Source organism: Muscardinus avellanarius (assembly GCF_963383645.1).
Source record: "Muscardinus avellanarius genome assembly, chromosome: 8".
Taxonomy (NCBI): domain Eukaryota; kingdom Metazoa; phylum Chordata; class Mammalia; order Rodentia; family Gliridae; genus Muscardinus; species Muscardinus avellanarius.
Genome location: NC_137794.1, coordinates 89,397,303 through 89,541,481, shown reverse-complemented (window position 1 = coordinate 89,541,481; position 144,179 = coordinate 89,397,303). Strand labels below are relative to the sequence as shown.

Genomic DNA, 144,179 nt, shown 5'->3' with positions numbered 1-144,179 from the left:
ATCATGAATCTGGCTGACTGGATGGTATTGCTCCCCCAACACATGCATACACACATACTTCTCCACTGGAATTTTGCTTTCCCTAAAAATTTGAACTTGAGGATGAAAACATCTTTTTTCAAGCATATATGAATGACTGACCTGTTCTACTGGGCCCTCTATAAGAATAAATGCAATGCCAGACGTGGTGGTGCACGCTTGTAATCCCAGCATTCGGGAGGCTAAGACCAGAGGATCATGGTTCACAGACAGCCTCAACTGCTTAGTGAGGCCCTTTGCAACTCAGTGAGACCCTGTTTCAAAATAAAGAATAAAAAAATAGAGCAGAGGGTGTAGCTCGGAGGTCGAATGCCCCTGGGTTCCATCCCCAGACCCGCAATAAATAAATAAATAAATGCAATGCCAGAATATATGAGGTAGGGGAGTTGAACCCCAGAACGTTCTACCTTTGAGCTACAGCATCAGCCATGTTTTGTTATTTTGAAACAAATGCTGAGGGTCTTGATAAGTGCTGAGGCTGGCCTCAGACTTTGGTCTTTCTGTCTCAGCCTTCCAAGTGCTGGGATTAGAAGCCTGTGCCACCGCACCTGGCTCAAATTTCAGGTTGTTGTTGTTGTTGTTGTTGTTGTTGTTGTACTGGGGATTGAACCCAAGGTCTTTTCAGTTCCAAGCTATACCCCCAGCTTATCCATTCATTCATCCATTCATTTATTTATTTACTTACTTATTCATTCATTTAGAAACAGTGTCTAAGTTGCCTGGGATCTTGCTAATTAGCTAAGGCTGGCCTCAAACCAGCAATCTTTCTGTCTCAGCCTCCCAAGTACTGGGGTTACATGTGTATATTACCACAGCCAGGTATACCTTCATTTTTGGGGGGGAGGGGAAAGGTACGGTACTAAGGATATAACCCAGATCCATTCTACCTCTGAGCTACACACCCAGCCCTATGTTTTATTCTTAATTTGGAGACGGGTCTCACTAAGTTGCACAGGGCCTCATTAAGAAGCTGAGGCTATTCCCACCTTTCTTAGGAATCTCCACACAGATCTCCATAGTGGCTGAACTAGTTTGCACTCCCACCAACAGTGTAAAAGAGTTCCTCTTTCCCCACATCCTCGCCAGAATTTGTTGTTGTTTGATTTCTTTATGCTTACTACTCTGACTGGGGTTAGATGGAATCTCAGTGTAGTTTTGATTTGCATCTCCCTGATGGCCAGTGATGAAGAACATCTTTTCATGTATCTATTAGCCCTTTGTATCTCTTCTTTTGTGAAGTGTCTATTTAGTTCATTTGCCCATTTCTTGATTGGGTTGTTTGTTTTGCTAGTGTAGAGTCTTTTGAGCTCTTTGTATACTCTGGATATTAGCCCCCTATCAGAATGGTGGCTGGTAAAGATCCTTTCCCATTCTGTAGGCTTCCTCTTTAGGTTATTGATGGTTTCCTTTGATGAGAAGAAACTTTTTAGTTTGATGTTATCCCACTTGTTTATTCTTGCTTTAATTTCCTGAGCTTTGGAAGTTTTGTTGAGAAAGTTACTGCCTGTGCCAATATGTTGTAGTGTTGAACCTATGTTCTCCTCTACTAACTTCACAGTCTCAGGTCTAATTTCTAAGTCTTTGATCCATCTTGAGTTGATTCCTGTGTTAGGTGAGATATAGGGGTTTAGATTCATCTTTTTACAAATGGTTAGCCAGTTCTCCCAGCACCACTTGTTGAAAAGGCTGTCTTTTCTCCAGCGTATGTGTTTGGCCCCTTTGTCAAAGATTAATTGACTAAAGATGTGTGGGTTTGTTTCTGTATCTTCTATTCTAATCCACTGGTCATTATATCTGTTTTTGTGCCAGTACCATGCTGTTTTTACTACTATTGCTCTATAGTATAGTTTGAAGTCTGGGATTGTAATGCCTCCTGCGTGTTTCTTGTTATTGAGAATTGCTTTGGCTATTCTAGGTCTTTTCTTTCTCCATATGAAGTTCATGATTGATTTTTCTAGGTCTCTGAAGAATGCCACTGGTATTTTAATGGGAATTGCATTGAACCTATAGATCAGTTTTGGCAGAATGGCCATTTTGATGATATTTATTCTGCCTATCCATGAGCACGGGAGATCTTTCCATCTTCCAAGGTCTTCTTCAATTTCTTTCTTTAATGTTTTATAGTTTTTGTTGTAGAGGTCTTTTACATCTTGGGTTAGGTTTATTCCTAGGTATTTTATTGGTTTTGAGGTTATAGTGAATGGAATTGTTGTTTTTGTTTCTTTCATTGTGGATTCGTTGTTGGCATAAAGAAAGGCCACTGATTTCTTTAGGTTGATTTTGTAACCTGCGACTTTGCTGAATTTGTCACTCAGCTCCAGAAGTCTTTTGGTTGAGTTCTTTGGGTCTTCCAGATAAAGGATCATGTCATTTGCGAATAAGGATAGTTTTACTTCCTCTCTTCCTATGTGAATTCCTTTGATTTCCTTCTCTTGTCTGATTGCTGCAGCAAGAGTCTCAAGGACTATATTGAAAAGGAGTGGTGATAGTGGGCATCCTTGTCTTGTTCCTGACTGTAGCGGAAATTCTTGCAGTTTTTCCCCATTCAGTATAATGTTGGCTTTGGGTTTGCAGTATATTGCCTTGATGATGTTGAAGTACTTTCCTTCTATCCCAATTTTTTGCAGTGTTTTTAACATAAATGGATGTTGGATTTTGTCGAATGCTTTTTCAGCATCTATTGCTATGATGATGTGGTTTTTGTTCTTGGTTCTATTTATGTGGTGAATAACATGTATTGATTTGCGTATGTTGAACCAGCCTTGTTTTTCTGGGATGAAACCGACTTGGTCATGATGTATTATTCTCTTGATATAGTTTTGAATGCGTATAGCTAGTATTTTGTTTAGAATTTTTGCATCTGTGTTCATTAAGGATATTGGTCTGTAGTTTTCCTTTCTTGAGGTATCTTTATTTGGTTTGGGGATTAATGTGATACTGGCCTGCTATACCACTCCTGGGTATCTTTCCAAATGGGTTGAATTCAGAGAAATACAGCAACATATGCATACCTATGTTCATAGCAGCACAATTTGTAATAGCCAAAATATGGAACCAACCCAGATCACCATCAACAGATGAATGGATAGCAAAACTGTGGGAAATACACACAATGGAATTCTATTCAGCCATAAAGAAGAACAAAATTATATCATTTGCAAGAAGATGGAAAGCCCTGGAGAGCATCATGTTAAGTGAGATCAGCCAAGCACAGAAGGAGAAGATACACATGTTTCCTCTAATATGCCCAAACTAGAAAACACGAAGGATACCAGTGGGACTCCAGATATTAGAGAGGAAATACTAGCTAAGTTTTAATGGAAAGATAGGAGAGGAGAAAGGCCGATCTTGATTAATGAAGGTCTACACCTGAACATGTGTAAAATTATGAATAAGACATGGTTAACCTGGACAACCATTGGTGGGAGGGGGGAAGAGAAAACGGGGGCAGGGGGGGGGAGAGGGCACCAAATATAGTGTAGATGTATACTATTTATGTTCAATTAAAAAAATTGTTAAATAAAAATAAATAAATAAATAAAATATCACTATAAATAAAAAAAAAAAAAAGCTGAGGCTATCCTCCAACCATGATCTTCCTGTCTCAGCCTCCCAAGTATTGGGATTACAAGTGTGTGCCACCAGACCCAGCTCTATACCTTCATTTTTGAAAGTAGGAAGACCAGATGGCCTTTGCTGGGGAAATGGCCTGGATTTATGCCCTGATGCTTAATCCCTTGCCCTGGTGCTTAATCTCAACCATATTCAGAACCTGCCTGAGCTCTAAGTGTGGCTAAGGATCAAGATAAGGGATTTTTACTCGCTTAGCTAATCCCTGTCAAAGCCCACAGCTTAAAACACAATGAAAAGAGTATTTTGAAAACTCTCATTATTTGCTAAGTAACCAGTTTTTAAGAGGCTGTCGGCCTGTACTGTATGCTCAAAGCTTGTGAGTGAGGAGTATAATTTGTACTTATTACTGGCATGGTGACTGAGCGCATGTTAATTTCCATCTTGCTCTAAACACTCTGAGGTAATTTGTATGTGTTCAGGAGTCTTTCTTCACTTGGATTTTAAACTGTGTGATTACTTGGTATCCTTGAAAGATGCAGCTGTTACTCAGTGACCTTGGGACACTGCTGGAGTCTTGGAGCACTTACTAGTCTTCCAGGCCCCATTGCATCTCTCCCATGATACTAGCATACCTTGTCATGAGGGACTGGAAGAAATTACTGTTTTTTAATCTTACCTTCCAGAGCAATTCAGATGTATAAAGCTGATGGATACCTTAAAGGATTTTGTTTAGAGGATAATTCTAGGGCTGTGAGGGGTTGCTGGCTTCTTTGCCTGTGGCAATTTTCTTTCAAGCCCCTTCAGGCCTCCTCAGTGTTTAGTTCATGACTCAGTCAGTCTGCAGCCTCAAAGCCAGAGGTGGAATGACCTTTGATGTCTGGAAAGCTTTCATTCATTGCCTTTTGGTGCTGCCTAGATCTTAGCTTTGTACAAAAAGCAGTCGTGAAGCAGAATAGCTTCAGGTGCTTATTGGACAGGGGAAGTGAGCATTGACCAAAGTAAAAATCTCTGGTTATAGGTAATAGCAGAAATCAACCCCCCTTGAGGGGAGGCGGAACACTGGCCCTTGGCTGGCAGAATGATGGAGAGGAGGGTTATCGTCACCTCGGTGATGCCTTTACACTTCCCTACAACCAAATATGTAGACAAATACCTACTGCCAGAGAGTGACTGTGAGGCCACACTGTGAAATCCAGTGGTGACCAGCCACTTGAGCCTGGAGAAGTGGCTAATGACACTGGCAAACTCAGGTTTTAATCTTTTTTTAAAAAAAAAGTTTAATTATGGTTTTAAAAACTACAACATAACCAGTTTGGTAACGCATGCTTCTAATCCCAGGACTTGGGAGGCTGACACAGGAGGATCACAGGTTCGCAGTCAGCCTCAGCAACTGTGAGGCCCTCCGCAATTTAGTGAGACCCTGTTTCGAAATAAAGAATAAAATAAGACTGGGAAGGTAGCTAGCAGGTAGAATGCCCCAGGGCTTAATCCCCAATACCGCATATACATACAAACACACACACACACTACAGCATGACAGGTGTGGTGGTGCACGCTTGTAATCCTATTACTTGGGAGGCTGAGACAGGAGGATCACAGCCTCAAAGCCAACCTCGGCAACTTAGTGAGGCTCTCAGCAAACTAGTGGGACCCTGTTTCCAAATAAGAAGTAACATCAGGCTGGGGGTGTGGCTCAGAGGCAGAATGCCTCTGGGTTTAATCCCTAGCACCAAAATAAATAAATAAATAAATAAATAAAATCTTTTTCGTTTTTGGTATCAGGGATAGAACTCAGGGGCATTCTACCTCTGAGTTACACCTTCAGCCCTATTTTTTATTCTTTATTTGGAAACATATAGTCTCACTGAGTTGCAGAGGGCCTCACGAAGTAGCTGAACCTGGATCCTCTTGTTAACCTCCCATGTACTGGGATTACAAGCATCAACCACCACGCCCAGTTATATAATCTATTTTGTTTTGTAGTACTGGGGATTTTGAAACGGGATCTCCCTAAATTGCAGAGGGCCTCAGTAAGTTACTGCGGCTAACCTCAAACCCGTGATCCTCCTGACTCAGCCTCTCAAGTGCTGGGATCACCACACTTGGCTTTTCATAATCATTTTTAAGTCTGCGGATATACTTTACAGAGCAGTGCAGACAATCTCCAGGACGTTTCAAGTCACAGCTGAACCCTGGCCCCTGGCAACTACCCTTACACTTTGTTCCTGCGCATTTGACTACTTTAGATACCTCATAAGTGGAGGCATGAAATATTTGAATTTTTGTGACTGGCTCATTTTACTTAAAATTGTCCTCAAGGTTCACGTCCTTGTGGTAGCATGTGTCAGACTTTCTTTTTTAAGGCCCAGTAATACTCCACCGTATGTATATATCACATTTTGTTTTTCATCCATCCTTTGGCTGATGTTTGGGTTGCTTCCACCTCGTGGCTGTTTTGAATAATGGCACTGTGAGCATAGTATATATCTCTTGGAGTTTGGGATTTTATGCCCGAAGTGGGACCATGGTATCTTACGGCAGTTCTATTTTAATTTTTTCAGGAACCACCAATGCTGCTTTCCTATAAATAGCACACAAGGCTGGCAGTTTCTCCATGTCCTTTTTGTGTTTTGTTTTGTTTTGTTTTATAACAGCCACCCTGATGGGTGTGAGGTGATATCTCACTGTGGTTTTCATTTGCATCTCTGTGATCAGTCATAATGTACATCTTTTCATAGGCATGCTGACAATTTGGAGTTCATATCTGAAGAAATGTTCATTAACATTTTTAAGCAGCCAGGTGTGGTAGCACATGCTTGTAATCCCAATACTTGGGAGGCTGAGACAGGAGGATGGCAGGTTTGAGTAGCCTTAGCTACTTAGTGACATCCTCTGACACTTAATAGGATCCTGTTTCAAAATAAAGAATAAAAAAGTAGGACTGGGGGTATAAGTCAGAGGTAGAAGGCCCCTGGTTTCAATCCCCAGTACTAACACACACACACACACACACACACACACACACACACACACAGAGTCTTTAAGTGTGACACACACAAATACACACATACAGAGTCTGTGTCACACACACACACACAGTCTTTAAGCGTGACACACACACAAATACACACATACAGAGTCTGTAAGCGTCACACACACACACACACACACACACAGTTTAAGTGTGCTGGGGATTAAACCCAGGGCTTTACCTATGCAAGGGAAGTTCTTTACCACTGAGCTACACCTCCAACCCCTGCCCATTTTTAATTAGGTTACTGATTGCTGAATTGTGGAAGTTCCAAGTATGTTCTTCTACTTAATATTAATAGGTTGCTTTTTTATTCTGTTGATTGTATCCTTCAATGCAGAGAAATCTTGAGTGAATGTTCTGTATCCGTTATTGTTATTTGTGCTGTGAGGTTATCGCTAACAAATCAGTATAAAATCTGGTGACATGAAGCTTTTCACTCATGTTTTCTTACGAGAGTTTTACAGTTGTAAGTCTCACATGTAGGTCTTTAATCCATTTGAGTTTATGATTGAGTGTTGTTCAGGGAGATGGATTTATTTCTTTTTTATGTAAATATTTGATTTTCCCAGAACCACTAGTTGAAAAGAACTTTTTTTTCTCACTGAGTGGTCTTGGACCACAAGGCTTTATTTTGGGGCTCTCCATTCCTGGGCCTGTGTGCCTGTCTTTGTACTAGTACCACACTGTTTTGATTACTGTAGCTTTGTATTATGTTTTAGAATTAGCAAGTGTGAGTCCTCAAATTTTATTCTCCTTTTTCCAGATTATAAAGTCCATCTCCTGTAGGTAGTTGTCCAGCCAATTGATGTGGACATCTTGCTGGCTGCATTCCCCTTACCATTGTGAAAAGTCTTACAGGAAAGATGATTTTACAGGCTGCTAGCTATTAACTCAGATCAGGATGAGAATTAATTGGGAATGGGCATTCTCTCAAGTATTGAGTGACTTTCTTTACTCCCCTCCTTTATTGTGGTATTGGGGATTGAATCCAGAGACACCCTAACACTGAGCTCCCCCTCCCTGGCCCTTTTTTAATTATTGTTACTTGTTTTGAAACAGGGTCTTGCTAAATTGCTGAGGCTGAACTGGAAGCTGCAATCCTCCTGTCACAGCCTCCCAAATTCTGGGATTACAAGAGTATTGAGTGGCTGAGTATGATGGTACACACTTGTTATTCCCAGTACTTGGAAGTCCAAGACAGAAGTAATGCAGGATCCAGGCAACCATCATCAATTTACTGAAACCCTTAGCAACTTATTAAGACCCTGTTTCAAAAATCATAATAAAGCTCAGAGGTTGTCTGCCCCTAGATTAAATACCCAGCACCAAAAACTGTACTTAAAAAGAAATACTGAGTGGTTTATCAAACCAGTCTTCTCATCGGGCATGGTGGTGCACACTTGTAATCCCAGCATTTGGGAGGCTGAGATAGGAAGATTGCAGTTCATGGACATCCTCAGCTACTTAGTGAGGCCCTCCACAACTTAGTGAGACCCTGTTTCAAAATAAAGAGTAAAAAACAGGGCAGGGGGTGTAGCTTGGAGGTCAAATGCCCCTGGTTTCCAGACCCCCCCCCCCGAAAAAAAAAAAAAAAGCAGTCTTCCCCTACTCTCCTAGCCTGTAGGTGATAAAAGACAAGTCAAAACTGGGCATAGTGGCACATGTTTATAATCCCAGTGTTTGGGAGGCTGAAACAGGAGGATTGCACAGGTTGAAAGCCAGTCTCAACTACTTAGTGAGGCTCTCAGCAACTTAGTGAGATCCTATTTCCAAATAAAGTATAAAATAGGTCTGGGCATATAGCTGGGAGGTAGAAAAGCCCTTGGGTTCCACCCCTAGTACCACACACAAAAAATAAAATTAAATAAATAAATAAAAGACAAGTCGATTTATTTTGGGAGAGAAGGATTGGCTCGGTGGCACTTGGATAAAAAGACTTATCTGAGGATTATACTCTTTTCTGTAGGATCCCTATTTCATCAAAGCATAGATGAGCTGGGTGTGGTGGTGCATGCCTGTAATCCCAGTACTTGGGAGGATCAGGAGGTTCAAAGCCAGCCTCAGCATCTTAGTGAGACTCTCAAAAACTTAGACCATGTTTCCAAATAAAAAATAAAATAGGGCTGGGGTTGTAGCTCAGAGGTAGAACACCCCTAGGCTCAGTTCCCAGTGTCACACACAGAAAGAACACAGCTAAGGAAAGTCATCCCCAAACTTTCCACTGTCAGTTGCCCTTTCTGACTTACTCTCCCTTTGATAATATCTCTCCTTGACTTGATTTCAGCCTAATCAAAATGTTTTGGGGGAAGGGAGGACTGACTACTGTCTCAGTCCCCATTCTTACCGCTATACTCCAAAAAGCAGACAACACAACTTAGAGGAAAGAAGATTTATTTCAGAGACTTAGTCCATGCCAGATCAGGTCTGCCAAGCTTAGGGCCTGGTGGTAAGAAGCAAAGAGAAGGAGAAAGCAAGGCCCTGCTTCTTCTTCACAGAATTGAGAAGAAGGGGAGGAAACTATATAATCCCCAAGGCCACACCCCCAGGGACCTCTCCCTGACCATGAAGCCCCACTTCAATATGGCTGCCTGGTTTCTGGGAGGGGTAGGGGGACATTCTAAATACAAACCATTGCAACTACTCAGGTGCTTAACCCCACCCTCCCTCGGGAAGAGCCCCGGGGCTTCCATCTTGGGGACTGACCTACTTCAGGCATATTGCCACCCAGCAGCCAGAAGGATCCCATATGGTGTCTATAGCCTTTTCTGCCCCATTAACTACAGCCACTTTTTGAGGCCCTACTTCCTACCTTTGGGGATCCCAGTACTTTGGAGGCTGAAACAGGAGGATTGCAGGTAAGCAATTTATCAAGGCCCTCAAAAACTTAGTGAGACTTTGTGTAGCTCAGAAGTAGAATGCCCCTGGGTGTGTTCTGTCTGTCTGTCTGTCTGTCTGTCTGTCTCTCTCTCTCTCTCTCTCTCTCTCTCTCTCTCTCCCCATCCAAAGAGACAGTATTACTTGACACTTAGATGTGTTTCCTGCACCCATAGCCCAGCCAGTCAGCTAGGGTGCTGCTAAGGAATTTGGGAAAGAAGCAATTAGAAAGGGCACCAAGGGGAATCCAGGGGAGGGGAAGGAATATTTGATGCTAGAGCCAGGAAAAAGGAGAGAAGAAAAGGTGTGCCACCAGCCCTTTTGCCCTGAAGCCAGATGGCATTCTGGCCTCCTGTAGCCCTGGGCAATCTGCTTTCCTGACAGGCATGTGTTCTTGCAGGTGCCCAGCAAGCCCCCATTCCCAGATGTCAGAAAGGTTCAGCCCTCTGCATTTGGGATGGGAGGGTAGCATCTCAGAACACTTCTCTGGGCTTCTCTTTGCCTGTTTCAACTCCAGGAAAGTGCCATCTCTCTGGCTGAATTGCTGGGTTGCAGTTGGGAAGGGTTAATGTTTTAGCCCACCCTAAGATTTTGGTTTAATCCTCTTGTAAAGAAGCTTACAAGTATCTAAAATTCATCAGCTCAACCTGACTTTCCTTGGAGATGGAAGGGACATTAAGTGAGGAAGGACTTTTTTTCATAACATTTATATAAGCAAAAAATAAGTTAGTGTAAGAAATAACAGACATGGAAAATTATTTTTAAATAACTAAGCTGCTGCGTTCAATGGTGTACACCTGTAATTTCAGCTACTTGAGAAGCTGAGGCAGGAGTAACCAAGTTCCAGGCCATCACACTGTACCTTAGCAAGAACCTGTCTCAAAAAATAAAAAGTGCTGGGGTTACAGCTCACTGGTAGAACATCCTTAAGTTCAATCCTCAGTGTGGAGGGGGGGGGGGAAGAACTAAGCTATGGTATAATCTTGAGGGGGAAAAAAAAACTCAAGAATTAAGAAAGATGTGTTTTAATGTTTTTTTCAGTACCGGGGACTGAACCCAGGGGCATTCTACCTCCAGCCCTGTTTTATTTTTTATTTTGAAAGTTGCAGAGGGCCTCACAAGTTACTGAGACTGGCCTCGAACCCTGATCCTCCTGTTTCAGCCTCCCAAGTACTAGGATTACAAGTATGCACCACCATGCCCAGCAAATTGCAAGTTTAAAAATGGAAGTGACCTTTATTTTAACAGTATTGGAGGATGAACCATACTGTGAGAGATTTTGCTCCAGGTAATTTGAAACACAAAGTATAGATGCTTTCTCAAAGGTAAAATGTATTTTTTAAACCAAATTCAGATTCAGAACCACCTGTGTTAATTCAGATAACACTGTTCAGTTTTAAGTAACAGGAGCCGTTTTGTTAAAACAGAATGGGTGATGTGATATCATTTAGAAATTGCTAAAGAGTGCAGGCATGGTGGTGCATGCCTGTAATCCCAGTACTTAGGAGGCTGAGACAGGAGGATCGCAGGTTGAAGACTGATAGGCCGGGTCCTCCCCCACCCCTCATGAGATACTGCAGCTGGGACAGGAGGAGGAACCCTGGTAGCCAGAAGTGGAGATGAGGCAGACTCCAGATGTCGGGAGAGGACCAGATGTCGCGGGGCAGACTCTAGATGTTCTCCTGCCTTGCTAGCCCCACCTAAGACCCTGCTACATAAATACCCTCACTTCCTTTCTGCAGCACGACTCTGCCGACTGATAGCCCCTCTCCCCCAATATCAGTCCACAGACCTCGACCAGGAGCGACAGACAATTTTTTTTTTTTTTTTTTTTTGGTGGTACTGGGGTTCCCTGGAAACCCTTCTACCTCCGGGCTACACTCCCAGACCTAATTTTACACATTTTATTTGGAAACAGAGTCTCTTAAGCCAGCAGGGCTGGCTTCGAACCTGCGCAATCCTCCTATCTCTACCTCCCAAGTGCGGGGATTGCAAGCATGCACACCACATTCGGCAGCAACAGACAATTTAATAAAAGGGGCCTGATATTACACTCCTTTGCTGGATTTTGCCTCCTTTGCAACCCCTGACTCAATTTCAACATTATAAAACCAGCCTCATAAAGTCACCCAGACCCTGTTTCAAAATAAAAAAGTCAAGTAGGGCTGGGGTGGTAACTTGGAAGTAATGTCTATGGGTTCAATCTCCAGTACCACAGAGAAGGAAAGAAGGAAGAATGGTTTGTACTTCCACTGTTGAATATTGCGAATGTGGTTGTCTCACTCATGGAAAAAATCTAATTATTGAATTTCTCTGAACTTAGGGCCATAAAAGAGGGAGAGAGAGAGAAAACGTACCCTTCCACCTTACGTCTGGTATCCGTAGGGCTCTGTCTCCATCTAATCCCAAAACAAGGTCTCCAGCTTCCTCCCGACTTTGGTAAGTAAAATATTCATTGCTGGTTGGGGTGGCCCAAGTGAGACAACTAGTAGCTTCTGCCCTCAGGATGCACTGTTCTCCCCGTGCTGGTTGGCTTCGGCTTAGGGGAGGGGGTACAGTCTTCCTTAAAGCAAAGAGAAAAGGAACGCTGGAATCGGTCTCTATAGCAGCTCCGTTTCTGCATTTACCACACAGAAGACACGTGCTCACAGGTGAACAGTTGCACCGCTTCCCGTAAGCCAGTGTTCTAGGTTCCAGCGAGCCTGCTCTCACATGCCCTCCTCTGTCCTTTGCCCCCCAGGCTCCCATCCAAGTCCTTTCCTCATTTGCCTGGCACACCCCGGCCTGCATCCTCCTTGCCTCCAGGCTCTGCCAAAGCCACTCCTGCTCAGGCCCGGCCGCCCTCGCCTGGCAACATCCGCCCTGCCAAGAGAGAGGTCAGAGTGGACCCCGAGAAGAGGGACCCCGAAAAGAGGGACCCCGAGAAGGAGCCTCAGAAGGCCGCCCAGGAGCCCTCACTGAAGGGCAGAACTGCTTTAGTGAAGGTAGAAGAGGCCACAGTTGAAGAAGGGACACCTGTGGAGGCCGCAGTCCACTCTGGTGAGCGCCCTGAGCGCCAGGCTCCTGCTGGGCGCGGCTGGCTGCTCACCTTTATACTCTCTTTCTTCATGCACTCTCCTATGTGGCTTTTCTTACTAGAAACTTAAAAATCTTACTCTGAGTCTCATTTTAGAAACTTTTCTTTGTTGTTTTTTTGTTTGTTTGTTTCTGTATTGAGGATCAAACCCAAGAACATTTTACCTCCAAGCTACACCCACTGCCCTTTGTTTCTTCTTTTTTATTATTTATTTATTTATTTATTTACTTTTTGGTTGTACTGGGGGTGGAACCCAGAGGCTTTCTACCTCTGGACTATACTCCCAGGCCTATTTTATATTTTATTTGGAAACAGGATCTCACTAAGTTGCTGAGTGCCTCACTGAGTAGTTGAGGCTGGCTTCGAACCTGTGCTCAGCTTCCCAAGTGCAGGGATTACAAGCGTGCACCACCACACCCAGCTTCTTTTTTTTTTTTTTAATAGAGTCTTACTAAGTCACTTAGGGTCTTGCTAAATTGTTAAGAAATTGTTAAGGCTGGCCTTGAACCTTCCATCGTCCTGTCTCAGCCTCCCAAGTACTAGGATTACAGATGTGAGCCACCACACACAGCTAGAAACTTTTTTGAACTATAATTTTTTTCCTTCCTTCCTTCCTTCCTTCCTTCCTTCCTTTTTCTTCCAGTACTAGGGATTGAATCCAGGGGCCTTCTACCTCCAAGCTATACCCCGAGCCCTATTTTATTTTTTACTTTGAAACAGGGTCTCACTTAGTTGCAAAGGGCCTCGCTAAGTACCTGAGGGTGTCTGCGAACTGTGATCCTTCTGTCTCAGCCTCCCAAGTACTAGGATGACAAGCATGCATAACCACACTCAACTCTTTTTTTTTTTCTTTCCATACTAGGTAACTGGAACCCAGGGGTGCTTTACCACTGAGCAACATCCCCAGCCCTTTTTATTTTTTAAGTCTTGCTAAATTGTCTTGACTAGCCTTGAACTTGCAATCCTTCTGCATCAGCCTCCTGAGTAGCTAAGATTACAGGTGTGCACCAGCATGCATGGATACTAGCTAGTATCCATCTTTGGAAAAGAAGATTCTCAAAGAATTTATGGAAATATTTTAAAGCATCACCTCCATGGTTTTTCAGAATGCACAGGCCTGGCCTTACCTCAGAATTGCTGGATCAGAATATGAGGTGGTAGATCTGTGAGCCCTGGCAGATTTTTTATTCCTACACACCCCAGTCTCAGAACCTCAGGCTTAGCTATGGTACTTGACAGAGGTCGGAATGTTTTTCTATAATATTTTTCTAGAAGATTCAGTGGTTCTCATCTCTCTGAGGCTAATCTGCTACTTTTTAGAAATTTTGGAATCACCTGGAGCTAGGAATTCAGTATTCTCTTATTTTATTTTATTTTATTTTATTTATTTTTTTTTTTTTTGGTGGTACTGGGGTTCCTGGAAGCCCTTCTACCTCCGGGCTACACTCCCAGACCTATTTTTACATTTTTATTTGGAAACAGGGTCTCCTAAGCCAGGGCGCGCGGCTGGCTTCGAACCTGCGCGATCCTCCTGTTTCTGCCTCCCAAGCGCGGGGATTACAAGCGTGCGCCACCACGCCCGGCAGTATTCTCTTATTTTAAAAAATTGTCTTGGCCAGGCATGGTGGTGCACACTTGTAATCCCCGTGCTTGGGAGGCGGAGACAGGAGGAGCGCGCAGTTTCGAAGCCAGCCGCACGCACTGGCTTAGGAGACCCTGTTTCCAAATAAAAATGTAAAAATAGGTCTGGGAGTGTAGCCCAGAGGTAGAAGGGCTTCCAGGAACCCCAGTACCACCAATAAATAAATAAATAAATAAATAAATAAATAAATAAATAAATAAATGTCTTCATTCAGAATATTTCTGCTTGAAACTATCTAAAGATCAAAGTTACGGACAAAAAGAAAAAATAGATGGCATAAGACAGATGGAATATTAGAACGAAAGAGTTCAGTGTTTGCTTTCGTGAATAAAGGGAGCGGGCTAGGGGTATGGCTTATTGGTATTCACCCAACAGGTACAAAGTCCTGGGTTCAATCTCCAGAACAACAAAAGAGAGAAAGGAAAGAAAAGAGAGAAAGGCTAAAGGCCCAGGGACAGCAGGATCATAGAGAAAGTGGCTATGGGAACAAACGTAGAAATGGAAATCTGGAAAGGAGGCTTGGCTCCAGAGCTCAAAGCTCTCTGCTCAGCAGGCATGGTGGCGCACACTTGTAATCCCAGTACTGGAGAAACTAAGACAAGAGGATCTCAGGTTCAAGGTCAGCCTCAGCAACTTAGGCCCTTCACAGCTTAGACCCTGTTTCAAAATAAAAGATAACAATAGGGCTGGGGATATAGCTCAGAGGTAGAAATGCCCTGGATTCTGGTGCCTCACGGTGGAGCAGGGTCTGTTGCAGTTCCCTCCTGCACCAGCTTCCTAGGTCATCTTCCTGGACCAAGTAAGGCCAGACAACTTCTGCTTTCATCTTGCATCTCGGAGGCCAGATATGTAACAGGACATATGCCTGCCCCTGCTATGGCCAGTGCCTCCTCACACCTCCACCGGAGACAGCACCAGCGGACCTTTGTTCCTTTGATGATGGCGTCCTCTCTCCAGCCTGAGTCTGGATCTGCGCCATGGATGCTGAGGATGTTCACACAAAGGCTTTAGTGCTCTAGGAAGGAATGGGCACCAGAGAATAGGAATTTTTGTGTGTGTGTGGTACTGGGGGTGGAACCCAGGGGCTTTTTCTACCAACAGGCTATACTCCCAGATCTTTTTTATATTTTATTTGGAAACGGGGTCTCACTAAATTGCTGAGAGCCTCTCTAAGTAACTGAGGCTGGCTTCGAACCTGTGCGATCCTCCTGTCTCAACCTCCCAAGTGCGGGAATTACAAGCGTGCGCCACAGCACCTGGCCTAGAATAGGAATTTTTTAAATGTCATCAAAGGCCAGGCACAGTGGCTCGTGCTTGTAATCCCCGCGTTTGAGAGGCGGAGACAGGAGGATCACATAGGTTCAAAGCCAGCCTCTCTGGCTTACAAGATCCTATTTCCAAATAAAATTTAAAATAGGTCTGGTAGTGTAGCCCGGAGGTTGAAGGGTTCCATCCCCAGTACCACCAACAAAAAAAAAGTCATCAAAGGCGGATAGAAACGTCTCACCTTCATTTTGCTCAGGGTATAACTTCCCACGGATTCTAATGTGAGGCCCGCTCCTTGGTGCACATCTGGTAGATATTGTTAACTTCTTTAACTGCTGTGAAAATAAGACTTGGTGACAGTGTGAGCTTTGGATGTCTCAACAGATACAGGCGTGTGTGTGTGTGTGTGTGTGTGTGTGTGTGTGTGTGTGTGTGTGTGTTATCTGTTGCTTGGTTACAGATAGAATACAGTCAAAACCGTGAGAACACACAATGATAAACATTCCCTTTTTTTTCATAATGATGAATTCTAGCCCTGGGGCGTAGGGAATGCTCCTTTGTGTTTTGTTCTTTGGGTTTTGTTTCCAGCTACTTCTCTCCTTGTACCTATTTGTTCAGTTGCTCCAGCCACGGCCCCAACCCTGGCCCCGGCTCCAGCCCCAGCCCCCGCCCCGGCCCCGGCCCCGGCCCCGTCGTCCACTGTCACTGCCAGCACAGCTCTGAAGCCCTCTGCAGGCACCACCGATCCCGAAGAGGCCACGAGGCTGCTGGCGGAGAAGAGGCGGCTGGCCCGAGAGCAGCGAGAGAAGGAGGAGAGGGAGAGAAGAGAGAAGGAAGAGCTAGAAAGGTAAAGGGGCGGCAACAGCGGGGTGTCAGGGAGGCCAGTGATAGGGAGGAAGGAGGTCCTAGAAAGCAGCAAAGGGAATGAATGTTCCAGATTTACACTTAGCTGACATTCCCTTTGTTTTCTTATGCGTGACAGTACTACACTGAAAGGTTTCAAAAAAAACTGTCCTCAGTCCTACCAGTTTTCAGTGACTGTGTCTCTTTGGGGTGGTCCTTTCTAGCTAGTCTCTGAGCAGGCTGGAGGTGTGTGCGTGCATCCACGCACATCTGTGTAACCATGACCACAGTAGAGGAATGGCTGTTCTTGACCCCATCTCCAGGTTTCCTCATTGTCTATCTTTTTGAAGCTGCTTTAATTAGGGTTCCTGTAAAAGATAAAACTCCTCTCAGACAATAGCTTGGTGAGATATTTAGATGTTCCCTGGTAGTGGAGGCATGGTGGTGCACAGCTTGCAATCTCAGTATTTGGGAGGCTGAGACAGGAGGATCATGTAGGTTCGAAGCCAACCTCAGCTACTTAGTGAGGCTCTCAGAAACTTAGTGAGACCCTGTTTCCAAAAAATATATCAAATAGGTCTGGAAGTAATACCTGGAGGTAGAAAGCCCCTGGGTTCCATCCCCAGTACCATAAAAATAAAATAAATAAATGTTTCCTGGTTGCCTGCCAGACAGTATGCCAGGCACAGTGGGCTTTAAGGTGGCCTCTGGGTCTCATGAGGCTAATGCCAATGTAATTGTTCTTCATACAAATGGAAGTGCCTCTGGTGAAGGACCTCACCAGGCTGAGCCACCATCTTGGATGAGTTGGGCCCTTGGTCCCATCAGAGAGCTTTCATCCTCCTCCTTTTAAGGAGTAGAACATTTTCTTATTTGTAGATTTGGGGGGGAGGAGTAGCTTCAAATTTGTCACTAAAAGGTAACAAGCCTAATTAAGACATATACAAGTCTAATTTAGCATTTAAAAATTAGTTACAGCTGAGCACAGTGACACATACCTGTAATCACTGTACTTGGGGATTCTGAAACAGGAGGATCACAAGTTCAAGGCCAGCCTCAGCAACTTAGGGAGACCCTGAGCAACTTAGGGACAATATAAAAAGGGCTCGGGATGTAGCTCAGAGGTAGAACACCTCTGGGTTCGGTCTCCAGTACCACACACATAAAACTACGACGTCCTTAGAAATAAAAAGCTCTCCCAAGATACTAGTGGTGACATTCCACTTCTGTTCACCACAGTATGGGAAGGGAAGAGGGAAAATAAAGGCTGACTTTATATTTTGTGCCTAAACCAAGTTGAATGTGCCCAAGGGAGAGTTTTGTGTGGGACCTATGAACAGACTGTCCTTGCAATACCCACAGCCTCAGGCCCAAGTTCAAGGAATACCCATCACGTGCCGTCGTGTTTCTCTCTTCCCAGACAGAAGAGAGAGGAATTGGCCCAAAGGGTGGCTGAAGAGCGAACTCGCAGGGAGGAGGAATCCCGCCGCCTGGAAGCTGAGCAAGCCCGCGAGAAAGAGGAGCACCTGCGCCGGCTAGCAGAGGAGCGCGAGCGCGAGGAGATGGAGCGCGCCCAGAAGCAGGTGAACAAAGGCCTGGTGTGCATGGGTCTCCTCTTTAGGAATGCTGCGTGTCGTTCCCCGTACTTGGGAGCTTGCTGAGGCAGGAGGGTTGCAGGTTCGAGGCCAGTCTCAGCAACTTAGCAAAACTGTTTCAACATAAGAAATAAAATAGGGTTGGAGGTGGAGCTCCGTGGTAGATCGTTCCCAGGTTCGGTCCCCAGGACCACAAAGTAGAGAAATGCTGCGTGCTCGTGTGCGCAGCCTCGTTTCCACGGATCTCCGCCTCCCGGCTCCCAGGGACTTGGCTGCGGGAGGAGCCTGTCTGTGTGTAAAAACAGACTCCCACTTCTTGTTTCCAGAAAGAAGAAGAAGCTCGTGTTCGTGAAGAAGCAGAGAGGGTCCGGCAAGAGCGCGAGAAGCATTTCCAGAGAGAGGAGCAGGAGCGCCTAGAAAGGAAGAAGGTACCTGTCTTGGGCAGCAGTCGGGGTGGAAAGTGTTCAGTCTTTTCTAGCCTGGAAGCTCGCTAAACACCAAGAGACCGGCACAATGCTGTCCGGAACAAATGTGTTCCACTCTTTCCACATAAGTAGCCCTCATTATAATAATCTCCAATGAAACCATTTTCAAAGTTTCACTTTAAGTAGTGAGCCGGTCCACACTCTTTGAACAACTCCAGCTACGCCAAAGCAGGGTGAATTCTGTCTTCCCCAAATGACGGACGTGTCCTAATAATCTACCGTCTACCTTTCCGCTGGAACACGCGGCCTTCCTTTATCAGATCCTCTTACTCATTCACCTTTCTCGTAGCGACTCGAGGAAATTATGAAAAGAACCAGGAGGACAGAAGCTGCAGATAAGGTATCGATCGAAATGGCTGTTTTCTGGTTATTCTTGATGGCTCTTATTTTTTTTTCTTTACTTTCACTTGTAACTTTAATTTTTAAATGTCTCCCCCCAACCCTGCACTTTTTTTTTATAGAAAACCATTGATCAGAGAAATGGTGACATTGCCAAGGGCGCACTCACTGGAGGAACAGGTATTTCTGTATGGGATTCAAGTCACTTGTAAGATTTTTGAATTGACTCTAGAGATCATGGTATTCCTGCATTACCAGGGAGCTGCGGAGTGCTCAGAGACTCTCGGAACCTTAGGTGTCTGTCATCTACTTCACACATTCCCCCCGCCCCCAGTGTAAATCTCTCTGGCTTTTCCTCTTCAGGGCTTTAAATTTACACATGCCAACAACTATATCACAGGGGGGGGAAAAGAATTTAATGTTATTTCTTTTAATTCTGACTTTAAGATAGAAATAAAAATTTAAATTGAAATTTCATTGGATGTTCATATACTAAAATTTTTGGGCTGAGATTACTGTTGTCTTGATTATTTTAAACCAAATATGCTTAAAATAAAAATGAAATTAACCTTCGTTCTAGCTAGTACTCTGATTCAACTCACATTGATTAATGCCCTTTTTGTGCCAGGTACATCTTTCATACACTTTCTTATTTAATTTCTACTCTAGCAAGGTGTGATGGTACACACCTGTAATCCTAGTATTTGGGAGGCTAAGACAGGAAGATGGCAGGTTTGAGGCCAGCCTCATCAACTTAGCAAGAGCCTGTTTCAAAATAAAAATGGGCTGGAGATGTAGCTTAGAGGTAGAATGCCCTTTGGGTTCAATCCCCAGTACCATAAAAAAAATTGGACTGGGCATGATAGTGCATGCTTGTAATCCCGGCATTCGGGAGACTGAGACATGAGGATTGCAGTTTGCAGACAGCCTTAGCGACTTAGGCCTTTAGCAACTCAGTGAGACCCTTTTTCAAAAAATAAAAAGACTAAAAAATAGGACTGGGGGTGTAGCCCAGAGGTACAATGTCCCTGGGTTCCAACCCCAGTGCCACCAAAAAAAAAAAAAAAAAAAAGTTTTTAAAATGTCTGGAATACTTCACAAGGCTGAATTAAAAATAAAATGAAATCGTTTATAGGGAAGACTACTTCCTGTAAATTCTAGGGGTTTTGAAATATAAACTCTTATTAGTATTTGGTTTTATTTCAGTAGAAGCTATTCTTTTATAGCGGGGTTTTATGCTCATAATTAGATGTCCTAATTATATTTATTTGTAGAACAAATGCAAGATGGGAGGTTAAATTTGTCAATTCATATGCCCATGTTCAACACTCTATTGAATTGAATTGGAGTTAAAACTGCTACTGGGTGCATACCTGTAATTCTAATATTTGGGGCTAAGACAGGAAGTTTGCAAGTTCAAGGTCATTCTCTGCAATTTAGTGAGACTCTGTTTCAAAATAAAAAGAACTGAGGGTACAGTTCAGTGGTAGAGCACCCCTGGTTCAATACAGAGCAAACACCTTTAATTCAAGTATTTAGGAGACTAAGGCAGAAAGATCAAGTCCAAGACCAGCGTGGTCAATTTAGCAAGGCCTTGTCTCATAATAAAATACAAAGTGGGGGGGCTGAAAATGTAGCTCACTGATAGAGCTACCAAGGTTCAATCCCCAGCAACTAACACACACACACACACACACACACACACACACACACACACACACACCATCCACCACCACCACCACCACCACCACCACCCACACCAACAGGCTCCAGGATTAAATGTTCATGTTCTTGTCTGACAGGTGGCTGAGGGCCAAGTGCTATTATTAGTGGTACAAAGAGAAGTCTAGGGCAAGCAAGACCTACCAGAATCTTCTCAACTTTGCAGATTTCAAAATCAGCAATAGCTTCTTTGCTTCCATTATCAGACTCCTTATTCTCTGGCAGTTTTAATGAATTTATAGCAATGAAATAACACTCCCTTGGAATTATTTTACTTATTCTTCCACATCAAGCTGAAATGAGCAACTGCCACATATTTCCCTGAAACTGTGGCCTGTACAAAAGTTTATAAGATTTTAAGCCTGTTCCAGATCTTAGAGTCAATATTGCTGACTTAACGCTGGGCTCCCACGTTGAGTATTGAATGAAAAGGTGGCGCCAGTACAAACTGGCCTACCGTTCTAAGTGGGACTGAAATTAAACTGAATTTGTAAAAGTATTTTTACCACTTACAGTATTTTTTCCATGGTGATTTTCTCTGAACGCCTCTGTAAAGATGTCTAGCATCGACCCGATCAAGTCAGCTCATTGCCATCTTCACCAGTGGCTTTGATTTCAGCATTTTTTTCTACGGCCAATTTAGTGCAAGCAAAAATAATAGTATCACTTATTCTAAGTACTGTGCATGAGTTAACACAATTCTCATAGTAGCTTGTGAGGTAGGTACTATTACTGATGAAGAAAGTGAGGCCAGAGACGTCAAGTGATTGACCCAAAGTCCCACAGCTGGTAAGTTGCAGAGTCAGGTCATAAGTTCACGCGTTCTAGCTCCCGGGGGTCTGAGTTTGATGATAAAGTCTCAGTAATCCCTTACTCCATCTCTTTTGCTGTGCACAGAGGTATCTGCACTCCCAGGTGCAACAAACTCCCCAGGAAGTGGGGAACCAGCAGCCAACCCACATGGAGCCACTTCACCCCAACCAAAAGTGACCGTGGAGAGGTGAGTTGATCACCTGGGGCCTTTTTCATTGCAACATATGAGAGAAAAGTACCCCTGTTACTCCATCAAAATTCCTAGGCCTGGTACAATTTCAAAGTTTGGACATTAAGCCAGGTCTCTAATCCTAGTATTTGGGAGGCTGAGACAGGAGCTTTCATTCCAGGTTTGAGGCCAGCCTCAGCCAATTTAGCAAGACCCTGTTTCAAAGTAAAAAGATCTGAGGATGCAGTTCAGAGGTAGAATTGCCTTGAGTTCAATACTCAGTATCACACACACACACACACACACACACACACACACACACACACAGTTTTAACATTAGGATTTATTTTTCTCTGGAGTCAGGCATGGTAGCCCACACTTGTAATCCCAGTACTTGAGAGGCTGAGACAGGAGGATCACAGGTTCATGGACAGCCTCAGCTACTTAGTGAGGCCCTCTATAACTTAGTGAGACCCTGTTTCAAAATAAAGAATAAAAAATAGGGCTGGGGGTTGTAGCTCAAAGGTAGAATGCCCCTGGGTTCAATCCCCAGTATCAAAAAAAAATAAATTAAAAAGAAAAAAAGAAGGTTTATTTTTCTCTGGGCATGGTGACATGTGCCTGTAATCCCAGTTACTCTGGAGGCTGAGGCAGGAGGATCGTAAATTCAAAGCCAGGCTAGGCAATTTATGGAGAGTCTATCTCAAAATTTTAAAAAGCTAGGGCTGTAGCTCAGTGGTAGAGCATCCCTAGGTTTAAATCCCAGTACCTCAAAAAGAGACAAAGGAATTTACAAGAAGTAATTTGTTAGTTTGTTTTGCATTTAACCTGATCTGGACCATAGCCACACTTTAATGTCATACGAAGATGTCACATAAGTCATATATGATAGTACACTAGTGAGTCACAGGTTTCATAATAAAAGTAATTTATATTCCAGCATTTTTTTTTTTTTTTGCAGTACTGGGGATGGAACCCAGGAGCATTCTACCTCCGAGCTACACCCCCAGCCCTATTTTTTATTCTTTATTTTGAAACCAGGTCTCACTGAGTTGCAAAGGGCCTCACTAAGTAGCTGAGGCTGTCCGTGAACCACGATCCTCCTGTCTCAGCCTCCCAAAAGCTGGGATTATAAGCGTGCACCACCACACCTAGCTTTATTCTTTATTTTTGAAACAGGGTCTTACTGAGTTGCAAATGGTCTCCCTAAGTAGCTAAGGCTGTCCGCGAACCCAGATCCTCCTGTCTCAGCCTGCTAAATGCTGGGATTACAAGCGTGCACCACCACGCCCGTTTTATATTCCAGTACTTTTTGTGATAAATTCTTAGTAGCAGAGATTCTTATTGAATCAAACAGTTGCTAACAATAATCAAGGAAACAGCTGACTTGAAATAAAATTACCTTTGTTTTCCCTTGCATTTATATGAATAGCATCATAAGAGCATTTTCAAAAATGAATAAAGCAATACATGAATATATAAATATTTACGTGGAATGTATAAATATAGTCACAGATGAAGTTATAAAATACCTTAATTTTATCAAATAAGAGTTCATAAGATGAATATTAAATTTTAATATGTAAGTCAAGTGTGGTGGTGCACGCCTATAATCTCAGTACTTGGGAGGCTGAGGCAGAGGAATCACAGGTTAGTGACCAGCCTCAGCAACTTAGTGAGCCTCTCAGCAACCTAGTGAGACCCTGTTTCCAAATAAAATATAAAATAGGTCTGGGAGTATAGCTCAGAGGTAGAAATCCTCTGGGTTCCACCCCCAGTACCACCAAATAAATAAATAAATAAAAAGAGGACTGGAGGTATAGCTCAGATTGCCCCTGGGTTCAATCCCCAGTGCCACACGAACACACACACACAAAAAAAAATTATGTAAAATATGAAATTTGTAAAATATGAAAGTGTAGTCATGTAGCCAAAGATTGGTACTCCAAAATCTGGGACTCTTATCCAAGAGGACACACAAATCTGTAGCCCCTAACACCAGTGATGCAGTTTTATAGTTTCTGCTGGTTGCGGTGCCCCCTGAACACGTACGTAATGACCGGTCATCCGAAGCACATGGCACAGTTATTACTCGAATGCTAACAAGAAAGAATGGCGGGCTGAGGAGGGGGAGGGGAAGCCAGCGGGTGACTCGGGTCTGGGCTGGCCACGGCTGTGACTCCTGTTAACTAACACACGCAGGCCTGCAAGATGGCAGGAGTGAAGACTGTCAAGGCAGGGGCTTTGGCGATACAGTCCTGTACAGCCTGCTCTTCATCCTTTTACTGATCTTCTACTTAAATTGTCTTTGACTTGAAAACCAAAACTTTCTCTGGTTCCAGGAAGCCCATTGGTGTTGGGAAAGAATGGGAAGATAGGTGTGGTGGCCCAGACGTTCACAACAGCAGGAGACAGGCACATGTGTGCACACGAGTGTACGCATAGGTGTGACTGCACGCTCATGCACTCACACGTGATGCCGGGGATCCTCTCCCCTCCCTGGTAAAGCAGCAGAAAAGAGCACCATCACACTCTAGCATCTGATGCATTTATGTTATTTTACAAATTATATTTTGATACCCTGCAGTGCCTTGTGGGACGCGTAGCGTTACCAGAGTCCTTGGTTTGAGCCCCTGGCCCGGTGTTCTCACAGGCCAGGCTGGGCCGCCGATCCTAGCATGCCAGTCAGAAGAGTGGTGGTGAAGGGCAGAAAAAGAGCTTAATCATCATGGCCGTCTATCTTTAAGGGGCTGACGGAAACTGAGGTTTCATAGGAAAGAAGAACAAATGCTAGGTTTGGGGCCTTGCGTGGCTGGGGGTTTGCAGGTGGCTGGCAGGGTTGGTCGTCCTGGTCAGCCGCTGTCTGCTTGATCGTGATCTCAGGACTGGTTCTGTGAAGCTCTGGCCAGAGCAATGCTTGAGCGGGCGATTCCGCTCCCATGGTGAAATGACTGTCCCTGCGTGGAGCAGTAGTCTCGGTTCCCTCAGGGAATAATTGCCCCCATTTAAGTGGGGCAGTCTCATCGTGAGCTGATCTGTCCTACAAGGCTTCATTTCTCAGGGGTAATTTCAGTTCCTTGTCATAAGGATGCTTATCAACCAGGCCCCTGTCCCCGGAATCCAAGGTCATTGCAGAAGGTAGCATCGTAGCTTGACGTGGTGGCACACACCTGTAATTCCAGTACTTGAGAGGCTGAGACAAGAAGATCACAGGTTCGAGGGCAGCCTCAGCAACATAGTGAGATGCTCAGCAACCTAGTGAGACCCTGTTTCAAAACAATAAAAAAAATGGATGTCTGAGGGTATACCGTGGGTTCCATCGCTAGTAACACGGGGGGGGGGGGGACGGAGAAAGGGAGGAAGGAGAGAGAGAAAAAGAAAAGTGTCATGGTAGGACATATATCTTCTTGTTTTCTTAGGGATTAAAAAAAAAGGAAAAAGGTTTGATAATTTTAAATGTACAAAAATATTCAAATCAGAAATGCTTTAGAATATGTTCCACACACTCTCACTGAGTAGGGAAAGTAAACTGTTTCCTCAATAGGGTAAAAAATGTAATGACTCCTAAAAAAGCAATGGCTGGATTTACATGAGCTTCATATGACCATTTGGAAAGAAACGGAAAAGGGTCAATCGGTTGGCCTTACTGAGACTACAGATAATTTGTGGAGCATTGAACAAATTATGAAGCTTGCACATGCATATTGCTGCAGTCAAATAAAATGAGCATTAAAATTAGCCCCGCACTGTCACACTCTAGCATCTGATACTTTTACAGTATTTTATAAATAATATTTATTTTATTTTATTTTATTTTATTTTTACGGGTCTGGGATTGGAATCCAGGGTCATTCAACCTCCAAGCTACACCCCCTGCCCTATTTTTTATTCTTTATTTTGAAACCGGGTCTCACTGAGTTGCAGAGGGCCTCACTAAGTAGCTGAGGCTGTCTGTGAACCACAATCCTCTGATCTCAGCCTCCCAAATGCTGGGATTACAAGTGTGCGCCACCACGCCCGGCTTATTTTTTTTTTTTTATTGGTGCACTGTATTCATACATCATAATGGAATAAAAAAACACTTTTTGTAGACATACATGCACATATCGCCCAATTAGCCCCTACCCAATCCCCACCCGGTTCCCTCCCCATCACTCCTTCCCATGCTTGGCTTAGTGGTTGACATCTAGTATTATAGCAATTTATCCAAAATTAACAATGATAGTCTCACAGAACAGTTTCATTTGTCTGATACCAAGCTTTTGATGACTTAAAGATAACATTTCAATATTTCTTTCTGCTTTCTTTCTTACCAGAGAATATTTCTTTCTTTCTTTTTTTTTTTTTTTTTTGGTGAAACTATCATACATTTATTTATTTATTTTTCAGAAAAAAATTTATCCTAATGTGGAATATGGACTCTAGATACCCAAAATGATCTCAAAAAAGAACAAAGCTAGAAGATGTATATTTTCTGATTTCAAACCATATAAGGCTGCAATAATTGAAACAGTGTAGTACTATTCTAAAGGCAGATATATAAACCATTGGAGTTAAATAAAAGCCTAGAGCTAAATTCTTCCCTATATTGTCAAGTTATTTTTGACAAGGTTTCCATGAACATTTGGTGGTGGAAATAATAATCTTTTAACTAAATATTGTTGAAATATAATAATTACATAAAAAAGAATAAAATTGGACCCTTACCTAACACCATATACAAATATTAACTCAAAATAGATAAAAGACCTAAATATAAATCTTAAGATTAAACTTTTAGAAGAAAATCTGGGTCATTAAACCTCACAATGTTGAAATTGGCAGTCATTTCTTGGATATGATTTCAATGGCACAGGCAACAGAAGAGTAAACTCCCTAAAAATTAAAAAAATATTGTATATCCAAAGACAATGTAAACAGAGTTAAAAGTTACTGATAGAATGGGATAAAATATTTCCAAATGCTATATCTGAAGATATATTAATATTCCAACTAGACATCCTAAAATTTAACAACAATAAAGGCAAACAATACAATTTAGAGATAGGTAAAAGACTAACATAAATAATGAATCTCCACAGATAACCAATCTTAGTTGTCTGTTGGATGGAAAATCTTGTTTCTCTGGTTCTGGTGTGTGTTACCTAATTCTTCTTTGTAGTTACTCTCTTTGAGTATTTTCTCTAGCGCTGGTTTTGAAGACATAAATTCCTTCAGTTTCTGTTTGTCGTGGAAGCTTCTTATTTCCCCATCTAATTTGATAGAAAGTTTTGCCAGGTAGGAAATTTTTGGCTGGAAGTTGTTTTCTTTCAGAGTTTAGAATATGTTACTCCAAGCCCTTCTGGCTCTCATGCCTTGGTTTGGAAAGTCTGGAGTGATTCTAATTGGTTTGCCTCTGAATGTCACTTGGCCCTTTGTTTTTGTTGCCTTTAAGATTCTCTGCTTGGCTTCCACATTGGTCATTTTGACAATTATGTGGCGTGGGGATCCTCTTCTCCGATCCTGTCTAAAGGGGGTTCTATAAGTTTCCTGGACCTGTGTATTGACCTCTTGCTCTGTGTTTGGAAAATTTTCTGCTATTACTTCCTTGAAGAGATTGTTGATCCCTTTGGTTTCACCTTCTTTTCCTCTATTCCAATTATTCTTAGGTTAGCTCTCTTAAAATGGGCCCATATTTCTTCAATGTCAGATTCCTGCTGTCAGATTTTTTTTTCTAATTTAGAAACTATGCGTTCATTTTTGGAGTGATCATCTTCTAAGAGCGAGATTTTATTCTCCATGTGGTCTAATCTGTTGTTTGTACTTTGAATTGAGGACTTTACTTCATTAATTGCATCCTTTATCTCTTTTTGGCTCTCTCTGAATTCTTTTCAAAACACCTCTATTATTTCTACAGTTATTTTCCTGATTTGATCTTCTAGAAATCTCTGAATTTCTGTTTTATCGGGTTCTGATGTTATGGGGTTGTGGGCATTCATTGCTCCATTGTTATTCCTCTTTCCCATGATTTCAGAAGTTTGTGCCTTCTCTGGGTTCTTCCCTTGGGTCACTACGACTTCACTTAAGGTGCTCTGGATCTCGAGTCTGTGGTATCTCAGTCCCCACTACTCCTTTACTAGGTTGTATGGCAGAGTCTCAGACCCAGGGAGTCAATCGAGGCTGCTTTAGACTATGGGGGGTGCCAGGTTGGGTGTTCTCCTATGGTGTGATATCTCTGCCACCGCCACTCCCCCACTGGGTCAAGTCCCTGGGGGTGCTGTACTAGGATTTTTTCTCTAGGGGCCGCAATTTGACTCACTGTTGTTGAGTGCGCTGATGGAGCTGTAGTGGACTCGGTGAATTCGCCGCTGCTGCCACCAGTGGCAATATGGTGCCGCTGCCACGCCCTCGGCCATGAGGCTGGCGTATTTTTTCTCTGGTTTTGCTCTCCGCTCTGAGTCCCTGCATGGTGTGCTGAGCCCAGCCACTGGAAGCCTTAGATGCTCCCTGCGCCAAAAAATCTGCCGAATCCCGCCTGGCTGTTCCACAGCGGCTCACCTTGGCTTGCTGTCCGCCGCTCCTCTCTGGAGCCTGGTGGGCTGTTGAGTGTGTTGGTCTGGTGCCATCTGGTAACTCGCCGCTGCCACCGGCAGTAAGGCACTGCTGCCGCGTCCTCAGGCGTGAGGCCAGCGTGTCTCCTCTGTGGTTCTGAGCTCTGTTATGAGTTCCCCTCCTCTCTGGGGTCTGGTGCAGCAAGAGAAAATGGCGCCCGCTGCTCCACGCCGTGGCTCCAGCCTCAGCACTGCGATCTGGTTTCTTTCTGTGTCTCGTTTTTCCAGCCCTCTTTTTCTCTGTCCCTTGTAATTACAGTTTTTGTTTCTCTGCTGATGGTGTTTTCTGACTATGAAAGGCGCTGATTTTGTAGTATTAGAGATTGGTTGTTAGCGGGGCTCATAAGCCCCGCTTTTCTCCGTTGCCGTCTTCCCGGAAGTCACGCCCAGCTTATAAATAATATTTTGATGCATAGGCTTTATTTTTTTCACAATATAGGCTATAGTGGCCAGCCCACTGGCACACACATGGAGGCCTAGCTACTCGGTAGGCTGAGGTAGGAGGATCCATTGAGCCTCAGGAGTTTGAAACCAGCCTGAGGAATATAGAGACCCCATCTCAGAAAAAATAAATAGATACCATGTGTTTAGCCTTGATTATCTAGGCAGCTGTGTGAATTTATGCAAATTATTTTCTTTCCCTTTGAAAATTAAGACAGTCTTGTCTTTGAAATGAAGATTCTTTATAAGTGCTACTCTCTGACTGGCAAATGAAGGTGAAATAGCCTGCAAAAGAAATTATTAGTATACAGGCTAGGCGTGGTGGTGCACGCTTGTAATCCCAGCATTTGGGAGGCTGAGACAGGAGGATCGCGGTTAGCATACAGCCTCAGCTACTTAGTGAGGCCCTCTGCAACTTAGTGAGACCCTGTTTCAAAATAAAGAATAAAAAATAATGCAGGGGTATAGCTCGTAGGTTGAATGCCCCTGGGTTCCATCCCCAGACCTGCAAAAAAGAAATTATTAGTATACAAATTATGGTGATTTATGCTAATTGATTCTAATTGATTAATTAACAAAAATGACAATATTTTTTTATATTGGGCATCAAATCCAGGGCCTTGTATATACTTAGAGAAGTACTCTATCACCAAGCTACATCCCCAAACAGATTTCTAAAAATAATGAACAGGTGCAATGGTGCATACCTGTAATCCCAGTACTTGGGAGGCTGAGACTGGAGGATCATGGTTCACAAACAGTGTCAGCTACTTAGGCCTTTGCAGCTCAGTGAGACCCTGTTTCAAAGTAAAGAATAAAAAATAGGGCTGGGGGTGTAGCTTGGAGATATAATTCACCTGGTTTCCATGCCCAGTACCACAAAAAAATAAAGAATAAAAAATAGGCCTGGCGGTATAGTTCAGAGGTAGAATGCCCCTCGATTCTATCCTCAGTACTGCAAACACACACACATACACACACACACACACACACACACACACACCTTTTTTGTTAGTAATGATAAAGTCATCCATAAGTAATGATAGTCATCAATCAGTCTTTTTCTATTGGAAAGTTATATACTCCAATTTTAATGCTAACTCAGTTTTGATTTTTCCAATTCCCCAGTACTGCCAGTTTGGAAAAACAACCAAGTGAAAATGGTGTATCTGTTCAGAATGAAAATTTTGAAGAAATTATAAACTTACCCATTGGATCTAAACCATCCAGATTAGATGTCACCAACAGTGAGAACCCAGAAATTCCTTTGAATCCAATTTTGGCCTTTGACGATGAAGGGACCCTTGGGCCCCTGCCTCAGGTAGATGGTGTTCAGACACAACAGACTGCAGGTAAGCTTGCCTCCAACTCTGTAATGATCAAAACTAGAGACACCCAAGAAGGGGTGAACTGCCACCCTCTGCTGCGTGACTGTGGTCAGCTCTGTCCTTCAAGGAACTACACGTAAGCGATAATGGAAACAATTGCGCATGAACCACGGAAGTTGGGTTTTGCATTGGAGTTGGCAGCATCTAGGGCCCCTCCTGCCTCCCACTCGGTCCGCAGCACCGGAGGGTGCTGGGACCCTCTCCTCACAGGACAGGACTCAGTGTCAGCATCATGCACCGTCACAGTGTCTCACATGTTCAGACAGGGCGCCTTCCTCCCCAGAACTGATGACCTTCCTGCCTAGTTCTGGAGAACCAAGAGAACTGGAGAAAGGTTGTGATTTTTCCATCTTTCCACACGTCTTCAGACACTTGAAGGCTGCTCATGATCTCCTTTTTTTCTCTTATTTAGGATTGGCAACCTGGGTCATATATTATTGTCTCTTTAAAATGTAATGTAGCCAGGTGTTGTGGTGAGCACCTGTTATCCCAGTACTTAGGAGGCTGTGACAGGAGAATCATAGGTTCGAAACCAGCCTCTACAACTTAGCAAGACTCAGCAACCTAGCAAGACCCTGTCTCAAAACAAAAAGGGCAGGATATAGCTCAGAAGTAGAATGTCCCTAGGTTCAAGCCTCAGTACCAAAAAAATAAAAAAGTAATGTGATGAGTAGTTATGGTTTAGATTCTGAGAACAGTACTCCAAAGAAGGATCACATTGAGCCCAAGGAGCTTCCATCCTTGAGTGACCATAGTTGCTGTTAAAACTGTCTGTGACTCACACACTCTTGACCTCTAGTCTTTGTACAGAAAGAAGAGTAGCTTGAGGGGAGGCTAAGGGGGGAGCATTGGGAGTAGACACGACCAAAATATATTTTATGCATGTATAAATATGCCACAATTGTAAGCCTGTTATTCTGTATAATTAAAATGCACCAAGAAGAACAATAGCTTTACAGGACACAACAAAAAAAGAACAAGATAAAGAAGCAACATCAAATATTACTAACTCAGTGGTCACCGCAGCCCCACAGCACTGTCAGGACTGCTGGGATGGTCCCAGCTTCCTCTCTTTTCCAGCCTGTTTGGACTTTCTCAGTTTCTCTTCACTGCAGATCACTTTAGCATGCTGGCCAGCATCCCTTTATACTCTGATGAGAACTGGCCAAAAATGCAGGATATTTAAATTGAGTTCATATAGAATTATTTGTAGTCAAATTGTTTTGCCTTTTAGATTCCACTGGGAACCCATGACAAATTTTAACAGAATGACAAGGCCCGTGTTGACCACCTGCAGCTTTTCTCCCTTCCTTCTGTAGTATGCTGACCTTGGGAGTGGATTTTCACTTTGGTGAACTTCACATTCTTGGCTCTGAAAGGAGCCAAAAAGTCCCTCCCTGCTTTGGCTTTCTGATGCTTAAGTACTTGTTTGGGAGAAATTTAATTAATCTTCCATTGGTGTGAACGCGCCCTGTGTAGTTTCCTACTTTGTCATGTGGCACAGTCGCGGGGAGGGGAGAAGTCCCATGTGATTTTCTGCTTCACCAGCCAGGCCACAGTCTCCTGAGTTGCCCGTAAACCCATTCTCAACCAACTGTCCTCAGCTTCCCAAACCTTCTCTGAGAAACCAGGACAATGTCCTCAGTCTTGGGTAATAAAGGGCTCCTGACTATTTATCAACAAACATTTAGTTAACCTTATTTAACCTCCAGTTTACGTTGGGAGCTCTAAGCATTGGGTACTGGGGATATAAGACAAGTGAGTGTTTAAACCCCTAACTTCCAAGAGAAGTGAAATCAATATATGTATCAATCAGTGATACAGCCTAAGTCGAAGTAAAGAAAAGGACATGTGTTTTCTCGTTAGTAGTGGAATTCACTTAAATATAATCAGTGGCTCAGTGGCTGGGTATGGGGTTGGGGGAAGGCTTGTAATCCCAGTACTTGGGAGGCTAAGACAGGAGCATCACAGGTTCAAAGCCAGCCTCAGCAATTTAGTGAGGCTCTCTGTGATTGATTTCATGAGACCCCATGTCAAAATAAAAAATAAAATAGGGCTAGAAGTATAGCTCATAGGTAGAATGCCCCTGAGTTCACGCCCCAGTACCACAAAATAAATACATATGACTGTGAATCCTAATACAGTGGTCTATTCTTACATAAAACAATGTGTATAACAGACAACAGCATGGTAAAATTTTTTAAATGCAAGATATTGTTATAGTATTTTTTAAGATTCTAGATGGATGCTGTTATTAATCTGTTCCTTTTTTGTCTCCTCATATAGAAGTTATATGAGTATTTCTTCTGAAGAACCAAAGCAGAAATTTAATAAGAATTTCTACAATTAACGGGATTCCTTTCATGCTACAGAGGAAATCCCCCTCCTCCATTTTCTAAGATTTCTTGACCATCATTTTGAAAAGACTTTATTAAAACCAGCTAAGGAAAACAGACTGGATAGCTTTTCTACTAATTTTCACCAACAGGAAGAAAGAAATGCTTCTTATTCTTCAGTACTTTAAAATGTTTTTTTTTTCCCCCAGTGTGTTTCTTCTTATTAGCAAATCAATATTTTTCTGCATTCTTTAAAAGACAAGAGCATTTGTCTATAAAAGAAATGGGCTGTCTAGGCATGATTTTTCACATAGATATTTTGGTCTTAAAAGCCTAACATATAAATTTGGCAAAAAAAAATACCTTTTATAATATAATACTTGAAAAAATAAGTACCTCTTTGCTCTACAAGTAGAGTGAAAAGGTGAGGTGTTAGCTTGTTTGTTTCAATATTAATGCAAAGAGCTCTATTTGTAGAGGCAAAATATAGGCATCTTACCAGGTTCTTGTAAATGCAACTTGTACATGGACATTCTGCAAACCCAGCTGTCACATCTTCTAGCAACTCCTTTTATAAAAGCATAGTAACGAGTGTAAAATGTGAAAAAAGAACGTTATTTTTTCAGAGCAAGAAAATAACTTACGTTCCTCTTAAATAATGTATTTATAAAAGTTTTCCATATAAATCAAATAAATGAGAACAAGGTGACAACACTGCAGATTTGCTTTCTTAGATGCGTTCCTTCCGTGTTACCGTGAGAGAATGTTACCGATGATTCAGGGCTGTTTCTGAAGTTTGTATGTTGCTGCTGCCCCCCCGATGATGTGGTGGGACTTACTTTGCCTTACCTGATCACAAATGATGTGGGGAGGGGAATAAAGATTTAATATTTCTTTAAGTGAAAATAAAAAGAAAGAAAGAATTTGGTTTTGCTCGTTTCAGAGCAATGAAAGAGTGACGGCACGCTGCCCGTGGCGCACGGGGCAAGGACCTCCGCGGGCGCCTGGCCCTGCACACCACCCATCAGCTCACCGCTTCATTGTCGCCCTTCACTTTTGCTGCTGAGCCTCGCTGTACAAATTTGCACTTTCGTTTGCTGATATAAATTCAACTTTATTTTCCCATTTGAGAGACAATTGATAACTAAATGTCGAAGGAGCGGGAACATGTGTTTTTATGTGGAATGTTAAAAAGTTTATACACTCTAATGTGTTGGTTTTATAAAAAGGATTGGTTAATCTGTTAGAGTGAATGACTCTTCACCTATTTAGGGCTATTTCTTTTCGATACCAAGCATATAATCTTTAACAACAGCTTGTAACTTGTTGACACATTAATTTAGGGTTTTCCCTATTCTCATTTGTCCATGTACACATTGTCCTTGTATTAAAAAATTCTGTTCAAAAAAAATTCTGTTCAACAAAGTTGTTTTATTTGTTTAAATTGACCTAGGATGCAACACAATAAAAATGTTTGGCATAGTTTTACATTTAGGGTCCTCACGTTATAACTACAGTGTTACTGGGAATGGGATTTAGGGCCTTGTATATAGAGGCACATGTTCAGTCACCAAGTGATAGTCCCAGCCCCATGGTTGATTATCTAGAGTTTTAGGGGGTGGAGGGGCAGGTACTTGGGATTGAACCCACAGGCATTCTACCTCCAAGCTACACCGCCAGCCCTCTTTTTTATTTGGAAACAGGGTCTCGCTAGGTTGATGACAGTCTCACCATTTGCTGAGGTTGACCTCAAACCTGTGATCCTCCTATCTCGGCTTCCCAAGTACTGAGGTTGCAGGTGTGCACCACTGTGCTGGGCTTGATTGTAGAGTTTTCAATTTCATTTAACCTCAGTGACATTTTCCCAGCTCCCAGTTGAGTTTATTTCAAATTTGAGACAGTAGTTATTTCTTGGCTAAATTTTCTTTTTTCATTTATATTTTTATGCCTGTACAGCCATTAACAAATCGAAAGCCTTCTACATAATCAAGTCTTAACTAGAGGTAATATAAAGATCTTAAACTATATTTTGGTGAGAGTAACACTGCCAGAGAATGACTGAACTTTACAAGGTCTGCACTCTAGCATTTGAAAATCTGTTTTCCTTGCTGGCCTTTTTGAGGCTCTAAGTAGAACTCTGCTTTAAGGGGAGTGTTTGCTTAAATAGAAACCTCACCATAGGTTGAGAAGGGTCCAATGGCTTTCATTGTCCTTTCTACCCCACTACAGAGTATTGAGGCCATTGTCTTCTCACCCATCACTGGTTCATTTTAGTCTGTTTCTTCCTAACCAGCCTCTCTACTGTAATACAAGCAAATCTAAACAGTTCCTGAACAGACGCAACATCAACAGGCAGGGCCTCTGAGAAGTTTGGGGAAGCTCCTTTCCTGTTCGTAAGTCATCCCACAGCATCTTGACTGAAAGATCCGCCGCATAGCGGAAGCAGTGACGTTGTAAAAGCAGAACTGAGTGCCGCTTCCGGGTGGGCAGCCATCCTGCATGTGAGTACAAGTGGGACCAGGACAGAAACAGCTCGAGACCTGAGGTTCCCACCAAAAGGCACCCATCTGCTAGAGTGTTAACATCTAATTTCATGCATTTTTGCCTCTAAAACAATTTTCTAGGTAATCACTTAGCTTTCAAGCTGCATTCAAGAATGAAAACCAACTGTCTTAGTTATGCCACTTCACACTCCAATGTAGATTTTGATGATTGTGTTTGAAGCATCTGCCTGGACACCTGGTGGGTATTTTGAATGCTGTCCACCCCAGGGCAAGGTGAAGGTTATATTTGGCACAAATAGCTGAGCATGGTGGCACAGCTTGTAATTCCAGCATTTGGGAGGCTGAGATAGGAGGATTGAGGTTCGAGGTTCACAGACAGCCTCAGCTACTTAGGCCCTTTGCAACTCAATGAGACCATGTTTCAAAAATAAAGAATAAAGAATAGGGCTGAGGGTGTAGCTCAGAGATAGAATGACCACCTGGGTTCCATCTCCATTACTACAAAAAAAAAATTGACACAAATACATAACACCATTTATACTTAGAGTTTTTCTAAGTGAACTATTATTTCCTATTGAATTTTCATTTATTGATAAATTCACCTGATTTGCATTCATTTTTAATGGACAGAAATTGACTGCTGACCTAACCTTGTGTATACTGGAAGATCAACCGACATCATGAAATACTTGTCAAGTTATAAGATGCAATTTTTTAAAATAAGCTTCCAAGAAACATCATTTCCCTCGTTCCAAAATCCTGTTTTTATTCAGTGATCACCTAAGCCCACTCAAACATTGGCCTTTTCCAGGTTGATACTTCCTTACACCCTTTGGCAGCTCACTGGTTTGGGGAAGAAGCTCTGAAGGTTTTGCATGAAAGAGGGATGTCATGAGGACAGAGGGGGCAATGTTACATTATTACAAATGTTTTGTCATTCCCTTGGTGACCTTTGGGGGTTTTTGTTTGTTTTTTTGTTTTTTGTTTTTTTGGTGTGTGTATGTGTGGTATCTGAGGATTTAATTCAGGAATGTTTGGTGGGGGGGGGGGGGGTAATCCCAATTGAACCTAGGAATGTTCTATCTCTGAGCTATACCCCCAGCCCTATTTTATTTTTTATTTGGAAACGAGGTCTCTCTAGGTTGCTGAGGCTGGTCTCCAACCTGCAGTCCTCCAGTCTCAGCCTCATATTGCAGACATGTGCCACCATGCCCTGCGATTCTTAGATTTTTATGCTGGCAGAGTTGACTGTAACCAAAAGGGATTTTAGCAATTGGTGTCAAGATTTATAAAGGTCAAAATTTTTAAAGTAATTGCTGTTTAAAAATATACACTTAAAAAATGGTTAGGACTGAGTTGGGCATGGTGACACAAGCTAGAATTAATCCCAACAACTCAGGAGGCTGAGGCAGGAGGATCACAAATTGGAAGCCAACCTGGGCAATTTAATGAGAACCTGCCTCAGAATAAAAAATAAAAAGGGATGGGAATGTAGCTCAGTGGTAGAGTACCCCTGGGTTTAATCCCCAATACCACCAGGAAGAAAAAAAAAGCCATGCATGGTGGCACATACCTGTAATCCCAGTATTGGGTAGGCTGAGACAGGAGGATTGTAAATTGGAGATCAGCCTCAGCAATTTAGACCCTGTTTCAACTAAAAGGTAAAAGGGGCTGGAGGTATAGCCCAGAGGTAGAATATCCCTGGGCTCAATCCCCAGAACCAAGAAAAAATATATGTATATGTATATGTATATAAAATTAGGACTGATAATCATATTGATGTCTAATACCTTGCAAAAGACTAAGACAGTGAGAAGATAGGGGCTAATGCTGGAAAAAATGATTAAGAGCTGGTGTCTGGTTATTAACACTAGGGTTGAAAGTCATGTCTGCTGCTAATTACCCAGAAGAGATAACACCTTACCTGTGTTCTCCATGCCTGGATTTTTCATCTCTAAGCAGGAGAATAATGCCCATCTCACAGGGTTGTCTTAGTAATTATTAGGATTGAATTAATTTAACACATTAGTAATTGTTCAATAAATGTTAAAATTTTGTCTTCAGTCGGAGGTATTTGTGGAGGATGGCGCCTCTGAAAAGCCAGAGGGAGCCGGGCGTGGTGGCGCACGCTTGTAATCCCTGCGCTTGGGAGGCGGAGACAGGAGGATCGCGCAGGTTCGAAGCCAGCCGCGCTGGCTTAAGAGACCCTGTTTCTAAATAAAAATATAAAAAAAATAGGTCTGGCTGGGAGTGTAGCCCAGAGGTAGGAGGGCTTCCAAGAACCCCAGTACCACCAAATATAAAAAATAAAAAAGCCAGAGGGAAGCAGGGAACTGCCCTCATAAGTGAGAACTTCACTGTTTTTCTAACAGTGGCCTTGAGTACCATGGGCCTTTTTCTACTTAAATAATAAGTTACTCGTTCTAGGCATGATACCAAGCAAAGAAAATAGAAGCGAACCATTTTCTTTATTAAAACAATATCACAAGTTTAGTGATCCTAATCATTTCCAGTTGCAACCATATTACGATTGTATTTCATAATCCACCTTTTCCATACAGAGTTAGGTTTGTTGACATCCCTGTTGGCTGCAAAGCCAGGACACTACTGACTCTCCAGATGTGGCAGTCAGCCTTGCTCAGCTCCAGGAGCTGCTGCCGGAAGCTGGAGCGGCAGATGGTTTCTAAAGCTGTCGGTGAGGGGACAGTCCCACTGTATCTGACCACTCCTTTCCCTCACCGCGTGCAGTCACCTGACCAAAAGAAGATGCAGAAAGCAGTGGATTAGGAAGGCAAGAACTGGCAAGAAAAAGTAAGTGGATTGCAAGATGAGAAAGGGCAGTCCTTGGCGGTCCTTTGCTGATTCTGGGTACCCACCCGCCTCAGTCATCGGCAGGAATGTGCCTCCTCATTCTGGGTTCACCTGCCCTGCAGTTAATCCTGTCACAGGAGCTTCATCCCTGGCCTGTGCTGGAACTATACCACAAGCTGGGTGACTTGGCGAGTTCATTGCAGGGACAGTTGGAAAATTTAAGGGGGACCCACATCAGCGACTGATGCCTTTTTTTTTTTTAAGTACTGGGGATTGAACCCAGGGACATTCTGCCTATGAGTCAAACCCCTAACCCAATTTTATTTTATTTTTTTAAACAGGGTCTCACTAAGATGTAAAGGGCCTCACTAAGTTGCTGGGACTGGCCTCAAACCTGTGATTCTCCTGTCTCAGCCTCCCAAGTATTGAGATTACAGGCGTGCGCCATTGCAAAAGTTGATTCTGCTTTTGCCCAGGTAGAAACCATTTTAAAAATAACAACAGCAGACCGGGCGTGGTGGCGCACGCTTGTAATCCCTGCGCTTGGGAGGCTGAGACAGGAGGATCACACAGGTTCGAAGCCAGCCTCAGCTACTTAGGCTCTCGGCAACTTAGTGAGACCCTGTTTCCAAAGAAAATAGAAAATAGGCCTGGGAGTATAGCCCAGAGGTAGAAAGCCCCTGGGTTCCACCCCAGTACCAAAATAAATAATAAATAAATAAATAAACTAACTAACTAACTAATAAACCAGGCATGGTGACGCATGCTTGTAATCTCAGCATTCAGGAGGCTGAGACTGGAGGATTGCGATTTGCGGCCAGCCTCAGCTACTTAGTAAGGTCCTTTGCAACTCAGTGAGACCCTGTTTCAAAATAAAAAATAAAATATATGGCTAGGGTATAGCTCAAAGGTAGAATGCCCCTGGGTTCCATCTCCAGTACTGCAAAAAATAATAATAAATAAAACAAAAAGACTGTTAAAAAAATAGGATTGGGATATACCTTGGAGGTACAATGCCCCTGGGTTCCATCCCCAGTATCACACACACAAAAAAAAAAAACTAGAAATGTACTAAAGATAGATGAAGATGGTGTTTACTCCAAAGACATCACTATCACCATGCTAAGCTCTGGGCTTCCTGTACACCATGAGTAATCACGCCCTCTTCTTAACCTTTGAATAGATCCAGGAAGGGTTCATGTTCCTTCAGACCTTGTCTAGGATGGGAACACACCCAGATACTTAGGTGCCTCCTTCTAGAAACCAGCTTCTCAGCCAAGCCAGCCCTTGTTGGCTCCCAGCCCCCAACCATAGAAGAAAAACAGCTGTCTGAACTAAGGCTCCATCCTCCTGCGCCAGTGTGTGCTGCCGGTCCACGCTTGCATGTACACCTGCCACCCTGCACCTGTTGCGATACCATCTCCAGCTCGCCTCCATAATGGATCCGCTAACGCTTGGTTCAGCTTCTCAACAACAATGGGATTCAAAATCTAGGAACACAGAAACTCTGAAAGTGACTCTGAAACAGAGCGACCACTGGACCCAGAGAAGCTTGTGGGACTCCCACACACCAACCAGAGGCCAGGCCAAGGGGACGGCAGCATGTTCACCGACGCTCTGGGCTCCTACAGAGCTCTGAATGTATGTTGCAGCAGCAGCTGTACTGTGTCCATTTTATAAAATCTAATAAATCCTTACACAAGAATTAGAGTTATTCTCCTGTTTGGCACCAAGGAAAGAGGAAGGGTAAGTCTGAGGTTGGGTTAGGACGCGATCCCTAGGACCCTCCAGGGACGCCTGTCCTGCCCCTTCCCCACTTAGGTCTCCAGTCACCAAACCCTCACCCTCATGGTTTTGTTTTCTAAACATTTCCCCCAAATCTGCACAGTCTTAGTTTCCCTGCCACGGTCCTTGTTCCACCTGTCCTCATCTCTTACCTGTCTTGTTATGGGCTGAATTGTTTCTCCTGAAAAGATCTGTTGAAGTCTTGGTGCCTGTGAATGTGAACTCTTTTTTTTTTTTTTTTTTTAATTGGGGGTGGAACCCAGAGGCTTTCTACCTCCAGGCTACACTCCCAGACCTATTTAATACTTTATTTGGAAACAGGGTCTCACTAAGTTGCTGAGAGCCTCACTAGGCAGCTGAGACTGGCTTCGAACCTGTGCGATCCTCCTGTCTCAGCCTCCCAAGCGCGGGGATTACAAGCGTGCATCACCACCCCCAGCTGAATGTGAACTCTTTTGATAATAGAGTCTTTGCAGGCATAATCAAGTCAAGAGGAAGCCATGTGGCTCGTGTTTTTACAAAAGGAGGGATAGTTGGATAGACACACAGGAAGAATGCCACTTGATGACCCAAGCAATGCCAAGGCGACCAGTGGCCACCACCAGAAGCTAGGAAGTTATAAAGAAGGGCCCCACCATGTCTTGGAGGGACCAAATTGGCCCTACTAACACCGTGATTTTGAACGTCTAGCCTTTAAGACTGTGAAGCGACTTCTTGTTTAAGTCATCCATTGTGTAGCACTTCCTTAAAATAACCCTAGGAAAATAACCTTTGCCTGTAAATCCAATGTCCACATAGGGTTCATAAAGGCAAGTGTGTGTGTGTGTGTGTGTGTGTGTGTGTGTGTGTATGTGTGTGTGTCACTAGGGATTGAACCCAGAGTCATTCTACCTCTGAGCTATAGCCCCAGCTGTATTTGACTTTTTATTGTTGAAACAAGGTCTCCCTAAGTTGCAGAGGGCCTCACAAGGTTACTGAGGCTAACTGGGAACCTGCTATCCTCCAGTCTCAACCTCCCAGGTACTATGATTACAAGTATGCACCACCAGACCCAGCTATCACAGGCAAGTTTTACATCACTTTCCATCAACTGCATAGAGGTTCCATATTTATTTATTTATTTATTTATTTATTTATTTATGGTGATGCAGGGGATTGAATCCAGGGGCATTCAACCTCTGGGCTATACCCCCAGCCCTATTTTTTTAGTGTGTGATGTTGTGTGTGTGTATGTGTGTGTGTGGTACTGGGGATGACACCCAGGGGCCTTCTACCTGTGGGATACACTCCCAGACCTATTTTATATTTTATTTGGAAACAGTGTCTCAGTAAGTTGCTGAGAGCCTCACTAAGTAGCTGAGGCTGGCTTCAAACCCACATGATCCTCCCGTTTTAGCCTCCCAAATACTGGGATTACAAGTGTGTGCCACCATGCCCAGCTTATAATTTATTTTGAAACAGGGTCTCACTAAGTTGCGGAAGGCCTCACTAAGTAGCTGAAGCTGTCCACGAACCACGATCTTCTCGTCTCAGCCTCCCAAATGCTGGGGTTACAGTGTGCACCACCACGCCCAGCTAGAGGCTCCATATTTACATGACCTACAGGATCCCACAGCCTGACCCCATAGGAGCTGCCCCTGTCCACTGCTCTGCCTCAGGCTCCCCACCCACTCAGCATGGCATTTTTATTCCCAGCATATCTTATCTGCTGGTGACTCACACCCTGCTCCTTACCCCTGGCTTCTGCACAGAGGGACATGAGGAATGTCGTTTGAATAACTCGGAGTCAGCTTAATATCTGTTTCCTTATTTGTAAAATAGCGACAATATTCTCTACCTCATATGAATATTTGGAGCACCCAGTGAGGTTTTGGGTTTTTTTTGTTTTTTGTTTTTTTGTTGCTTTGGTGGTACTGGGGTTCCTGGAAACCCTTCTACCTCTGGGCTACACTCCCAGACCTATTTTATATTTTTATTTGGAAAGAGGGTCTCTTAAGCCAGTACGGCTGGCTTTGAACCTGTGCGATCCTCCTGTCTCCACCTCCCAAGCGCGGGGATTACAAGCGTGCACCACCACGCCCGGCATTCCTAGTAAGATTTTGATTGTAAATAACTTAGCACCATACTAAGACCACAGTAAGTATTCAATATATATTAGCTAAATAAAAAAATGCTCAGAGCAGGGCACAGTAACACATACCTATAATCCTAGCTACTAGGGAGGCAGGAGGAACACTTGAACCAAGTATTTGAGGCCACCTTGGCCAACATAGCAAGATCCTGTCTCCAATGAAAAGAAAATGTAATGTCTCACACCTGTCATTGTAGCTGCTGAGGAGGCTGAGGCAAGAGGATCGTAAGTTCAAGGCCCGCCTGGGCAACTTAGCAAGACCCGTCTCAAAACAAAAGAGAAAGGTCTAGGGATGTAACTGACTAATAGGCTGCTGTCCAGCATGTGCGAGGCCTGGGTCCAATCCCAAGTATATGTGTGTATGTTCAGAGAGCCGACAATGAGGCAACTGTACCGAAAAGTTAACTGGGGGACCTGGATGAATGACGTATGCGTTTTGGATGCTCACAGAAATACTTCTATGAATTTAAAATTATTTCAAGATAAGGCTTTAAAAATTATAGGTATACAAGTAATAGTAGTTACTACTACTTACGCCTGCTGTTAACACACACACAAAAAAATACAAAGACAATTCGGACTTAGATTAAGGGTTCCAGCCACGGCTGTGCCACGAACCTGCCTTGTTCCTCAGCAAGCTGAACGGTGACTACGCTTCTACGTCTTAGTCTGTGCCGAGTTGGTGAAAACCAGGGAGGAAAAAGGAGAAGTCTTGTGAAAATAGAAAGAAGTCCCCTGGACTCGGAGAAGGAGAGAGGAAGGGAGGGGACGGTGGTCCTGGAAAATGAAATTGGCTAAATTATATTACGAGTATGCACACCTATGTCACAACAAATCCCACCAGTATGTATAATTATATGCACCAATTAAAAGGAAAGAATCAAGGCCTCTCCCTTGCTGGCGTCATGTGTGTGAAGTTTTTGCCAAAGCTTTACATGGACCCTGGTGTTTTCTCCTGACCTGCGTGTGGGTGACCCCCGTCTCCCTCTCAGCTGTGTTTTGTTCCGCAGCAACGCTCAAAAGCTGAACCCTCAGAGCTGCTCCCTCGCGAGGGAACCAGGAAATGGCCATTTCTAGGACTCACGTGACCACGCATTCCGGTCACTGCTCCCTGATTATGCCTGCCCTCTTGGGATAAGTGTTAATAGTCCCCCTTTTGCTCTTCAAAGGGTCTCTTTTTGGACACAGATCCTATCACCTCTGGTTCCCGGAGGCAGTCTGTGACCTGGCATTCTCTGGTTTGTCCCCCTCTCCAGTCAGCAGATCTCCGACCAGACCGTGTCGCAGTTGGTTCCCAAGATTTAAAAGAACCACCAGACCGTGAGAGCCATTTGTAGTCTCACTGCACGGCACGCTGAGCCGGCTAACACATTCTCTGTTAAAATCATACACACAGAGACGTACTCTGAGTGTCTGGTTCTAAGACCCAGTTCTTTCCTGGTCAAAGACAATGCATGAATCGCCTTAGCCTGATGATTCCTTTCTGAGTCATGATCATTTGGCTCCAAAATACAATTCAGCCTGGGTCTCGGCTGCTCCCTGGTCCTCTCCTGATAATGACATCATCACTCACTCTCCAGGTGGAAGTGACAAGAGAAGCCACGACAACACAAACAGCCTGTATGTGGGTGGGTGTGTCCTCTGTGTCTTTGGCTCTCACAGCTCATGAGCTCGCCTGTCTGGCAAGGGATACAATAAACTAGAAAACTCACAGGCAACACAGTGAGTTTTTTTTTTTTTTTTTTTTTTTTTTTTTTTTTTTTTTTTTTTTTTTGTAGTAGGATTGAACCTAGGGGCATTCTACCTCTGCACTACACACCCCAGCCTTATCTTTTTTCTTTCTTTCTTTCTTTTATTTTTTCTGCAGTACTAAGATGGAACTCAGGGGCATTCTACCTCTGAGCCCCCAGCCCTATTTTTTATTCTTTATTTTGAAACAGGGTCTTACTGAGTTGTGGAGGGCCTCACTAAGTAGCTGAGGCTGTCTGTGAACCACGATCCTCCTGTCTCAGCCTCCCATATGCTGGGAGTACAAGCGTGCATCACCATACTGATAAGTAAAATAAAAAATTAAATGCGAGTAAAATAAAAATAAGTGAGTACGGCGGAGTGTGAAAAACACGAGAGAGGTCCGGTACACATGGCATGTAAAGTTTTAATTGCACGGCTCTCCCGGGGATCAGGGCGAGGCACCGTGGGGCCCGCGCGCCTGTCCGAAGCTTGAGGACGCGGGCTCTCCTTTTCAAGGTATGCATCTCGCGAGAGGAGGGTTTACTCGCGGGAACGCCCAATTCTCGCGGGGGTTTCAGCCCCTCCCTTGCCCTGCAGAGGTCATGTGACACATGAGTGCAGGACCCAACTTAACACACACCTGGCTTTTTTTTTATAAAGTAGGATTTCAGTAGGTTGCTGAAGGTCTCCCTAAGTTGCTGCAACTAGAACCTGTGAACCACCTGTCTTAGGCCTTAGGCTCCCAAGTACTGGGATTACAGACATGTACCACCAAACCTGGCTGACAAGATATCTTTTGTTTTTATTTATTTATTTATTTTGGTGGTACTGAGATTCCTGGAAGCCCTTCTACCTCCGGGCTACACTCCCAGACCTACCTTTTTTGTTTTTTGGAAACAGGGTCTCTTAAGCCAGCACGGCTGGCTTCTAACCTGCGCGATCCTCCTGTCTCTGCATCCCAAGATCCTCCTGTCTCCACCTCCCAAGCGTAGGGATTACAAGCGTGTGCCACCACGCCCAGCCGGCTGACAAGATATCTTAAAAGCACACATCAAGACTATACAGCCAGCTGGGTGTGGTGACGCATGCTGTAATCCCAGCATTTGGGAGGCTGAGACCAGGGGATCGTGGTTGTGGTTCAAGGACAGCCTCAGCTACTTAGTGAGGCCCTCTGCAACTCAGTGAGACCGGTTTCAAAATAAAGAATAAAAAAGTAGGGCAGGGGGTGTAGCTCAGAGGTCAGATGATGCCCTGGGTTCCATTCCCAGACCCACACACACCAAAAAAAGACAATAAGGCCATGAACACAGGGACCTCATATATACTTTGTAAACCCAGAGAATTCAGGTGTGTAATTATAAAATATTTTCTTCCAAGCCATGCATGGTAGTACATGCCTGTAATACCAGGACTTGGGAGGATAAGACAGGAGGATCACAGGATTAAGGCCAGCCTTGGCAATTTAGTGAGACCCTGTTTCAAAATACAAACTCAGCCAGGTGTGGTGGCACACGCTTGTAATCCCAGCATTCGGGAGACTGAGACTGGAGGATCGTGGTTCGCGGACAGCCTCAGCTACTTAGTGATGCCCTCTGCAAGTTAAAGAGACCTTGTCTCAAAATAAAGAATAAAAAAATTAGGGCAGGGGGTGGGTGTAGCTCAGAGGTCGAATGCCCCTGGGTTCCATCCCCAGACCAGAAAAAAATATAAATTAAAAATATATGAAGTCGCCAGGCATGGTGGCGCACGCTTGTAATCCCTGCGCTTGGGAGGCGGAGACAGGAGGATGGCGCAGGTTTGAAGCCAGCCGCACGCGCTGGCTTAGGAGACCCTGTTTCCAAATAAAAATGTAAAAATAGGTCTGGGAGTGTAGCCCAGAAGTAGAAGGGCTTCCAGGAACCCCAGTACCACCAAAAAAAAAAAAAAAAAAAAAAAAATATATATATATATATATATATATATATGAAGTCAAATAGGACTTCATATATATATATGAAGTCAAATAGGACTAGGGATATAGCTCAGAGGTAGGATACTAGGTTCAATCCTTAGTACTACTACTACTATAAATAATAAATAAGATAAAGTTTTCTTCCAATTGTCAATGCCATCTCTAGAGATAACACTGACCTCTGATAAAGAATTTACCGGCGTGGTGGTGGCACACACTAGTAATCCCAGCATTCGGGAGGTGGAGACATGAGGATCACTGTTTGCCTGGACAGCCTTAGCTGTTTAGTGAGGCTCTTTGCAACTCAGTGAGATACCGTTTCAAAATAAAGAATAAAATATAGGGTTGGGGATGTAGCTCAGAGGTAAGAGTGCACCTGGGTTCCATCTCCAGTACCTCAAGAAACAAACAAAAGAACCGAGGTACCCACAAGATATACACACCTGTTCTCCTCTCAGCCCTGAGATGACTTAATGAATAAAGCCAAGGCACAAAACCAACAGTCATGGGCTATAAATATTAACTTGATTCCACATTTTGTTCTCCCATGCTGTTCCCATGGAGACGCAGCTCCTCCATTTCTCTGGAATTCAAGCTGCCCAGGGGACACAGCTTAGGGAGGGGGGTGGAGACAGGCTCTGTGTGAAGGCTTCCACCCTGTCCAAGCTGGCTCATTCCCTTCCGATTGCTTCTCCCTTCCCCTTGTTCCTGAGAAACTGACGATGGGATGGATTTGTAATGAGAAACAAACTCAGTAATATGCTTCTCCATTTACAAACAATCTCTGGGAGAAAAGGAAACCTTTGCAGTGACTGGCATTCAGAAGCCTTGGGTCCCAGGCGCTGCCTTCCGCCAAGCAATGCCCCAGGACCGGGACTCATCCCCAGACCCGCTGGCGGCTCACTGATACCCACTGAAAGACCCTAGCTCAGCTTAGCTAAAGCGAAGCCATGATTAACCTAAATCTGAACCCGGAAGATAGAGTGTGGAGGGTTTCAAAAGTCAGTGAGCCTGCCAAACAGGAAGAATGGGAGCATAACTGCTCGCTAGCAGTCTCCTGGCAGAACAGACCGATACCGTACGTCCTATACAATTTTCTATTAAGTAAAGGCCAAAACAACCTCATGATCGAGGTCGTCTTGTTCCCTAGTTACCGGGACCAATAGCAACTCTGTATCTAGGCTAACAATGCTTTTCTGCTTCTGTAACCCCGCTTCCGCTGCCCCTATAAAAGCCCCCTGAAAAAGACCAGGGGCGCGCAAGTCTCTGTGCAGACTCTGCCGCCCACAGGTACCTGTGTTTAATAAAATCCTCATGCTATTGCATCCTGTGGTCTCGGACTGATCTCTGGGTTCCGGGGTCTCCATTCCTAAGGGAAAGACCACTCGGGGGTCTTTCACCCACCAGGCTAATTAGACTTTTCACACTCGTGCTGGGGCCTTGCTTAATTAAAATATTTTTGCTAGAAACACTGCTGTGTCAAAAAAAAATTGTGCTGATATTTTAACACTGCGATGTATTCATTTCCTGCTAAGCAGCAGGGACGCTTGAAAACAGAAATCACCTCCAGATAAAATGTGATCTAACCTGTCTCCAAGCGCTGCCCCTGTTTGACCTCAAGTGGAGATTTCTAGTGTGGTCCGTCGGCACTTTTATTTTCTTCCTTGTTTCTCAAGGTAGGTATTGAAAAACAGCACAAAACAATTTAAATGAAAAAAAAAATAAAATAATAATAATAATCTCAAGCCAGGTGCGGTGGTGAAACGGAAGTGTCTCCTTTTATTAGGGTCCTTGTCCAGTGGATCTTGATGAATGAAGTTCAAGGACTAGAGAAGGGTATAAAAATATAAAAGTTTTGAGCCGGGTATGGTGGTGCACACGCTTGTAATCCCGGGCATTGGGGAGGCTGAGACAGGAGGATCGCGGTTTGTGGACAGCCTCTGCTACTTAGTGAGGCCCTTTGCAACTCAGTGAGACCCTGTTTCAAAATAAATAATTAAAAAAATAGGGCTGGGGGTGTACCTCAGAGGCAGAATGCCCCTGAGTTCCATCCCCAGTACCTCAAAAAAAAAAAAAAAGAAAGTTTTATTTTAAGTTAAAGAGGACAAAGCAGCCCCTCCCAAGGGGGGGGGGGGAATCCCGGAAAGAGAGTGACCTTGAAGCCCTTGGGGAATAGGCTTTTAAACCTTCTTGAGGTTTCTATCTGTTCTTTTAGGATTGGTCAGAATTGAACTTCAGGGACCAATGACTTTTGCAGTTTCAATCCTTCATTTGAATAATTTTATGTGGGCCGGCCAGGGCCCTGATGCCCTGGGACCCATACGTGTCTCACCTTTCTGCTTACCTGCCCCAACCTCACAGAAAGGTGGATGCAGAAGGCTGCTTTACCTTCTGCCCTGCCTCAGTGGGTACTCCTGTAATCCCACAACCCCGAGGCTGAAGCAAGAGAATCCCAAGTGCAAGGCCACTTTGGCCATTTAGAGAGAACCTGTCTCAGAATAAAATAAAAAGAGCTAGGTATGTACCTCAGCAGCTAAACACTGGCCTAGCATGTGCAAGGTCCTGGGTTCAATTTGCAATGCTACTTAGAAATAAAATTAAAGATAAGCTCTGATGCCCCTAAAAAGGGTCAATACTCACTACATATATGAAAAACTTAACGGCTAAGAACGTTAGCAGTGTCCAAAGATAAAACCTATTTGTAATGAAGACAAAAGAACAATTACATTTCTGTGATTGTGATACTAGAGATTAAACCCAGGGACATTCTATATCTGAGCTACACCCCCAGCCTTTTTATTTTGAAACAGGGTCTTGCTAAGTTCCTAAGGCTGGTCTTGAATCTAAGATCCTTCTGTCTCAGCCTCCCAAGTACTGGGCTTACAGGCGTGCGCCACTGTGCCTGGCTAAGAACGCTTACCCTGAAAGAAGAAAAAGAACAGAAAGAACAAAACTAGGGACAAGTTCATTCCTGTCTGTATTCCTTTCTCCCTCCCTCTTTGCCTACAAAGGAGTTTCTGTTTTATTTTTTGTTTGCTTGTTTTATGATACTAAGGATTGAATCCAGGGCCTCACACATGCTAGGCAAGTGCTCTACCAGTGAACTACATCCCCAGCCCTTTTGAAAAATGTATTTTATCTCAAGAGTCTCCCTACATTGCCCAGGCTGGGCTTGAACTTGCAGTTCTGCTGTCTCAGCCTCCCCTGCAGTTGGAGTTACACATGTGCGTCACTGTGCCCCGGGCCCAAAGAAGATTTTTTTTTATTATTTTTGGTGGTACTGGGGGTGGAACCCAGATGCTTTCTACCTCTGGGCTATACTCCCAGACCTATTTTATATTTTATTTGGAAACTGGACTAAGTTGCGGAGAGTCTCACCTAAATAGCTGAGGCTGGCTTCGAACCCATGCGATCCTCCTGTCTCAGCCTCCCAAGCGTGGGGATTACAAGCGTGCGCCACCACACCCAGCTTCAAAGAAGATTTTTAATGACTCTGTGAATCTTTGATTAAAGATTCATAATTTTGTTGCCTTACCAATGGGATAAATCACCATAAAATTGGAAAGGAAGTGGAAATCAAAGTTTGGTCCTCACCATATTGAGTAGAAAATTTTTTTTAAAATCACATCAATTTTTTTTTTTTTTTTTGGTGGTACTGGGGTTCCTGGAAGCCCTTCTACCTGCGGATACACTCCCACAGGCTACACTCCCAGACCTATTTTTTAACCTTTTCATTTGGAAACAGGGTCTCTTAAGCCAGCGAGGCTGGCTTCGAATCTGTGAGACCCTCCTGTCTCCGCATGAGCCACCACGCCCGGCTTAGAATGTTGTTTTTATCACAGCCAGTGTTGTTAGATCTTTATTTTCATTTCTTATTGAATTCTCACCATTTTGTAAGACAGGTTCTAGTAGAGCTATTTTGCAGAAGAAGAAACTGAGGCTCAGAAAAAAATAAGAAACCTACTCAAGTCCCAGCGTTGGTAAACACCAGAGCCAGGATGGGCACCGAGGCATGTCTGCCTCTAAGTTATTCTTTCCTCTCTCACTTCACGCTGTCTCATGTTCTACTGAGAAATTCAAAATACATGAAACATGGTGACTGAAGGCTGAAATAATAGCCAGGCGAGGTGGCATACACCTGTGATTGCAGCACTTGGGAAGCTTAACAGGAGGATCACAGACTCAAGGCCAGCCTCAGCAATCAGGCAAGATGCAGCTTCAAAATAAAAGATAAAAAGGGCTGGGGAAAGCCGGGCATGGTGGCGCACGCTTGTAATCTCCGCGCTTAGGAGGCTGAGACAGAAGCCAGCCTCATATGGTTTAAGAGACCCTGTTTCCAAATAAAATATAAAATAGGTCTGGGAGTATAGACCAGAGGTAGAAGGCCCCTGGGTTCCATCCCCAGTGCCTCTAAAAAAAAAAAGGGCTGGGGATATGGCTTGGAGGTAGAATGTCCCTGGATTCCATTTCCAGTAACACACACACACACACACACACACACACACACACACACACACACAGAGTTCTTCTGGTCCTAAAACCAGGTGTGTCAACGGGAATATATTTTGAAAATTATCTTTTAACACAATCAAGTGTTTTATATAAAATAGGAATGAAATAAAAGCTCCCTTTCCCTCCAGGAGAATAATTTGTACAGGAAAATTCTGCCAACTTCGCAATCTTGTAACACTGCAGTTCCCTGGCTGGAAAGTCTCTCCACAGGCTGACAGAGCAGTTCTGCGGAAAATATGGGCACAGGCAGTTCCCTGCCCTGCTCTCCCCCCTGTTGGATACCTCCTTCCATCCCTCCCTCTGAGCCCTAATCCTATTCAAGGCCACAGAAAATGGGATTAAAGAAAGCACAGCCAGCAAAGAGATCCTTTCTAACCTTCGTTTTAACACTGGGCACTTTCTGGACACAACATATAATCTTTGTTAAGTACTGTATGCCCCCATTGTGGCTCCATCCACACCCGGCTTTATCCTCTCGGGAAATATAATTTTTAAAAAAGGGCAGCCTGAAAAAGAGAATAATTGGACTAAGTATGTTATTTGAGCTTGCATCCCAAATGAAAATCGTCAGGCCTCCACCACTGCACCAGGTGATGCAGGCTGTTTAAAATCACCTGCTGTGCAAGTGTGTGTGTGTGTGTGTGAGAGACAGACAGACAGACAGAGACACAAAGACCAGATCTGGGCTTTTCAGAGGCCCATAAGACTGAAATGAACGCAGCGGTGTTCCAGTCATTAGCAGGATAGAACTTCAAAGGATAAAAAGCTGGTCTAGTAAGAGAACTAATATTTCTCCACAGTCTTTAGGGTGACTTGTTGGTTGAAAAATGTTTTGCTTTTAAGGGTTATTTCAAGTGCACCATTTGTGTTCTTGTGTTTACAAACATATCATGGCCACCAGCTTTTCTTCTTTCTTCTCTTTCCTTTTCTTTCTCCCCTTCACCTTCCTTTCCCACTTCAAGTTTTATTGAACGCCTTTATTCCATGTTGTTCATCTTTATCAGCTGTAGTTTGTGGGGCTGTATTATTTGCTTAGTCCCTCCATTTTCATACCATCTCACAAATATTAAGACCTTCTGCAAGCTAACTAAGAACAATATTTTAAATTAATGTGTTGAACATAATTTCAGAGCCAGGCATGGTGGTGCATGCTTGTAATCCCAGTACTTGGGAGGCTGAGAAGGATCGCAGGTTTATAGTCAGCCTCAGCTACTTAGTGAAGCCCTCTGCAACTTAGACCCTGTTTCAAAATAAAGAATAAAAAATAGGGCTGGGGGTGTAGCTCGAAGGCAGAATGCCCCTGGGTTCAATCCCAGTACCGAAAAAAATAATATATATATAGGCCAGGTGTGGTGGCGCACACTTGTAATCCCAGCATTCGGGAGGCTGAGACCAGAGGATCAAGGTTTGCAGACAGCCTCAAGTACTTAGTGAGACCCTCTGCAACTCAGTGAGACCCAGTTTCAAAATAAAGAATAAAAAATAGGGCAGGGGATGTAGCTCAGAGGTCAAACGCCCCTGGGTTCCATCTCCAGACCCGCAAAAAAAAAAAAAAATTATATATATATTTCTAATATTTCTCTACAGTCTGTCGGGTGGCTTGTCAGTCAGGCTTGTTTGCTCTCTGAAATTATGTATAATATTATTATATTTTCATATATTAATTCATTAATATATAATAATATAATTAGTTATCTAATTATATAAAATCATATTGTCTTATTATATATTAATTGATATGCATTAATATTATAATATATAATTTCAGAGAGCAAAAGGCTGGCTTCATGGCATGTAGCAAAACTCTATAAAGATTTTCAGAATTCTCTGCAAGGGTAAATTTTAAGAATCTAAAAGAAAGCGATCTTCATTACCTGAAAAGACAACTGACGCTTCAGTTTTTGGTCACTAAAGACTTCCCCCTGGCCGGGGCGTGGTGGAGCATGCGTATAATCCCCGCGCTTGGGAGGCAGAGACAGGAGGTTCGCGCAGGTTCGAAGCCAGCCGCGCGTGCTGGTTTAGGAGATCCTGTTTCCAAATAAAAATGTAAAAATAGGTCTGATAGGTCTGGGAGTGTAGCCCGGAGGTAGAAGGGTTTCCAGGAACTCCAGTACCACAAAAAAAAAAAAAAAAAAAAATCGTTTTACATCCAAAGATCATTTCCTGATGCCATAGATCAGACCAATTAAAGTCTATAAACAACAGGGTAAGTTTTTTTTTTTTTTTTTTTTTTTGTGTGTGTGTGTGTGGTACTGGGGTTCCTGGAAGCCCTTCTACCTCCGGGCTACACTCCCAGACCTATTTTATATTTTTTTAATTTGGAAACAGGGTCTCTTAAGCCAGAGCAGCTGGCTTCGCGTGAGCTTCCTGTCTCCGCCTCCTAAACGCGGGGATTACAAGCATGAGCCACCACAACCGGGTTTAAAACGATTTTTACTTTTAGTTTGCTTTAGTGGATATCACTGGTCCAGATGCGAAGGAGGACAACGCGGCCGAGCATCGGTGACCTCAGGGCCTTTTCTCTTCTTCCTTTCTCTCTCTCTCTCTTTCTTTCTTTCTTTCTTTCTTTCTTTTTTTTTTTTTTTTTTGAAACCTGGTCTCACTAAGTTGCAGAGGGCCTCACTAAGTAGCTGAGGCTGTCCGCTAACCACGACCCTCCTGTCTCAGCCTCCCAAATGCTGGGATTACAGCGTGGGCCACCACGCCTGGCTCTTCTATTTTCTAGATGATGTAGCTCTGAAAGATCTCCAAACCCGGGATCCAGCTGGCAGGGACAGGTTGGTCTTGTTAGACCTTTAAATGCAGGCTATCCCAGTGGGGATATAGAGTAGTTCATTGACCTTCCTTAATTACTAATGAGGTAGAACACTTTAAAATTTTTGAATTGGCCATTTGGTTGTTCCTGTGTTTTGTCCATTTTTATTTGGTGTTTTTGTATTTTTCTTCTTCTTTTAAGATGCAACACACAACCTCTAATATTATAGAATTTGGCTTTTCAAGGTAGATTCAATATAAATGAAGTTACTCTGTTTATCTGTCCTAACCAGGGGTGCTGGGATCAATACCCTTCCATAGCTTTTCACTAGGTGCTTACAACAGGATTCCTCTTCTAAGACACTGATGGGGAAACATTCCTCAAATCTTGCCCAGGAAAAATAAATTAACCCAGAATTATCAGATCCTCAGGTTTTTGTAGATTTTCAACACTAGAAACAGTTTATGATTTCTTAAATATTTCCCCTACTCATTTATTTTTTCATTTTTCTTTCTTTTTTGTGGTCCTGGGGATTGAAACCAGGGGCATTCTACCTCCAAGCTACACCCCCAGTTCTATTTTTATTTGGAAACAAGCTCTTGCTAAGTTGCTGAGAGCCTCACTAAGTCGCTGAGTCTGGATTCAAACCTGCCATCTTCCTGTCTCAGTCTCCCAAGTACTGAAATTATAGGCGTACATCACCACACCGGCCTCCCTACTCCTTTCTACAAAACCATCAATGTGCCCTGGCACAGCAGTTTACACCTGCAATCTCAGCTACTTAGAAGGCTGAGGCAGGAGGATTTTAAGTTCAAGGGCACCCACTTATTAAGACTCTGCCTCAAAAATAAAAAGTACTGAGAATGTAGCTCAATGGTAGAGACTTGCCTAGCATGTATGAAGCCCTGTGCTCAACACAGTACTACTCCCAAACAGTGGTAGCAGGCATCCTTTGCTTATTCCTGGACTCAAAGCAAGAACATTCAACATTTTACTTAAAAAGGATGGTATTTATTGCAGATTATTTTGAAAATAGTCTCTATTAGATAAAAGACATGTTCTAGTAGTAGTCTACTAAGAGATATTTATCACAAATTGATGGTGATAAAGTTTAATAATCCTCTGTATAAGAAGGAAACTTTTGAATTTGTCCTTAGTCAAAAATAAAATATACTATAGATCACAGAAAGAGACTCTGGGTGGTCAGTTATCTATTTCCTTAGACCTAAAAATGACACTAAAGACGGGCAGGGCACATGCTTGTAATCCCAGCGCTTAGGAGGCTGAGACAGGAGGATTACACAGGTTCAAAGCCAGCCTCAGCTACTTAGTGAAGCCCTCTGCAATTTAGTGAGACCCTGTTTCCAAATAAAGTATAATAGCCAGGCGTGGTGGCGCACGCTTGTAATCCCCGTGCATGGGAGGTGGAGACAGGAGGATCGTGCAGGTTCGAAGCCAGTTTTATTGGCTTAAGAGACCCTCTTTCCAAATTAAAAAAATGTATACAAATAGGTCTGGGAGTGTAGCCCGGAAGTAGAAGGGCTTCCAGGAACCCCAGAACCACCAAAATAAATAAATAAATAAATAAATAATAAATGAATAAAGTATAAAACAGGTCTGGGAATATAGCCCAGAGGTAGAAAAGCCCCTGGGTTCCACCCTCAGTACCACAAAAAATAATAATAAGTCCAGGCGTGGTGGCACACGATTATAATCCCCTTGCTTGGGAGGCAGAGACAGGAGGATCATGCAGGTTTGAAGCCAGCCCTCAATGGTTTAAGAGACCCTGTTTCCAAATTTAAAAATATATAAAATAGGTCTGGGAGTGTAGCCTGGAGGTAGAAGAGTTTCCAGGAACCCCAATACCACACACACACACACACACACACACACACACACACACACATAATAATAATAATAAAATAAAGTAATCCCCGCGCTTGGGAGGTGGAGACAGGAGGCTCATACAGGTTCGAAGCCAGCCTCACTGTCTTAAAGACCCTGTTTCCAAATAAAAGTATAAAATAGGTCTGGGAGGGTAGGCCAGAGGTAGAAGGGTTTCCAGGAACCCCAATACCACCAATAAATAAATAAATAAATAAATAAATAAATAATAAAAGTAAATAAAAATGACACCAAAAGGGAATGGTATTTCTAAAGCCTTAATGCTACACTATCTTGATATGGTGATGTTTGGGTTGTTTTTATCTCAACATTAATTTCTAGTAATGAGAGTGGCGATAAAGATATATATATATATATATATATATATATTTTTTTTTTTTTTGCTTTACAAATATATATATGATTGTTATGTCTCAATACTTCCAGAAGGTGGAGGCAGCGAGCCACAAAGATTTCGGCCCAGCTGGTTTTCTGCCAGCTAAGGCTGGTAATCAACTTGAATTGTGTAGAGAAGCTGGCTTATCTGGCAATTATATCCTCATTCAAGTCTTTAACAGTAGTGCTCCCAGGCAGAAATAATCCTCACTAAAGCAGCCTTATGTAAGCGATGCTGCTTTTCTGGTTTTGATCTGATCTCACGGGGCTACAAGATGGAGACGGGATCCACGCTATCCACATCGAGAGCTACCCGGAGGGACGCTAGCTTTGAAGCAATGGCCACAGGATTCATTGGACAGGACTGAACTCACCTCCTGGAATGAGCGAGTAAAAACACATTAAGAGGGTTATCTTACAACTGTCTTAGTCTGTTCTGGCTGCCATCGCCAAGCCCACAGATGGGTGGCTTGACACACATTTCTCTTCTCACAGGTTTGGAGGCGGGGAGGGCCCAGATCAAGGTGCCTGTGGACCCAGTTCCTGGTGAGGACTCTTCTGCCCTCAAGGTAAAGAGGGAAAGCAGCTCTCTGGTGTGTCTCCCCCGGCCGGGAGGCAGGTTCCCTGACCAACACCTGGCTTGGTTTCACTTTCTTCCTACCCATATCTCTGCTGAGTACCAAAGCACTCCCTGTGGATGCTGGGGAGACTCGACTCACCCTGGGACACTGAGCAAGTCCTTTATACTTCTACTGATGTTAATAATTATTTTGATTCTTTTTAGGTGTTGGCTCACTTTTCTGGCCACTCCTAAAATTTATAATAATGAATAGTGATGGTGGTAGTGCTTGTAGTAGTAATAACAATAAGAGCAGTAGTAGTTAACATATGTCGATGGGGTTACTCTGTGGCAAACACTACTGTTTTTCCATGAGCCAGCACAGTGGCACATACCTGTAATCCTGGTACTTGGGAGGCTGAGATAGGAGAGGAGGTCGAAGGTTCAAGGCCAGCATCAGCAACTTAGGGGGACCCAGTTTCAAAACAATGGTGTGGGGGGATTTAGGGGAATGGTGTAAATGCTCTGATTTCAATCCCTGGTACCATACACACACAAAAGCAACTAAGTATTTTCCATGAACTATTTTATGTATATGTATGAATGCAGAACTCTTTAAATTTAGTAAGGTAATACTTTGCACATACTACGTAGTATGGATCATAGTCAGCACTGTCTGGGTAACAACCGGCAGTGAAATAAACTACAGTGAAATGCATAACGATAGTACATTACTCAGGGAACATCAGTAGCCTCAAACCACTTCAGAGCAGGTTCGTGAACAAATAAATTTACGTAAAGTTGGATTTTGGTAACAAGAGGCTTTAGAGAAAAATTTGTGGTTTTGACATTTTAAAAAACATTTGTAAAATATCAGCATTGGGAATTTAATCCAGAGGCACTTTACCACCAAGCTGCATCCCAGTTCTTTTAATTTTATTTAGAGAAGAAGTTCTTGTTAAATTACCAAAGTGGGCCTCAAACCTGCTCTGGACTCCTAAGAAATTGAGATTACAGATGTGTGCTACCATGCCGTCTTAACTCTGTGTGTGTGTGTGTGTGTGTGTGTGACTGAGGATTGAACCTAGGGGAATTCTACTTCTGAGCTATGTTCCCAGTCGGTGTTTTTGCTTTTGTTTTTGTTTTTTGGGGTCTGGGGATGGAACCCAGGGGCATTCAACCTCAGAGCTACACCCCAGCCCTATTTCTTTTTCTTTTTCTTTTTTTTTTTTTTTTTTTGGTGGTACTGGGGTTCCTGGAAGCCCTTCTACCTCCAGGCTACACTCCCAGACCTATTTTTACATTTTTTTTAAATTTGGAAACAGGGTCTCCTAAACCAGCGCGCGCGGCTGGCTTCGAACCTGCGCGATCCTCCTGTCTCTGCCTCCCAAGCGCGGGGATTACAAGCGTGCGCCACCACACCTGGCCCTATTTCTTATTCTTTATTTTGAAACAGGGTCTCACTGAGTTGCAGAGGACCTCACTAAGTAGCTGAGGTTGGCCTCGAACAAACAATCCTCAGGTCTCAGCCTCCAGAATGCTGGGATTACAAGCGTGCACCATCATTCCCGGCTTGTTCCCAGTCTTTTAAAATTTTTTTTTTTTTGGTTTTATCTGGGCATGGTGGCACACGCTTATAATCCCAGCATTTGAGAGACGGAGACCAGAGGATCGCAGTTTGCGAATTACAAGTGTGCACCACGATGCCCAGCTTTGAAATTTTAATACTATATCATAAAGTTGTTATAATGGTACTAGTACAACTTATTCACCATTTGGAAAAAGAAACGTTAAGATTTCTACTTCACCTCATTTATAAGAATAAACCTCAGTGGATCAGGAATCTAAATGAAACCTGCTGGAGGAAGGTTTCACATGCTGGAAGAAAATCTGAGTGGGTTCATCTCTACCTGAGGACCAGGAAAAGTCTTTCTGTGATTGAACATTCAGATGGAGTCAGAGAAAACAAGCCGGGTGTGGTGAGCACACCAGTAATCCCAGTACTTGGGAGGCTAAATCATGAGGACCACAGATTCGAGGCCAGCCTCGGCAATTTAGTGAGTCTTTCTTCGACTTAGACTCTGTTTCAAAATAAAAATTAAGTAGGGCTGGATAGTTTAAATTAAAAAAAAAATACCTCTGGGTTCAATCCCCAGTTCCACAAAAAGAAAATGTTTTAATGAATGTAAAGCCTACTGCATAGACTGGTATCTATGTGTCCTTAAAAGGAAACAAAGGGCTATAACGCAGACTTTTCAGAACATGCGAAGGTCTTAGAGCTCTCTGCATTTTCCACCTAGGAAGAATTCAAGTGCTAAAAAATGTGGGATTTAAGCCAGGCATGGTGGTGCACGCTTGTAATCCCAGCATTCGGGAGGCTGAGACCTGAGGATCACGGTTCGTGGATAGCCTCAGCTACTTAGTGAGGCTCTCCGCAACTTAGTGAGACGCTGTTTCAAAATAAAGAATAAAAAATAGGGCTGGTAGTGTCACTTGGAGGTAGAACCCTCCTGGGTTCCATCCCCAGTACCACTAAATAAATAAATAAATAAATAAATAAATAAATAAATAAATAGTAAAAATAGGGCTGGGGATGTAGCTTGGAGGTACAATACCCCTGGGTTCCATCCCTAGTACTGCAAGAGAAAAAAAGAAAGAAAAATAAAAATAAAGAAAGGAAGGAAGGAAGGAAGGAAGGAAGGAAGGAAGGGAGGGCTAGGGATGTAGCTCAGAGGTAGAATGTTCCTGGGTTCAATCCCCAGCACCACACACACACACACACACACACACACACACACACGGACTGAAAGTGTAGCTCAAGGGTAGAATGCCTCTTGGTTCAATCTCCAATACCAAATAGATAATAAAATAAAATTAAGCTGGGTGTGGTGGTGCACGCTTATAATCCTAGTACTTGGGAAGCTGAAACAGGAGGATCACAGGTTCGCGGCCAGCCTTAGCTACTTAGTGAGGTCCTCCAGAACTTAGTGAGGCCCTGTTTCGAAATAGGAATAAAAATTAGGGCTGGAAGCTGGGCGTGGTGATGCACACTTGTAATCCCAGCATTCAGGAGGCTGAGAATAGAGGTTCACGGTTCATGGGCAGCCTCAGCTACCTAGTGAGGCCCTCTGCAACTAAGTGAGACCTTGTTTCAAAATTAAAAATTAAAAATAGGGCAGGGGCTTGGAGGTCAAATGTCCCTGAGTTCCATCCCCAGACCTGCAAAAGGAAAAAAAAAAAAAAAAAAGCCCCTGGGTTCAATCCCCAATACAACAAATAAAATAAAATGTCTGGTAGGTACTGCTCCTGTGTTTAATTCCTAATACCACACACACAATAATAATGATAAGATTAATAAAACAGATGTTCGACTGATAATGGAGTCACATCCTAATACACACATCATAAGTTAAAAATGAGCCTGGGCCTAGTATCTCAAACCTATAATCCCAGTAATTGGGAGGCTGAGCTAGGAGCATTGCAAGTTTGAGGACAGCTTCAGAAATTTAGTGAGGCTGTCAGCAACTTAGCAAGACCCTGTTTCAAAAATAAAATAAATTAAGGCTGAAGGTGTAGCTCAGCGGTAGAATGCCCCTGGGTTCAATTCCCAGCAATGCATTTAACCCATCAAACCTGCCCAACTGTAGCTTAGCCTCACGTGCCTCAAATGTGAACAGAACATTACATTAGCGTAGAGTTGGGCAAAATTATCAAACACAAAGACCAGGTTGCAGTTGAATATCTCCTGAACTTTATTGAATACTTCTATCCCCCAAACACTGGCAACACAGTCTAAGCAGAGTATCGGGTGTTTTTCCTAGTGATTTCAAGGGCTGAGGTTTCGAAGCTACTGCCTGGAATGTAGAGTATATACTACATATTATAACTCAAGGAAAGATCAAAATTCAAAGTTCAAAGTACAGTTTCCACTGAATGCTATGGCCTGTAATCTCAGTGCCTGAGAGGCTGAGACAAGAGGATCAAGTGGATTGCAGGTTCCAGCAGCAACAGAGGGAGAGAGACCTTGTTTCAAAAACAAATGCATAGCTGGGCGTGGTGGCGCACGCTTATAATCCCCGTGCTTGAGAGGCTGAGACAGGAGGATCGCACAGGTTCGAAGCCAGCCTCAGCTACTTAGTGAGGCGCTCAGCAACTTAGTGAGATCCTGTTTCCAAATGAAATATAAAATAGGTCTGGGAGTATAGCCCGGAGGTAGAAAGCCTCTGGGCTCCACCCCCAGTACCAAAAAAAAAAAACATAAATAAAAATAAATAAAAATAAAAGGGGCTGGGAGGGGGGATGTAGCTTGGAGGTAGGATGTCCCTGGATTCAATTCCCAGGTGGAAGGAGGCAAAGAAGTAAGGGGAAAAAAAAAACAAAAAACAAAAGCTGGGCATGGTTGTGCACACTTGTAATCCCCACGCTTGGGAGGCTGAGACAGGAGGATCACACAGGTTCAAAGCCAGCCTCAGCTACTTAGTGAGGCTTTCAGCAACTTAGTGAGACCCTGTTTACAAATAAAATATAAAAAAAAAAAGGTCTGGGAATATAGCCCGGAGGTAGAAAGCCTCTGGGTTCCACCCCCAGTACCCCACCCCCCCAAAAAAAACAAAAAAAAAACCCTTTTTATTTCAGTGATCATGAAATGTAGTTCTGAAGTAAAAAAAAAAAAAAAAACTGTCACAGAGAGATAGAAATTTTACTTCATTCTGATGAAAACGGAAGGGCTGACTGGCATATAGCAGTAGCGTACGTAATTGAATTCCCTGCACTGACATTGAGAAAAGAGAGCCTGTTGTAACTTCCAAGACCAAGAGTTAGAGGTGAGTCTGAGGCAGGGCCGAAAAATGTTTCTTTAAAGGCCAGCTAGTTCATATTTTACGATTTTGTGGGCCATATATTCCTTATTGCAACTGCTTAGTTTTGCTATTGCGGGATGAATGCAGACACGGATCATACATAACGAGTGGTGTTTGTCATACATAAATGGTTGTGTTCCAATGAAACTTTCTCTACAGAAACAGGCTGCAGGTTAGACTCAGTGTGTTGGGGTGAGTCCTCAGCTCAGGAACTCAGGGTCTGCAGGGTCCTTGGCTAACGTGATGGAAAAGAATTTCAGCACGCGCCAGTTAGAGACATGGAGAGAGGTTTATTGGGGGAAAGGGGAGGAAATACACATTCAAGAGAGAATGCGGGCCACCTCACGATGAGGAAGGCATCTTGGGGATTCAGGGATTCTCTTCTTATAGGGGACTTTTGTGAGGGGTGGGCTAGAGATGGTATACGAGGATAAGTTCAGTCCGGTAGTCCCAAGGCACTTCCTGATGGTCTGTGGTCTCGTCCTAAATTATAAGTTTTCTCAGAAATATTGTTAACTCTAGAAATATTGTTAACTCTAGAAATACTGTTAACTCTAGGATCTACAGGCCTCCCAAGAATTTATAGTAGAGTCAGACCTGGGGAAGAGAACTGGTTTGTGGACTAGAGGCAGAAGCACTTCAGCTCCAGGTTCTTATGTTAAATTTATATTTTTACTTTTCCTTCCTGTCTCCTTTCTACCTACTTATTTCTTCTATCCTACATCAAGTGTAGGAGCTGCAGTTTGCCCACTCATTGTTTAGGCATACCTACCCTGAAATTCAGTGTGCTTGTGTGTGTGTGTGTGTGTGTGTGTGTGTGTGTGTGTGTGTTTTACTGGGGATTGATATTAGGGTAGGGGCATTTTACCTCCAAGCTACATCACCAGCCCTTTTTGTTTTTATTTTGAAACAAGGTGTTACTAGGTTGTGGGTCTTACTGAGCTACCGAGACTGGCTGTGAACCTACCATCCTTTAGTCTCAACCTTCCAAATACTGGGATTACCAGCATGCGCCACCATACCCAGCTTTATTTTTTTATTTTGAAACAGGGTCTCGCTAGCTAAAGTGCTGAGGCTGATCTCAAACCTGCAAGTACTGGGATCAGAAGTATATGCTACAGGGCCCGGCTTTGGAATTAACTTCATGTGTGGATATTCTCTTTTTTGGAATTTTCAATATCCTCCATCTTATTTCAGTCTTAAGAAGTCTGATCTGACAAGAATTATAAAATCCAGGCCAGCCAGGCGTGGTGGCGCACGCTTGTAATCCCAGCATTCGGGAGGCTGAGACCTGGAGGATCTCAGTTCTCGGACATCCTCAGCTACTTAGGGAGGCCCTCTGCAACTCAGTGAGACCCGGTTTCAAAATAAAGAATAAAAAGCACGGCGTGGTGGCGCATGCTTATAATCCCGGCATTCGGGAGGCTGAGACAGGAGGATCACAGTTCACGGACAGCCTCAGCTACTTAGTGAGGCCCTCCGCAACTCAGTGAGACCATTTGGGAGGCTGAGACAGGAGGATCACGGTTCACGGACAGCCTAAGCTACTTAGTGAGGCCCTCTGCAACTCAGTGAGACCGTTTCCAAAAAAAAATGGTCAGGGGTTGTAGCTCGGAGGTCAAATCAAATGCCTCTGGGTTCCAGCCTCAGACCCGCAAAAAAAAAAAAAAAGAAAGAAAGAAAAAAAGAAAGAAAGAAAGAGAGAAAGAATAAAAAATGGGCAGGGGATGTAGCTCGGAGGTCAGATGCCCCTGGGTTCCATCCCCAGACCCGAAAAAAAAAAAAAGTATAAAATTCAGGCCATACCCTTTTTGCTGACTGTTGTTAGATTCTAAAGCACATTATAGTCCTCAGAGTGGGAGGGGCTGAGCCTGGAAACATCAGGACCTTTCTAGGCAAGGGCATGGGGCAGGGGCCCCTCTTCTCTACCTCCTTCAAGAGGAAATAAGAGATCTTGCTGGTGGCCATGGCCACCTGGGGCTCCCTGCTGGCTCTCTGGATTAGTTAGCTGATGCTTTTAACTTGAAATGGGAATGTGGGTGGGGCAACCCTGACTGATCAGAGTGGAGTTGTCTTCCCAGTCTAGAGTACAGCCTCCCCTGTCTTCCCAGCACAAAATATAATTCTAAGCAGTTCGGTTTTTTTTACTGTGAAATTTTATGTATGTATGTATGTATGTATGTATGTATGTATGTATTTGTTTATAGTGGTACTGGGGGCTGAATCCCTGGGCATTCTACTTCCAAGCTACTCCTCCCAGCCCTATTTTATTTTTGAAACAGCGTTTTGCTAGGTTGATGAGAATCTCACTACTTTTATTCTTTTTCTTTTTCTTTTTTTTTTTTTTTTTTTGTAGTACTAAGGATAGAACCCTGGGGCACTCTATCTCCGAGCTACACCCCCAGCCACAGTAGGGACCAAGGGCAATGCACTGCTGGGCCTTGGGTCACCACTGGACCATCATTAAAAGGCCCCACCTCAACTCAGTTGAATACCAAATGTGCCTGAGTTATCTACCCTCAAACAGTGCCAGGGGCATCAGTAGAGCCAGGGTGCCTCCACTTAACTCAGCCTCATCTAGGGCAAGGATGACTGAATTGCAAAAGTATGGGGTATGCCCACAATGGGATTCTACTCAGCAATCCAGAAAGACAAAATTATGTCATTTGCAGGAAAATGGATGGACCTGGAGAACATTAGGTTAAGTGAGAATAGCCAGTCACAGAAAGTGAAGGGTCATATGTGTTCTCTCATATGCAGAAGCTAGAAAATAATTGGGATAATGCCGGGCGTGGTGGCGCACGCTTGTAATCCCCGTGCTTGGGAGGCAGAGACAGGAGGATCGCGCAGGTTTGAAGCCAGCCCCGCGCGCTGGCTTAGGAGACCCTGTTTCCAAATAAAAAATGTAAAAATAGGTCTGGGAGTGTAGCCCGGAGGTAGAAGGGCTTCCAGGAACCCCAGTACCACCAAAAAAAAAAAAAAAAAAGAAAAGAATTGGGATATAAGAAGGACTTTAGATAATGAGGAGAAACGCCGGTGGAGTCACGGAGGTAGTCTAGGGGAACGTGGGGGGTGAGGGGGAGAATTAATGAAAGAGACACTTCCACTGACATTATGTTATTATGTGAGAATGCCAATGTCAATCTCAATATCCTATGTGGGGAAAAAGGAGTGGGAAGAAACTGAGGGAAGCCCACCAAGTGCTGTCTGTGTGCATGTCACTATCACTGTGGACTACATCATGATGTGAGACTATGATGTGCCAATAAAGGTATAAAAAAAATACGCCAGGCGTGGTGGCGCACACTTGTAATCCCAGCATTTGGGAGGCTGAGACAGGAGAATCGCGGTTCACAGGCAGCCTCAGCTACTTAGTGAGGCCATTTGCAACTCAGTGAGACGGTTTAAAAAAAAAAAAGACAAAAAAATAGGGCTGGGAGTGTCGCTCAGAGGTAGAATGCCCTTGGTACCGAAAAAAAAAAAAAAAGGTATAAAAATTAAAAAATGAGCCGGGTGTGGTGGCACACGCTTGTAATCCCCCACACTTGGGAGGCAGAGACAGGAGGATCGCGCAGGTTCGAAGCCAGCCGCACTGGTTTCCAAATAAAAATATAAAAAAATAGGTCTGGGAGTGTAGCCTGGAGGTTGAAGGGCTTCCAGGAACCCCAGTACCACCAAAAAAAAAAAAAAAAAAAAAAAAAAAGAATTAAAAAATGAAATTTCTTCATAGACTGAAGTACCTAAAGCCAGTTATCATTCCTAAACCCCAGCCCACCCCTGCAAGCCAATGAAATTAGCTCCTCTCTTTTGTTCCAGCAAGCCAGGCTGACACTTTCTCTTCTGAGCTCATCTCCCCGATAAAAGCTTTGCCTGTGTATTCATACCCATGTGACTGGATTTCATTTCTATGTCATCAAGTCAAAGCTCCTTATCTAGCATCAGGGATGCACCACTGCCACAGCAAGTATTATTGCTATTTTCCATCCTTAGGTTTATCATATTTCTTTTATTAATGTGACTATGATTGAAGTAGTAGCCCTGGTCTATCATGCTACAGAGCATTTGATTTTTTCCTGAGCTTATTTACAAAGCCACATAATCAGCCAGGAATGGGTCTATTACAGTGATTTTCAAACTTGAGTGTAGAGCCGGGCGTGGTGGCGCATGCTTGTAATCCCCATGCTTGGGAGGCTGAGACAGGAGAATCGCACGGGTTCGAAGCCAGCCTCAGCTACTTAGTGAGGCTTTCAGCAACTTAGTGAGACCCTGTTTCCAAATAAAATATAAAAAGGTCTGGGAGTATAGCCTGGAGGTAGAAAGCCTCTGGGTTCCACCCCCAGTACCACCAAAAAAAAAAAAAAAAAAAAAAAACTTGAGTGTATATTACAACCCCCTGGAGTTTGTTGAACCATGGAGAACTGGAATTTCTTTTTCTATGGTACTGGAGATTGAGCCTAGGGGCATTCTACCTCCAAGCTACACCCTTAGTCCTTCTTATTTTTTAAAATTTATTTATTTATTTATTTATTTATTTATTTACTTATTTGTGGGTCTGGGGATGGAACCCAGGGGCATTCAACCTCCGAGCTACACCCCTTGCCCTATTTTTTATTCTTTACTTTGGAAGCAGGTCTAACTGAGTTGCAGAGGACCTCACTAAATAGCTAAGGCTATCCGAGAACCTCGATCCTCCGGTCTCAGCCTCCCGAATGCTGGGAATACAAGCCTGTGCTACCACGCATGGCTTATTTTTTGTTTTGAAAACAGGGTCTCACTAAGTTGTTGAGGCTGGCCTCAAACCCATAATCCTTCTGTCTCAACTACTCAAGAACTGTGATAACAAGTGTGTGCCACCATGCCTAGCTGAGAACTTGAATTTCTAACAAATCCCCAGGTAAGGTTGCTGCTGGTGATCCAGGGACTATTTGCACTATTAAAACTTCCTAGAAAGAATGGTGACACTCGCCGGGCGTGGTGGCACACGCTTGTAATCCCCGCGCTTGGGCGTGGTGGCGCACGCTTGTAATCCCCGCGCTTGGGAGGCAGAGACAGGAGGATGGTGCAGGTTCGAAGCCAGCCGCATGTGCTGGCTTAGGAGACCCTGTTTGCAAATAAAAATGTAAAAATAGGTCTGGGAGTGTAGCCCGGAGGTAGACACCAAAAAAAAAAAAAAAAAAAAAAAGAATGGTGACACTCTTTCTCTATGGAAGAAGGAGGAAGGACTGTCTTGGTGCAGCCCATAATATCACGAATAAATTGCATTAAAAATACTTCATTTGGCCGGGCGTGGTGGTGCACGCTTGTAATCCCAGAACTTGGGAAGCTGAGATAGGAGGATTGCACAACCGGTTGGAAGTGAGGCCCTCAGCTACTTAGTGAGGCTCCCAGCAACTTAGTGAGACCCTGTTTCCAAACAAAATATTAAACAGGTCTGGGAGTATAGCCCGGAGGTAGAAAGCCTCTGGGTCCCACCCTCAGTACCACCAGAAAAAAAAAAATACTGCATTTGGGTGTGGTGGTGCACACCTATAATCCCAGGACTTGGAATGCTGAGACAAGAGGATTACAGAATCAAAGCCAGTGTCAGCAATTTAGCAGGGCTCTCAGCAACTTAGTGAGACCCTGTTTCCAAATGAAAAATAAAATAGGATTAGGAGTGTGGCTTAGAGGTAAAAGTCCTCTGTGTTCAGTCTCCAGTACCATAAATAAGTGAATAAATAAATAGATGCTTCACAAATTATGCATAACCTGTAATCTCAGTTACTCAGGAAGCTGAGGCTGGAGGATGGAAAGTTTCTGGCCAAACTCTGCAATTTAGTGAGGCTTTGTCTAAAATAAAATAAATTAAAATAAGGGCTGGGGTGTACTCAGTGGTAGGGTACCTTGGATTCAATACTATATTGGGAGGAAAAAAATTTAAAGGCTACGCAATTGGATGGGACTCACCAGTACATATGTTAAATACCAGGCTTGAGAATCACTGTTTTAAGCTGCTTATTGAAGGAAGGGCATGGATTACTATCACAGAGGCAAAAATTACTATCACTGCCAACTGGGCAGATGTCAGCCTTATTATCTTTCCTAAGAGTCAATCAGATCCTTTTGAGGACCAGATCTTTAAAATATCTTTAAAATATCTCAGCCAGGCCCAGTGGTGCATACCAGACATCCCAGTACTTGAAAGGTTGAGACAGGCCGGGTTCACGGCTGGCCTCAGCTACTTAGTGAGGCCCTATGCAACTTAGTGAGCCCATGTTTCAAAATTGAAGAATAAAATAAAACTGGGGGTATGAGTCACTGGTAGGATACCCCTGGGTTCCATCCCCAGTTACACAAACACACATAAACAATTTCTTTTTTGCTGGGCCTGGCGGGGCATGCTTTCCTAGCATTTGGGAGGCTGAAACAAGAGGATCCAGGTCTGCGGCCAGCCTCAGCTATTTAGTGAGGCCCTCTGCAACTTAGTGAGACCCTGTTTCAAAAATAAAGAATAAAAAATAAAGGGCTAGAGCCGGGCGTGGTGGCGCCTTCAGATACCGTCACTTTGGGATTAGGGTTTCAATATACGAATTGGGGTGGAGATACAAACCTTCAGTTCATTTCAAAAGGAGTCTTACCTTTCCTTCTTTCCTTCCTTCCACCAGAAATTGAACTCTAGGGTGTTCTATCACTGAGATATATCCCTAGCCATTTTTCTTTTCTTTTTGAGATAGGGTCTTGCTTGGTTGCCTCAAATTTAGGATCCTCCTGCTTCAGTCTCCCAAACTACTGGGACCACAGATATACACCACTGTGCCAGGTTCTTATCTTATTTTGGAGTCTCACTTTCCATAATACTTACAGTATAGTCCCTGTTACATAGTATAACCTGTTAAGTTGGGTCCTGCACTCATGTGACTTTGTGTCACATGACCTCTGCAGGGCAAGGGAGGGGCTGAAACCCCCGCGAGAATTGGGCGTTCCCACGAGTAAAACCCCCATCTCGCGAGATGCATGCCTTTAAAAGGAGAGCCCGCGTCCTCTAGCTTCGGACAGGTGCGCGGGCCCCACGGTGCCTCGCCCTGATCCCCGGGAGAGCCGTGCCATTAAAACTTTACATGCCATGTGTACCGGACCTCTCTCGTGTTTTTCACACTCCGCCGTATGCACATTATTTTTATTTTACTCGCATTTAATTTTTTATTTTACTTATCATTTGGTGCCGAACCAGGAGAACTCTTGGGTCCCTCCCCATTTTTTTTCCTTTTTTTTTTTGTTTTCTCTTTTTATTTTTACTCTCTTTTTGAGCCCTGGACTCTCCGACCCGCCAGCAGCTGACTGTGAGGTCCCACACCAGCGCTCTGCTTGCAGGCGTTGCTCCCGCCACTGCCGCCGCTGCTGCCCCGTGCCTGCCCGGACCGTAAGCCTTCTTCCCCAGCCCCGCGCTCTCCGGGAGAGCCGGCGGCCTTCTTCCCGCCCCGGGCTCTGCTGAGAGTCTGCGGCCATCTTTCCAGCCCCGAGCTCTGCTGAGAGCTCACGGCCATCTTTTCGGCCCCACGCTCTGCTGAGAGCCGGCGGCCTTCTTCCCGCCCCGGGCTCTGCTGAGAGCTCACGGCCATCTTTCCGGCCCCGAGCTCTGCTGAGAGCTCACGGCCATCTTTTCGGCCCCGCGCTCTGCTGAGAGCCGGCGGCCTTCTTCCCGCCCCGGGCTCTGCTGAGAGCTCGCGGCCATCTTTCCAGCCCCGAGCTCTGCTGAGAGCTCGCAGCCATCTTTTCAGCCCCGCGCTCTGCTGAGAGCCCGCAGCCATCTTTTCGGCCCCGCGCTCTGCTGAGAGCCGGTGGCCATCTTTTCCCGCCCATGTGCTCTCTTCTGGAGCACCGGAGGCCATCTTCCACTGCCACCGCAGCCGCAGCCACCACCGCCGGGGCGTGCAGGCTCCACCGGCCGCCAGGCTGCTAGTTCCACCCGCCCGGAGCCAGGCTCCTTGGGTGATGCTGGCACCTGTTCTACTTGCTGACCTCCTGCACGGGCCAGGACCTCTGCCTGCCGCTTGGACCTCCTAAAACCGCCGTTCCCGCCTGCCCACGCCGCCCGCCGCTGGAATGGGACCGCGCCGCCCGCGGACTGAGCCACACCACGCGCCTATGTCTTCTCCGCGCCTGGCGTTGCTTAGACCTGCCTGCCGGGGCCGCCTGCCTCCTCCATCTAGGTGGCCGCCACTCTGCTAAACAGCCCCCAGCCCGCCAAGTCCAGCCCGCGCTCCAGCTGGTTCCTCCACTCGGACTCGTGCCCTGGCGCCCTTCACCCTGTGCCTGCCCACCCCTGCTGCCTGGGCCTGGCCATTCCGGTAAGCAGCCACATGGAATTACTGGGGGGGGGGTCGCCAGCTTTGGCCCGCCATCTTGGGCACGTGGAATCACTGGGGGGCCGCCATCTTGGCCCCACCATCTTTAACCCCTCCCACCTCATGGCCTCACTGGAGGCCTCGCCATCCTTAGCCCCTCCCACCTCATGGCCTCACTGGAGGCCTCGCCATCCTTAACCCCTCCCACCTCATGGCCTCACTGGAGGCCTCGCCATCCTTAACCCCTCCCACCTCATGGCCTCACTGGAGGCCTCGCCATCCTTAACCCCTCCCACCTCATGGCCTCACTGGAGGCCTCGCCATCCTTAACCCCTCCCACCTCATGGCCTCACTGGAGGCCTCACAATCTTTAATCCCTCCCACTTTCCACTCCTAACCAATCCTAGGAGTCGGCGGCCATCTTTCCGGCCCGAGCCAGGCAGATTGGCACTTGCTCTGCCTGCCAACCGCCTGCGCGGGCCAGGACCTCTGCCTGCCGCTTGTACCTCCTAAAGCACCGTTCCAGCTTGGTTCTCCGGTCACCGCCGGGACCTCTGGCCGGTTTGCCCCACCCGCCCCGAGCCAGGCTCACTGGTGGTGCTCCTCGGGGCCCAGCCTCAGCGTCTGGCGCGTGCCTGGAAGCCATTTTGTCTCCACGCCGCCTGCCCGGCAAGCCATGCCGCCTGCGCACCCCCACTGATCCCACCTGCGCCAGCCGCCAGTGCCGTCCACACCAGCCACCGGCATCCACGCGCCCCAGCTCCACCACGCTCCCAGCAGCTTCTCAGCGCTTCTGTCGCAGCCAGCGCTGGCTGGCAACACTTCACTCCGGTAAACTGCCTCCTTCCCTTGGTTAGCGGGTTCCGGACTTGGGTCTTCCGGTCCACTGGGACCCAAAAATCCAAGCGCTTGGTGACCCATTGTCCCCCGGTCCACTGGGACCACCCTGTGGATGACCAGGTCATCCTCCGGGTTTGAGAAGGAATGAAGACGTTCTTCCCTATCTCTTAACCTCTGTTTCCGAACGATTGAGCAGGGAAATCGGGGACGCCCATTTCCTGTTCTTCGTTTCCGCCCGCGAACCAATTATGGGGAGTCGAACCTTTATACTAGCAGATGCCCTGAGAGCCTGTCTGCCTTGATACGAGTTGGGAAATAGGTTGCGGTGGCCCAGGAATAGTTAGGAACTTTTATAAGCGGTCTGGTATCCCTCCAAATGCTCTCCCCCATCAGCTTCCATTTATTTTCCTGCCAGCTGCCATTTTGTGATGGCACATAGTCACTGCCTGGTGATGTCACAGTCACCATCTTGGCCTGCGCCAGACTGCAATTTTGCTGGGTGGCCCGCTCGGGCGCGCCCTAGGTGCTGCGGGAAACGACAGGCCGGGGCTGGGGCGACACTCTCTGTCTGCCCGTGCGGAGTCCACGTTGCCATTCTTGCTGGACACCCATCTCGGGACGTGCTCTTTGTGAGTATAGGTCCGTCGCAGCTGACAGAACCTTAACATAGCATCTAAGTTTTAATTCCAGAGAGAAACAGGCGGAAATGGAGCATATACTCCGACTTTGCCAAAAAGCAGATCCCTGGTAGCTGCCCTTCGGCTGGCGGTGGCGGCTCAGCCCCCTGGAGCGCCACCTAGGTCTGGAGGACTGCAACAACAACTACCTCCAGGAGCCTGCCTCAAGTGGGGCAAAGCCACGCCTACCAATCAGACTGCTCGGTGTGTGGCCAGGAGGGCCACTGGAACAGTGCCCTTGGAAAAGGGTGAGCCCCAGGTGCCTCAACACAGGGGGAGCACCTTTCCAGACCAGGCCCCGCCGCTGGCCCTACTCAGCCTGGCTGAAGACTGATGGCTCCTGGATCCCTCAACCTCCATCCTCTTTGCCAGCTCAGGGTAGCTCTCCAGGTACTGAGTAAGCCAGTCTCCTTTTTGGTCGCCTGCTCAATCTCATGATTTGTTTTTTTCTTTAATAGCCCTTGCCTGTTCAAGCCTCCTCAAGCGCACATCACTAAGCTGTCCAGGGTAACCTCCAATTCGCACTGCAGCTATGCACCCACCTGCACCCCCTTCTGGGGGACTGAACTCCCGACTCCTCCCGGCCTGGGGCCCCTGACGACGCCCCTTGACAGCAGGAAGAAGCTAGAGGGTCCAATCGTCATCCATTATCCCTACCATCAAAAGGCCGGAATGTTAAGTTGGGTCCTGCACTCATGTGACTTTGTGTCACATGACCTCTGCAGGGCAAGGGAGGGGCTGAAACCCCCGCGAGAATTGGGCGTTCCCACGAGTAAAACCCCCATCTCGCGAGATGCATGCCTTTAAAAGGAGAGCCCGCGTCCTCTAGCTTCGGACAGGTGCGCGGGCCCCACGGTGCCTCGCCCTGATCCCCGGGAGAGCCGTGCCATTAAAACTTTACATGCCATGTGTACCGGACCTCTCTCGTGTTTTTCACACTCCGCCGTATGCACATTATTTTTATTTTACTCGCATTTAATTTTTTATTTTACTTATCATAACCTGATGTTCATATACCACCCTGTTCAGTAAACTCAAGAAAATTAAGATATTTATGTTCACAAACTCAGTGAGTTTATTCTCATCTTAAGGGAAAATAAAAATGAATTTGATTTATAATTCTCTGACCTGGATGCTGAACATAATCATATCTTCAGATCTTCAGATCTCCAGACATCTTATCTATTAAGAGTGAAAATCAGTTCTCAAAATTTCTTGTCATAATCATCTGCTTCTTTATTTGACTCTATCTCTCAAATGGACTTTAAGGTCCTACTCTGGTGATATGTTTTCATTGTCTTCCTAAGTATTCTAAGCATCTGCCTTGGCACTCTGCATCAACAGGTGCCATCCTTTTATGCATAACAATGTCTAACATTGTTATAACTAACAAGTGGTAGTTTACCCAGGAGCTACATTTCCCAGTCAGTCCCCATCGCATCAATGTGGCCATGTGACTAGTTCATACCAACAAAATCTGATCAGAAATGTTTACCTCAGCAACTTAATAAGACCATGTTTCAAAAGAAATAGGGCTGGGGTTGTAGCTTGGAGGTACAATGCCCCTGGGTTTAATCCCCAAAAAGAAAAACAAAAAAGCAACTAAGCAAGCCAGGGGTGTCTGTAATCCTAGTACTTGGGAAGCTCAGACAGAAGGTTTCTAAGTTTGAGGACAGCTTCAGCAAGTAGTGAGTCTCTCAGCAACCTAAAGAGACCCTGTTTCAAAACAAAATACAAAGGGCTGAATTCTCTGCTGTAGCTTAGAGGTGGCTCAATCCCTAGTATGAAAAGAAAGGAAAAGAAAACAAAAATGTGCATATTCCTCCTCTATGTTCATTTCTGTTTTTGCCAGATAGTATAAGGCAACAACAAGGCTATATGTAATTTTATTTGTACCATAGAATATGTGTGTGTGTGTGTGTGTGTGTGTGTGTGTGTGTGTGTGTGTGTGGCACTGGGGATAGAATATGGAACACAGGGCCTCAGACATGCTAAACCCCGCCAACCCATAAATGATTCGTTGAGAGACCTACAAACACATGATTCTTTTAAAAATCTGTGATTTCTATTTGTTAGGAACAGGGTCTCCCTAAGCTGCAGAGGGCCTTGCTAAATTGCTGAGGCTGACTTAGAACCTGTGATTCTCCCGTCTCAGCCTCCCAAGTACTGGGATTACAGGTGTGCACCACCATGACTGGCTGATAGCACTGCATTCTACCCATGGACCCTTTGGGAGTTGAGGGAGCCAAAAGATGGCTTAGGAAACTGAATCATTGTATGGAGAAAATGTTTACCAACCAAATAATGCTGCGTTAAACTACCTGAGAGAGAAAAAGGTTCTACTGCGTGTGAGCTGTTGTATATTTTGGAGTCTGTTACCTTAGCCTCACCTAAACTACCTTTGCCAATACTGTACACATTTGCCAATTTACTTTTTTTTTTTTTGCGGTACTGGGGATGGAACCCAGGGACATTCTACCTCTGAGCTACACCCCCTGCCCTATTTTTTATTCTTTATTTTGAAACCGGGTCTCACTGAGTTGCAAAGGGCCTCACTAAGCAGCTGAGACTGTCCACGAACCATGATCCTCCTGTCTCAGCCTCCCAAATGCTGGGATTACAAGTGTGCGCCACCACGCCCGGCTGCCAATTGACTTCTATCTTATTGTTTTTGTCTTAACTTTGTCCTCCAACATATACTTTTCAGTAAAATTTTGACCTACTTTATGTTAAATTCCATATATTTATCCGGTTTAGTAGAACATCTCATACCACTAGCAAGTAATGAAATGGACTTAATATGTAACAAGGGCATACGGAGATTAAATTATGTTTTCCCCAGTGACGTTTACTCTTTTTCTTTCAATTTTCAGTTTTCTGCACCAGATGGTTGCCAGCTGGATCCCTATGAATAAATGATAAATGACCAATAATGATAATATTTGTATAGTGCCTGCTCCTGAGCAATTTTTAAGCATATGAATGGATTTGTCTTCAAACAGTGAGCCTCTCATCGTGGGGGCAACAAATCACTTTGCATGCCATTGATAGAAAGCTCTCCATGGGTGTGTAATGGAGAACAAATGTGCTTAGATCAAGCTACTGCATAGGGCTGCATCGGCAGAAATTAAACTAGTTATAGTACAAAGTTCAACGTTTTTCCCATGTAGATTAAAAAATAATAACGGCACAAACACTAGCAAAACAAAGTTTGGCGTATGATCTTTTTAAATTCTCTCTAAAGTGTAATTTAGAAATGAGTCAGTGATGCCTTTAATTAGCCAGATCCCAGAATGACAAACTGCATTTTGAAAAATAACTGGCTTGAAAAATATTAAGTCACTTTTAGACATATCTACAATAGTTGGTTGGAATTCAGTATATAGGTTTCCTTTAACTAGAAGCAAACACTTTTACATACATGGTTCTCTCATGGAACTAAATGTGCCTCTTCATTGCACAACAAAAGATTTTGAAGCAAAAAAGTGAACTATCAGGTTCCCTGGGGGTGGGGAGATGCAAAAGCAAGGAACAAAAACCCTTACAAAACCAAATTTGGTGGTACTGGGGGTGGAACCCAGAGGCTTTCTACCTCCGGGCTATACTCCCAGACCTTTTTTATATTTTATTTGGAAACAGGGTCTCACTAAGTTGCTGAGAGCCTCACTAAGTAGCTGAGGCTGGCTTCGAACCTGTGCAATCCTCCTGTCTCAGCCTCCCAAGCGCGGGGATTACAAGCGAGCGCCACCATGCCCGGCTACAAAACCAAATTTGAATGATTCTTTCTGGATGTAAAAATCACCCTACAAACAATTTAGAATTAGGCTTATTAAGAATATAATTAGTAATGATTATGTCATTTTTCTTTGTTAAGTGAATTTTACACTTCATTTATAAAAAACACAAAAATGTTTTTAGTTCTTCATTAGCTTACATAATTCAAATAGAATTAAATGGTCTCTAGTTAAAAGTTTTTCATGATCTTATAAAAGCAATAATTATCGTAGAAATTTAGAAAATACAAAAGCAAAAAAATAACAAAAGAAAATCCAAAAGCAGAAAAAGAAAAAAAATCCAAAGGCAAAGGAAGAAAACTGTCTTATTATCATTATATCACTAAAATATGACTATTCAGATATAAACACAGTATCATTTATACATATAAATAGTTAAAAATAATCATATACATAATTTTGTTAAGAGAAAAAGAGCTTAAACATTTTCTTTTTGTTGTCCTTTCTTGGATTAACTACTATATAAACTAAAAGGCAACAATCCAGGCCAGGTGTGGTGGCGCAGGTTTGTAATCCCAGCATTTTGGAGGCAGAGACCAGACGATAGCGGTTTGCGGACAGCCTCAGCTACTTAGCGAGGCCCTTCACAACTCAGTGAGACCCTATGTCAGAAATAAAAAGACTATAAAATAGGGCTGGGAAGCCGGGCGTGGCGGCGCACGCTTGTAATCCCAGCATTTGGGAGGCTGAGACTGGGATTGCTGTTCAGGGACAGCCTCAGCTACATAGCGAGGCCCTCTGTAACTTAGTGAGACCCTATTTCAAAATAAAGAATAAAAAATAGGGCAGGAGGTGTAGCTCAAAGTACAATGCGCCTGGGTTCCATCCCCTATACTGGAAAAAAAAAAAAAAAAGCAACAATCCTTTCTTTAGAGACATTTTTAAAGAAGCTTCATTATTATCATATTTTATTTCTTTGTAATTTTCATTGGGATTAAACTTATTTTTACTCTGAAGTTTAGTGTTTTTCTGAAAAGTTAGCAGCTGTGCATCTATTAAGCCTTTACCATTGCTCAGACTATCATGTCAAGAGTAGGATGTTGAGGAGGAGAAGAGGAAAAATAAATATGGTGAAACGGCCTGCAAACACTGACCGGGGCTTCAAAGAAGTCGATGTCAGTAAGTGATCTTCAGCTACAAGAGAAAGAACCAGGTCTGTGGGCTCAACTATCATTCTCTGAACTATTCAATCAGATATGATGTGTGTTGTAGGTTTATGAAAGGTTAGAGCAGCCTAGTAATTTGAAGGCCCCCCGTTCTATTGCTCTACAAAATATAAACAACAAAACACATCTAGAGGAGGGAGTATATAATCTTCTACAGCAATGTTGCAAATTCTCAATTAAAAGGTAGTAGAAGCTGGGTATGGTAGCCATCTCCTTTAGTCCTCATGCTTGGGAGGCAGAGGCAAAAGGATCCCAAGCACAAGGTCAGCCTCAGTAATTTAACAAGAACCTTAAAATTTTTTATTTATTTATTTATTTTTTTGGTGGTACTGGGGTTCCTGGAAGCCCTTCTACCTCCGGGCTACACTCCCAGACCTATTTTTACATTTTCATTTTTGGAAACAGGGTCTCCTAAGCCAGCGCGCGCGGCTGGCTTTGAACCTGCGCGATCCTCCTGTCTCCGCCTCCCAAGCGCAGGTATTACAAGCGTGCGCCACCACGCCCGGCAAGAACCTTAAAATTTTAGTGAGACCTTGTTTCAAAATAAAAAACTATTTTTTGGGGTGTGTGTGGGGGGAGGGGGTACTGGGGGTAGAACCCAGGGGCTTTTCTAACTCTGGGCTATACTTCCAGACCTATTTTATACTTTATTTGGAAACAGGGTCTCACTAAGTTGCTGAGAGCCTCACACAGTAGCTGAGGCTGGCTTCGAACCAATGCAATCCTCCTGTCTCAGCCTCCCAAACGCTGGGATTACAAGCATGCGCCACCACACCCAGCTTGTCCTATTTTCTTATTCTTTATTTTGAAGCACGGTCTCACTAAATTAAGTTGCGGAGGGCCTCACTAAGTAGCTGAGGCTGTCCATGAACTGCGATCCTCTAGTCTCAGTCTCCCAAGCACTGGGATTAATGCCTGGTACATTTAGATATTTTTAAGATTCCAAGTTTAAGCTGGACACGGTGGCACACACTTGTAATCCCAGTACTTGGGAGGGTGAGGCAGGTTGGCAGCCAGCCTCTGTTCCTTAGTGAGGCCCTCTGCAGTTTAATGAGACCTTGTTTCAAAATAAATAACAAAAAAATAGGGCTGGGAGTGTATCTCTGAGGTAGAATGCCCCTGGTTTCAGTCCCTTATTACATACACACACAAAAAATAAATAGAGAATTTTTCAGATAAATAATAAATATGCCAGAATATACATATCTATGTATATGCCAGAATATATATTTTATTACCTAGAATAAGACATAGGGATTATAATAAAGACAATCCTTGAGATCAAGTTGACCTAATATTATTCCTATTATAAGTATTTATGCTATTTTTTTTTTTTTTTTTTTGGTGGTACTGGGGTTCCTGGAAGCCCTTCTACCTCGGGGCTACACTCCCAGACCTATTTTTACATTTTCATTTTGGAAACAGGGTCTCCTAAGCCAGCGCATGGCTGGCTTCGAACCTGCGCAATCCTCCTGTCTCCGCCTCCCAAGCGCGGGGATTACAAGCGTGCGCCACCACGCCCGGCTATTTATGCTATTTTTAAATGTTGCTACAGAAAGAAGATGATCTGCCGGGGTCTAGCCCTAGCATGAGTCGAGGTTCGTGTGATGGTGAGAGAGAAAGCGGAGGTCAATGAGAGAAGAGCTGCCACACAAGATCAGATTCAAGCTTCTCCATTTTATTCAGGATTTGTTACAATTTCTATACTTTCTTTTTTGGCAGAAAAGCAAGGGCATAGCTGTACAAGCAGGATCTCCAAGGATGGGAAAAGTTTTATTTTTTATAGAGTTTAGGGTAAGGGTGCCAGACATTTAAATAATCATAGTATGCTTTGTCTCACTTCACAAGGCTGACTTGAACTTAATCTTATACATTGGTCCAAACTAAGGTCAGTTTGAACTTAATGTTTGGCCCAAACTTTATCCTTGGGAAAAAATCTTTGCTGCCTGAGTCTCTCACAAGCTGCTGCCCATCAGTTTTAGTTATAATGATTATACATAAAATTCCAATTATACATATTAACCCAAATAATCCTAAAATAATTTTTTGAAGAAAGGAATGCTAGACATACTTCATGGGGGATCTGCGCCGTTGCGGATTCCCTGATCGAGCTTTCTCAAGATCTGCATGAGATGCTGTAGCAATGATCTTTAGAATCAGGTGCACTATTTTGTGCATGCGTGTGTGTGTGTGTGTGTGTGTGTGTGTGTGTGCGTTTGGGAATTGAGCACAGGGTCTTGCATACGCTAGGCAAATGCTCAATCTCTGAGCTACATACTCAGCCGGGAGGATCTTTGATAAAATTTGAGCTCCTTGCTTAATAGCCATGTGACTTTTAGCAAGATAACCTACCTCTGTGTACTTTAATGTTCTTACTATTCAAATTAGGACTATATAAGCCAGGCATGATGGCGCAGGCTTGTCATCCCAGCATTTGGGAGGCTGAGACAGGAGGATGCTATTCCCAGACAGCCTCCCCTACTTAGCGAGGCCCTTTGCAACTCAGTGCAGAACTGGCATAATGGCACCTGCTTGTAATCTGCCCCCCATCTTGGGAGGTGGAGACAGGTGGATTGTGCAGATTCGAAGCCAGACGTGCTGGCTTAAAAATAAAAAAGTATAACATAGGTCTGGGAGTGTAGCCTGGAGGTAAAAGGGCTTCCAGGAACTCCAGCACCCCCCACAACCCCCCCCAAAAAAAAAACATAAAAAAACAAACTAAAAAAATAGGGGTGGGGCTGTAGCTCAGAGATACAATGCCCCTGGGTTCCATCCCCAGTACTGAAGAAAAAAAAAAGAATAAAAAAAAAAAAATAAGGCTGGGGTTGTAGCTCAGAGGTTAGATGCCCTGGGTTCCATTCCCAGTAACGAAAAAAAAAAAAAAAAAGATTAGGACTGTATGTTGGATAAATCTCTTATTCTGTATTGCAACATATTTGTCCATAAAAGTCACTGCAATATGAAAAAGTATATCACAAAATCATAGGGTGTATGGAAAATGGAAGCTGAAGCATAGTACTAAAGATCTTCATCATAAAAAAAACAAAAAAGGACAGGAAAAATGGTAGCAGAGTTTTATGTATATTAATAGTTAAGAAATAAATAAGTACTGGGCCAGGCATGGTGGTGCATGCTTGTAATCCCATAATTTGGGAGGTTGAGGCTAGAGGATTGTAGTTCGCAAACAGCCTCAGTTACTTAGCGAGCCCCTTTACAACTCAGTGAGACCCTGTTTCAAAAAATAAAAAGACTAAAAAATAGGGCTGGGGGTGTAGCTTGGAGGTATAATGCCCTGGGTTCCATCCCCAGTACCACACACACACAAATAGTCCGGGTGTGGTGGTGCATGATTGTAATCTCTGCGTTTGGGAGGCTGAGACAGGAGGATTGCACAGTTTTGAAGCCAGCCTCAGCTATTTAGTGAGGCTTTCAGCAACTTAGTGAGACCCTGTTTCCAAATAAAGTATAAAAAAGGTCTGGGAGTATAGCCCGGGGGTAGAAAGCCTCTGGGTTTCACCCCCAGTACCACACACACACACACACAAAAGTAATACATAAGAACTATGTTAAAAATATTTTATTTTAAGCATACCTACATTTCGGAAATGAGGATCCAAAGAGTTGCTTGTGGGCTATTGTGAAATGGTAGTCATCTACTTTAAAATAAGCCATTAGGGTATTCTCATGAGATAGAGCTTGTACTACATTTTAGGAAAAATCAGTGTCATGTAGGGCTGGTCAGTATCAATGGTGACTCCTTCTCTAGGCCAGACTGATTTATTAGTCTGAAAATTCAGTGTCCACAGAGATCTGAAGAACAAAGGGTTAGTGCTGTCCTTTTCTCTTTCTACAATGCTCTCTATTTTACTACTTTGGGATCTCACCATTGATTTCAGCCCTTAGCTTATATGCTTTAGCCTTCTTGTTGTTAGATACTGTTTTTCTTTAATTGTTTGGGTAGATATGAGAATTTGGACTTTTTAGGAGCAGACATAATTGTTGGCAACTGGGAAACTGCTTTTTATTTTATTTTAAAGGAAGCGTTCTGTTCCTCTTATAACTCCTCTGAAAGAAGAAATGATTTTTTTGGTAATGAATTTAATCACAATCTCATGACCTTATTTTAGGGCGTTTTCCTTTCTGTTCCTTAGTTGTTAAAATAAATAGCAAGCTGGTATAATTACTGGGCAAAGATTTCTTATGGGAACTTTAAAAGAATTACATGTTCTACTTGTGATAATCAGTTTGAAAAAGATGAACATTAATGTTGGTGGGACTTAGGAGCAATGGTTAATAGTAAAGTGTGTGTGTGTGTGTGTGTGTGTGTGTGTGTATACATGTGCATGTGTACTGGGGGCTGAAGCCAGGCCCCCATGTGTGCTAAGCATGTGTTCCACCACTGAGCTATACCTCAGGCCCAACAGTTACATTTTTATAATTATTTTTCAAAATGGAGATTAATATTAAGAAATATAATTGTAACATTTAACTCATGAATAATTTTGGTAATTTTAAATTTTGAAAAAAATTAAAAACTCTGCATTCAGGGATGAGGGTGTAGCTCAGTGGAAGAATGAATGTTTAGTACAATGTGAGGTTCTGAGTTTAATCCCCAGCACTGTAGGAAGAAAAAAATCACCAGGTGCAGGGGTGCACATTTCTAATCCCTGTACTTGGGAGGCGGAAACAGAAGGATTGCAGGTTTGAGGCCAATATGTAGAAACAGACACCCTGCTTCAAAATTAATAAAAATAATGGCTGGGTGTGTAGCTAAGTGGTTAAACCCCTCTGGGCTCAATCGGCAGCATTAGAAACAACAACCACCACCAAAATAAAAAAACCCAACTTGTACATTCTTAGCAGATAAAAATTGAAAAGAGAAGGGGAACCCTAGTCAACATGTATTCACCAGCAGGAAACGAAATGGATTTGGCAAAGAGAAACCAACTATTTCATTGGTATAGGGTTGAAAAAATGCCAGACCATTTGAAAAATTGTTCCCATAAGTAGAAGTTATAGCTACTCAAAATTGTGACATGGAGTTCAGGGTTGTGGTTTACAAACAACAGAAATCAATTTTAAATCACCCAGAAAGAAAATTTACTGGAAGGATATTAGTTAGTTCAAAGAATCAATGCCTATTTTAACCACAATTAAGATTTTGTGTTTATTACAATTTATCTTTAATAGGTACATAAAAAACAAAATTATACATTTTAATGGGATACTATGTATGTTTAAATACATGCATGTATTATGTAATGTTTAAATCAGGCTACATGTAGTTATATCCTGAAATATTTACTACACAATTAAGATTTTATAAAGGTATGTGTGGGGATCTGGGATGTAGCTTGGTGGTTGAGCATACACTAACATCTGCAAGACCTGAGTCCAATTTCCAGCATCACCAAACCAAACAAAAAACCCAAAACAGAATCAATGGAAAACCCAGGGAAGGTATGAATAAATGGAGGGCAGACAGTGAGAACTATAGCCAAAGCCCTTCTTAGCAACACTCTCTGGGTATCTGTTGCCTCCCTTTCCTCTGTTGCCTGCTTTTCACTATTATTGACTTCCCAATGCCACTATTCTCAGGGACAGTTAAGAATGAGACCCTTAAATACTGCCTCCATCTCAGTTCCCTAACTAGGAAAAGAGTTCAGATAGCCAGGAGTGGTGGTGCACGATTGTAATCCCAGTATTTGGGAGGCTGAGACAGGAGGATCGCAGGTTTGCCACCAGCCTCAGCTACTTAGTGAGGCCCTCGTAACTTAGTGAGACTCTGTTTCAAAAATAAAGAGGAAAAAATAGGGCTGGGGGGTGTAGCTCAGAGGTAGACCGCCCCTGGGTTCCAATCCAACACCATAAAAACAAACCAAACCAAACATAAAAACAAACCTAAACAAAGTAGGGCTGGGGAGTGCCTCAGTGTCTGGCCTTTTCTTTCACTTACCTTAAGTCAAAACCAAACCCAAACAAAAATAACACCTCTTAGGAACATGTTTTACATGTCAGTGACTAGTATAAAATATTCTCACTATTATTTTTGTGTATATTTATTTTATAAAATAAGGTTGGTAATTTTATGATTTCTATATATCTAGGATACTTTTATTTTCATGTAATGCTTAAATCTCCATTTCTTAGGCTCTTGATTATTTTTCTCTGTCTTTTTCAACATTTTGTATTTTAACAGGAAGCAAAAGTTTCATTACAAAGAATGGAGCTGTAATGATGAAATTGCAGGTTTTTAAAATAAAATCAGATAATATGGTGGCTGTGCATTAAAGACCATCTAAATTGAGAAACCTCCACATTTGTAGATTGGTAAGGAAAGTATAACATAGCAAAATGTTCTAGTTCAAGGCTATTCTGGAAGACTCTTCAACTTATTAAAGATTTTGTTCCAATGTGGCGCCTTCTTTGATAGTACCTCAGTTTATTTAAAATTAAAATCAGGGCCAGGTTGGGAGTTGTGACGAACATTTGTAATCCCGGTACTTGGGAGGCTGAGATAGGAGGATCGTGAAGGTTCTAAGCCAGCCTCAGCCACTTAGTGAGGCTCTCAGAAACTTAGTGAGACCCTGTTTCCAAGTAAAATATAAAATAGATCTAGAATGTAGCCTGGAGGTAGAAGGCTCCTGGGTTCCATCACACATACACACACACACACACACACACACATACACACACACACACAGAGAAACATTTACTGAAAATTTAAAAAATAAAAATCAGGGCTGAGAGTCTACTCAGGAATGGACATTTCACTAGCATACACAAGGCCCTGGGTTTGATCCCCAGCAACACACACATACACACAATAAAAATCAGTTTGTATTGCCTCACCCAGAAAGATGACTTCATTTTCAACATATTTACCACAGAATTACAGAGGGCTTAAGATAATATCTTAGCCTGCAAAGTACTCCAATCAGCTTTTGGTGTGTTGTGAATAGATTAATAACTGTTAACCCTGAGGTTCCCCCTGCCCCATGCATGCAGAATAGAACTGAACCATGAATGGCGAGTTTACTTTTTTTTTTTAAACAATTATTTACAGGGCACCTCTTTAAATGCTTGGAACTACATAGCAACATAGGCCAAAGATCGCAGCTTCCACTTCTAGAGGGCGGAAGCCAGGCAGGGGGCACACTGTACAAAAACCAGAAAACCCAACAATTCATTCCACGAAAATGAGATAATTCTAGCTGAGCTGGTAATCTGGATTGTAAGAATGCCCTATGCATATTGTTACATTCACAACCTGGGCCCAATACTGGTTTAACTGACAGAAGATTGATTGCTAATTACAATTCTTAAGTCCTTGAAGGTAGTTAAGGTCCTAAAACAACAAAGTAATAACGGTTTTGGTCCCTAAGGAAGAAAGTGACACCAAGTATTAATAGAGAATATGCTCGGGCTGATTTTTTTGGTCTTTGAAATTCGACTCCGATCCTAACATGGCTTGCCTATTTATAATGTGTTCACAATTCTGGCAGATCAAGTTCTCTTGGGCTGTGTTTCTCGGCAGGCCCACATGGTTGTTTCGGGCTGAGCTTAACTGCTTGGTGCGCTTTAATTTTCGGCCCAAGGCGGCCTGCAGAAAGCTTAAGTGGCAAAGCTTTAACCACGTCGCCAGAGAGCTGCATCCTGTGACGCACCGTCCAGACAGCGGCCTGAGCTGCGAGTTCATCAGAAGCTACTCCGACCAGCTGTTAGGCCGTGGCCATTTTCACCTAAGTGCGTTGGGCACAGTTAACAGCAAAGCAAAAAGAGGCACTCCAGGCAGGCGCCCGAAAATAAAGAATCGCAGCGCTTCCCGGCGGAGGAAGACCCAATCTGGCCTCCCGGTTTTTTCCTGAAACTGTCTTCTTTTTTTTGGTCTAGATCGTCCCCATACAAAGCATGGGCCAGGCTAGGAAATGCAGCAATGACTAGGTGCGAACGCGAGGTCTGGAGGGGCCCCTCAAAACCAGGCAGGACGCCCACAAATTCTACCAGGGAGCCAGTCACCTCACCCGCAACAAAACACCCGCCTTCCCCCGCCCCGTTCCGCGTACCGCCGCCCGGGCGGAGGCAGGAGCCGCGGGCCGAGGGCGGGGCCGCCGCATCTTCACGCGAGACCAGCCACGCGACTTCCCAGAGAGCCCCGGGCGACTTCTTACTAGCGGCCTGGGAGCCGGTCTGGGGCGGGAGGGTGGGCGGGGCCTGCCTAGATATTTAGCGGCGCCCGAGGCCACGCCCCCAGTCGGAAGTGACGGAGACGAGCTAGCGCGTCGAAGCTACCTCTATGGTTTTCCTCGCGCTCCTGAGTCGGGAAATGGCCGCTGTGTAGCTACAACAGAGATAAATCCCGGGGACCGAGTTTCCGCGTGTTAGGTAAGCCCTGAACTGAATTCCTATTACTCAAGGCGCCGTGAGGACCGAAGGCGGGTGAATATTGTGGGCTCTTTTGTGGGTGGTGGCGCGTCGGCGGGGAAAAGAGAACCCCGGGACGCTGCGCCGTTATTTGTGCGCTTTCCTCTCAGCTTTTCCCCGGGCTTCGAGACGCCGCCAGCTTCCGAGACGGTGGGAGTAGGGTGGGGTGCGTCGTGCGGGCGGCGCGCGCGCTCGCGACTGCGAAGCTGGCTCGGCGGCCGGAGACCGCGCGGCCCGGCCTGGCGCGTGCGCACACGGCTCCCTTTTTCCCCTAGCCCTTCCCCCACTTCTTCTGGCCGGACCCCTGCGCGCGCCCGCCTGGACGCTCTGCGCACGCGCGCCCCCTCCTTTTTTCCCTTCCCCGCCTACGGCGTCCGCCGCGGCGCGTGGCGCCCCTTGTGTCGGCGTCTCATTGGCTGCGAGCGTTATCTTTCTTTCCGGCCTTTGGGTCTTGGAGGGAATAACCGTGTCCTGCTGCAAAGTGCGCTGGGCAAGTGGACTCCCTTTTTCAAATCCTTTCTCCGGCTCTAGATTACCAATTGGTTTAGGCCTCATTTTTTGTTAAGCTGCCCAGGTTTAGGCTTCTGTTCTGTAGCTTCTTGTAACTGACTCCAGTGCCTGTGTCCAGCCCCTTGTGTTGCGGGAACGGTTTCTCTGGTGTTAATCATCTTGGTTCCTCTAGCAACCTACTTCGAAAGGAACTTCGTACACGCTTGACTCTTAATCGTCGGTGCCTGGTAACTGTTTCTTACTGGGGAGATCGAGTCTTCGCTGTTGGATCTGAGAGTGTGTCTGCCATTTCCTGGCCGAAAGGGCAGTTTTCCAGTAGGACAACAGCCAGGTGTAAGCCAGGGGCTTTCTACCTCCGAACACCCAGTCTTATTTTATCACCTGCGATCCTGGCCAGCTTCAGTGAAATGCTCCGCAATTTAGGGGGACCCTGTTTCAAATAATTCAGCTCATTTGTCAGAAGAGTTGTAGGAGTGGTGGGTTGAGGTTATAGTCTATGCCCTTATTTTAAATAATCAGTTAGGTTCTATTCAATTTTTTCTTGTATGGATTAAGCAATAGTACTGGCAACTACTCTTTTATGGCACTGGTAATTTAATCCAGGGGCATCATTCTACCTCTGAGCTACACCTTCATCCGTATTTTTTGTTCTTTATTTTTTTATTTTTTGGTGGTACTGGGGGTGGAACCCACAGGCTTTCTACCTCCGGGCTATACTCCCAGACCTATTTTATATTTTATTTGGAAACAGGGTCTCACTAAGTTGCTGAGAGCCTCACTAAGTAGCTGAGGCTGGCTTCGAACCTGCTCGATCCTCCTGTCTCAGCCTCCCAAGTGCGGGGATTACAAGGGTGCGCCACCACGCCCGGCCTGTTCTTTATTTTGAAACAGGGTCTCACAAAGTTGAGGCTGTCTGCGAACCTGTGATCTTCCTATCTCAACTTCCTGGCAACTACTATTTCAGAATTCAGGTTCCAGAATTGAAGTTAAGACTTAATGTCAAAAGCAAATCAAGAATTTGAATTATTGGCTACTTCAGACTTGAAATTTATTTTCACAGAGAGAGAGAGAGAGAGAGAGAGAGAGAGAGTGTGTGTGTGTGTGTGTGTGTGTGTGTGTGTGTGAGAGAGAGAGAGAGAGAGAGAGAGAGAGAGAGAGAGAGAGATAGAGAGAGATAGATATGTGGTACTGGGGATTGAACCGAAGGGCATTTTACTTATGAACTACACCGCCAGGCCTATTATTTTGAAACAGGGTCTCAGTAAATTGCCGAGCACCTCACTGAAGCTGGCTAGGATTGCAGGTGATCTCAGCAACTTAATGAGACACTGCCTTAAAATATAAAATAAAGCTGGGTTGTGTAGCTCAGAGGTAGAAAGCTCCTGGGTTCAATCCCCAGTAGTGCACACAAACATACAAAACAAAACAACCTTTACATAGGATAAATTGTTACCAGTTTTTTTCACATTTTGTGTGATCTTACCAATACAAGATAAATAATTTGACAGGAAGGCTTATGTGTCCAAAGTAGCTCATAGTAAATACTGTAAAACCTATCCAGTGATGTTTGTGGCATCTTGTTTTAAGCATTTTAAACTTTTCATCATTACATTGTGGTCAAAACTGGAGTCCCCTACCTAATCAGATGATTAAAATTAAGGAGAAAGTTTAGCTGAAGTAGATTATTGGCTTCCCAACAGGAGTATTTTAGGACATGGTGATACACTTGTAAAAAGTATTTCTCACCACCACCCTCCTGTCTACTCATTTATCGAACAAAATATGCAGGCAACAAGGTTTACTAGATTAACTGAGGAGACGGCTGGTAGAAATGGACAAAGTTTTTTCAGTTCTATGTACATTTGGGAGTTACCAGAAACTACATTTGAAATCATTTGCTGAATACTAGCTGCATTCTGCTCTACAACTTACAGTGATTTGTTATTTAACAAAAAACAGATAAGGAAATCAAGACCAATGTATTTCTGGGTAGTAAATGGTCAAATGTTGAGATTATAGTTGTAGAATATGAGTTTGTTCATTATTCACATCTAGCTTCTTAAACATTGGTAATCAATATTACTTAAGTCATAAGCATTTACTATTTCAACTGCCAAGACTGAGTCTCGTGAAGATAGTGACAATACAAGGCTACATTGGCTAATATTTTGGAGTTTTCAAGTACTTCAAGTTTACTTGATCCAGTGTTTTTCTGTTTAGATGGAGGACAAAAAAGTAAACCTAAGGCCACATAGGCCAGGGAATGTCACAGCTTGGTTATCATGCAGATACTCTGGTTCACAGTACCATGCTTTCAGCAAGATGACAAGCTTAATGAAGAACTAAAAATTTGTAACTAAGCCTTCCTCATCTTTTTAAAAATTTCATCTATGGAAATTTCAAACAGAAAACAATAATTTAGTAAACTTATATTATCTAAACTTAATCATTATCAAAATCTTGCCAGTTTTATTTACTAATAGTTTTAATTTTTATAGAGTATTCTAAAGCAAGATTCCAGCTGGGCGTGGTGGCGCACGCTTGTAATCCCAGCATTCAGGAGGCTGAGACCCGGAGGATCGCGGTTCACGGACAGCCTCAGCTACTTAGTGAGGCCCTCTGCAACTCAGTGAGACCCGGTTTCAAAATAAAGAATAAAAAACAGGGCAGGGGGTATAGCTTGGAGGTCGGGCAGGGGGTATAGCTTGGAGGTCAAGTGCCCCTGGGTTCCATCCCCAGACCCGCAAAAAAATAAAATAAAATAAAAAAAATTAAGATTCCAGAGATTTTTATTAAGCATTTCTGGAAAGATTTAGAAAATGTTGATTAATGCCATATCAAAATGTAAGAGTAACCTTGCATACAAGAGTTATTTGAAGTAAATTTACAGAACAACCTGCAGTAAGACTGTCACAAGTAGGTTTACCAATAGTGATAACTAATGCTTGAGTGCATAGCATGTATTATATATTAAGCATTTGTACATTCTTAGTTCATTTAACCATAAACCTATAAGTAAATTTGCAGAATTGGAAAGTGAAAGAGATTAAGTAGCTTGCCTATAGTGTTGGGATGCCATTTAATGGGTAAGCTGGAATTTGAGTCTAGTGTCTTAGAGTAATAGTCATGGAGTATTCTTTTTAGGATTTTATAAAGTGAGAATAGTTATTTTAAGAAGCGGGTTCAAATTCTTTGGACATACTCATGTGAAAACTTGGCTCAGGTATATTTGAAATGGTGTGATAGATATTGCAAACCATTTATTTTGAGGGGTTTGCTCTTGAGTAGTTTAATCGCTTGCCTTGTACTTAATCACTGTAATCTCACAAAAGATAGGCTTTGTTAAGGTGTTTATAGGCTTTACTTAAAAATACAGATACTTAGGAGGCTGAGACAGGAGGATCACAGGTACTCAGCCAGCCTCAGCTACTAAGTGACACACTATTTCAAAATAAAGAATAGGCCAGGTGTGGTGCTAATCCCCGCGCTTGCATGCCTTGCTGGCTTAAGAGACCCTGTTTCCAAATAAAAAAATACAAAATAGGTCTGGGAATGTAGCCCCTAAGTAGGAGGGCTTCCAGGAACCCCAGTGCCACACACACACACAAAAAAAAGAATAAAAAATAGGGCTGGGTGCATAGCTCAGAAGTCAAATGGTTCAATCTCCAGTACTGCAAAAACAAAACAGTTTTATCCTGTTTTTCTCACTGGTTGTTAAATCAGTTGGTTAAAGATTTATGTGGTATTTCATTCTCTACTTCTTAACAAGTGGGATCTGTTAGTGATTGTTGTAATAAAGGGGCGATGAATTTGGCATTTTCAATTCTATATGTTGCTTTTGGCCATATGAGGCATTGTTAGGGTATTGGAGAGAACACAGGAGTTGGGGCCTGGAGAAAAAAAATTCAGGAGTCAAATTCTGTGACTATGGGCCCTAAAAGGGCAATTACATCTGTTTTTGCTCCCAAACTTGCCCTTCTCCCAGATACTTGATCCCAAAACTGAGAGATTCTTGATTTTTCTCTTTTCCTCACTTCCTATGTTCTGTACCCCCTCCCTCCATCTACATACTGGATCTTGAATTTTTTCTTTTTTTCATCGTTAACCACCTAATCCAGGCAACCATTATGTTTAATTTTAGCTACCTAATTTATCTCCCTGCTTGCCATTTTGTGCTATTTATTGTCTACACAACAGCCCTCTTAAAATACAATTCTTATAGGCCGGGCATGGTGGTGCACGCTTGTAATCCCCGCACTTGGGAGACTGAGACAGGAGGATTGCACAGGTTCGAAGCCTGCCTCAGCTACTTAGTGAGGCTTTCAGCAACTTAGCGAGACCCTGTTACCAAATAAAATATAAAAAAGGTCTGGGAGTATAGCCTGGTGGCAGAAAGCCTCTGGGTTCCACCCCCAGTACCACAAAAAAAAAAAGAAAAAAAAAATATTATTCTGATGATGTGACTTCCCTGATCAATCCCTCTAGAAATTTTCCCGTTAGAGCTAGATATTATTTTATCTGGTGCACTCCTACTAATACTTTGGTATTTTTTGGGGGGGAGGGTGCTGGAAATTGAACCTAGAGGCATTCTGACTCTGAGCTATGCCTCCAGCCTTTTTATTTTTTATTTCTTATAATTTAAAAAGTAAAATAAAAGTACTGAGAATTGAACACAGAGGCATTCAACCTCCGACCTATACCCCCAGACTGATTTTCTTTCTTATTTGGAAATAGGGTTTCACTAGGTTGATGAGAGTCTCACCACTTGCTGAGGCTGACCTCGAACCTGTGATCCTCTTGTCTCAGCCTCCCAAGTACTAGGATGATAAGCATCCAGCACCATGCCTCGCTCATTTTTTATTTTGAATCAGGGTCTTGCCAAGTTGCTCAGGGTTTTGCTGAGTTGCTGAGGCAGGTCTTGAACCTGCAGTCCTCCTGTCTCTGCCTCCCAAATACTGGGATTTTGGCATGTGCTACTGTACCTGGCTCTGGCTTGATCCAGCTATTTCTTCTTGCCTTGTCTTGGACCCTCAAGTCCTTCATCACAGTGCCTTTTCTTACAATTTTCTCTGGGGTCTGTGATGTGTGTATTCTTTGTCCAGAATGATCTTTCCTTCATGGATATTTGCAGTGTTCCTTGGCTTTAAATGTTACCTTTTTTGAGTGTGTGTGGGTCTGGGGATTGAACCCAGGGGCATTCCACCTCCTAGCTATACCCCTGCTCTATTTTTTTTTTTAATTCTTTATTTTAAAACAGGGTCTCACTAAGTTGCAGAGGGCCTCACTAAGTAGCTGAGGCTGTCCATGAACTATGATCCTCCAGTTTCAGCCTCCTGAATGCTGGGATTACAAGCGTGCGCCACCACGCCCAGCTTAAATGTTCCTTTCTTAAAGAGGGTCCAGGGACTCGCTTTGTCATTATTCCTCCTATCCCTCCTCAACCCCACCAAATGGTGGTACGTATCTGTATTTGGTGTTTTCTTGTTTGTGTCTTCCCCTCACTGGATACTCAGAGTTTAAAATGCTGTATTCACAACAATAGGATAAATAGTACCTGGCAATAGGCACTTAGTACAACGTATTTTGAAAATTTAGAATTCTTTTTATTTGACAGATGGGATTAATACTTATGAGGTTATCAAAATTGAGGTGATTTTTATTTGAAGTCACCAGTTTTTGACACATGATCTGTATTTAGATGTATAGTTTACTATTTGTTACTGATACCTGTTCCACTGTAGTTGGTTTTTAAAGGGCAGGGACCTCTTACATAGTCACGTCTTATAATAACTAGCATAGTGCTCTCTGCACATAAACCGTGATTTAAAAAAATCATTTGAGAGCTGGCAATGTATCACGGTGATAGAACATGCTTAGCAGATGTGAGACCCTAGATTTGTTCCTCAGTACCACAAAAATAAAAATCCTAACTATTATATATGTGCATTTTATATACCATTTGAGTTCTTAGTGTGGTTACTTGAATATTCATTTGTGGATGTGAATAAGGATATATAGCTATGTGTCCAACAGCCTAGAGTTCCTACTCTTAGTTTTCCATTTCTGGTATACATTCTTGGAACATGAAAAAATTAGGATTTAGAGTAAAGATCTTTGGCCATTGATTCTTCGAATACTTAGAAATTAAAATTGGCCTTTTGGAATTGTTTTTGGAAATTGTTAGCTAAAATAATCTTTGTATCATTTCCAACAGTGAAATCAGTGATGCTGATTTCTAGGATAGAAGAAAGTTTCATAGTAGTACGTTAATTTAGAAGATTATATCTTTTTTCCTCTGCCCACTTGAAGATTTTGAAATTTTAGACACTAAGCCTATGTGAACTTTAGAAGCCCTTTTATTTTTGTATCTAAGCCTGCTTGGCTTTTTGATTTTGCTGCTTTTTATTTTAATGTTAGCCTTAGGTACTAGGTTTCTATTCTGTCCTGAACTACAGATCTCTTAATCTTCCTGGTTGTGGAGCCATTGTTATTTAGAGGATACCACCTTTTTGGTTCATTGATTCAGTCATCATCATGTCATATATTGGATCTTAAGCCAGGCGCAGTGATGCATGCCTGTAATCTCAGTACACAAGAGGCAGAGACAGGAGGAATGCAGGTTTGATACCCCTGGTGTCAGTAAGACCTTGTTTCAGAATAATTAAAAAGGGCTGTAGATGTGGCACAGCAGTAGAATTCTACTGGTTCAGTTCCCAGTAAACCTTCCCCCCTCCCCAGTTGGATCATCACTTGGTATGGGTCTTTGTAGTCATTTTCTTTTGGTACTGAGAATTGAACCCAGGGGCATTCTACCTCTTAGCCATACCCCAGCTCTTTTTATTTATTCATTTTGAAGTGAAGTCTCTCTGAGTTGGTGAGGCTGGCTTCAAACTTGGGATCTTCATGTTTTCAGCCTCCTGAGTACTGGGATGATTAGTGTGTACCACTTCACCAGCTATGGGTTTTCATCTTAGGATATGTTTTTTTTCTTAAGTTTGTTTTTGTTTTCTTGGAGTGCTGGCATCGATCAGTCTTGGTCTGTTTTTAATTTCTTCTCCCCTGTTAGCTTTTTACTGTCTTTAGCACATAATTGATAATCACTGAATATTATTCACAAGACCATCCTTTTTAGTCTTGATTATTTCTTAACATTTTGAACTAAATATATTTTCATAATAATGGTTGGTTAGGAACAGTATGTCTACATATACGAACATGCTTTTAGGCATACAATTTAGAGTTAACTGTGATGGCTACTCTATGAATTTTAAAAATCAGTTAAAGGAAGTGCCAAAAGGAAAAAAAAAGCATTAAGCTGTCATATTTTAGATGTTGTAACTACAGATTACATGATGTTTTCATGTGCCAAAATGGTATTGTTAACTACATTGGAATTTTCTGGTAGTATGAATTTTCTTCCATTTTTCTAAATTCTAATTAGCAGAATTAACTTAAGTATTTAAATTAAAAAGTTGCTTTCGATTACCTGATATATACTATATTGTGGTTTTAAAAAATGAGTTGCAAGTTTTTATGATTAAAAGTTTACTGCTGCCAGGCTGGTGGCGCACACTTTTGTAATCCCTGCGCTTGGGAGGCGGAGACAGGAGGATCGCGCTGGTTCAGAGCCAGCCTTGCTGGCTTAAGAGACCCTGTTTCCAAATATATAAAATAGGTCTCGGAGTGTAGCCCGGAGGTAGAAGGGCTTCCAGGAACCCCAATACCACCAAAAAAAAAAAAAGTTTACTGCTTCCTAAATCAGTTTCTCTTTCCCTAAGTCTATATTAGTTTATTACCATGCCTAGTGTATGTATTGTAAATAGTGGGTACTCATTTTGTCATACTCATTTTCTTTTTTTTTTTTAAACTAGGAATTTGAATTTAGAGTTTAGACTCTCCGAACCTTCTCTCCAGGAAGAAATTTAGTATCTCGAAGACTTACTGATCCTGCGTTAAAGCTCAAGGTAAATAGCATTCATTTCCTAGTTTTCATTTTTGACTTATTTGAGATAATGTGGCTGCTGAAATGATCTAGATGGAGTTAGTAAAAGCTATATGGTCTGAAGTTTTTTTGTTTCAGTGGTTTGTATGAAGTCAGATTTTAAGTTAGTTTTAGGAAAAAGATTCTTCTCTCTCCTACTTTTAGGTCTTTCTCTCCTGCTTTTAGGTTGTGTGTCTGCTTCTTCCACTTCTACACAAACCTCTACTAAAAGATTTAGAACATGTAATGCCACTTAAAAGCAAAACAAGACAAAAGACCCCAGTACTTAATTCATCTTCCCTAATGCAAACAAGAGGAGTTTCATAACTTAACTTTCCCCCCTCTACTTTGGTATTAAAGGTAATTAAGATGAATTCTTTATATGCCAAGCATTGTATTACATGAGTTAAAGGTATTTTGTCCTTTACAATTAAATGAAGTGTATGCTGTAATTTTTTTTTTTTTTTTTGGTGGTACTGGGGGTGGAACCCACAGGCTTTCTACCTCCGGGCTATACTCCCAGACCCATTTTTTATATTTTATTTGAAAACAGGGTCTCACTAAGTTGCTAAGAGCCTCACTAAGTAGCTGAGGCTGGCTTTGAACCTGCGTGATTCTCCTGTCTCAGCCTCCCAAGCGCGGGGATTACAAGCGTGTGCCACCACGCCTGGCTGTAATTTACTTATAATTGATAAAACCTATGATTCAGATTAAGGAATTTACCCAAGGCCACACAACTAAGGAAGTATCTTAGCCTGGATTGAATCCAGGTAGTATAAATACAGATGTCATGTTCTTAGCTTCTTTTAACCAAGTATGTTTTTTATAGGAGAGGAGGAAAAAGCATACCAATCCAAATTTTTGGGGCTGGGGTTTCCTTCATTATTACCCCTCCTTCTCCTCTAGACCCTCCATCACTACACTGGGGCTTTTCCTTCATTATATAAAATCCCTCTTGTATCCCTGTTACTCCCTAGCTTCTGCATATGAGAGAAAACATAAGACTCTTCACTTGCTGTCACTAGCTTAGCTCACTGAACATAATTCTCCATTTCCATCCATTTTCCTGCTAATGACATTTTTGTTCTTTATGGCTGAGTTGTGTGTATGTGTCATAATTTTGTATATCATTCATTTGTTGATGGATACTTAGGCTAATTCCATAATTTGGCTATTGTGAATTGTGCATAAACTTGGATATGCATGTATCACTATAATCTGAATTCAATCCCTTTGGAGTAGTATAACTGGATTGGATGTTGGATTCATTCCCAGAGGAATCTCCACACTGATCTCCATAGTGGCTGCACTAATTTAAGCTTACTGCTTTTAAAAAAACCAAAACCACCTAGGTCTTGGTCAGTACATTCTTTAAGCAGTCATTTATGGAAAGTTTTTGTACTTAAGTCATAAGCTGTACTATGGACTGGGGTATATCATTGAACAAAAGACAAAGGCATTGTTCTTGCTTTAACCAAGTTTCAGTCTAATGAATGGCCCTTAGTTAATAGTACTATGTGTGATACTATTCATATAATGTTATTAAAGCTAACTGAATAAAATGACCTGTATTTTTATTTTTCTTCTCTTGGTGCTGAGTCTCCAACTCAGGGTCTCACATATGCTAGACACTATACAGCACTGAGCTACACCTCCAGCTTTGGCCTTTTGTCTTGATACGAGAGTTTATTTTCCTAACCAGGACTTCATTAGTCTTCATTTATTTATTCTATACCAACCAAGCTCTTGATAAAATTTCTGAAATCACAAGCCGGGCGTGGTGGTGCATGCTTGTAATCCCCGCGCTTGGGAGGCAGAGACAGGAGGATCGCGCAGGTTCGAGGCCAGCTGTGTGCGCTGGCTTAGAAGACCCTGTTTCCAAATAAAAAAAGTATAAAAATAGGTCTGGGAGTGTAGCCCAGAGGTAGAATGGCTTCCAGGAACCCCAGTACCACCAAAAAAAAAAAAAAAAAAAAAATCTGAAATCACTTGGCAGAAGTTGCCACGAAACAGAACAAAGCAAAGAATCTTAAGTGTCAAGATGATTATGTAGACTATGTACACAGTACAGAACCTATGGCTTTTAATAAATCCAAAGTGGTTCCTTTATTAATACAGTGAAAATAAAATGGATTTTGCTTAGTTGTTGGGATCTTCCTATTAATTTCTAGCTGTTGTCTAATTCAAGTGTTTTTTATATCAGTGAAAAACTTATTTTCTTCAATTCTAATCAGAATGAATGTAAATTGCAAATATGTTCTTAAAGAAGTTTGAGAAGAAGCCAGATGTGGTTGCTCACACCTATAGTCCTTGTACTTGGGAGGCTAAGACAGGAGGTTTGCAAGTTTGAGGCCTGCCTCAACAACTAGGATTCTCAGCAATTTAGTGAGACTGTTTCAAAATAAAAAAAAGGGCTAGGGGTGTCCTTCAGAGGTAGAATTCCCATGTTCAATCACTGGTGTAAAATTATGAAAATGGCAGTATTTTGAAATCAAATAGCAATAAAATGTTACAGTTCTTGATGGTTTAGATTCCTTACTTTAGAGACTATAAATGGGATTTTTATACTGATTGTTAAAATAAGTTCTGAGACCCAGTTTGTCTCGTGTTCGACTGGATATCAGATCACCCTGTGTTAATGCTAAATTTGCTTCTGTGTTGTAGAATTATCCCACCTTTTTGAACACAATCTATATTTTTACTTAATGTCTTTTATGTATTTCTTGTTTACTTGGGTTTAAGAAGAACATGAGAATAAAGTGATTGTCTATCAGAGGATAATTGTTTTGTTTTGAAATGCTTGAGTTTTTAATTTCTGTTCTTTGAGGAGGAAGTTGCTACATATTCTACAATTTAACTACTTTTAGTATCTTGAGATACTGTAATAATACTGAGCAAAAAGATAGGTTGATAAAATAAGTGCCTTCACAAAATTATAGGAGATAATGACTTATAAGAATTGCAGGATATTAGAAGTTCAGTAAGTTGATTTTTATGGAAATGACTATATGTTCTGAGTATTAAGTTAGTGGAGATTTGGAAATAGTTATACAGTTGAACCTTGAGCAACAGGTTTGAACTTCATAGGTCTACTTTACATGGATGGTTTTGGGGAGGTTCGTGATAATTTGAATAAACTTGCAGACAAGCCATGTAATCTAGAAATAATAGAAAAAGTTAAAAAGTATGTCTTGAATGCATGAAATATATCTAGGTAATAGTTTATTATTTACTACCATAAAATATACACATCCTGAAAAAAACTAAAGTATCAATATTTAGCACAGTATATAGCTCCACTTGCAATTGAGAGAAATGTAAAGCTCTGTAGCTGAATAAAATTGGCTGTAGTATATACTTCTGTTACTGTTGTGGAGGGAGAGCTCAAGTGTTTAAGTGTATCCATTTCAAAAATGCCAGTTGTGTGATGCTAACCATTTCCTTGTGAGATAAATTTTGTATTGTGCTTTTCATTGTATATAATACATAGAACATACTTGTTAATTAACTTTTGTTATCAGTAGGGCTTCTGGTCATTAGTAAAGGTTTTGGGGAACCAAAAGTTATAATCAGATATTTGATTATATGAGGTCCCTGCCCCAACCCAGAGTTGTTACAGGGTCAGTTGTATATGGCACAATGTGGGAGGCAAAGATTGTATAGTCTTATAGAATTATCAAAAAGTTGAAAATGTGACATTTAAAGAATTAAAGAGTTAAAGAATTATTTGTATTTAAATTCTGTGAAAAGATTTTATTTTATAAATGAGTCCAGATACTGATTTCTGTACCTTACGAAGTCTGAGAGTACCATGACATGAGATGTAGTGTTTAGAAATCTAAAATACTGGGGCCCAAGTTATCTTGTAGTTCCTTATCTCTTTCTTGCAGTAATATCTCCAATTCCTTTATCTTTTTTTTTTTGTTTTTTTTTTTATCTTTGTAACGTTTACAGGCTGAACTAGGCACTGTCACATAAAACCATTTTTACTCTGTAGTCATGATTACTGTGAGCAGAACCCTGGCTCCAGCTTTTCAGACATTCAGTGACCTTTATTTTACCAGTAAACTATCCAGTATTGTATACATGGAATAATTGATAATAGGCTCATTTCAGGTTAATAGATACTATGATGACAGTCTGAGAGGTTTATTTATCTTTAGCATTGTGTGTTTGTTTCAGGTTTCTTCTCTATAATAGTCTGATATTGTTTGTCTTTTTTGCAGGAAAGGTAGGCATTTGTATTGGGCATGGAGTAACATCTCACAAGTTGCTATATTCTGATATTGGTCTTTCTGGCTTCTGCCGCTGCTTCCTTTTTGGATTGAGCCACATAGGTGGGGCACTCCATAGAAGTTTTTTTGTCTTCAGTATATACTACCTGACATTTGGGTGAAAACAAAGTTTTAGGCAAGGATAGTTAGCTTGTTTTGAGAAGAATGACAGTCTGTAAAATTCAAGGTGTGTCTGAAAATAAGTACATATCTGTGAAACTTAATTCATTGTAATTTAACACTTTTACTCTTTCATTTGACTAGGAGAAAAGAAATGGGTCGTTCCAATTCTAGATCACATTCTTCAAGATCAAAGTCTAGATCACAGTCTAGTTCTCGATCAAGGTCAAGATCACACTCTAGAAAGAAGAGATACAGGTGAATTAATGTGCTTTTAGTTATTTAATAATAACCATATAGCTAATATTTTTTGAGTGCCTGCTATATATAGTGCTAAAATCACTGATGTGTAAATTCAAACTAGTAAATGGTGGAGGTTAGATTTCAATCTAGTAGTCTGACTCTAGGTCAGATACTTATTGTATGGTTGTATTTTTTGGTATTTTTTTATAATGTTAAAGAGAAGAATTGGATAATATAAGAACTATTTGGCAGTAAACAAAAGAGCCTATGTTTCATAGTATTTTATTTCTGATGTATTGTTTGAACTCTTTTTCTCTACCTCTTGCACTGGGGATTGAACCCAGTGGCATTCTACTTCGAGCTACATCCCTACCCCTTTAGTCTTTACTTTGAGATAGGGTCTTGCTAGATTGCTGAACCTGGCCTCAAACTTTCAGTTCTTCTGCCTCAGTCTCCTGCAAAACTGGGATTACCAGCATGCACTACTTGACAATTTGAATTCATTATTATTATTATTATTGTGGTACTGGGGGTGGAACCCAGAGGCTTTCTACCTCCGGGCTATACTTCCAGACCTTTATTATATTTTATTTGGAAACAAGGGTCTCACTAAGTTGCTGAAAGCCTCACTAAGTAGCTGAGGTTGGCTTTGAACCCGTGCGATCCTCCTGTCTCAGCCTCCCAAGCGTGGGGATTACAAGCGTGCGCCACCATGCCCGGCTTGCCAGTTTGAATTCTAACAAATACATATATATGGAACCCAGGGGCTTTCGACCTCTGAGCTACACTCCTTGCCCTATTTTTTATTATTTATTTTGAAACAGGGTCTCATTACATTTTGGAGAGCCTCACTAAGTAGCTGAGGCTGTCTGCTAATCGTGATCCTCTGATCTCAGCCTCCTGAATACTAGGATTACTAGTGTGCGCCACCATGCCTGGCTTACAAATGAATTTTTTAATTGTTTAGAAATGGTTAACTGGTTTTATAAGTAATACATAGCATGAACATTGAAACCACTTGTTGAAAGTAAAAGTGACCATAATCCCATTAAGAATTAATACTAATTTATTATTTTTCTGTATTTTTTTCTAGGCTTAACTTTGCTAAGTACTATGTTATTTTTATTTATTTATTTTTGTGGATCTGGGGATGGAACCCAGGGGCATTCAACCTCCGAGCTACACCCCCTGCCCTATTTTTTTTTTTATTACTCTTTATTTTGAAACCGGGTCTCGAGTTGTAGAGGGCCTCACTAAGTAGCTGAGGCTGTTCGTGAACCGCAAATCTTCCAGTCTCAGCCTCCCGAATGCTGGGATTACAAGCGTGTGCCACCACGCCCGGCTCCATGTTATTTTTTAATATATAATTTCTGTGTAAATTTTTACCTATTTATAACATATGATGCCATGCCATTAAATTTTCTTTTATGCTAATTGCCAGCCTAGATGTACTATAATTTAAAAATGTATCCTATATTTGGATATGTTGACTGTTGACTTTTTTATTCTCTCTTTTTTATATTTTTTTGCGGTACTGGGGATGGAACCCAGGGGCATTCTATCTCTGAGCTACACGTACCCCAGCCCTGTTTTTTATATTTTATTTGGAAACAGGATCTCTTAAGCTGCTGAGAGCCTCACTAAGTATCTGAAGCTGTAGGAGAATTTCGATCCATCCTCCTCTTAGCTTTCCAAATGCTGAGATTATAAGTGTGCCACCACGTTCGGCTCCTTTTAGAGATTTTTTAAAATTTTGAAACTGGGTGTTTTACTATCCAAGTGAGTCTTATGAGAAATGAAGATTTGAACAAATTAGGTTTGAAAGTTTTACCTTTGATAATTATATTCAGTAGAAGTATTTAGAATGAAAGAATGGAGAACTTTTTTCCTGCATTGATATTTATTTCTTTTTTAGTTCTAGGTCTCGTTCCAGGACATACTCAAGATCCCGTAGTAGAGATCGCATTTATTCCAGAGATTATCGTCGAGATTACAGAAATAATAGAGGAATGAGACGACCATATGGGTACAGAGGAAGGGGTAGAGGGTATTATCAAGGAGGAGGTGGTAGATATCATCGAGGTGGCTATAGACCTGTCTGGAATAGAAGGCATTCTAGAAGTCCTAGGCGAGGTCGTTCACGGTCCAGGAGTCCAAAAAGAAGATCCGTTTCTTCTCAAAGATCCCGAAGCAGATCTCGCCGGTCTTACAGATCTTCTAGGTCTCCAAGATCATCATCGTCGCGTTCTTCATCCCCATATAGCAAATCTCCTGTCTCTAAAAGACGGGGGTCTCAGGAAAAACAAGCCAAAAAAGCTGAAGGGGAACCCCAAGGAGAGAGTCCTTTGAAAAGTAAATCACAAGAGGAAACGAAAGATACATTTGAACATGATCCAGCTGAATCTATTGATGAGTTTAATAAATCAGCCACATCTGGTGATATTTGGCCTGGCCTTTCAGCTTATGACAATAGTCCCAGATCACCCCATAGTCCTTCACCTATTGCCACACCACCTAGTCAGAGTTCATCGTGCTCTGATGCCCCCATGCTTAGTACGGTCCACTCTGCAAAAAATACCCCCTCTCAGCATTCACATTCCATTCAGCATAGTCCTGAAAGGTCTGGGTCTGGTTCTGTTGGAAATGGATCTAGTCGATACAGTCCTTCTCAGAATAGTCCAATTCATCATATTCCTTCACGACGAAGCCCTGCAAAGACAATCACACCACAGAATGCTCCAAGAGATGAGTCTAGGGGGCGTTCCTCGTTTTATCCTGATGGAGGAGATCAAGAACCTGCAAAGACTGGAAAGTTCTTAAAAAGGTAACTAAAGTATTTTAATTAAAATATTAATAGGTTTTTGAGTTCCACTTGGAATTATAAGACAAAATGCATTATGATATGTATTTAATAAGCTGTTTTACTCATGGCTTTCTATTTTTAGAAGATAATGCAAATTTTGCTCATATTTTTGGGAAGATGTATTCTTTAATAAAAAGTTTGTATTTTATTTTTACCCATTTTCACTTAGTGCAGAATTAGTGATAGAAACAATGAAAAATTGATGAGCAAAAAGCATAACCCATGATATGTTTAAAACAGTAACTAGCCGGGTGTGGTGGCGCACGCTTGTAATCCCAGCATTCGGGAGGCTGAGACCGGAGGATTGCGGCTCACGGACAGCCTCAGCTACTTAATGAGGCCCTCTGCAACTCCGTGAGACCCGGTTTCAAAATAAAGAATAAAAAATAGGGCAGGGGGTGTAGCTTGGAGGTCAAATGCCCCTGGGTTCCATCCCCAGACCCACAAAAACAACAACAAAACAGTAGCAATTTGAAATTAATGTTAAAATACGGAAAGTTTGTATTCACCATTAAGATGTGATCTACATAAGTAATGCATTTATTGCATAATCTTGTGTGGTATGATAAATAGTTCACTTGTCAATATTTAGCAAATTCTGCCTGACTTTAGAAAATGTGTCATCTCTCACATCTTAGAATGAAATTTTAATCGGTTACATTTAAGTTCTGATTTCAAGCAATAGTTTAGCAGTCTTAATGAAGATGGTTGCTAATGTAGTATAATTGACTTAAAAGTAAGGAAATAGAACATACATGCTAGATAGTAGTAAGGTACAGCCTAGAATTAATATTTGTACTAAATAATAGTTTATATTTAATATTGCCCCAGATCATTTAGTAAAGTTCATATGTGAACTACTTTGTGGTTCAAAACAAAGATTCCCAGACTTGGCTTACGGTTGCTTTATCAGAAAAAATAATTACTAAATGCCCTCCTGAAATCTACCTTTATAAAGCAAATAAACAGAAAGATGCAATGACAACTGTGCATTTTTGTGTGTGTGTCTATATTTGTTCAGTGCTCCTACCCCCTGGGGGGCAGCAGTTTGGCCCTCTTTGGGAACCCATGGAATAGAGCGTTAAACACGTAATGTCATCACCGGCATTAAAGTTCATATGTATGAGCTCTTGTTTATATTGATAAGAAGTAGGTGAAATAGTGTGAAATTTTGAGTATAAGTAGAATTCTAGTAGATATGTGTATTGCCCATTAGTGGTTCTTAGCTTCAAAGTTAAATTTTGGCAGTATTGTATATTACAGGATCGCTAGCAATTTGTTGTTAGTGCAAAATTGTGGACTATAATTAAATAGGTTTTTGAGGAAGGCTTTACTTTTTAAACTTGCTGGGAGTCTAAAAAGTTACTATATCTTGTTCTTAATGATTCTTAAAAGTAGAATCTATAAAAACTTTTCAGTAGGCAACACATTTAAGTATGCAAGTGATCTATAGGGAATGCAATCCAGAGTTACTATTCTCTTCTTTGCTTATTCACAGGTTCACAGATGAAGAGTCTAGAGTATTCCTGCTTGATAGGAGCAATACCAGGGATAAAGAGACTCCAAAGGATAAAGGATCAGAGAAAGTGAGGGCAGAGGGAGAATGGGAAGATCAGGAAGCTTTAGATTACTTCAGTGATAAAGAGTCTGGAAAACAAAAGTTTAATGATTCAGAAGGGGATGACACAGAGGAGACAGAGGATTATAGACAGTTCAGGAAGTCAGTCCTCGCAGATCAGGGTAAAAATTTTGCTACTTCGTCTCATCGGAATACTGAGGAGGAAGGATCCAAGTACAAGTCCAAAGTTTCACTGAAAGGCAATAGAGAAAGTGATGGATTTAGAGAAGAAAAAAATTATAAACTTAAAGAGACTGGATATGTAGTGGAAAGGCCTAGCGCTACAAAAGATAAGCACAAGGAAGAAGACAAAAGTTCTGAAAGAATAACAGTAAAGAAAGAAACTCAATCACCTGAGCAGGTAAAGTCTGAAAAGCTCAAAGACCTCTTTGATTACAGTCCCCCTCTACACAAGAATCTGGACACACGAGAAAAGTCAACCTTCAGAGAGGAGAGCCCGCTTAGGATCAAAATGATAGCCAGTGATTCTCATCGCCCAGAAGTCAAACTCAAAATGGCACCTGTTCCTCTTGATGATTCAAACAGGTAATTCCACATTGGTGCCAGTAAGTAATCAGTGAGTTGTTAATCATCTTATTTTCTGAGCATAACTATTTCACATTCAAACCAATGGTATATTTTGTTTGTGTGTGTTATTTATATGTTCCAGACCTGCTTCCTTGACTAAAGACAGGCTGCTTGCTAGCACACTTGTCCATTCTGTCAAGAAGGAGCAAGAATTCCGATCCATCTTTGACCACATTAAGTTGCCTCAGGCCAGCAAAAGTACTTCAGAGTCATTTATACAACACATTGTGTCCTTGGTTCATCATGTTAAAGGTATGCCTAGTTTGTTTACAACTAGTGTTGTGAGTTAAGCTTCTCTTGAATGTGAGCAAAAAGTGTTAGTTTTGCTTAATAGTTAATGTGCCCCAGGGCTAGCAGGTATGCATAAATACTACTAAAAATTTGGAAAAATAGTTTCATGGAAGAGAAAGCAATCTTGCTAGCATTGGAATTTATGAAGATATTTAATACGAAGTGACCAAAATAATGGAATTAAAACATCCTAAAAGTGTGTGTCATGTTAAAATATGCCATAGATTTGTTTAATGCCAACTGTCTTTTAAAATGTGTCAGTGCCTGGCTAGCTCATTCAGTAAAGCATGAGACCCTTAAAATTTGTCAGAGTGTAAAGTGCAGAATGCCTAAAAACTACCTTTCATTGTACACGTGATAATGTACTGTTGGCATAGATTTATAACAGTAAGGCGGCAGTATTGTTATTACTTACTAAGAATTCCTGTTCTTTTTTTTCTTTTTAAACTGAAACCAGTGGGAAAATAACTAACTTCCTGTCTTTTTGTCTTGCTTAAGTTGTTCTAATACTTTTCTTCTGGTTTATAATTTAAAAAATTATCAGCATTCTTAAAGGGAGAAAACACGCAAGAAATTTAAAAGCATATTACAGTGAGTAAGTAGGATAATAGGACATTTCTTTACATCCTAAAGATGAGGGTGCTCATTTCAGCTAAATTATTTTGTTTTCATTAGTATGTAATTCTAGTTTCAAAGTTACTAGTAACTTTCAAAGGTTTTTAGGGTATGACTTTGGGCAATTAGGTCTCTGTTTCATTTTTTTGTTTTTGTATTTAGTTGGTTCTTTCCCAGGAACCTCCATGGATGTTTTTATTTTTATTTTTTATTTTTAAAGTTTGTCATAGAACAACTCATAATAGCTTAAACTTTTCACTACCAATTCCTTATGCACTTGATAGCACATGATATTTGAGAATAGTGAATAATTAATGGATTCCTTTTTGGAGGTAATTAAACATTAATTACTCAAACATGGTAATAAAAGACAGTTGCTATTTTGCTAAAAGTAAGGTTGTGAACCAGTTTATGGCCATATTGTGGTACATAAAATATTATACATTAACTTTTTTTCACCTTTTTTTGACCTCTCTCCCCATTTTACAACTTACTGCTGAATTTTGAGATCAGATTTTGATAATTTTTTTTTCCTTTTTTCTTTTCTTTTTCCTTTTTAAAGAATTGTAGTTATGTTTCATAATTGGTATTGTGCAACCGATCTGAACAGCTCTTACTATATAGAGAGCTGAAAATGCCCAGTGATGTTTTCTTTTTCATTGTAACTAGGTCCTGGAATATGTTTTGAAATGGCAAAATCCATGTTTCAAAGTAAAATAGCTGTTGAAAGATACAGGCAAAGTTGAATCTTCTGTCTTCCTGGCAAAATGGCATAAAAACTGAGTTGCTAGCTCAAATTCCTGGGTTTCATGGAATTATGATTGAGGCACTACCCTTGTAGTGGCCATTTCACGTTTTAATGATTGGTTATGAGACATGTGCTGGATATTGGGCGGTAAGTTGATACAGATATATGTTGATCTGTTAAGCAGATAGCTTGCTTCATAATGTAACATTTCATAGCTCATGACTTTATACGTCCTTCTAGTTTACATTTACAGCGTATCTTGAACTGGTTTAAAATCTAATCAGTATTGATATTACTAATTTTAAAATTGTTTAAAGAAAAAAATGATGATCAAACATGCTGTCAAGTTTGCCAAGATGCCAGATTTTGGGGGAAAATACTGAACATAAAAATATTTTTCAACTCAATGGCAGTGTTCAGCTTTTTTTTTCTTAAAGCCATTTCTATTGATATATCAACATAGTTCCTGATGGAATTATTTTTTAGTTTATTTTTTTATTTTATTTTTTTTTTGCAAATGGTAACTTAGAGTAGCTTCATTGATTCATGAATCGGCAAGGTATAATTATGACTATCCATGAATTGTTTCTTTTTGTTTTGTGTGAGGAAGTAGTATGTTAGAATAAAATTGGACTTTAGACTTTTAATTGCTCTTGAGTTATATGTAGTATTGACCAGGGTACATGTGAGGAACTGTGCAGTCACTTACCTGTTGAGGTACAAGAAGTTAAAAATGAAAGGGTTAGGAGTTCTTTATAACTCTTAATTCTCTTCTGGTAGGTTTCTTGAATACTTTTTTTTTTCTTTAAACCCACTCCATACCCTTCTGTTACAAATGAGAATCCCCTTTTAACAGTTCCTAATTCGGCAGTATTTTCTTCTAAATCAACAGAGCAATACTTCAAATCTGCGCCAGTGACCCTAAATGAGCGGTTCACTTCATATCAGAAAGCCACTGAAGAACATAGTACTCGGCAAAAGAGCCCTGAGATACATAGGTAGGTATAGTACTCAATTTGCATGTAAAAATTAGTTTTGATAGGAAGATAATGTTCAAACAGTATTATATGGGAGATTTTCTACTACTGTGACACAAGTAAACTTTGGTTTTCTTCCTTGTTTATACTTGGAATAAATTTAATTCCAAGTCTTAAACATTTAGTTTTTCTTGATTTTCATTTTTCTTTGTTTACATTGATATAACTTAACATAGTAATTCATAATCACTCCACAGTGTAAAATTTAAATAGCAAATCTTTTAGGGGAGGAATAAACATGTAAGTGGATGCCTAGAGTAATCCTTGAACTGTGAGTAAATTTGTTAAGTAAAAATATTTGGTAAGAGTTAGAACCTGTCCATAAAAAGAGCATGAATGTTGAAATCAGACAATTGTGTTGCAATCCTGGCTTTGTCACTTTATTGAATTGTAAGGAACACGTTATTTAATCTCTGGACATCACTTTTTTCACTTACAAAATAAAGTTAAATGTTTGCTTTTTAGGATGGTAACAGATACTGGTAATGAAACATCTAATTCAGTGCTTAGTACTTAGTTGTTATGCTTTTGGTTGTGCATGATCAAGAAGTACCTTCCTACCTGATAATTGGCTTAATAAGGAAAGTACAGAATAAAACCAAACCTGCATCGATTGTTTAAAAACATGAAGATTCTTTAGAAGCAAGTAATTATTTTCTTGTGTGTTCACTGAGAAAATTGATGTGTTGCAAATGCATGACTGTAATTAGTATTCAATCAAAACTTTTTTCTGTCATGTTCCCCCACCCCCAATACTGGAGGCTGAACCCAGAGGCATTCTACCTCTGTGCTATACTTCTAGTCTTGTTTTCGTTCGTTCATTCATTCATTCATTCATTCATTCATTCATTCATTCATTCATTCATTTATTATTTGGTGGTACTGGGGTTCCTGGAAGCCCTTCTACCTCTGGGCTACACTCCCAGACCTAATTTTACATTTTTTTTATTTGGAAACAGGGTCTCCTAAGGCAGTGCGGCTCGACTGGCTTCTAACCTGCGCGATCCTCCTGTCTCTGCCTCCCAAGCGCGGGAATTACAAGCATGCGCCACCACGCCCAGCCCAGTCTTATTTTTATTTTGAAACAAGGTCTTGCTAAATTGCTGAAGTTGGCCTCACACCTGTGATTGATTGTCTCAGCCTTCCAAGTACTGGGATTACAGGCATATGCCACCACACTTGGCATTGTTTTTCTCTTTTTATGATTAAAATATATTTGGTATTTAAAAAGATCAGGCTTCATTTACATATAAAAGTCTACTTGCTGGGTGTGGTGACTACTGTCTTTTAATCCAAGCTTGAGAAGTTGTGACAGGAGGATTGCAGGTTTGAGTCCAGCCTCAGGAACTTAGGAAAACAGTTTTAAATAAAAAAAAAGGGCTGGAGGTGTAGCTCTGAGGTAGAATGCCCCTGTGTTTAATTCTTAATGGCAAACAAAGTCTAACTGAAGCATTTTAATTCATTTTTAATGTGTGTGGTATTGGAGATTGAACCCAGGGATATTCTATTCGAATGCTCTCACCCCACAGCAGCCCTTTTTTAATTTTCTTTCTTCCTTTCTTTCTTTTTTCTTTTTTTGGTGGTACTGGGGTTCCTGGAAGCCCTTCTACCTCCGGGCTACACTCCCAGACCTGTTTTTTATACTTTTTTATTTGGAAACAGGGTCTCTTAAGCCAGCGTGCGCGGCTGGCTTCGAACCTGCGTGATCCTCCTGTCTCCGCCTCCCAAGCGCGGGGATTACAAGCGTGCGCCACCACGCCCGGCGCCCTTTTTTAATTTTAATTTTTACTTTTTTGGAAGCAGGGTCTCACTAGGTTGCTGAGAGTCTTGGTAAGTTGCCAAGACTGGGCTTTAACCTGTGATCCTTCTGTGTCAGTCCCCCAAGTGCTGGGATCACAGGTGTGTATCACCATGCCCTACTTGTTTTTATTAGTTAATCATCTATAAGGAATTGAATTAATACAGACTTACTGTGAATTGATGGGGAGAGAAGTAGTTGTTTAGTCTCACAAAAATGGGTAGTACTGTGTATTTTTTTGTATTATGAAGTTAGTAATAAAGCTATAAATGGATTTTATTTAAATTAGGAGAATCGACATCTCTCCGAGTGCCCTGAGGAAGCACACCCGTTTAGCAGGGGAAGAGAGAGTTTTTAAAGAAGAAAATCAGAAGGTATGTGTTTGCACGTTTTCATTTTAAGTTCAGCTTATTGATACTGTATTAAATATAGTTATCTTAAGGTAAAACGTTTTTGATGTCTTCTGTTTTTACCTTGTAAATACATTATGGTAATGTATAGATAGTGTTTCTGTCTAGAAGAAATTGACACTAAAATATGTTAAGTAAAACCAAGAGTACTTGAAAAGTGCTAAATGAAAGGAAACTGGGTAGACAAAGGAAGATGCTAAAAGCGCAAGGGTAGAAATTATATTCCTATAGTTTTGAGTTATGGTAGAGTAGTAAGAATTTGTGTGTGCTTAAGATAATTTTAATCTGGGCATGGTGGCACACACATGTAATCCTAGTACTTGAGAGGCTGAGACAGGAGGCTCACAGGTTTGAGGACAGCCTCAGCAAGTAGTGAGACTCTGGTCAAGCTAGTGAGACCCTGTTTCCAAGTAAGAAAATTGGTCTGGGGCTATAGCTCGAAGATAGGTTTAATTCTCAATACTACAAAAAATAAATGAATAAATAAATACCTCTAGGTTCTTCAACAGATAACGAGTTAATCCCCACACTATTGGAATGCATTTTTGATGTGCATTAAGAAATAAACATTCCAAAAATGATTTATAAGTGAACTGTTTAACAGATAACTTTTTGTCATTATTGGGTTATTTTTGATTTGGAAAAGAGCCTGTGAAGGATTGATCTTGAAGAGTGAAGGGCTTAGGATGGAATTTAGTGGTTAAGAAGACTGATACATTCCATACCAGCCTATATGATGACATACAGTGTCTAGTAGTAGAAATGTATGGAAAAGATAGAAAGTGAGCAATTGTATGTTGCATTTGGAAATACTGCTTGATTCTATTTTCAGCACCAGTAAGTATTATCTATATTATATTTGGAAAAGTTAACCTTCTTGGACCTTGATTACCTTAATTTAAAAAGTGAGAATACATTTGTTTTGCAGAGTTGTGGAATAAATGGGCTCTTTTGAAACACTGACAGTATTATTACTAAAGCTGTAGTAGACAGTGGTTGTATACAAATTTTTGTATGCTATTGACTTACTGGATGTGAATCTAGAGCTTACAAAGAGATTTTTTTGCATGGGATATACAGATGATGGAGCAGCAGACTTTCAGAAGTGAATACTGGGGTGGGGTGTGTGTATGTATGTGTGTGTACTCTTAACTTCATCACCTTTGGTATTAATGTTAGTTGATTGTGTTTTCCTAAAAATTGAGTCTATCCTGGTGCTCTGCTAGTGAGTATTTTCTCTTATTACTCAGACCAGATTTTGATTTGGGAGAGAGAGTAGTGATAACTAATGGATGTACAAGAGGATATGCCATTGGTTTTTATCCTTCATCTTCCTATTTGAATGAATAAACATTAATATGCAATTACGATATATAGTTAGCAATTTATAAAGTAATTTATCTTATTATTTGTGGACTTGGTAAACCTAGGTGAATAGGAAGTTTTTTTTTTGTTCTTGAATAGATATTTTTGCTTTGTTACACTAGGAACAAATAGGTGAGTAGTTATCATTTGTAGATAAATGTTTTACATATGCTTATGAATATTGTAGCTAGTCTTCCCAGAATAAATACATTTCTTATTGTTGAATACTAGCGAGGATGTCCACATTGCTTAGCATCTTACTGATGTGTAATTTCTCTTCATTCCTAGATGCCTCTTTCCATCTTCCTAAATTATATAGTATTTGAAAAAAGCAATGGAACAAGAAGGAGGTGAATTGTGACCCAGTTAAGCTAATGTCCGTTGCAATACCTGAATTGAGAAAGGGCAATATATGGCCCAAGATACTGAGTACAGGATTTCGAATAATATCTTTCTGGCTTTGTTTCAACCCTTGTTCAATTTCAATTGGTTTCATAATCATATTCCACGTGCATGTTATGGAAATCACAGAATTCTTACTTTTGAAGTGTATTTTATTGGGTTTGTCAACTTTTTTGGGAAGACCTTGATGATAATGAGGTTTATAGTTAATGAGAACCATTACTTTAGGATCCCTCAACTTTATAGGCAGAATGCTGCATCACAACTCTACATTATTGCTTTTATTGTTATTAAACTGTATTTTTAAAGGCATTTGGAAGGATGAGGGATAATGATGATATATTAAGTGGAAAAATGTATCAGTTTTACTGTACAGAAACTTATTAGGAATTGCCTTAAATAAAATCCTATAAAATATTCAAGATAGTTTTTAGTAACTTACAATTCCACTGCACATTTGTACATAAATAGTTTAAAAAGAGGTACTTTTCAAAATTAAAACTAAGGATGATAGTAGTGTCTTACATGATCTTTCTGATTCTATAATGCCAGTTTAGAAACTGGCAGGAATCTTAACTGTATGTAATTTTTTCTATTTCCTAAAATCTTTTATTTTTATCTGTTTTTTTATAGGGAGATAAAAAATTACGGTGTGATTCTGCTGATCTTCGGCATGACATTGATCGACGTAGAAAAGAAAGAAGTAAAGAACGGGGGGATTCCAAGGGCTCCAGGGAATCCAGTGGATCAAGAAAGCAGGAAAAAACTCCAAAAGATTACAAGGAATACAAATCTTACAGAGAAGACAGGTAATTGTTAACATTGTCTGAGTTAGGTTTAGCTTCTAATTAGCCTTTAATAATTGTCAGCTTAATTGCTTTCAATTTTGACTGTGTAATCGAATGTTTAAATTTAAACAATTAAAATTATTTGTTTTACAGCAAAAATGTATTTGTCTTTTACTCGGCTTATGGTGGATGAGGACAAAAACTTTGGAATAGCAAGCTAACACTGAAAAAAAAAATGACAAATTAATGTGTCCTATTATCCAGGCTACATCAGGAGGTTGGACTTCAATGCAGTGCATTTCTAGAAACAGTTTGTGTAAGAACTTTGGTTCGTTATGCTTGATTCCGCACTTTTTCAACTCATAACACCCAGAGTACAAGAATTTTAAACTGATAACTAGTGGTTTAACATGGGAGAGATGGGGGGAAGGACTAGGAATAGCAATGTGTATTGGTATTTCAAAATAATATTTCCATGGATACTATTAGCAGTGGTAAGAGTTACTGCAGGTATGACCTTTTTCGGGGTGCTGTATTTGAGCCGTATATTTGATCGTCATAGAGTCGAATAAATAATAAGATATTATAGATAATCATTTTTCTTGCTGTTTTATTAGGTAAATGGTGAATTTTATTTGTGTTTTTGCGGTTATGATTGGTATTTGTAATGTCCTACGCTTTTTATTTCTATAATGGTGTTATGGCCCAAATTGTATGAACTGTTCTCACCCAGTGTGTATAGACTGCAGTCATTTTGAAACTTGGCCTTAAAATCATCCTTTTCCTACTCTTCTTTTCCTTTCATTAAATAAAAATAAAATATTTTATAAGTTAACTTAAAAGTATTGAAAAACTGAACCTCATTCTTGAAGTTTACAGATTACTAGTTTATGACTGGCAGGCCAAAGCATGTTTTTATTAGTGATGTAAATAAAACATTGAACAAGAATGAAAACAGACTGTGTCAAAGTTTAACACCCAGTTATTTTACTTATATAATAATTTTAGTAGCAATAGTTTTTTTACTTAAAATATTCCTCTTATTATAAGATTCAACAGGATTCTTTATTAACATTTTAAAAATAGACCCTTTTTGTTTTCTTTATCTTGCAGTAAACATAAAAGTAGGGAGCAAGATCATTCTCGATCTTCGTCTTCTTCAGCATCACCTTCTTCTCCCAGTTCTCGAGAAGAAAAGGAAAGTAAGAAGGAAAGAGAAGACGAATTTAAAACCCACCATGAAATGAAAGAATATTCAGGCTTTGCAGGAGTTAGCCGGCCACGAGGAACCTTTGTAAGTAATGAAATTGACTTTGGTCATTTGGTAGGGTCTTACTGTAGAGCACTGTAGTATGGAAAGTATAATCTAGAGGCACTGTTACGTAAGTCCTTATTCCTAAAGTCAGTCTTGAGAAATGAAATGGTATTTGAAGTATTAAATGCCATTTTGAGATTTTACGCGTACACACACACACACACACACACACACACTCACACTCACACACTCACACACTTTTCAGTTCACTTACATATCCATAGTTCTTAGACTCAAGAGTCAAGGAAAGTTATTTTTTGACATATTTAATCACTTATTTTAAGCTATATTAAAATATTAAAAATCTATGTTCATTCTTTGTCATTTTCATTTTTGCTTATTTTCAAGTCCTTATATGTGTATCAATCAAAGAAACCATACAAATTATCTTTTTATTTTACATAGCTTGCTTATTACCCTCATGTTGTAAAATTGTGGTAGTCCACCTTTAATTTTTAGATTCAGATTCTTACCTTGAGTCATATCTAGTTGCATATTTGTAGGGTTCATTAATGAAATCATTTGGGAAAGAAGAGCTTTTCTTATATGGTAATAGATGTGGTTGCAACACTTGGGGTTCTAATTCAAAAGAATTAGGAAACTCTTTGACTAGTAAAGGGAAAACTTGTGTATGTTAAAACAGTTTGAAAGTGCATTCTTCAGACATTTAGGTTGATACTCTTTTTTTTTTTCTTGACCTGCTCAACTTCCAGTAGGCAGGATTTTTTTTTTTTTTTTTTTGCTTATGGTGTACGATTGCCAGCCTTTTCATGCTCAGTGGCTCCGAAAGTGATATTTATATAGGAAACATTTTTTTGTTGTTGCCATTGAAGTAAAATTAGAGTTTGCATGTAACTGAATACCTGCGATTGCATTACTAAACAGTTTTGTTAATGTTAATCAGTTTCGAATTAGAGGCAGAGGAAGAGCCAGAGGAGTTTTTGCTGGGACAAATACTGGTCCAAACAACTCAAATACTACTTTTCAAAAGAGACCGAAGGAAGAGGAATGGGATCCAGAATATACCCCAAAGAGCAAGAAGTACTTCTTGGTGGGTGTTAGAAATCTTTTTATTTGGTTTGCATTAATTTTCAAAACATACTAGGTAAATATATATTTGAGTATAGATTCCACTAATATGAAAAGCCTCACCATAAATAACATGGGAAACTTAAAAAAATTGACTACTCAGATGACTTGAAGTTTTGAAAATGTGGGTCCCAGTAGTCTTGTTTGCTGTCTTGACATCACATATAGGTTGATTGGGTCAACTAAAAATTTTAATACCTGATTTGATAGCTATAACTGGAAAAGAACTGATAATGTTGTTGAGCTAAGTATACAGTTCATGTCTGTCTATAAGACAGTAATAATTGTAGGAACTTTTTAAGTTGTACCTGCCATCATCCCAGGTCTTTTTTTTTTTTTTAAAGAACGAGGAAAGGAATTTTAAAATAGAACTTTTAATTGAGAGTCTCAGAGAGGCTATCATAAAAGAAAGATGGAAAAATTGCAGTTTGAGCCAAGTATGATGGCTCACATCTGTAATATCAAGATTTGGGGAACTGAGATAAAAGGATCACAGGTTTTAGACCAGCCCCAGCAACTTAATCACACTTAGAACAACTTAGCAAGACCCTATTTCAAACTAAAAGGCTGAGGGGTGTAGCTCAGATGTAGAGTGTCCCTGGGTTCAATCCCCAGTACTAACACGTAAACTACATTTTGGAAAAGCTGTTTTGTACACTAATTTGATGTTTCCCTGTGAGGTAGATGAAGTTGTTTTCCTAGGATAAAGCTAGAGGTGGTATGTCCTAAAGGATCTCTGGGTGAGGGTGATAATTTTCTTAGTTCTGACATGAAGAAAAGTATCTGCTATGTTACAGAGGCCTACTTATACTACCAAAACTATTACCTAGAAATATTCTTGTTATATCATAGTTTTTTTTAGGGAAGTCATGTTAATAAGCCACTTTTGAAAATACCACTTTTGTTGGTAACAAGGAAGAAAATAGGAGGAGTATTAGGAAGAGTTTGTCTTTTATTTGGCATTTTATGAATATGTTTGAGTAAGCCTGAATGTTCATGACAGGGCTTTCTTAGAGGAGAAATCTATTCTGGAGTGAGTATTTTGTTTGGCAAATGAAGAATTTACTTAAGTGCAATTTACTTCCATTTTCCTCTGATTTTTCTATGTTAATAGGAAAAAGTTACATAAATTTGTTTGCTCAGTTTATGCCTTCCTCATGAGAAACAGACTAAGGTGCTTTTGAGTTTACAATCTAGAAAGTAAAAGGCTTTTGAGTTAGAGACATTTAAAAGCCCCATCTACTTTTTTAAGAATTTAAATTGTATTAACAGATCACTTTTTATGCTAGGTTCTAGAATTGGAAGATAAATATGATATAATCCCAAATTTTGGTTTACAGGCTAGTAATAGAGAAATTTAATGTGTATAGTGGCTTTTTCACAGAAGAGGAAGCGATGGATTTTTGTGAAGAAGAGCAATTAGATAATTTGAGGAACTTGGCTTGAATCTTGAGCTTAAAAGATGGGCAGTTTGGGTATTCTACAGACAGTAGAAGGGGAGAAGAAGCATGGTATAGAGAACTTAAGTACACTGGATGGCTGGTATAAGTGGGGAATTTTAAGCCAGGCATGGTGGCACATGCTTGTAATCCTAGTACTTTGGAGGCTGAGATGGAAGGATCACAGGTTCATGACCAGTCTCAGCTATTTAGTGAGGGCCCTCCGCAACTTAGTGAGACAACTTAGTGTTTGTATTGCTTACTCCCTGTTTCAAAATAGATAATAAAAACTAGGGCTGGGGGTGTAGCTCGTAAGCTCGTAGGTAAGAATGCCCCTGGATTCCATTCCTAGTACACCCCCCCCCCCACACACACACAGAGTTTGAGAATTTTAGGAAAAAGCAGATTGTAATATACCTCACAGTTTTTAAATTGAGGTTAGAAAAATCGTGGTTCTTAGATCAGAGAGATTTAAGAGATACTGTTTAAGGGGTTACATTTGAGAAAAGGTAAGAAAGCATTTATGGGGACATTGACATCTACTTGACTGTTGGTAATGAGAAGACAGAATCTAGATGGAAGATGCCCCTTTGCAAAGGAAGTTTAAATTCTGTTCTGGACAAATCGAATTGGAAATGCTAGGAGAAATCAAGGGAAAAACTACTAGTTGGAAGAGAAAAGGGGGTTAAAAAACTTGTATTTCAGAGGTGGAGTGATGAGTAACAGTAAAAATGCCAGAGAAGTAGACCAAGTATGAAAGGTTGAGAAATGAAGAAATGAGAGCTGAACAAGTGGGCAGCTTGTTTGTATTGCTTACTACTGCTTTTAGCAATTTACAAAGATATAATTCGGCCAGAACTTGGCATTCTTTCATATCTAGTATCATAGCATTTACCTTAAATTGAGACAGTTATTTTAGGTTGGCTTTTAGGCAGTAGTTTCATTAACAAGCTTATATTACTTTTAAGAATTTAGCTTATTTATTTATTTATTTATTTATTTATTTATTTATTTATTTATATTTTGGTGGTACTGGGGGGTGGAACCCAGGGGCTTTTCTCCCTCCAGGCTATATCCCAGCCCTATTTTATAATTTATTTGGAAACAGGGTCTCACTAAGTTGCTGAGAGCCTCACTAATTAGCTGAGGCTGGCTTCGAACCTGTGAGATCTTCCTGTTTCAGCCTCCCAAGCGCTGAGATCACAAGTGTGTACTACCACACCCAGCTAAGAATTTAGCTTTTTAAAAGTAGCAATAATATCATTTTATTGTTTTTTTAGTGTGATACTGCAAATTGAATCCAGGGACACTTCACCACTGAGCTACATCCCAAATAGCTTTATTTATTTTGAGATAATCTTGCTAAATTTGAGATAGTCTGGCTAAGTTGCTGAGGCTGGCCTCAACCTTGCAAGTCCTGCTTCCAAGTAGCTGGGATTAAAGGCATGTGCCACCATACCTAGCAGTAGCAATGTTTCATATATTGCTATTCTGAGCTAAGCTATAGTCTTACTTTTATTTACTTATTTTTTGTAGCACTGGAGATTGAACCCAGTGGCATCCTACTTCTGAGCTAAGTCCCCAGGCCTATTTTATTTTATTTTTATTTTTATTTATTCTTTTTTTTTTGGTGGTACTAGGGGTGGAACCCGGAGGCTTTCTACCTCCGGGCTATCCTCCCAGACCTTTTTTATATTTTATTTGGAAACAGGGTCTCACTAAGTTGCTGAAAGCCTCACTAAGTAGCTGAGGCTGGCTTCGAACCTGCATGATCCTCCTGTCTCAGCCTCTCAAGCGCGGGGATTACAGGTGTGTGTCACCATGCCTGGCTCTTACTTTATTTTTTTAAATTTTGAAATAGGGTCTGACTTGTGGAGGGCCTCACTAAGTTGATGAGGCTGGCCATGAACCTGTGACCTTCCTGTCTCAGCCTCTCAAGAATTGGGATTACAAACATGCGCCATAACACCTGGCTTTTACCTTTTATTTTGAAACAGGATCTCATAAGTTGTGCAGTGCTTCACTTAATTTGCTGAAGCTGGCTGCAAACCTGCGACCCTCCTGTCTCAGCTTCCCAAGTTACTGGGTTTGTGTGCCCTCACATACTTGTGAGACTGAAGTAGGAATATTGTAGGTTCCCAGGTAGTGTCAACAATTTAATGAGGCACTCTGTAACTTAGACTCTTTCAAAATAAAAATTAAAATAGGGTTGGGAGTGTAGCTTAAAGGTAGATATAATGCTCCTGGGTTCAACCCTCAGTACCACACATAAATAAAACAAAATAATTTGTGTTTTACCTCAAGAAACTTTGACCTGTGAGACATCTAGTGTTGATAATTGGAATATAAGCAGAAATACAATTGGGAAGAAACGAGGCTTAAAACTGGACATTCTCTTAGGTTCTTAGCATAGAAATTTTGCCCATATTGATTAAATGTTAATACTTTGTAATAATTAATAGGTAGCATTTATTGAGCATTATATGTTATGGTAGGTGCTATTCTCAATGCTTTATGTGTATTCGTTTTTTAATGCTTAATAAAGTCCTTTTGAGTTGGGCTACTGTTTTAACAGGTGAATAAAAACTATTACAGAGCAGTTTGACCATTGTGTCCAATAAGAATGTGGTCAGGACTCAGACCCATTGGGCTCCAGAGCTAGAGTTCTGAAAATACCGTTCATCCTCTGATAATCTTCAACACTGAGTTATAATAGCATTCTTTGCACTATTTTCTGAAATTCCTCATCTCAAAACTTGAATTTTTCCAAAAGTGTGGTAGCATTTTTCATAACTCCAGGGAAAGGTATTAATCTCAGGTAGAGCCTGAATATAACCTCAGTGTGAGAGATCAGTCTGAGTAAGGAACAAGTGGGAAAGTGCTGAAGGAGGTGGGTTGTGTTGATGACTTTAAGAGGGAGATAAAGACCCTGGGTGGAAAAATTGAGAGGATGGAGAAAGATCAGGATTGGAGTTTAGTAACCCTGTGAAACTTTATTATGACTATTATTTTTTGTGGTGCTGGGAATATAACATAGGATATTGTACGTGCTAGGCAGACAGTGATGCTGAGCTACACCCTGACCTGAAACTTGATTATTCTGTGGAGAAGAGATAAGATTCACAAGAGCTTGGTTCTAGTACAGACTCCTCATATTTTGGCCATATGTAAGCATCTTATTTCTGGCTCTTTGTTATCAGTGAAATAATGTTTTTTTTTTTTTTTTTTTTTTTTTTTGCGGGTCTGGGGATGGAACCCAGGGGCATTCGACTTCCGAGCTACACCCCCTGCCCTATTTTTTATTCTTTATTTTGAAACTGGGTCTCACTGAGTTACAGAGGGCCTCACTAAGTAGCGGAGGCTGTCCGTGAACCACGATCCTCCGGTCTCAGCCTCCCTTATGCTGGGATTACAAGTGTGCGCCACCACACCCAGCTGAAATAATAGTTTTTAAAGTTACAATTAGATAGAAATCTTGGATATAAGAATTTGCATAAGACTATGTTATCGTAGACATGGTGGCATAGGCCTGTAATCTCAGTAGTTGGTAGGCTGAGACTGGGGGATTGTAGGTTCAAGGCCAGCCTTAGCAAGTGGTGACACAGCAACATAGACCATATCAAAACAGAAAACTAAAAAAGGGCTAGGGGTGTAGTTTGGAGGTAGAACGTCACTAGGTTCAATCCGTAGTATCAGAAAAAAAAGAAAAAGTATATTTAGCACCAAGTGTTGTGTGCCTGTATTTATATACCACTTTTTTTGGGGGGGGTGGTACTGGGGGTGGAATCCAGAGGATTTCTACCTCTGAACTACATTCCCAGACCTATTTTATACTTTATTTAGAAACAAGGTCTTACTAAGTTTCTGAGAGCATCACTCAGTAGCTGAGGCTGGCTTTGAATCTGTGCGATCCTCCTGTCTCAGCCTCCCAAGCGCTGGGATTACAAGAGTGTGTCACCATGCTCAGCTTTATGTATCACTTTGAGTATCACTGAGATGTGTAATTAAAACATACCAATAAAAATATACATATATAAAAGAGCTCAGCTATTAGGGGATCTTCTGAAAGACACAGCTTAGTCCTACCAAATTTTAAATGACTGTACATCTGAAAGTAATTGCTAAGTGTGGCTCTAGCTTTGCCACTTCCTTTTCTGTTTCTGCTCTTGGCCTCCTGGTATGGTTAATCATTTAATGCCACCAGGATCTGGGGAATGTATGACCATCACCAAGAGAATAAAGGGTTTCAGTTTTTCTGTGTCTCTTCCACCCCATTAAAAAAAAAGTTCTAGCATGGTTAGTAACAGTATTTTACAGAATTGTTCTGAGGATTAGATGAGTAAATAACATGTTACTCCGAACTGTGCTTCACCGAGGAAAGCATTTATAGAACATTTTTGTTCTCATCAGTACCACCACCATTGAGTGTGCTTGGCAGACACTGCCCTGGGTGCTTTTTTCACATATTTTGTGTTCCCTCAGGCTGTTCCCTTTTTCCCCCTGGGTATTGAGGCCTGAACCCAGGTCTCATCATACTAGGGAAGTGTTCTACTTCTGGATGCACACCCAGCCCAAGGTTGTCTCCTTTTGTTAAGAACAGGAAATAAATTCTCAGAGAATTTAAAAAATCAAAGTTGTGATTTCTAAGATGTAGCCCATACCTTTCCCCCCTCCCCTTCCCTCCCCTCCTTCCTTCTCTCTCTCTCTCTCCCCCCTCCCCCTGTCTCTTCCCCCCCCACAGTCCTCCTGTCTCAGCCTCCAGAATGCTGGGTTTACAAGCGTGCACCATCATGCCCAGCTTGCCCATACCCTTTCTCCGAAACTTGTTTGCCTTTCCTGCAAATCCATGAAATGCTTTGTAAATTCCACAAGCAAAAAACTGCACAGATTCTAGAGTTCGCTCTGTTAATGTGATAAAGAAGCATAAAATTGTATAATGGAGGAAGCAGACTAATTTAAAAGATATTATTTTGGGTTTCTAGTTAAGTGATTTCTGGTATATATAAAATTAATTTGTGGTACTGGGAATCAACCCTGAGAATACTGGGCTGCCCTTTTTATTTTTTTCTTTTGAAACAGGTACTTACCAAGTAGCCTTCAACTTGATATCTTCCTATAGGTGTGTTCCATTGCACCTGTTAAATTTTAGTTTTTGCACTACTGGGCAACAAACCCAAGACCTCACATATGCTAGGTGAACACCTTAGTGCTAGGCTACACTTCCAGCCTTTTATGTATTTAATTTTATTCTGATAATTCAAGAAGTTATTCTTTGTTGGATATGGTGGCAAGTGCCTGTAAACCTCAGTATTTGGAGGATAATACAGGAGGATTGAAGATTCAAGGCCAGCCTTGTTAGCAGTTGAGACTCTGTTTCAAAATAAAACAGGTGGGGGTGTAGCTCAGACATAGAATGCCCGGGTTCAATTCCCAATACCCTATTTTCATGCATCGTGAAATCATATATGCCTCTACTTGGTATAATCTACAGTTTGATAAAGTTAGAAAAGTAGTTATTGGTAAAGCTTTTTATATCATACATTAATTACCTGTATAATCCTAGCTTTTCAAATTATGTAAGAGGGTAATCTGCATTAAATGAATATGCACAAAAGCATATATTTTTAAAAATGTTAACTGTTTTAACATGTCCTGTGTTTGAAAAGGTAATCTGAGCCGGGTGTGGTGGCGCACGCTTGTAATCCCAGCATTTGGGGGCTTAGACAGGATCGCACAGGTTCGAAGCCAGCCTTGGCCACTTGTGAGGCCCTTTGCAACTCAATGAGACCGTTTAAAAAAAAAATAAGGAATCATAAATAGGGATGGGAATGTTGCTCAGAGATAGAATGCAACCAGGTTCCATCCCTAGTATCACACAAAAAAAGGCAATCTGGCCGGGCGTGGTGGCGCACGCTTGTAATCCCCGTGCTTGGGAGGCGGAGACAGGAGGATCATGCAGGTTCGAAGCCAGCCTTGCGCACTGGCTTAGGAGACCCTGTTTCCAAATAAACAAGTATAAGAAATAGATCTGGAAGTGTAGCCCGGAGGTAGAAGGGCTTCCAGGAACCCCAGTACCACAAAAAAAAAAAAAAAAAAAAGAAAAGAAAAAAGAAAAAAGGCAATCTGTTTTGAAAAGGTACATAATACTTAAGCATTTTAGTAATTTTTGGGTATTTGGTCAGTATCAGTACTCCATAAGTTATGTGACTTTTATCTGCATTATGCCTTGTAATGGGGCATAATTTTGCCTTATTTACCATTTTGGGGTAACAAATTTTGGGGAGTTTATAGCTTGAAATATGCAGCATTTAATTGAATTGAGGAGAACTTTGGCCTTTTGCTTTGTATTTACTCTGCTCATCTACAGTGTCAGGTACTTTTCTGTAGATCATTTTGCTTAGAATAATTTGTAAGTTAGGAGAACATAATATTTGAATACTGTTAATGAAAAATTAAGGTTGGAATGTGGTAGTTTCTGTATATGTCAGATTGTTGGAATAGAAAATAGCGAAGTTCTGTTAACTCTAGGGACTTTGACATCATGATTTATCATTGAAACTCCCTGTCCAGAAGATTGATGTGTACTGTATACATTGACCTAGATTGAAATCTCAGTATAGAAATTTAAAATCTGCTTTTACATGTAAGGTAATTCATACTACTTATTTATTGAATGTTATTTATAATGTAATAACTTTTTGGCATAGTCTTTGACTTAAATTGTTATAGCTGACATGCTGTCACAAACCTGTAATCCTAGTACTTAGGCTGAGATAAGAGGATCACAGGTTTGAAGTGGTTCTCAGCATTGTTGTAAGATCCTAAGCAACCATGCAAGAGCCTATTTCCCTCCCTCCCTCCCTCCTTCCCTCCCTTCCTTCCTTCCTTTGTTTCTTTGTTCTTTTTTTTTCTTCTTTTTTTGCGGTACTGGGATGGAACCTAGAGGCTTTCTACCCCAGCTACACCCCGAGCCCTATTTTTTTCTTTATTTTGAAATAGTCTCACTGAGTTGCAAAGGGCCTCACTAAGTAGTAGCTGAGGCTGTCCACGAACCTGTGATCCTCCTGTCTTAGCCTCCCAAATCCTGGGATTACAAGCATGTGCCACACCCTTGGCTGCAAGACCCTGTTCCAAAACAACTAAGAAAGGCTGTGGGGGTAGCTCAGAGATAGAACACTCCTGTGTCCAGTCCTCACTAAAACGTGTCCGAATGTGTACACACACACACTGGTTATTTTATCTCATTTTGTTCAGCATAACAAGTAGATTGAAATAGTATGGAAATAAAAAAGGGAATCCTGAAAATTTGGTTATTTAACTATTGAAGTTCTCCAAGCAATTATTTTGGCACCTTTTGTGCTTGGGTTACTAAATAGTAAGGTGTAATTACTTTCTATGAAAATGGAGTACATTTTTCTTGGAAAACATCTAGTTTTCTTTTTTTTTTTTAATTGTTTTAGGACATTACCAACCATACCAGACTTTATGAGATTAACTGCATATGATTTATCATTGGATAAGTAGTCATTATCTTTATAAGATATTTCAATGATGATTTTTTTTTTAACTTTTCTGTAGCACGATGACAGAGATGATGGTGTGGATTACTGGGCCAAAAGAGGAAGAGGTCGTGGTACTTTTCAACGTGGCAGAGGGCGTTTTAATTTCAAAAAATCAGGTAGCAGTCCTAAATGGACTCATGACAAATACCAAGGGGATGGGATTGTTGAAGATGAAGAAGAAACTATGGAAAATAGTGAAGAAAAGAAGGAGAGACGCAAAGAAGAAAAGGTAGAAAATTACACTTTGTGAATCTCACAGTTATTTTAGGGCCTTGGGGTTGAGTTCATTTTAAGTTTTAGAAACTTAATGCTTAGGACTAATTTTCACTGTCCACATCTTTATTAATCTTTAATTTCTTTCTTTTATAGGAATAGTACATCTGAAGTAAAATTGCAACAGAGCAGAACTTGCACCCACCATTTTTTTTTAAATCTGGTTTTGTTTTGAAATAAGAATGTAAGCATTTTACTTAAATTTTACTGTTTGCAAGTAGCCTATAGAAATTTTGTTTTAAGTCTTCAAATATCTTGAAAAATAGTAGACTGTATGTTGAGAAATTGTATTGAAATAAAGTAGAGAATTGTTAACGTACCATATTTGTAACTATCAACTTTTAAAAATCTTTTACTGTTTTTGTTACATGCATTGTAATTCTGCTTTGTCTATAAGATATGGTCAAGTATAGCTCTGTGGAAGTTCTGATTCTCTTCCTTCCCTGTTAATGTTTTATTCTGAAGTAAATGTTAGTTCCACATACAGATCCCTGAGCAGTAATTGTTTATAGTGACCACACTAATTATTTTAACCGTATACATCTGTTTAACATCTTCCTTAATTCGAACACTATATCATAGAGTGACTAATTTTTGAAGTATACCATAAAATTGTTACTTTGGTAAACTAAGGTAGCTTAACACTTCAACAAATGTTTAAAGGAGAAAAAAAAGCTTTGCCAATAGCTAAAAAGTACAAACTATTAAGATTTAAAATGTTACTTTTACTGTGAAAGCAAGCAGTGGCCTATAAAAAGCATTCTTTTAAAAGCCTTTCCTATTTGAATTCAAAATTGTTTTCTTCTAATTCTTTGGTAGTTTGAGTCATGGTCTTAGATATCAGCTATTTGAGAGAGAGAACTGCGTTGTAATAACATTGCAATTAAAAATCCCAGTCCCACAGAGCATTTTAGTGTTAAGAAAAATGAAGCAAAATAGAACAAAAACCTGTCATCCTGGTGTTGGTATGGAGGAAGATTATCTTGTAGGAAATAATTTGATACATCATTATATGATTTCATAGCTTACAGATTTATTTGCATTTTTGACAGCTGAAAATTAGTTTGTAGTATAACCATAAGAAAAAACAGATGAACATACCATATTGATTATTATTACTTTATGAAACTTGTCTTTTTGATGTTACCAATAAAATGTTTTGGCAGTGTTAAAGCATTGATCTAACTTGGTTCCCCCCCCACCACCACATTTCAGTTGCAGTTTATTTATAACGAGTTTTTCTTTTACTTGCCAAGGGTTTTATTTTTCAGATAATCTTTCAAATGTGAATTACTTTTTATGTTCACATCAATAACTCCTTTAAAGGTATGAAAATCAGAAGTAATAAGAGTTCAGTGTTCAGTTCTTCTGTTTTTTAAAAATACATAAAACTAGCATATTTCATTTTAATTAAGCAGCTTGAATTAGTTGTGTAAGTTTGCATTAGAGATGATAATCCTTATTCTGTTAGTGTAAAATTTTAAATATCTTGAGTGTATGGCTGTTTCTTCCTCACTTCTTATGATTGTAATGTCTATCCACCTTCATTATTGCCAGGGACATTTGCTAAAGCTGTTGGAAACAAAACCACATCAAAACCAAAGTCAGTTCATGTGATATTTAATGCCCAGATCCTTTGTATTGCATTATTTTCCCCCATCCATTTTGTTTTTGAAATTGTTTAGTAAAGCACAGGTAATACCTGCCAAAGCAAGGATGTATTGTGTCAGTTGGGACATAATTAACAACTCTGTAGTCAATTAATACTTATTTAAGTGTGAAAGCAGCAGGTATTTGATCCCTGACACAGAACTTTCATGACCATTTTATTTTATGTGATGCATATAGTTTTTAGTTCAACAGTTAATTTGGTTAGATGCTAATCCCTAGGCATATTGTTATTCTACTTAAGACAATAGGGGAAGCGTTCTTTGCTTAGAAATTATTTAATAGCGAGTTGGAAATAAGTTATATGGGCAGGTTACATTTGAAATGCAAATGTATTGCTTTAATCTTTGGTTACTTTTATTCTCTTTAAAGTATGTTGGAAAGGGTATCTTACCAGAATGTAGTAGGATAGGTGATTGAGAACTTTGCAGTAGCACAAAGTTTTGGATGTTTACTTTTTTCAGAGCCAATCTTATAAGAAGTAGTCTGTATTTTTTTAAAACCACAATTTTTCCTCACACTTTGTCATGTTATAAAAGCTGAATGGTTTACAAGTACCAGGAAATAACTATTTAATACCTGCATTTATAAAGACTTCCTTTTCCCTAGAGAAAACAAATAGAAACCAAAGGATATTCTCAGAAATAATAAAGCTGATTAAGAAGGCCATGACTCAGTTCTTAGGTGTGTATACTTTTCATAATTGTAGGAATTTTAATATAAAAAACAAAATATGGTTTTCCATTTGCGGTCTACTTCAAGAAATTGCTATTTCCCCTTTTGTCACAGTCCAAATCAGTGTTGGGAATTAAATTATAATTTGAGGAAAATTATTACCCAATAAGAATGAATGTAGATGGTTAAATGATTCTTACTCAGTGTGATGTATAATGCAACAGGGACCCTTGTAAATTGTCATATGCCAATAAAATGTCTTAAGTGGTAATAACTGTTGTTTGTTTACCTGATTTTGAGATATTCCCATATCTTTTGCATTAGTGATTTTTATGGCCTATTTTTAGATTTTAGAATATCAACTCATCTGTAAGCAAAGGACTGGTGTGCCCTGAGAAATACTTTAAAAAATCTTCAAATATTAGTTTGCTATTTTTTCTTACTTCCCCTGAGAAAATGGAAAATTTTACAGTTACTAAATCCAAGGCATTATTAAAAATAGCTGGGCACTGTGGTTCATGCCTTCTATTCTGACCACTTGGGAAGCCGAGGTATGAGGTTTGCAAAATTGCCAGTTAGAGGCCAATCTGGTCAATTTAGATCCTTCCTGTCTCAAAATAAAATAAGGGCTGGGGATGTAGCTCAGTGGTGGTAGACCCCTGGGTTCAATCCCCAGTATTGGAAAAACAAAACAGTAGTTAAGAGATCTGTGGTTCAGTCCTGTTCTGTGTTATTAGGTGAACTTATTGATTATATGTTTGAAATTAATCTTTTTTTCTAAAAGTATAGCAGTTAACCTCTTTAAGTTCTACTGTAATTCTTAATCTTGCTCCTGCTACAAAGTACTTAAAATACAGCTGGGTACAGTGGCCAATGCATGTAATCTAGTACCAAGGCCAAGCAAAATAATTAAGTGAAACACTCATATATCATACCAGCCAGTAATAAATTTTATTTGGCAATATAAAACAGGAAAAGGGTAGCAAAACCATAATTAAAATGATTTGTAATGGGCAAAAAAGTCAGACTAGGACTTGTCCAGGAATATATATATATATATATAAACAAGACTACTCAAGTTGATCCTGAGTCATAATGTATGATTAGAAATAATAAAGATTTTTATATAGCTCAGTGATAGAATGTCAAGTATGCACAAAGCCCTGGTTTTGATCCCCAGCACTGGGGCTGAGAGGGGTGGCTAAGGAGTTTAAAGACTATTAAATGGTGTGGGAAGGTCATTTTAATACCTCAAAATCCCCTTTTCTTCAACATGCCCGCTGAGTGCTAAGTTGAGTTGAAAACTTCATTGAGGAATACCTACCTTACAAAAGAAGAATTTTAGGCAAAAAGATTCTCTCCTGAGTCAGTTGTTTTAATTTCTGGCATAAGGTACTTTAAAAGTTAGTAGCAGGTTAAGTGTATAGGAGAAAATGATAACTTATCAGTGCTAGTTATTTTCAATTATCAGTAAGCTTTACTTACATTAACATTTATCATTTTTTACTCATTTAAGCTTGCCATTATACCAAATTCCATTGCCATTTCAGCATTTAGGGCATTCTGAAACATACCAAAACACCTAAACAATGGGAAAGGAGTAAAAAAGTATACATTTTTATTTTATTTTATTTTATTTTATTTTATTTTATTTTATTTTATTTTAGTGGTACTCAGGTTAGAACCCAGGGGCTTTTCTACTTCCGGGCTATATTCCCAGACCTGTTTTATACTATCTGGAAACAGGGTCTCACTAAGTTGCTGAGAGCCTCACTGAGTAGCTGGGAGGAGGTGGCAGAAGACACATTCTTTAGGCATGTCTGGTGTCATACAGGATAAAAAAATGTTTGCTGTAGGTTGGGAGAAAGATGAAGTCAGTTTGGAGTACTGAAGTGGCAGTGCAAGTGTCCAGGAAAGAACTGGAAAAAATACAATATAGAGTTTAGGGGAAATCTTGAGTTTTAAAAGGTAGTCTCCCATCTACCCATCAAATGTTTGTCAAAGTGTTACTGAAAGTATATTCATAATTCTTGAATTACATATACTTTTATTAATTTCTGCTACCCCTTTTCTTAAACTTAGCTATGAAAGACAATAGCTGTGAAATTGAGTTTGAAATACTAGAACACATAACACTAAACAAATAACTATCATGCAAACTCTTCATTGCTATTCCAATTACTTCCAGAACCTCATCTAAAATGTATACTGCTGCCAGGCATGGTGGCGCATGCTTGTAATTCCAGCACTTGGGAGGCTGACGGGAGGATGGCACAGATCTGAATCCAGCCTCAACTACTTAGGCTCTCAGCAACTTAGTGAGACACTGTTTCCAAATAAAATAGAAAATAGGTTTGGAAGTGTAGCCCATGGGTAGAAAAGCCCCTGGGTTCCACCCTCAGTACCACACACAAAGAATAGATTTGTATGTCTGTTTTCCTTTTGTCTGTCCAGCTGTCAGTGCAAAAAAGCAGAGGATGTTTTCAGGATATTTAAACATTTTTAGTCTCAAGTAGAATCTTGTTTTTAACTAGTCTTAATATTTTTAAGATTTAAATGCATGTAAAGGAACTCTTTGTGATGTGCAGTCTTAGGTAGGATAGAACTGGTAGGTTTGTGTATTGCACCACTGCTGTCGTGGAGCAGCAGCAAGTTAGGGCAGAAGCAAGAAGGCATGTTTATTTTTATTCTTTTTGAAATATAAAGCTTTAAAAATGAAGTTTGTGGCTCTGTGCTTCCTAATTTGGATCACCCTCTATGAGATGTGGCTGAGTTCGGGAAGACTACTTCCAGGTTTGGTAGAATGTTATATTCTGCTCTATTAAGTTATAGTATAGTAATCCAGCTTCACTTCACCACCCAAAACTTGGGTTTGGGTCACAAGGCTGATGGGGTTTCACTGTCCACTTGGCAAGGCTGAATATATCTATTTCTCTTTCTCTCTCTCCTTCTTCCTTTACTTCCTTCGTTCCCAGGATTTTGTTAAATTGCTCTGGCTGGCCTGGTACTTGTGATCCTCTTCCTGCCTCAAACTCCAGAATAGCTGGAATTACAGGTGTGTGACACCACACTTGGCTGAGTTTACACATTTCTAGCTTTTGTCCAAATCAGTCCTTAGCCTCTCCCATTAATTCATTGAAAAACTGCCTGGCATTGAGTGTACCAAGATCAATGAAACATTTCTGGTCTTGGGGATCCAGAATAGTATAATTGGCTGTATGAAATGTATTATTAGTGGTTCTAGAAAAATGGTAGATAGCAAAACCAAATACTCATGAGTAGCATTTATAATAAAGTTATAAGCTATTTTCATGAGTTTGCAGATACTGACAGTTGGAAATCCTTTCCTGTATCATTTAAAGAGAGTAGGGGAGCCAGGTGTGATGGCACACACTTGTAATCCCAATACTTGGGAGGCTGAGGAGGAGGATTGTGGTTTGCCGACAGCCTCAGCTACTTAGGCTGCAACTCTGTGAGACCTTGTTTCAAAATAAAGAATTAAAAATAGGGCTGAGGGTATAGCTAAGAGGTAGAATGCCACTGGGTTCCATCTCCTGTGCCCGGGGTGGGGGTGGGGAGTCAAAGTGAGTAGGGGAGGGCAGTGCCTGAATGTGAACATACCAGAATTCCAAATTAGTCAACAGCCATTCATTCATAGAGAAGCAGCTGAAACTTGGAGCTATATTCCCTTCAACAGTGAGGAGTGGGATAGGTGGGCACAGCCAGGACAATTTCAGCAAGCTACCATCTTTCTGAATACTCAACACAACCAGCTCTGGAGTTAGGAAAGCTGAACCGTGCTCCACTCAAAATGTTCACAGTACAGTCAGAGGAGTATGGTTCCAGTTTTCACGTTCTCGGGGACATTTTTTGTTCTGGCTGTTACATGTTGTGTTTGATAAGAACTGGAAAGAGAGAGGGTAATTGCCATTTATTCACTTATCAGGGAAAAAGGAAAAGGAACGAGAATGTGATCAACCCCTTCTATAAAGGGTTTTTGACCCATTTGGCCTTGTACTCTTAACATTGACTATCATCCTTTAACTGCCCCTTTCATCCTTTTCTGTCCGACAGCTGGGCATCCTTACTAGCATTGTTCTGCCATTTGCTAGTCCCAACTTATCCTTGACCATGTTTTCTCATTCTATACCCAGTCACTGTATTCATGGATTGAATATCTACTATATACTGTTGGGTTGGAGGCAGAGAGGAACCTGGCAGGATGTGTGTGTGGGGGGTCGAGGTGGGGTTATTCCTACATCTGCAAGCAGTCTGATACCAAGAGTGGCTTCAGCACTGGAATACAGGCAGGGATTATTACAGATTATTACAGAGGAGGAATCTACGAAGCACAAGATGACAGATCTGGAGTAGTCTTTAGTGTACAGTGTTAAGTAGGAGGTCCAAATGATCCTCTTGGTCCAAATAAGAGAGGTGGGACTCCTTTTCATGGATGAAACAGGAGGGCGCAGTCTTTAGCATAGCATAGTATCTGCGACAGAACAGGACAAATACCAGGGGCAACTGCCCATGATAGGTGGAAAGTTGTAATAAGTCTGGGCACATACACTGGGCACATTATATGATACAGAAAATCTCTGATTTATCCATTAGCAAATTCTGGGAAAGTATGGGCCTGTCCTTTTCATCATTTTCTGAGCTTAAATTGGTGCCTGGCACATAGTATGCACCCAGTATTAGCTGAATGAATAAATAGTGATCATAGAGAAAAGTTATCCTATTTTTTACGTAGGTCAGCAAGCAGCAGTGAAATTGTCACATCCCGCCAACTTTTTTTTCTTTTTCTTTTTTTTTTCGGACTGAAGATGGAACCTAGGGGCTTTGTACCTCCAAGCTACATCCCCAGCTCTATTCTCTCAGTCTTTTTATTTTTGAAACCGGGTATCACTGAGTTGCAAAGTGCCTAACTAAGGAGCTGAGGCTGTCCCTCACCTCCAGTCTTTGCCTCCGGAATGCTGGAATTACAAGCCTGCGCCACCACGCCTGGCTCATCACTCCAACTCTTGCTGCAACACAAGGAAAGGCAGTGTACATGAAGAAGCCAGTAACCTTCAATCAATTGTATCAACCATGCATCATGTTAACATTCTTATCTAAACCAGGGAATTGTCCAGCCCATATTTGATAACCTGGATAACCAGAACCCTTTTGATAATGAACGAATCTGAAATACTCCTTCGAGAGTGGTGCTTAGCTTACACATAGACATTCAGTAGGTAGTCCCTGAATGGCCAATAAAATAGCGACTCTACGTGGCAGGCGAACTTGAGAAGGTGGGTCTGGGTATCGAGAACAACACTACGCAGAACTGGTTGGGGCGCAAAGTCTTGATGGCAAGCCCTGCCGAGTGGCTTTGTCTGGGCTCTGTAATGCAAGCTCTAATTAGGAAAAGGAACAGGAGATGCCGCTCAACAGCATAAAGAAAGCTTTAATGCAAGCCTAGGAGGGATTCTCAGAACCGAAAGCTACCGGTACGGTCTAGGGTGGGCATTTTATGGGGTGATGACAGAGGAGGGGTCAGTTCATAGAGGACCTAGTTAAAGACTAGATAGATACTGATTGGGTCAAACTGGTGCAGGTTTTCAATCCCCATTAGCATACAGCGTCATCAGGTGAGTTTGCGTTGTGAACAGTGTCAAGAACAAGTGTCCAGGCGCTTTTCTGGTCGGAGTCTGGTGGAAAGGACTGTGATAGGCTTGCTCTTTATGGTTTTAGTGTATCATTAGGTCAGACATGAAAGTCTTAGCAGGTGGCGGCAGGCTACCTCAAACTAAACGAGTATCCTGCGCGCATCCTGCGCGCGTCACTTCCCCGAGCAGCCCGTCCCGCCCACCAGCTTCCGGTTGCTTCCTATTGGGTCTCTCGCGGGAAACTCGCCCTTTTGAGGGAAGAGGAGAAGTTCAACTGCCTTGGAGGCCGGATGAAGTGCCGCTATCACGCTAACGTCATTCCGCCGCCAATCAGAAGTAGCGGTCTTTAGGCTTGTCCAATGGGGTGGGGCGCGGGGCTCGGCCCGCGGAGTTTAATTTTCATCCAGGAACCCGGAAGTGGCGAGCTAGTGCTTGGGACGCGCCGCAGGCTGGGGGCCTGTGGAGGCCGGCGGCGCCTAGTCCGGGTTGGGGCGGTGGCCTTTGCTACTTCTCCTCCCCTGTGGCTGGCAGCACCCGCTGCACTGAGTGTTCAGGGTTGAGTGGGGCGCTTCGGGACCCGGCATTCTGGAATTCCTCGGGGGAGGATGGGGAGACCCGCTTCCTCAACGCCCTCCGCCTGATGCCGCTTTGGTAGCCGCGGGCTCGGCGTGGAGGGAGGTGAACAAGGCCACTCTGCTGGGTTTGGAGAGAGAGGGAAGCGAGTGATGCGACAGAGTTCTGGTCACAGCCTGCTTCTTAGAGGTTAGGCGACTGAGTCAGCTCACCGATTGCGCTCTCATTCTTCTTATCTTTAAAATGAGCACGGAGGGGTGGGTGGGACTCCGCTACGCTCGGGAGAAGAGCTATCCTTCAGTCTTTAAAGCTGCGAGTCAGCCGCCTGTCTGCTTTCAAGGGTCTGTGAACTCACCTTCCTCCTGAGTCTCTTCCGAGATTTCTCTGGACCAAGCGAGTAGTAGATAGTTTCCTTCAGCTCCCGACTCCTCCGCGATTTTTTTCTTTGACTTTTTTTTCCCTTCAGAATAATGCTGATCAGGTGGTGTAATGTGTAATGAGAGGCCTTCTAGGTTATTTATTATAACTTATGTGGCAGTTGTTACGGTTGTAACGGGGAAATTGACCCGGTATTGAGTTTCAATAGCAATTAATTGTCAAGAGTAATATTGTCTAAAACTGTTTCCAAAGGTACCAAGAAACTGATAATGTTCCCTTGAATTTGCTTCTTCAATGTCTCTCATATTGAATATCCTAAGACAGATGCTGGAATATTTTGGTGTTCCCCTAGATCAGGTAAATGTCTTTTAATACATTTGAATGAATCTGCTGTTTTTGTTCTTGGGTCTTATTTTAAAAATGATTTATATGTCAACATTTACGGAAAAATTGTTACTTCTCTTTAGGTGGGACAAAGGTGAGTTCACAATAGTACAGTTTTGATGGTTTGAGTCGAAAAAGGAGGATAAGATTAAGAATGTACTTATCTCTTAGGTTAAATGTCAACAGAAGGTACAAAGGAAACAAAATATAGACATGATCTTCACAGGATTAAACTTGTTGCATAGAAAAGTAAAACTTATTTTAAGGTAATTTGTGAAGAGGTTTGATGTTTGTGTATATAATGTCAACTTCCAAGTTCAACAAATACAGAATAAATTCGAGGAAGAGAGAATGACAAAGGCCTGAGAAGCATAAACAAGTCCACTTTTGTCTACTTGTTGAACACTTACATATAAGACAATTTATTGGTTGCACAGGTGATACAGAGGAGAAACACATGCTTCTCCTATTAGTGATATTTAAAGTATGAGCAAAAAGAAACAAGTATAACTAGAAGGTTAACTATAAGAAAGACACAAAATAGCATGGAGGCTTAAAAATGGGCAGATCATCACTTTTTGTGTAGTGAGTTAGAAAAGCAGTAAGAATAATGTTGTCCAGGCGTGGTGGCACACTCTTGTAATCCCACTATTCCAGAGGGGGAGACCAGAGGATCGTGTTTGCGGACAGCTTCAGCTCCTTAGCGAGGCCATTGCAACTCAGTGAGACCCTGTTTCCAAAAATATAAAGACTAAAAATTAGGACTGGGGGTATAGTTTGGAGATAGAATGCCCCTGCCCCTAGGTCCATCCCCAGTACTGCAAAAAAAAAAAAAAAAAAAAGAAATAACGCTAACATTTTATCTAAAGTAAGTTACCATTGTAACTTATAGTCAACTTAGTTTGAGCAATCAACTAGTTTGAGTAGGGAGATAAAGTGAGCCAGAGGTGTTTTTGGAATATGTAAATAAATATCCCATAGACAATTGGATATAGGAAAAAGATTTAGATTTGGCAGTTACCTGCATTATTTTGATATTTGAAGGCAAAGAATTTGATGTCATAATAGACAGTGTCATTAGTTATTAGTGAAGCATTTTAAGTTTCAGTAATAGTTCACTGAAGATAAGGAGGACTAACAATTGGTTTATATTAGTTAAGAGTTGGGTGGCTGTGTATGCCTGTGGTTCTTAGCTGGTATACAGTTTTGAATGGTATGTAGAACACTTTATTTATTGCTGCTGGGCTTGAAGCTACAGCCTTGTGGATGCTAAGTACATGTTCTAGCACCTAGTGTAGAATTCTTTAAATAGAAAAATTGTTGGGTGTTTATAATTCCAGGACTTGAGAGGCTGAGACAGGAGGATTGCAGGTTGGACGCCAGCCTCAGCAGTGTAAGCAGTGTAATTAGACTCTCAGCAACCTAGTGAGACTCTGTTTCAAACCAAAAAAAAAAAAAAAGGGATGAGGGTATAGGTTAGAGGTAGCATGTCTCTAGGTTCAATTCCCAGTTACCCCCCCCCCCTCCCCGGCCACACACACACCTCAGGATTCAATAAATCTGAGATCTATTTAGGCTGCATTACCCGCTATGGTAACCACTGGCAATATGTCACTTAAATATTTCACATGTCTAAATTGAGATCTGCTATAAATATAAACTAGTGAGTGAATTTTGAAGACCTGGTATGAAAAAAAATGGTAAAATAATCCCATTAGTAATTTCAAGAATATTGGTTCCATGTTGAAATGAAAATATATACCTGTTGACTTAAATAAAATATATTAAGAAAATTAACTTCACTTGACTTAACATTTTCAACTGTGCTACTAGAATACTTACATATGTGACTTACGTTTCTTTTGGAGAACATCAGAAGTAACACTAGTATGTTCATGATTGATAACTCCCGTCCTGAAGGACTTAAATGGAACCCAAGCCTGTTTCTGTCCTCAGAGTTGCGTCTAATGGAGGGAGAAAACAGCAAGTGAAAGCGTCACATGTAATTATGTCCCCACGTGTGGTGCTCATTGCAACTAGATTAAAGCTTAGCACAGTGGAGGAAGCTCATGAATGTGGAAATGGTCGTCGGTAGAGGAACATGAGTCTCAGAGTCAAGGCCGGTGAAGACTGAACCAACACTGGGATGGGAGTTATATCTTGTGCCCACTACGTTTATGAGTGAATTCATGGCAGTGAGGACAACAGTAGCTTATTTTTAAGACAGTGAGGAAAATTGATCCCAAAGAACATATATTGTTAATAAAAGGAAATTGAATGGGAGAGACAATAATAGCAAGTGGCAGAGGAACTTTAAGGGTGATTTGGAGGACTAATGAAGAATACATCGAGTGTGCCAGGGAGACTGGGCTGGCGGAACAGATGAAGGATTGTTAGGCTAGTTGGTGGAATCACTGTGTAGTATTAGGATCAAGTGTTGGGATTTGATTAAATAAATTTAGAGTTGTAGCTATTTAGAAGCAAAAGAATGGCGTGACTTTGTGCAGAAGTATTAATTTTATTGGTGCATTGTAATTGTATATGATAGTGAGGTTCATACTGGTATGTTCATATATGTACAGAGGAATCTATGTGCTGATGGCTTCCAACTCTTTAGCCCTATGGCTTTAATTTTTACCTATATCATGTATTATGTATGCCAATGATTTCCAGACCTACCTATTTTCCTCCCTCCCTACCTCCTTACCCCCTTCCTCCCTCCCTTCTTTCCTTCCTTCTTCCTTCCTGGAATTGTAGATTGCTGGGGATTGAACCCAGGGGCATTGTACCTGTGAGCCAAACCCCCAGCTCTTTTTTTATTCTTTATTTTGAAACAAGGTCTCACTAAATTGGGAAGGGCCTCATAAGTAGCTGAGGCTGGCTGTGAATCTGTGATCCTCCCATCTCGCTTCTCAAGTACTGGGATTAAAAGCAAGTCTCACCATGCTCGGTCCAAATCTATTTTTCTAATCCCAGTTTTTCTCTCAAGTTCTAGAACTGAGTATATATCTGCTAACTGGATATATTGCCTATTGAATATTTTCATGAGGATGCTACCTGTATCTGATGCTCATAATGAATTTTGTCCTTGTTATGTGATCTTAACAAGAATGAGAAGTTCAAATTTTATACTTTTAAAGAGAGAAAATGGCTAGGCGTGGTGTCGCATGCTTGTAATCCCAGCATTTGGAAGGCTGAGACCAGAGGATCGCTGTTCGCGGACAGCCTCAGCTACTTAACGAGGCCCTTTGCAAGTCAGTGAGACCCTGTTTCAGAAATGAAAAGACTAAAACAGAGGGCTTGGGGTGTAGCTCGGAGGTACAGTGCCCCTGGATTCCATCTTTGGTACTTCAAAAAAAAAAACAAAAAACAAAAAACAAAAAAAACAACTACTGACTTCCAGTAGATATTTTCCACTGTATGTAAATAACTCTTTGAATTGTCAGGGACACAATGTATTTATTCCCCTTTCATTTTTCTCTTTTAAAGGAAATTACATCAGTATTTGTATTAACTCATTGCTTAATAAGTTGACATTGTCTCTCTCTCTCTCTTTTTTTTTTTTTTTTTTTTTTTGGATACTGCTGGGGATTGAATCCAGAACTTCACACATGCTCGGCAAGCACTCTACCACTGAGCTATATTGACAGCCATTTTTTAAAAAATTCTTATTTCCAGATAGGGTCTTGCTCAGTTGCTCAGGCTGGCCTTGAACTTGTGATCCTACTGCCTTAGCCTCCTGACTAGCTGTGATTACAGGTGTGCCTCACCACACCTAGATCATGCCGTTCCCCTTAAAGGCAAATATTAATAAAGTATAAATCTTTGGAGTAAATACTTTATCCTGTATTGTGGATCAAACTTTAGGCCTCATGCATGCTGGGCAAGCACTGTACCCACTCCCTCCAACTATAAAAGGTTATTTTGAGAGTATGTTATCTTATTTTCTTTATACATCTCTTATATTTTCTTTTTTCTTAGAGGTACACATGCTTAGAGTACATTTTAGGTAATGATTTATGTTTAAATTAGGTTTTGCTGATGTGGGAAAATAAAGACTATGGATCAGCTCGGAGTATTGTTCGTATTATTGGGAAAATGCTTCCTTTAGAACCTTGTCGCAGACCTAGTTTTGAGGTAAGTCAGTTGCTATGCATTAAGCCCTGTGTATAAATTAATCATAAGCACAGCTAACGTTTTAGGGTAGAACAACCAGGGAAGAAATATTTCCTATAAGCCAAGATCCTCAGTGGAAACAGTCATTTTGTATTTGTTTTTGTGGTTATTTCTTTATGTAATTACATTCAAAGATGGGCAGGTGTTAGGGATACCTGAGAAATTAATTTTGTTAGTTTTTTTTGATGGATAAGACTAACCAGGAGAGAGAATTGAGCATCATTCTTAGACCACAGAAAAACATTTCTATCAGTAGTTTTTCCTGCTTATGGGTGCATGTGCTTCTACTGAACATCTGTTTCCTTGTCTCTCTTTGTAATTGTAACTTATTTAAAGCCATGGGGTTTGGAGCATGTGCCTTTCCCTGACTCCCTACAGAGCTCTGACTTTTTTCTTTTTTTACTTTAGTTGATCCCACACTTGAATTTTGTAGAATCTGATAATTGTGGATCTATGGTTCCATCTTTTGCTGATATTTTGTGTGTGGCAAACGATGAAGAAGCCAGTTGTCTCAGATTTCGGTAACTCATACGCTTATTTGGGAAGTGGGGTGTAGTCTATAACCTGAATTCTTACATGTGTTAAAGTTTATTGGCGCTCTTTTGTTCTGTCTATCTCTGTACTGTTCTGTGTCCTAATATCTTCTTAATATGAACGACTTGTAGTTTTTCATTTTTTAAAGCTAATTTTGCTTAATGCATGTTTAAACCTAACACCAGGTGGAGGAGGGAATGCTTATCAAAGGATCATTAGTCATGTTCACTTTATTTTCTATACTCTAAATGAAATATATTTCTATAAAATAAATGCGAGGTATATCTTACATAGTTAGCCAGGTTCATGTGGGGTTTACTGTATGCCAGCCAGCAATGTTAAATATGCACTCAGTCCTTCATATCCAGGGGTTCCGTATGTGGGCTTTGCATCCATAGATTCTACATCTGTGGATTTAAACCACTGTGAGTCAAAAAATACTTGTCCGGAAATCCCAGAAAGTTCCAAACAGCAAAGTTTTGAATTTGCAGTGCTCCAAGTACTATGCTGGGTCCACAAAAATGAAATGATATGTAGGCTTTGAATCAGGTATCATAGGTAATCTGGAGATGACTGAAGGTATACAAGAGGATGTTTGTAGGTTAAATGCAGATGCTGCACAATTTTATTATAAGGAGCTTCAGCACCATTGGAATTTGGTATCTGCAGAGGTTTGGGAACCAATTCCCCAGGGATACTGAGGGAAGACTGTTTTAAAATTTGAATGTGTTACTCCTAGAGAGTACTAACATATTAGTATATATTTTCAGAGATAGGCTAAGCTCAACGAGTATCAATTATTGTAATATTCTGGCTGAATTTATTATGTGTCAGATTGCTTCATCAATTTTTAATAAGCTAGAAGACCATAAACTTGGCCTTTAACGTAATCCTGAATGGAAGATCCTTTGGCACCTTTGTAGAGAATTTCTGAATAAGTAAACTATGTTTAAAGTTAATAAGTAAAGCAGTTCCGGGAAAGTTACTTTTGTTTGCAGTCAGTCTAAAAAAAAGGTGGTTTATTCCTATTTTCTGGCCACTTACTGACCATCTTATGTTCTGGTCTATATATTGAGAATATAAAGCTAAATAGATCTTGTGTTTGTCCTTTGCAAGTTTGGAGACGTTCACAAGGGGAGGAGTTGCTCTAATTTTGTGCTGTTGTGTGTGTGTGTGTGTGTGTGTGTGTGTGTGTGTGTATGTGTATGTGTTGTGGATCAAACCTACGGATGTGCTTGCTAGGCAGGTGATCTACTACTGGACTACTGGGCTGTACCCCTAGCCTTCGTTCCATTGTCTTTTGCTTTTTATGAGAGATTTCCCTTTGGTTGAAAATCTCTCTCCCTTTGTTTCTTACTTTGACTCACAGAAACAGTATATGGAAAAATGAAGATGAGGAAGAAATTGATTTTCTCCATCCTGTGCCACCAGTTTGGGATGCCTTGTCACCTGTTCTAAGACACAACAAACCAGTGAAGCACGATCTACCTGTAAATGAAGCTGCAATTAAAAAAATAGCTGCCCTGGAAGAAGAGCTAACTTTTCTTCGCTCTCAGATTGCCACGATTGTGGAAATGCAGGAACTGAGAAATAGCACAAATTTCGGTAAGTGATATACTGGATTTTTGTTTTAGTCAGATCTGGTATTTAAGTCAGTATGATTCTGAATAAGAAGAGGAAACAACACTAAATATATGATAAAAAGATTTTGGGTAAATAAACTTGTGCTGTCATGATTATTCAGAATAAATCAAGTCACATTTCAAGTGAAGGGTGATTCTGAATAAGAACAGTGAACAACATTACATGTATGATAGAAAGATGTTGGGTAAATTTGTGTGATGATTATGCAGAATAAATAAGGTCACATTTATAGTGAAGGATATGGCTTTGGTATGAAGAAGAGCTTTTTTAATTTTTGTATTAAAAAAGTCTTCTAAGTAGCCGAGCGTGGTGGTGCACGCTTGTATTCCTAGTACTTGGGAGGCTGAGAAAGGAGGATCCGGGTTTGCGAACAGCCTCAGCTACTTAGTGAGGCCCTCCGCAACTCAGTGAGACCCTGTTTCAAAATAAAGAATAAAAAATAGGGCTGGGGCATAGCTCGGAGGTAGAATGCCCCTGGGTTCCAACCTCAGTACTGCAAAAAAAAAGAAAGTCTTCTAAGTAAGCTTTTCTAGCTTTTCAGAAAAGCATGGATATTAACGAGGAAGAAGGCATTGGTTTGAAAAAGAACAGTTTTCAGGCCTCATATGTTTGTAGTTTTGAGTTATTGCTATACTTCCACCAGATTCAGATGAATAGTATTTTCTTTTCTTTATGCACAGCTAGATGTATAGTATTTTCTAGATGATCCTTTTCTAAATTTTTACAGACACAACTTGTTTTAAACACAAAATTTAAATCAACATAGGTACTAGGCTCTTTTTTTTTTTTTTGGTGTACTGGGGTTCCTGGAAACCCTTCTACCTCCAGGCTACACTCTCAGACCTATTTTTATATTTTTATTTGGAAACAGGGTCTCTTAAGCCAGCGCGGCTGACTTCCAACCTGCACGATCATCCTGTCTCGGCCTCCCCAACGCGGGGATTACAAGCGTGTGCCATCACGCCCGGCTTGGTACTAGGCTCTTAACCTAGAAAATTATATGCTTATTTCTCCAATGTCAGAATGAAGTCCTGATTGTATGAGTTACTGAGAAAATACTTTATTTTCTCTTTAAAATGCATTCTTTATGGACATTTTAGGCTGACACTTAGAATTCCTACTTGGATTAAAAATGAAATTTGGCTTGACTCTTATAGAAATTACTGAACAGCTGAGATCTATTCTTCTTTCTGGCTACCTTCCTCCTCCTCCTCCTCCTCCTCCTCCTCCTCCTCCTCCTCCTCCTCCTCCTCCTCCTCTTCTTCTTCTTCTTCTTCTTCTTCTTCTTCTTCTTCTTTTCTTCTTTTCTTCTTTTCTTCTTTTCTTCTTTTTTTGGTGGTACTGGGGTACCTGGAAGCCCTTCTACCTCTGGGCTACACTCCCAGACCTATTTTTTATATTTTTTATTTGGAAACAGGGTCTCTTAAGCCAGCGTGGTTGGCTTTGAACCTGTGGGATCCTCCTGTCTCTGCCTCCCAAGCGCGGGGATTACAAGCGTGCGCCACCACGCCCGGCCCATATTACTCTTTTAGCGTCATTATAGAAATTGTTTTTGTTTTGGTTCTCATTAATATTATATTAGAAAGAATTTTGCAGGGTGTTTCAATGGATTTCTTTGTTTTTAGGCTCTTCGGTTTTGAATGAAGAGCCCAGTGGCACGGGACAAATGCCGTCATCGGGGGCTGCTCACCTGAACATGGAACCTGATTCTTTTCCAAGTGGGGAGCTTTCTTTTCCTCCGACTCCGCCACCACTTCCTCCTCAGTTTTCTTCTCTTCAGGTTTCAAGTTTTTCTCCCATTCAACCAGGATCTCCTGATACTTGTGAATCAGATAATCCAGAAGATAAACTGAAAAAGATCAATTATAGTCCTTCAGAAAGCCACAGAGATAACGATGTTCCAAACATGTTGGATGTTCTGAAGGATATGAATAAGGTTAAGCTTCGTGCCATTGAACGGTATGTTGCCATAATTTGGGAAGAGAAAATTTGTCAGGGATGTTTTTAAAAAAATTGTTTATGAAAGTTGGCATAAAGCCGGGTGTGGTGGTGCACGCTTATAATCCCAGTACTTGGGAGGCTGAGACAGAAGAATTGCGGGTTCTCAGACTGCCGCTTAGTGAGGCCTTCCCAACTTAGTGAGACTCTATTTCAAAATAAAGAATAAAAACAGGGCTGGGGTGTAGCTCAGAGGTAGAATGCCCCTGGGTTCCATCTCCAGAACCACACACACAAAAAAGAAAAAAAGAAAATTGCCATATGTTTATTTTCTTATTCTTCAGTGCCCCTGAATATCCATCCTAGAGAAAATCACTTTCATATTTTTGGGGGGTGTCTTCCTATTTTGCCCTAGGCTGGTCTCAAATTCCAGGGTTAAAACAGTCCTTTCACCTCAGCCTCCCAGTATCTGGGACCACAGTATTTTGACTGTTTCTTCTGTTGTCTTATTTTCAAAGTTTTAAAACAAGATACTTTAGCTCTTTCTTGACATTTTAACTATATCCACATCCTGTCATAGAACATTAGAAATACAGTAGTTTCCCCCAGTCTACTGTTTTGCTTTTCATGGTTTCAGATACCCACCTATATCTGAAATAATTAAAGGGGAAATTCCAGAAATAAGTAATAAGTTTTAAGTTGCATGCTGTCTGTTCTCAGCAGCATGAAGAAATAGGCCTTCAGCAAAGACTGAATGAATGTATAAATGACCAAATGAGTGAATAATTAACCTACGATTTTCTTTTCATGAATTCAGGTCCATATATATTTGGGAACCATAGGATTGGGTACCAGGGATTGAACTCAGAAATAGCCTGTCACTGACTCACACCACTAGCCATTTGTATTTTTATTTTTTAAGCTGACTTGCTAAGTTGTCACGGTTCACCTTGGCTCTGCAGTTCTCCTGTGTTAGCCTCCCAGGTAGTGGCATTATAGGTATGTGCTGTTATACCTTACAGTTCTTAAATGTATCTTTAAAATTTTCTCCCTACTGAATTTTTTTTTGTGTGTGGGGGTCTGAGGATGGAACCCAGGGGCATTCAACCTCCAAGCTACACCCCTTGCCCTATTTTTTTATTCTTTATTTTGAAACAGGGTCTCAATAAGTTGCAGAGGGCCTAAGTAGCTGAGGCTGTCCACGAACCGCAATCCTCTGGTCTCAACCTCCTGAATGCTGGGATTACAAGCGTGCGCCACCACGCCCGGCTTCCCTACTGAAAATTTAAAAAGTTAAAAGTAAAGATTTTTAGAATAGTAATATTTGGGGGAATAGCATTCATAGCAATTGTAGATCCCTAACCATATGGTTTTTTGGTTTTATGATTTTTAACTTAGTGTGCCTTCCAAATTCATTATTTTTTGACAAAAAAAGTCTCTTGAAGACTTATTGGATTATAGTGCTTATATTACTGCTTTGTCAACAAAAAGCTGAAACTGCATTGAAGTTTTAATTTTTTCAATGTTTTGAAACATAGGTCACCAGGTGGTAGACCCATTCATAGGAGGAAAAGACGAAGCTCACACTGGGACCCAGTGTCTCTAATATCACATGCACTTCAGCAGAAATTTGCATTTCAGGAAAATGATTCCTTTGACAAAGAAAATAGATCTTGGGAGTCTTCTCCATTTTCTAGTCCAGAAACTTCAAGGGTGAGCCATAATAATATAAGATTGACTTAATGTTTTTGTCAAGTGTGCTCTTCATTATGGTAAAGCTTTGCTTTCTGGCTATAAATTGTGTATTAATTCTATGAATCTGTTTTTGTTAACTTTATGAGCTCAATTTTGCTTTTATCCTATGAAATGAAATATCTGACTTGAAAAATATATGTGCATTAGTTTATAATGGTATGTCCTATTTGCAGGTGCTAATTTAATGCTGCTACTTAGAGTATGAACTAGGTGTCTGAAACTTTGAGAGGACCAGGAAAGAATTGTGCAATAGATTCACCCTAACAATAGAGAATGGGAAAGCTAACTCTGCTTTTCTTCTGCCCCATACTGGAGATAGAACCTAGGGGTGCTCTACCACTGAGCTACATGTCTAGTTCTTTAAAAAAAATTTAGTTTTGACCCCAGGGTCTTACTAAATTGTTGAGGCTGGCTTCGAACTTGCAATCCTCCTGTTAGCCTCCTGAGTAACTGGGGTTAACAGGTGTGTGCCACTGTACCTGACTTAACTCTGCTTTTAACAAAGCAGATGGGATCATAGCTATCATTGACATACCTTTTGGGGTGTTTTTCACATCTCATAATTTAGTTGAGGTAGCTTTCAAGAATAAGCCTTTCAAGTGTGAAAGAGGGGCATCTAAATTCAGGTGGCGATCACTGAGGAGTGTGCCGCAGCAGGGCAGGAGACTGGAAAATTGCAGTGCACCCAGCCGCCCCAGGAGCGTCCCGAGGGAGGGGCCCGGTCCTCCCGGTGCATGTGCAGTCCTTCAGGTTTCAACCACTGCATGCACTTACCATCTAGCATCTAGCATGTTGACTCAGAAGACGTTAACTAGAAAGGCATAGGATTATGTAGTGCGTGTCCAAATTATTACCACTAAAAATGCAGTATACCACCAAAAAATGTTTGATTCTAAGATTCGTATAACAATTTAAAACTTGCAAAGGAAAGTCTGCCCTCTTTTTTTTTCTTTTCTTTTTTTGGTCCTGGAATCAGTTGAACCCATCATCTTTTAAGCTATACTCTCAGCCTTATTTTGTTTTTTATTTGGAAACAGAATCTCGCCAAATTGCCAAGAGCCTTGCTGAGTTGCTGAGGCTGGCCGTAAACCTGGGGTCCTCCTATCTCAGCCTCCCAAGTGCTAGGATCATAGGCATGTGCCTCCACACTTGGTACAAGTCTGCCCTCTTTGTCCGTGGGTTCTGAATCTGTGCATTCAACCAATCTTGGAAAAATAACTTCACAAAAACAAATCAAAAGTTGCAGTTCTATTGAGCATGTAGGCTTTTTTCTTTCCATTATTCCTTAATATAGTGACAACTATTTACAGAACATTTATACTGTATTAGGCATTCCATATAACCTAAAGATGATTTAAACTAGACAGGAGGATACAAGTAGGTTATATACAGATATATGTAATTTTATATGATGTATCCAGAGGCAGCTGTGAATTCTCATTTTCCTGAGGGGCCCTGGAACAAATCTTCCGTGGATACCGAGGAGTGACTACCTCTCTTCACTCATCTTGTTTGATATTTACAGCAATGCCATTTTTAAAAAAGATGAATACTACTTGTTTTACATATGAGGCAATGAGCCTTCTGGCTCTCATAATAGCCTATCTAAGAAGCAGAGGAGAGGAAAGCATATTTTATTAAAATTCTAGGATGTTTGAAAACTCAGTTTTCTAGGAAATTTACTTAGGTGGAACACACTCTTTCCTACTGGTAGTAGATCAGTAAAGTTTTATTGAGTTGTCATGTATTATTTGCTCTTTGTTCAGTGTCCCATAGCGCTTTCTTTTCAGCCAGCTATGAGTATGTTAGAGGAAGAATTGTCTCTTTAACACCTAGTTTCAAGCTACAATAGGCCCTCAAATGGTAGTCTACTGGGATATCATTCTGCTTTGGTTTGAATATGGGCAGTGTCTCACAAAGGTCCATGTATTAAAGGCCTGGTCTGCAGGGTGATATCCTGCGGTGCTGTGAGCCTAGTGGGACGGCCTTAGTTATCTTGGAGCAGACCCTTGAAGGGAATTGTGGGACTCCGACTCTTTTATCAGGTGAACTGTTTTAACACTATCACTCACTCCATAATAATGTGCTACCCTCGCCAGAGCTTCTACTTGTGGGGATTTTGATCTTGGACTGGAACCTCCAGAATCATGAGCCAAAATAAACTTTGTTTTTTGTAAGTTGATTGCCTTATGTATTTTGTTATAGTATCACAGAGCTGACTAGCACACATTCTGTGTGTACTCAGCTGTGAGCACAGTGACTAATAGCTGACTCTCAAACTGCTATTGACTGATGAAAGAAATGAGTCACAAAGGATCATCTGGTACTTGTCTTGCTATTCTTTATTTACATTGGAATAATCTCTGTGTTAAACATTTGCTTTATTTTAGTTGGGACATCACATTTCGCAGTCAGAAGGACAGTGATCCAAGGAAAGAATTGATAAGCACAAACACTGTTGGCGAAGGCATCAGCAACCAAGCTCTGCTGCACTCAGAAGGAGAGCTGCAGTGTATGCGGCCGGCCTGGCTCCCACGGCCCTCAGAAGTCATGTCCTCTGCTGAGGCAGTGAAGCATCCTGGGATGTAGTGCCTGGGTCTGAAGGAAACTTTTAAGAATACTTGTCTGAGGTTTTGGAAGATCCAGCGGTTAATTGGTTACTGAAGAATTAGCTGTATGGATCTGTTCCCAATTTATATTAGTATGATTGAAAATTGAATTTATGGCTTCATTAGTTTTTATAAGCAATTATGACTTTAAGAACCTTTAAATCCTATAAAAATTGGTAGTGATCTGATTTACTTAGCCTCCAGCAACTTGGAGATTTTTTTTCAAAGAGTTTGATAAAATTATACTTTTTTATTAGGTTAGTCATAGTTTTAATCCTTTAGGGCTGAGCTTTCTCAAACATCTTTCCGAGATGTTAAATTAGTCTTAGACACAGATTTTGACTGTTAGGGCTCCACATAGAGGTATTTAAAGACTCCTCTTGACAGGTTTTGCCTGTATTTGCTGTGTGGATATGTTTGCCTGGCATTTGTTTCCTTCATTCCTTGTTACATTTATATGCTGTTCTTTGTAAATAAAATCACACAATAAATGCCTGTAGAACTTTATTTTGTAGCAATTCAAATGCATGTTTTTTCATCACTTTATAAAGCCTGAGGAATTCTGTAGGTAGAGTTTCTTGGAAAGTACAAATGAAACACATTTGTTTTAAGTATTTTGTTGCTCTTCACCCACATGTTTATGTGATATTGAACTTACATGTTTCCCTACACCATTCAGGCTGCACAACAGCCAGGGAGTTAGAAACCATCTGTACAGCCTCGGTGTCCACCCGTTTTGCCAGGCTTTCCACTTTCCAAAAAGCCCCGGCTGCTCAGTTTTTTTTGTTTCTGTGGTAGAGGGTTGGTCGCCTGGACCCACCTCCATTTCCACCTCCTTTCTCCCTGGCCTGCCTGTTGAGAGCGACCATGCTTGGTCATCCTATGACCTTGAGGAAGAGGCTTTGACTTACCGAGGTGCCAGCCCTGATGTTGGCAATCTGCCAGCCAGCACTAGAGGGACCTCTCTCCAGACTTCTTGTTATACAAGACAAATTAGAGAAAGAACTGCCCTGTGTGGGGGTTTTCTGTTTCTTGCAGTAAAGCACCCGTCATGGTCCTCCACTGTGGTTTGGACCCTGCCTGCTCTCAAATTTCTCATCGTGCTCTCGGGTTTGGCATTGCTGCTTTTTCAGCGCCTCCTCACGTTCCCCTGGCCCTGCCTGTTCTCTGTCCTTAGGAGTCTTTTCCCCTGAAATAACTGTTTCTATTCCCCAAGGTAGGCTTGCGTTTTCAGTTTTCTAGTTTCCTTTTTCAAAACCCCTTCCCCAACAACTAGCAGAAACCTTTGAATGATACTATCTTCAGCCATGTGAAAGTGCTTCTTGACCTCGTAACTTTTTCCGGGGTGATTTTCTGTTCTTCAGAATGACTTTTCTGTGTTCCCAAAGCACACTTAGCACCAGTGATGCACTGGGATTGAGCTGACCTTGGGCATCCATTCCTTTGTTCAAAAGTGTGACTGCTGGTGTCCCGGGAGACGCACATTTGCCCTGTCACCCTTCACGCCTTGCAGGAAGCCTCAGTGGCCTGATGTTCG

General features: G+C 41.4%; 3 protein-coding genes across 3 annotated transcripts in view; all 3 read left to right on the top strand.

Moving 5' to 3' along the window:
* The window catches only part of MAP7 (microtubule associated protein 7), a gene marked incomplete at both ends in the record, with an annotated part of 181,780 nt that extends 151,811 nt beyond the window's left edge, over positions 1–29,969 (top strand). The window contains 9 exons of the mRNA XM_080700132.1: positions 11,844–11,959; positions 12,261–12,559; positions 16,093–16,351; positions 17,768–17,930; positions 18,269–18,370; positions 18,717–18,767; positions 18,889–18,946; positions 21,386–21,488; positions 29,630–29,969. Coding sequence (XP_080556258.1) covers positions 11,844–11,959; positions 12,261–12,559; positions 16,093–16,351; positions 17,768–17,930; positions 18,269–18,370; positions 18,717–18,767; positions 18,889–18,946; positions 21,386–21,488; positions 29,630–29,969 — 1,491 coding nt within the window. The remainder of the gene's footprint in view (positions 1–11,843; positions 11,960–12,260; positions 12,560–16,092; positions 16,352–17,767; positions 17,931–18,268; positions 18,371–18,716; positions 18,768–18,888; positions 18,947–21,385; positions 21,489–29,629) is intronic.
* Positions 29,970–96,361: 66,392 nt separating this feature from the next.
* Positions 96,362–120,634, top strand: BCLAF1 (BCL2 associated transcription factor 1; the record flags this gene model as incomplete). The annotated part of the gene is made up of 10 exons (XM_080700131.1): positions 96,362–96,471; positions 98,372–99,280; positions 100,818–101,483; positions 101,608–101,777; positions 104,072–104,177; positions 106,304–106,388; positions 108,825–109,000; positions 110,093–110,273; positions 111,199–111,345; positions 120,401–120,634. The coding sequence occupies exons 1-10, from the start codon at positions 96,368–96,370 to the stop codon at positions 120,632–120,634; spliced, it is 2,778 nt and encodes a 925-aa protein (XP_080556257.1). The 5' UTR covers positions 96,362–96,367.
* A 9,262-nt stretch (positions 120,635–129,896) lies between these two features.
* MTFR2 (mitochondrial fission regulator 2) lies at positions 129,897–142,459 on the top strand (the record flags this gene model as incomplete). Its single annotated transcript, XM_080700540.1, has 7 exons — positions 129,897–129,959; positions 134,019–134,123; positions 134,571–134,683; positions 136,066–136,301; positions 137,966–138,299; positions 139,817–139,991; positions 142,424–142,459. The coding sequence occupies 7 exons, from the start codon at positions 129,897–129,899 to the stop codon at positions 142,457–142,459; spliced, it is 1,062 nt and encodes a 353-aa protein (XP_080556666.1).
* Between the last annotated feature and the right edge of the window lie 1,720 nt (positions 142,460–144,179).